This window comes from Durio zibethinus, chromosome 22 (assembly GCF_047325235.1).
Source record: "Durio zibethinus cultivar Kanyao isolate XHJ-2024 chromosome 22, ASM4732523v1, whole genome shotgun sequence".
In the NCBI taxonomy this organism is placed as follows: Eukaryota; Viridiplantae; Streptophyta; class Magnoliopsida; order Malvales; family Malvaceae; genus Durio; species Durio zibethinus.
The window spans coordinates 22,254,937-22,389,166 of NC_143183.1; the positions used below are offsets into that span (position 1 = coordinate 22,254,937).

Below are 134,230 nucleotides of genomic sequence, written 5' to 3' on the forward strand. Positions count from 1 at the left end.
CAGAGCTAGCTGGATTAAAGTTAATGGTTTGGTGTAATCCACCAAATTTTGTTTGTTTATGAATGAGAGCATGATTAATACCGACTTAAAAATGAATGAGACCACTAAACTTTTGTGCCTGGCTGTACATAAAGAGCTGAGATTCGATGTAATCCACAAAGATCTATCTATAACTTGTTAAATAGTTTAAACCTTTTTCCTTTATAAATAGAATTGACTGTGCTTTAAAGCAACGTTTAGTATAATAAAAAGGAATTTTGAGTTATCAATGTGGGATTGTGACATAATCATTGAATGTTTGCTTACCATCAGTAAGTGTCTTTATGCTAAAATTTGGATTAATCATCAAGCAAGAACATTTCAACATTTAATGAATCTAACATTGACTCACTACAAGATGGATTGAGTCAAAATTCTCACTAGTTGAATTTTATACCTTTTTAACATACCCTCTATGTAACTAATTAACTCAGATAGGCTGATAATTAAACAAGTCCTCTTAAGAGTACCGTCTTCTGTCCTCTTGTTCAGACTGAAATGTTTTGACCATGTTTTTATTATCTTTCCTTCTTCTTTTTGGTGAGAATGTTCTTATTTTTTGTCTTTGACAACATAGTTTAAACTGTTGGAGCTGATTAGCTGAATGGTGGATGTTATGGAGGATCTTTATTGGAATCATTAGAGAAATTAGGTAGCAAAACATAGGCTAACAAATTCCTGTACACATTTATTGATTATCTTGCAGTCACTTTGGACTTACAGTTAACTTATATCCTGTAGGTATTTACATATTGAGGGTTGTGCTAAATCTTAGATAATTTCATAGTCATGAAGTTGATGCAACACCCTTGCGTTGACCTTTTACCCATCACCTTACGAATATGGCTTAGAGAAGAAACAAAAATTTGCCATAATTTGCAATAATTAAAATATTATTTGTGGATCATTTCATGATGGATAAATGGAGAGCTTGCTAAGACTGCGTAATCATTCTATCCTTCTTGAAACCTTGTGTATCTACGATGTCATCTTGCCAGCAAATTTGTACCTGTAAAGCACATTACCGAAACTGCTGTTTTCATTCCATTATTTTTGGAGTTAGTAATGGGGCCATATTTACTCTCTTTGTTTCTTTCTTTCTTTCTTTAAGTTGACTTTTGCTATATACATGTTACCGAGGAAATCTGCTCAAAATTTTAAAAAAGTTAGTATGTGCTGTTTGTTAATTGTTATGCTGATTAAGTTCACTCAAGTGACATTTTTGTCTCTCTTTGTTTATTTTTTGCTTATTTTTCTGCCGTAGGATAAACTGATTCTGGTTTGAGCCTTGATTCATGTGAAATTCAGATTCAGATCGGGTTGCGATCAGATTTCACGAGCTAAAATAGTTTCCATACTCATGCAGGTTTCATCTGAACTGGTCTTCTTTCTCAGCTCGGCAGATATTTTCTGGATTCTCCCCCTTTTAACTCGTACGCATTCTTGGACTGAACTTTACTCTTTCAAATTGTGTGTTAAAGTTGGATACCTTTTGAATTTTCATCACCACTAATCTGAGCAATAATTAGGGTTCAATCCCATTGCATAGTTGAATCCAAAGCTAGTTTAAATAATCTTGAATTTCTCTTCATCATTCCACCTGCGGTTAGTACCTCACTTTTTCTGGTGCCGTTTTTATGCTTATTGCTTTATCATGTCTCACACAAGGCAGGCAATCTCTGTGGCACATCATAATGTCACCTAGTTATTATTGGATTAAATCTATTTTAAGATTTCCTCATTATAATATTCCCAGAATGCACAGGCATACACATGGTTCAATGATTTTTTGGTGAGAATTAGGATTTGCATCTTTCTTTTGATTATCCGAAGGTCAGGTAGAAAAGAAAACCTTTTAAGTGATAAAGTGGGTTTTCATTAACAATCTGCATCAAATCAATTTCACCATTCAAAGTAGATATTTCATTGATGATTAACTTGAAATTATTACTCTGATTAGGATAAACTTGGTTGGCCGTTTTTCCCCGCTGGAAATTTGTGTAATGGGGATTAGGGAGTGACATTGAGGCAGTAAATGAGAAAAAAGTGTGATGAAACACAAAAGTTTCCTTTCGATTTAATTAGTGGAAGCTTTGTTGTGAAGAATGACAGGATTAGGATTTTTTTAATAAATATATTTGGCATTAGAGAAAAAATGGGGAGCCTTTGGCAGAAAATGTGGAACCTAACTGTCCGTCCATACGTCATAAAGGTGGGAAAATTCCAAAACCTCTTCTCCTAACAAATACAAAACAAAACCAAAGATATAGAAGTGCCAAAGAAACAACCCACATTGCACATGCATTTTCCCTTTGGGACTGGATCATCACCTCCAATAATCATTGCACGAATGAAAACAAAACTTTTTTTTTTTTTATGGAACTGGGTCTCCCAGTCAATTAGTGGAAGCCAGCACCACCAATCTATCTAATCACACCTTGACACGTCACCAGCCTCCTTTTTTTCTTTTTACTTTTAATATTTTAGCATCACGGGGCACTGAAAGTGCGTCGAATTGCTTCGCTTTGAGGTAAATTTGGAAAAAGGTCAGGTTTTTAAGTTCTCTTTTTTGGCCCAAGATGAGTTTATTTGAAACCCAAAAAGAAAAAACTTTTTCCTAACTGTATTGCTCTTGTTTCGTTTGTATTTTAGAGAAATGAATTGGTAAAAGTACTTTGGAATTTGTTAGTTGTTTGATTGTCGAAAGTTTGGCTTGAGGAAAATTCATGCATGTATAATACGCAAGCGGCTGTTTATGGCAGTTATAGTTGATGGCTTTTATAGAATTACATTATTTTTATCAAATCTCAAGTAACTTTCATGCAACACTGGCTCAATTTACCATTTAAGTTTACATATATGCAAATTTGTAAGCAAATTATCGTATAGAGAGATAGTAGTTTGTACTTTTACACTCTGTCAGTTCTTTAAATATTTAAATTAAAATTTTAAATTTTTTTGTTGAATAATTTTTTAATTGAATTGATGTCATATGAAATATTGAATTGAGAAATACTATTAATAGTATAAATAAAGTGCCATTGAGGTTTTGTTTTAATGACATCAATTCAATTTTATTTTAGGTCTTGGATTTAAATTTTATCAAGCATGGATTTTGTTTAATTATACATTTACTTATTTATAATTTTTTAATATATGATAAAAATTAATTAATTATGATTGTAATTTTATAAAAAAAAAAATTGTATATAAAAGTTGTACATGCCTGCACAGGTATGTCAAGCCTCATTTAGTTTAGTACTATAATTTTATTGCAGTCCTCTACTTTAATTAGAGAGGTTACAAGAATAAAAAAGCATTAGATAATAGTACAATGCAATTTGAGAAAATGGATGCTACCATGGAGGGTGATTTCATCATACAAAATGGGTCGAACAAAACCTCGAGTCAATCGGACCGAGTCGTCATCATTTCCTCTTTCCCTTTATTTACGAAAGAGCCGTCACCATTTCACCACACCAAAGATCGCACCCACCTCTACAATATCAAAGTCCAACACCCAAAAGTAATAAATAAGAGCCTCAAGCAAATTGACGCGTGCTCTCTTTTCATTCCATTCCTTTATAGCCCCCCCCCCCCCCCCCCTCCCCTCTCTCTCTCTCTGTCTCTGTGAAACAACGAATAATCGACGTCTCACCAATTACGTTCTGTTCATCCCCTGTCACCGTTCTTTTCCTCTTATTCTTTCGATCTTTCCATTCAATTCTTCTGCGAGTTCATTAAATCGGTAATAAATTCTTTTCTTTTCGCAGAATTTTGTTTTGAGTCCTTTTCTTTTATCTAAAGTTCTGAATCTAACAGTTTTCTGTTATAATTCACCGAATCATACGGTGAAAAGGTAGAGAGAATATTAACGGATTTGATCCGGTGAGATGGCATCCGTGATAACGAATCCAGTGACGAACACGAATTTGGATCGTAGCAAAAGGAGAAAGAAGAAGAAATCAATGATCAAAGAGAATCGACAGAGCCAAAACCAGAACCACGCGAGATGGAAAACAGAGGCGCAGCAGCAAATTTATTCCTCAAAGCTTCTTCAAGCTTTGAACCAGGTCAGTCTCAACAGTCCTTCTCCTTCGGCTCCACGTGGTGGCCGAGCTGTCCGTGAAGCAGCTGATAGAGCCTTGGCCGTTGCCGCTAAAGGGAGAACCAGGTGGAGCCGGGCCATTTTGACGAGCCGGCTTAAGCTGAAATTTAGAAAGCAGAAGAGACAGAGAGGATCCGCCGCTGCCGTGGCTGCCATCACCGGGACTAGCCGGTCGAAGAAACCGAGAGTTAGCGTTTTGAAATTGAAAGCAAAAGGTATACCGACCGTTCAAAGAAAAGTTAAGGTTCTTGGCAGATTGGTTCCCGGGTGCCGAAAGCAACCGTTACCGATTATTCTTGAAGAAGCAACTGATTACATAGCGGCGCTTGAGATGCAGGTTCGAGCCATGAGCGCTCTCGCAGAGCTGCTATCTGGTTCCGGAGCCGCCAGCACTAGCTCAGCTCCTCCACCTCAGTCCCCGCCGCCGCCGCCGCCGCCGACTATCCAGTGACACTTTCTAATTTGCTTGATTGCCAAGTGTCATCCTCTCCTATTTTTTCCTTTTCGTTTATTTTTAATTCTTATTATCTCTTTTGCCTTTTTCTCTCCTCTCTAAGTAATCTTCATCTCTCCTGTTAAATACATGTCTTCTTCCTTTTTCTTCTCAAGTAAATTTTTATCTCACATTTTCATTTCATTCCATAGCTTTTGAATCAGAAAAACAAGAAAAAAAAGTGGGTATTTTCCCTTATTATGTACACAACTATTCCTCTGGAAATATATTGCAATAAAAAAATTGTAAATGCTTGATTTTGAATTTCAGACTTAAAAATTAAAATCAAGAAATGCAAGGTTCATTTTGTTTATTTTATTTTGGAGGGTTTGATTTTGATAAGGAGGAGAAGATGGGTCCAAAGTAGGGCAGGTGACAAATGCACTTGATGCCAGACGGGGCTAAAGCTATTCGCTAATACCTGCCTTTCCGCTAGGGGTTCAGCCGAGTCGATGCACTGACAAATTCCGGCTTCACTTGAAATTTATTGTTAGAAACTCAGTTCGACCTCGGGTTTAAATTTTAAAATTAAAAGATTTAAGATAAAAATTAAATTATTTAAATTTATTTAACAAAAAATAAATTTAAATTTTATGTTTGATTTTAAGTTAATTATATATGTAAACTTAAGTTCAAATTTAAATTGATATATAAATATAAAATAATAAATTTTTAATTATAAAAAGTATATTAAATTTAAAATTTTAATTAAATTCATGAATTATTTAAATAAAATATTCAAATATTCAAATTTAATTTATTTTATAAATTAAACTATTAATGTTTGATTTGATAATAATTAAAGCGAATTTAAATTTTATCTTAATCAGTTTCAAAAAATTTATAAATATTAACGTATCGGTCACACTTTATCTTTCACCGCTGAATCTCGGGATGACATTGAGGTTTGGTATTTTTCACGTCAATTTTTAATGTTTATATATGACACGGACCTGTTTGTTGATGGATTTCGGTGAACTTCAAAAAGAAAAATAAAAAAAATTCAACACCCTTTTTTCTTCTACACAATTATGTAAAAGAAGTGTCTCTTTATACATGTGCCTGCCACCACGTTTACAGAGGTGAATTCAACCTTCACCTGTAACTGTAAGGGAGGCGTCTGGTGTGACCAGTATTTTGACCAACTGCCCTTCAGTTGAATTCAATGGGAATGCCCAGATACAAAGGTCCGGTCCCTGAGCCTGCTGGGTTAGGGCGGGTCACTCTCACAGTAACACTCATGGGCTGCCACCTGTTCCCGGAATCAATCCCAGAAGCACACGGGTGCATTGGGTTTCATCACTATCAATAGAATAGCGATGGGGTTTTGGGAGATTTATAAAGATGACTGAGAGTAGGGACACTTTGATGATTCAAACCCAATGAATTCCAATAGGACCACTCTTTTTTAATTTACATTTCTTTCCGTCTTGTAAATTTTGGTGATTATAGTTTAAAATTTGGTCATTATAGTTTGTGTTTAAAGTGGTAAAAGGAAATTTAATTGATTAACCCTAATTAAATTTACAAATATATATATTATTCAATTTTCGCAAGACATTCGTTTATTTGATTTCTCTATTAAAATATAAAATACGAATGTCATTTTCTTAACTAAAAAAAGTTAATTTTAACATCAAATTCAATTTTAAAATTAATAAATTATTTAATCATTTCATAATCCTTAACTTTCAATATGTTTAAATTCCTCATTTTTCAAATAAAAATGTGAGAGAATGAGAGAAAAAGTTTATTTTTATGATTATTCGATACATAGATAATAAAATATTTTAATTTTATAAATGAGATTAAAATAGTGATATATATTTTATTTTTTAAATACATACTAAATATATTATTATTTTAATTTTATTTAGGAAATTAAAAAATTTTTATTATTAATATATTTGATTTTTTTTTGAGAAATTAATAAATTAAAAAAAATACTTTTCAGCTGTCGAAATCTTCCACTAGTGATGCTAATTTTGGATGTCAAAATAGAAGTTTTTACATGGGATTTCTGGACTCTAAAGCTTTTTTTTTGGGAAACTCGTGTCACCGTATTCTCACACACATGTTTCAATCATCCCATATATAAATAAAAATTCTTCCCGATAAATGAAGCAAAAAGGAATTTTGCACAGGTGAAATATAATTTTGTCTTTCACTGTATGCATGACAGCAACTTTATTTTGGAATCTGTAACCAATTGGAGGTGGCCTCCATTCCTAACAATGACAGCGAAAAAGATTTTTTAATTTTTTTAATATATATATATTTATTTATTTAGGGTCGTAAGAATCTTGACTCGTTAAAGCATAATTCATTCAAAATATTCTAATATTTTTTATTTAATAATTAATTATAATTCTATTTAAAAATATAATTTAAATTTAGTATTAAGTTTGAATTGTAATATTATAATGTTTTAAAAAAGAAAAAAAAAAGTTGATTGATGGGTTTTGCAAAACTGAATTATTGAGCATGCTGACAATTATGTGAAGTTTAATCGTTATCATAATTCCTATGGAAAATCATAACCATAGGACTCTGCCAAAAAAATTTTAGTGCTTTTTGAAACAATCATGTGCCAAATTTTATGTTTGTACAAATTAAATCATTTACCAAATAATTAAGGTTCTAATTAAAGTTTAGATCTCTAGGAAATATTAATATGGTTTCTATATTCATAATATAAGTATTTTGCTTGGTTTTTCTTTTCTTAAAAAAAAAAATCTTGGGTGCCTTTCAAATTGTACGATAAATAATAAAAATATATGATATGACTCGGATTTGATAGATACCCAAAGCACACCCACTTAACAAGTGGTTTAGAGCTAAGTGTGAAAGTTAATCAAATTCCAATAATTTTCTTCATCAATCTTCCTTGATTGAAAAGATAGAAAGCTACCATCATCCACCAGACCACACCACTCATTTTCAATCCATTTCATTAAATTATACATGATATTAATTTTTTTTTAAATCACCACTAATTGATCTAATCAATCTAGTACTCTAAAGATAAAACATAATAAGGATTAAGAACATGGCTCCCTTGACTAATCACCAATTAAGTAAAGAATTAACATAATACTATGACAGGTTTTTGATAAAGTTTTCATTAATCACTAGTTGGCTCAAATTTTATGAAATCATGAAATTAATGGTTGAAAATTGAAAAAGGATTGTATGAAGCGATTTCTATATGTCAATATATATGTCTCTTTCATTCAAATTATATCATTTAATTGCATTTATAAAAAAATAATTATTTATTACATATTACATGTGATAATGAAATAATGAATAGAATTATTTATTTCAACACATTTATTAATGATTTTGATAATAAATAATTAATTTTTCCATAAATATAATTATATGATTTGAATTAAATAAAATAGATATATGCTAACGTGAATTAATTGTTTCATATAATTTTTTCTTTTGAAAACGCGAAGATGTCAGCTTCATATGATATGATTGAAACATTAGTGCTAAGCATGTGGCAAGCAAAGGTGGTTAGTTTCATAACGGTTGCTGCCACTTAACATCAGTAAACCCGCATGTAGTGTTTTTGCTTTATTATCGCATTTCTTTTAATATAAGAGAATAAAAATGAAGACAACTTTAAGAACAATGTTTAAGAGCAGCTGTTGTTCTGTTAGCTATCAACAACATCATTAATCAAAGTGGGATTTTGCCTTTTCTTTAACATGAAGAGATAGGGTTGGGATAGACAATGTAATGAGGTGGGAGATATCTTTGTCTCTTCAAATTTAAACAAATTGGGTTCTTACCACTTAATCAACACAAACCCTAGACCTAACTAAACCATCTAGATCTTTTTGAATTAACTTCAAATACTTCAAAGTTGACAGACAAGTGCCCATTGTTTCTTTTCATATTCTTTATTAATTAGTTTCGATTTTGTATAATGATTTTTTTTTAATTTTTATTAATCCAACGGTTAAAATTTAAGATTTTATCTTGAAAATTTGAGTTCGAATTTTGAAATAAATGCGATAAAATTTATAAAATGAGAATAAATTACCTCTTACTATGTAGTTTAGGATTGCACATAAAATAATCGGTTGAAAGAATCCGAGCTCAAGCATTCACCATCAAGCTTGACAAGTTTTGTGCAAAAATAAAGAGAAAGCATGCATGTGGTTACAGTGTTAAAAGCTATATAAACGAAAACATACATTTGATTTTTCTTAGCGGTTCTATAATTATATATTACCTCTCAATATAATTTAATTACAAACATTATTGAATCGATAAACATTAAAAAGAAAATTAAATTACTACTAAATAACAAAAACATCAAATTGATATTATTAATAAAGCCCATAAGTTGAAAAGGGATATTTCAATGAAGCAAACTCATCATGAGAGCAGGGAGATCTAAAATGTCAAATGAATGAGGCAAGACTTAAAAAGAGTTTGGTATACATATTTATATACAAGCTTTTATAGTTTGGTATACATAGCTAGCTAGGATTCTTTGTTTGTTTGTTTGTTTCCTCTCTAATTACTCTATTTTCTGTTCACTTCAATGAGAAAAAAGATTGTTCAACTGTGGAAAAGAAATATAAAGATTGTTCAACTGTGGAAAAGAAATATAAAGATTCTAAGAAACATGAGAAAAAAATCACTAGTTACATGTGACATGTCTAGGCTTAACCTAACACCATAGATATTGCAGCACAACTTTTTCTGCCATTTCTGCCTTTGTTTATACATGGGTATGGCATGCACGATGCGATTGGATTAAAACCCAAAAAAGAAAAAGGTTAATACATAAAATGACCCATGTATTATATATTTTTTTATTAATTTAGTATCTAAATAAATAAAATTTTTACTTTGATATTTTAATTTTTATTTTTTCAAACACTTTAATACTTATTAAATAAATGATGTGACATAAATACATAATAAAATTATGTCATATATCATAAATATTCACATAGTATCATATTAATTATTGTCACGTCAGCAAAAAAATTAAAAATAATTTAAAAAATGAAATATGTTTTTTTTTTAAAATAAAAAAGAAAAAGCTTCAAAAATAAAAAAAGAAAAAGAAAAGATTAGGGAGAGAGGGAGAGGGAAAGAGGGAACGGGAAGAGAAAGAGGGAGAAGGGGGAAGGGACAACATCGTCAGTCGATATAAAATTGATTTGCCTCTAACCTGGCGAGTTGGCGTCGATCTGGCTCAAACGAGTCAGCGGTGCCACCCCTCCGTTTTTCTTGCCCCCGCTCTCTATTATCTCTGCTCTCCTTTTTCCTTTACTCTTTCTCTCTATTTCTGACTTTTTTCCTTTCTTTTTTATTTTTTTTAAAATTTGAATTAAAAAATATGTTTTTTAAAATTTTTTGAATTTTTTATTTAAATGCTTAAGTGAAAATTTAATTATGTTGTAATAATAAAACATTTGTGTCACGTATCATAATTCACGTACACAATTTAATAAACGGTGTCAATTTAAAATATCAAAGTACCTAATAAAATAAAAATATAGATATTAAATTAAAAATTTTATTTTTGAAGTATCAAATTAATAAAAATATATTATAACAATATTTTTGTATTTAATCCAAAGAAAAGAAAAGCACATGCATTAAAAAAATTGCATGAGCTACCTAAAGTATACTAAACCCACATGGAGGGGTCATGCCTTGTCCATAAAACTCCAAGAAAACAAAAGTAAAAAGAAAGAAAAAAAAAAAAAAAGCTAAAAAGCAAAGGAATTGTGTGGATGGTAACTACATTTGGTCACCACTCACCACTACCAGTGATTGTGATTTTGAGGGTTCTTTTTTCCTAATTAATCCCCCCAAAGCCAAGTGACTTCTTTTGGTTCTCGTCTTCTTCCTTATGCCAACAAATTAAATTAAGCAAAATCACTGTTTGATGTAACATTCAGGGTTTCAGGTAGGGTATCAATATCTCTCCCACATTGGTTTTGTAGGGATCCCATCATTCTTTTGATTTGACCCCTTTTTTTTTTCATTATGAAGAACACTATTTAATATGGGATTCAGGTAGTAGTGGACAAGTTGACATGTTATAGCTCAGGGTAGGTAAATAATTGACCAAAATTAAATGAATTATATGATTCTTCATGTACATGAGCACAAAATATTTGCCCTACTTCATTCATTTCCTTAATTGAGAGGGTACGTAGGTGAGTTTCATGGCATGCAGTAAATTTAGCTTCATTATGTCAAACTTAGCCTGATTAGTTAGACAATCTCCTTAAAGTTCAATTCCAATTTTGTTTAATCAACATAATCAATTAATTCGGATTATATAATATGCAAGCCAGATGACTCGTGCGAGGAAGGGGACACAAAGAAGGTTGGGTTCGACAGCAACGGCTGGGTATCAAAGGCTCGTAAGCGATTTGATCGTGCGAAATTGATTGACTGTTCGGCGACAATGAAGCGGAGGTAAAAAGTAAAAATAGTTTCTTTTTCTTTTTGTATTTTCCTTTGATGGACGAAGAAGTTTTATCACCTACTTACATCCGTTACCCTTCTCCCTGCAGAGATAATTACTGCATAGAATGTTCCCCTTCACATTACAAAGAAGAAATGAAAAGCAAGGAAAAAAATTTACTGCATAGTAAATTAACTACGTAATCATACATGTTTTATCAACAAAAAAAAAAAAAAGTGAAAAAGTTTGCCATAAGACCTCGTATCATGCATGCATGCATACGTTTTCTGAACTCTGACATGAAATTTCATTTGGGTTCCTAATATAGCATCTGATGAGGCATAAACATGTGCATATGCCTTTAAAGATGAAAAGCCAATGTTTCTTTGGTCTGTTAGTAGTGCCTAAATTTTCAATTATAAAAATATTATCAATCAGGATTCAATTTTTAATAACTTTAATTATAAAATAACATAATATAAAATACTAAAATTTTTTATTTTTTAGATAAATTTCAATCCTTTTAACTTTAATTTATATTAAATAAACTCTTTTTTCAAATGTCTAAGTTAATTTTGTTACAGTCAACTTAAGTTTTGACATGGCTTAATAACATGATTAAAATTTTTAAAAAAATGGATATCCTTTTGTAAAATAAAAAATAATAATTTAGGTACAAATTAAAATTTTAAAGATTTATTTGCATATAAATCAAAATTAAAAACTTATTTAAGTATAAATTAAAATTTTATTTGGATACAATATGAAAGTATAAAATTTTATTTAAAATTTGATAAAATTAAAAAAAATTTTAAAACAAAATTCAAAAAACCTTTAATTATTTTAGCTTATAAAATATGAAAACGAAGAAATTAATTAAGATTATTAGCCAAAAGAAATGCAATGGGGACCAATTAAGGTTGGGAGGTGGAAGGGAGGGGGAGTCCTTAGGCAAATTACCAAATTGGGTAACCCTTTTTGCCAAACCCAGTTGCCCCACCTTCGATTAGGGCTGTAAACGAGCCGAGTCGAGCCGAATAATGAGAAGCTCGAGCTCGAGCTCGACTCACAATTCAGGGCTCGATACTCGGCTCGAGCTCGATCGAGTTTTATTTTTCAAGCTCGAACTCGATTCGTGATCGAATTCGAGCTATTCGAGCTCGCTCGATTAAACTCGATTAATATATAAAAAAAAGCTCGATTTTTATACTTGAAAAAAAAACTCGATTATTCGAGCTCGAGCTCGAGCTCGAGATCTTTTACAACTAATTTTTATCAAACCTAATAAATATTATATTTTCAAGATAACAACAACAATAACAACAACAATAATAATAATAATAACTTACACAACAACCAAATTTAAGCAAATAAAAGTCTCATTAAATGATTCAAATACAACACACAAATATAAGACATAATGAAACTTAGAAATTAAAATCCTAATTGAAAGATATTAAATATCCAAGCAAATAAGTTCACAAATAAGTTACAACAAACCATCAACAATACATATGCTGCCTTCACAATATTATGTCTTCAAATGAACATTGAGCTCATATTGCTTTTCAATAAACCTATACAAAAGAATAATTACAAAACAAAGAAATTATAATTAACAATAAGAATAACGATAAAAGTACCCATGCAAGAAAAAGATTGTAATATTATTACAATGATCAATAACTTTAAATTTTTAACATTAGCATCAACATGGATTTTATCTTGTCAGTTGTCTTATAATCAGAGCAAAAAAATATAAACAGTATCTTGTCAATTACCTTAACATGAGTTTCTATCATTAGTTAACCTATGGTTCGTAAATTATAATGCAAAAAGCTCAATCTAGACTAGCTACTACCTATTTTTCTTTAGTAATGTTGTGACAAATTAAAAGTATTTAATAATAATATTTCATACCTGTATAGAAGACATTAGATATCCTCACTTTAGGGGATTTTGAGTGCAATCTCAATTGATTTCTTCTCTTTCTACATAGATAAAGTAAAAAAAAATAATAGTTAAAAATTAGATTAAAGCAATGATAGTCACCTAATAACAAAATAATAAAAAAAAAAACTCACTTTGTTCTTCTTCTTCACTCCATGAAGATTCCGACACCAATCTCCTCTACAAAGTAATGCTTGCACTGTGTCAGGAGATAAAGAAGCACGATAAGTATCAATAACTCTACCTCCTGCACTAAAGGTAGCTTCTGAAGCCACTGTAGTGATAGGAATAGCAAGTATATCCCGAGCCATCTTAGATAAAATACGATACTTCAAAGTGCTCACTTTCTACCATTCCAAAGCATGAAACTTAGTGGAATCTCCTTCACAGATAAAACAGCCCTCAGCTAGGTAGACATCTAAATCAGATTGTTGTGGTTGAGCAGTTTCAACTGATTTTACATAATTTGCAAATTCAAACCAACCAGAAGAAGAAGCTTCTATATTCATACCACTAATACCATTATCATGCACTTGAGTTTCAGCACTATGCTCATTGCCAAATTGATACTCACGAGCATATTCATCATAAATCTCATAAAGGGCATCTCGAACTTTAGCAATATTTTCTTTTGCTTCTCTATCAGGGTACATTCGAGGAAAGCAAAACTCAATCACCCTCATTTTGCACCTTGGATCCAAGATTGTTGCTATAGACATCAACAAATTACATTCTCCCCAATACTTATCAAATTTACTCTTCATCTTACGAACCATTGCTTGAACAAATTCATTTTCATCATTCATCATTTTATCCAACAACACTTTCACACGATAAACTTCATTTAGAAACAGGTTTGAAGTTGGATAATCACTTCCAGAGATGATTTTAGTGGCTGAATTAAAAACTTCTAAAATCTCACAAACTTTCTCCACATTTTCCCAATCTTCATGACTTGGACAACATTCATAATGAGATTCTCGCTCTTTGAGTCTCGAAAACACTTCTTTGAATTTGATTGCAATCGACAACATCTCGAATGTCGAATTCCAATGTGTTTTACAATCGAGAATGAGTTTCCTATCAGGTAACTGTAACTGCTGTACTATATCAAAAAATGAGTTAAGTCTTGCCTCATTTTGATTAATAAAACTGACACTTTCATGAACATCACCAATCACATTCTTAATCTCAGAAAGGCCATCTTGAACCATGAGATTTAAGATATGTGCACAACACCGAACATGAAATAATTTTCCTCCACAAAGTAACATCCTATTTCTTGAAAAAGGGTCTTTAAGAATTCTAATCGCCATATCATTGCTTGAAGCATTGTCCACAGAAAGTGTAAACACTTTGTTTTCAATTCCCCATTCCTTTAAACACTTAAAAATACAATCAGCAATCTCAACACCGCGACGAAGAGGAGGTATGTGAACAAAGCTAATAACACGCTTTTGCAATCTCCAATTAGAATCTATAAAGTGTGCTGTAAGAACCATGTACTCAATCTTTTGATTACTTTATTTCCATAAATCTGTTGTCAAACTAATCTTACTGACAGTCTTCAACAATGCCTTTAATTTCTTCTTTTCTGCTTCATAAACTTGCATGCAATCTTTTTTAATAGTATTGTGTGATACCTTTTCCCATTCAGGCATCCCACGTTTTTGCATCATGTTAAAACCTTCCTCTTCTATAATCGAAAAAGGATGCTCGTGCATAAGTATCCAATGTGCAGCTGCTTCTCTCATCTTTACCATATCAAACTTACCATCTGTGAGAGCAGGTAGTATCTGTACATCACCACATGTGTTTACTGGCTGAAAGTTGATCATTTGTTGTTGATTCTGAAAAATTTTTCTCTTAACACAAGTTGTCAAATGTTTCTTAAATTGAGTTGTACTTTTATTTGTATTTACTGCTAGCTTCTTCTTGCAATGGACACACTCTCCTTTTTTGGAACCATCAGAAAGAGTGACTTCTTTGAATTCTAACCAAACAGCAGATGTCTTTTGCCTTTTTTTCTCATTACTTTCTTCACACTCTTCAAGGTCAGCATTATCACATTCTTTATCATTGGCATCAATGACTGGTGTTTTATCTGTGTTACCATTAGTGGCATCTAAAGCTTCATTCATTGAATCATTACCATCATCTGACACAATTCGACTAGTAAAAGAATTTATTGTCGGCTGAACTGGTATAGAAGAGATATCCGGTGTGGTTGATGACATGTTTAGTTCCCTATAGCAAAAAATAAAAAAGACAAATCAAAACAATAATATAATTTTAGGATCAAACAATAATGCAAACAAGTTGTTAGAAACATGTGCGATAAATTTTATTGCCAGAAACATGCTAAACAAGTTGCGAGAACAAATTATTGGAAGAGTATAAAATTTTATTCTTTGGGAAAATATACTAATATTGTAGGAATTTTAATAAATTTAAGATTACCTACTTCGATAATAATTTCAATTTCTAAAATCAATTTCTTAAAATGAATATTTCTTATTAATTTTTACAATTATACATGCCTATTTAGTATTTATATAACATTAACTTAATCTCATTAGAAATAAGTGTCAGGTTATATTCTAACAAATCTAATATGCATAAAGAAGAAAAGTATTCACATTAAACAATCCCCAATAAATTAGTGATGAACTATATGGAAGCTCAAATTATGATTATGACTAAAAACAATAGAGCCAATGACTTTTTTTTTTGTTAAATAATATGAACCATCCAAAAGTTTTTCTACTGATAAAGCGTATTGTGCAAGTCTTGAAGTGGCCCAAATTCAATTACTTTTTTGCTAATAATATAGAGACTTTTGGTTTACAAAATTCAGTATTTAAATGCAACTTCACAAAGAACATACTGCTTTCATAAGTTTGCAACAAAAATAAAAGTATAATATGATAGTGTTTGACAAATAAATCAGAATTGAGAATATCAATATTAACAAATAGCTATAACACCTTGCCCCATTTCATTGTTGTTCTCGATCTGCATCCCCACAATATTCATAAGGGTATTTAATTTAGGCATTCATAAAGGTATTTAATTAAGGCATTCTTATTTAAACCACCTTTTAGCATGAATTGGAAGCCTAACATAAAAACATTTAATAAAAAAATGGCACTCAAAAAGTATGTCATGGAGAAAAGGCTACGTTGAGGGATCAGGTTCTGTTCAAGCTACTGCAAATGTCGAATGGGTGGAACGAGCTTACCTTTTAGAGAGAGGAGAAAGGGCTACGTTGAGGGATCGGGTTCTGTTGAAGCTGCTGCAAACGTCGAATGGGTTGAAGCTGCTGTAAACTGTTGAAGGTGCTGTAAACTGTTGAAGCTACTGCAAACGTCGAAGGGGTTCTGTTCAAGATCTGCAAACTGTTGAAGCTGCTGCAAGCTGCAAACGTCGAATGGGTTCTGTTCAAGATCTGTAAACTGTTGAAGCTGCTGCAACCTGTAAACGTCGAATGGGTTCTGTTCAAGATCTGTAAACTATTGAAGCTGCTGTAAACTGTTCAAGATCTGCAAACTGTTGAAGCTGCTGCAAGCTGCAAACGTCGAATGGGTTCTGTTCAAGATCTGTAAACTGTTGAAGCTGCTGTAAACTGTTCAAGATCTGCAAACTGTTGAAGCTGCTGCAAACTGTTGAAGCTGCTGCAAACGTCGAATGGGTTCTGTTCAAGATCTGCAAACTGTTGAAGCTGCTGCAAGCTGTAAATGTCGAATGGGTTCTGTCGAATGGGTTCTGTTCAAGATCTGCAAACTGTTGAAGCTGCTGCAAACGTCGAATGGGTTCTGTTGAAACTGCTGCAAACGTTGAATGGGTTCTGTTCAAGATTGGGTTCTGTTCAAGCCTTTTAGAGAGAGGAGAAAGCGCTTTCGAAAGGGTGGAACAAGCTTGGAAGACAATGGAATGGGATTCGAGAAGACAAGCCGTCGCAAGTAGGGCTGTTGCCTGTTGGTGAGTGAGAGAGACGGGGAGAAAAACTGAAGGAGAAGAGAGAAAGAAAGAAAATAAAATTTTAGGGTTTTTTAAGCTAAGGGTAAAAAAGTAATTTTATAAATAAAATAATAAAAATAAATATATAATAGAAAAACTCGATTAGGCTCGCGAGCTACTCGAGCCGGATATAAGAATACTCGAATTCGACTCGATCAATAAGTCAAGCTACTCGAGCTCGAGCTCGACTCGATAATAATCGAACCGAATTCGAGTTTTCTTCGAATCGAACCCGAGTAGCTTGCGAGTACTAATATATCATTTACACCCCTACCCTCGACAAGAGGATTGAAATTGTGTCGTTTTCTTTTTTCAAAGAGAAGGGGAGGGGGGCCTTCTATCTTGGATCACTGACCAGAAAATAAAAAAATTGGAAAAAAAGAAAGGGACGTAAATTTGAGGGATCAAATAAGACCTTTTTAAAAGGTTGGATTATTCGTTAAGATCCAAAAGTTTATCTAAATTTGAAAAAAGTTTGAACAAAAAATTAAATTAACGTTAAACTTGTTCGGATATAGTTTTTAATCCTATTTGAATTTTAGTTTAAACCTTAAACAAAAAAAATTAAAATCTGAACTTGGGCTAATCCGAATAAAATATATATAATAGTACTTTTTTATATTTTATTTTTTTAATTTTTTTAATTTTTTATTATATAAATTAAGTTTAATAGATGAATTTAAAAAAAAAATTTATTTTAAACTAAACTTAAAAAAATTATGAAATTAAAAATATTAAACTAAATTAAATTTAAATAAATATATAAATTATTAATATCAAATATAAACTCAACTCGAATTTAATTTTATGTAGACGAAAAACTCTTGTAGACTAACCCCAAAAAAATTCCATTATAATTTTATTTTCTATTTAAGAGCAATCATATCACAGCACAGACAACTAGGGAACAAAGAAATCTGTGCTAATTTGTGTCATGGGTAAGAATTTTAAGGAATTTTATGCCTTCAAGGAATTTAGTGACTATATAAAAATCATTTGCTTATTAATTACTTTTTGACAGTGAAAAGCAAAAGAGAAAAAAAAAATCACTTCACATTTTTTTACTAGTGTGAATCGGAAGAGGGATGGAGGGCTTAGGACTGGAACTCTGTTGAAATTTCATTATCCATCTTGAATGGATGAGCTGCCTCAATTAAGTTTTGGATTCCATTTTACATGCTACTAAAACAGCAAGATTTGTTTCTTGTAAAAAAAATTATTAATTTCATATATAAACAAAGTTTAAATGTGATTGTAATTAGCTTGAAGAATCTAGAAAAGGCGGTTAGAAAAAAAAAAGGTTCATTAAGCAAAAGCCACCCCCTAATTTTTTTTCCCAAATTTGTAGCTTAAAAAGAATGATCCCTTTAAAGCTCGGAAAGGCATGGACTATTGCTATATATATATATGAATGGAATATGTTCTTAATGGCCAAAATGGCATCTCACAATGAAAATGAAAAGATGTGTATTCATGATCAGTTTGATCTGATTTGGAAACAATATTAGAAATTAAGCATGGAAGTTTTATAATTAAAGAATTTCTCTAAAATTTTCTGCCTGTGAAACAGCCAGCAAGAAAACTATGATGAAATAAGAAGGATTATCCCAATTGGTGACAGAAAACCAATTGCCAATAATGATGCAATATTGGTTAAGGAAATCAACCATTTGAGTGCTCAACATTAGCCTTCAATCAATGATGGACTGATCCTTTATTTTCCCTTCCCTATTACCAAAAATACAAAATTTCCCCTTGCCCCATGTGACCTAAAGGTTCCCATGCACTAAGCTGCAACTAGGATTAGATAGCCAACCTCTTTGTAGGTTTCATAGCAGCTTTCCTTTTATATACTAAAGGTTATAGGATCAGCATCTTTCCTAAGTGGGTTGATTGGGCAAATCTGATTTCTATTGTCCAACTTACTAAATTTGGATGTATTTTGGAAAATTTTCTCCTTTCTTGTCATTAATTTAGGTTCCAATATTGGCCTTGTCTGGATTCTCCTCTGGAAGCTATTCCTTGCTTTTGCCATTTCCTGCAATTATGTCACAAACAAATATGGTTAGGAGCTTTGAAAGCAACTCCTATAGTATGTCATGATCATAATCCAGCTAAGATCGGTAGCTAGACTTCTTTCCACCTTTCCTTAATCAGTAAATTTTTACCGGCATATTATAGAAACTTTTTTGTTCATCATTTAAGAATTTATCGTAATGTTGTCAGAATTTACCTTAAATCTTATAATTTCACATCGAAAATTAAGTAAAGTTATAAGGATTTGAGTTTATTTTATATCCCATATCGAGAGTTTAATAAAAGTATAAAGAGTTTTACTGTTATAAATAAAATGTTTTGATTTTAATTTAAAATTTTCAAATAGTTAGACATTAAAAAAATAGCTAAGTGAGTGAGCTATTAAAAAATTGTAATTGAGTTTTGAGTTAGATTTTGAGAAATGAATTTTTAGTAATTTTTCTCATTATAAAAGTTTCATATTTGTAAATATTTATTTGTTAATGGATTGGATGTAGAGTAAGTTATTTTAAGTTGAACCGAAATAAATATATTTATATATTTTTATTTTTTATGTAAATTTACTGTTTTATGTGTGAATGCTGCATGTGTATTGATTTCTCAACAAATATTTAATTAAAGGCAATATTGGTTGGCTAAGATTACTCATGGGATCAATAATTGTCCAACTTAAGACTTTTTTTTAGCTTTTTTTTTTTTTTTTTTGAGATTCGACAATCTGCTCAGAAGAGTAAAGAATTATGCATTAATTACTGAACCAAACGTTGATCAGATGCATAATTGTGCTCTTTCAGTCTTACCATACGCAGTCAGCTATTAATTAACCTTTATCATATATCTGGCATATAATTTCCTCCATTTTGTCCCAACTATTTCTACCAACTATTGCTATTTACACAATCTTGAATGAAATTCTATAATCAAATTGTTCATTGAGAAACTTTCCATTGAAAGCTGTGGCTGATTGATATTCAAGTACTAAGAAAAAAGAGGTTTAAAATTTCGACATTGGTCATACCTCAAAGCAAATTGCTAGGTGAACTGGTTGCAGATGAGCTCCTAGTGGCCATTAACAGCCTGCTTTTGTTGAATTTGATTAAAAAAAAAGTATAAATGATTGATAATTTGATTGTTCTAATCAAATGGCATCTTAGGCAGAGATCTAATTTTTCTTTTGAGTGGAAACACTTCCCTTAAATCACGCACCTTGTCGCTATGTAAACGTTTTCCTCACTCAATACATGCTTGGATTAAATCCTTATTATTATGATGATGATCAAGAATGAACATAATTAAGCAAATCTTTAATCAACAGTTATGCAATCCCCCAACAGCATTATGATCGAACGAACTGCAAACCTGATATATATAGCCTAAGCTAAGATCACACTAGCTGGTTGGCTCGATTGAAATGAAAAGAAGAAGAAGCCTGATCAGGGTGTTATTGGTTTTCCACAACATGTTAGGACTTGATTGCAAACAATATCAATGATTTGAGAATTCAAGAAAATCCTAAGCCTTTGATAATTTGCTTTCTTCCTCTACAACAACTTCCTTCTTCCCCATTTTCGATATCTTATTGACTTGAACATCGAAACACGTTAAAAAATCCTAATTTTAGCCATTGATTGTTCTTTACTCTTTGACAAGTCCGAAGCACCATCATTCTTCAACCTTACCAAGCCCATCTTCATTAAACCCATAAAGACCTCAACAATTTCTAACGAAGACGTCCTGAATTCAACATTATCATTCTTCTTCTTCTTTAAGAACTCATTTTTTCCATTCTCTCATTGATGGGAACGAAGAAAACTAGGATCCATGAATTATTATCACCTATGGGATTCATTTACAATTATAAGCAGCTCTTTATTATATATTGATAAAGGCCATGAAATGTTTCATTTATTCAACACATAAAGATTACATTTGAATGATTTCTATGCAAGCAATATGTAAAGTCAATATATAAAATTATAGCTGTTCGTATTGGTTTTAATAAACGGGCTTGAAAACTTCAATGGCCAGGACCCACGTTGCAAGGGGCCTGCAAATGACACTGAAAGTAAACTTTGGCCCAAAAGTGGAGCCCGTCTTCCAATGTGCTTGGGTCGTAACGTTTGATGTTTGTTCCATTCCCGTGTAGAACCTTGAAAACGACGTCGCAGAAGTCGCATCGTCTCACGATCTCGCTGACTTTTTGGGGTTCCAAGGTCCGCCCCCGCCATCCCGTGGCACTCAGCAGGCAAAGCAACGAGCCAAGGCTTTCTTCGAAGCTTATTCTCCAGCTCCGTGCCAAAGTTCTTCCTCCGATTTTAGCTCTTAATCGAGAAACAAAAGCATTATGGCGGCGGCATCTTCGTCTTCAACGTCTCCCAAAACGACGACGGAGAGGAGAGGAATTCCGGGAGCTCAATTCGTTGAAGATGTCGAGACTTATCTCTCTCAAACAGGCCTTGACGTCAACTCTGCCCTGGCTTTTCTCCAAGAAAGGTCCCTTCTTTTTCCCCTCTGTTTCTCCCATTTTGAACATATTTGTTTTTCCATTCAATCGCCAGCTATGGCTCTTGTTTACTCTCAGCTTACCCACAGCTTGATTTTATAAAAAATGTACATTTTTTACTATATATTTTAATGTTGAAAGCCAATTTTAGTAAAAAGAGTACATTTTTAAGTTTGGGTTGGTTTTAGTTTTGATATTTAGTTGGAATTGAACAGTTTTTCACTGATTTGGTTTAAGTGATTGAGTTTGCAGGCTTCAGCAGTATAAGTTGGTTGAGATGAAACTTCTTGCTCAACAACGAGATCTTCAGGTATTGCTTTGGGATCTTTTTCTTTTTCTCACTATCTTTTTTAGTTTATTATTCATTATTTAGACCCATTATACTCATCAAAAAAGTGGATTTCAATTCCATTTCTACGTATTTGGTTGTGCTCATTGCTTGGGCAAAAGTGACGTGTGACACTAGAGCTTTTGCTGTTTTTCATGGTTTGTATATGCTAATGTTTTTATGAAAAAAATTGAGGAGAATTTTTCATGGTCAGTGGTTAAAAATGTTTTGTAAGCCAATCATGGGAAAACACTGTTGATTTTATCTATGGGGTCCATTATAATGTGCTATGAATTTGATTCTTGGGAAAATGCTTGGTAGTTCATACCAAGAGAAAAGAAGCCAGACAGAATCAAATTGTGCCCTTGTGTTGATACATGTAATTTCTTTTTGAATGGCCTTTTGTAAAAGCTGAATGTAATTGCAAAGAACTTGGCATGTTAACATGTTAGAATATGCCTTGCTAGTTCAAGCTTTTTAGGCTTAGGCTGGAGAAAGTATATGCAGCTTTTGTCTCTAGAGACTGAATGTAATTAAGCTTAAATGCCTACCACAGTATTTCACGATGTTATTTGATTACATGCTAATTTCTATGTTCGTTCCCTGCCAAAGATTCAACCAGGCTAGATATTAATGCTTAATTTATATTGCTAGTAGAGATTGCTTCTCTTTTGACATATGGTAAGGGTTTTGAATAATGTGCTTTGCTATTGTGGTCATCAGGCAAAAATCCCTGATATTGAGAAATGCTTGGATGTGGTTGCCACTTTACAAGCTAAGAAGGGTACTGGTGAGGTTCGTCTTTCTATGATATCTTGACCTTTTGTATCATGATTCTTCTCTTTAAAGAAGTTTTTGATTCTTCATTGTTTTTGTATTGGAACTTGAGGTAGTAGGGATCACTAATAACATGATGAAACTCATTTGTTTTGTTTATTGCTATCTTTTTTGAAAATACTGAGTTGTAGTTTTGTTGTTGCTAGCTAACTCTTGGTGGTTCATCAGATGTTCCTTTGGTTCTTATCAAGTATTTGTATTTAAGGAAATTATAACTTTTTGGGTCTTTCTAGGAACCTTTGTAACCCTGAGTCTTTTAGAGCTTTATATTGACAATCAGAAAGTAGACAGCGGTTGCTTGACCTTGGCCCTTTTGCTTGGGGAATGTTGAAGGAAAGTAGCTTCTGCGTTACCCTTCGATTTTATTGAAAAAGCAATTGAGAATCATTTTGCAATGTGATGGACTATTCTCTCTTCCTGAACTTCTGGCATTGATATAGTATGAAAATCTCAGGTGTCTAAACCTGGTGAACTTGTATGGAACAGTGTTGCATGAAATGCTCAAGGTTCAGGCATAATTCTTTACTTTGGAATTGGGAATCTAATTGTTTAAGACATTCATATAGTGCTTTATTACGTGTGTATTGCTCAAATCCTATAGTTGTATGCTTGGTTGTATAGACAAGCTTGAAGCCAATTAATTTAGGCTTCTTTATTTCTTAATGCTTATTATTTGAGCTAATGATTTATAATATTGCTTTTCACTTATATAGGCTCTTATTGCGGATTTTGAAGTCTCTGAAGGCATATATTCACGGGCTCGTATTGAAGACAGTGATTCAGTTTGTTTATGGCTTGGAGCAAATGTCATGTTGGAATATTCATGCGAAGAGGTACAATAGTTGCAATTTGGATGCTAACTCTTTGAGTGTATTAACAAAACAAGGCTAAGTTATTCTATAACTTTGTATGTGCAGGCGACTTCTCTACTGAAAAAGAATTTGGAAAATGCTAAAGCAAGTTTAGAAGTTCTTATAGCTGATTTGCAGTTCTTGAGGGATCAAGTGACAATAACTCAGGTCGTATTGTTGTTATGTAATATTACATACTTTCTTTTCCTAGTGAGTCCTAATGGTGATAAAAGGAGCCCAGACATGTCTAAAAGAATATTTGCTCCTTCTGCATCCTGCATTAATTGGCATAATTAGAACGTTCATTGGATTTGCACAACATGGTTCAACCCAAGAGGTTCCAAACTATAATTTCTGTTAATTGAAATGGATGGAAGAAAATATAATTGGCTTGCCTGCCTCAATAATGCTTAATGCATGCTTTGGTATAAGTATTACATATTTTCAACATATGTTGGTTTTAGTTCTTGATTGTTCAAGTACCATTGCCCAGGTAACTATTGCTCGTGTGTATAATTGGGATGTTCATCAACGAAGAATTCGTCAAGCTGCTGCTACTCCAACAGCTTAAGATTCATGATCTGAGAATACCACTGCTTGATACAGAGGAGGAGAGTATGCTCCTATCCTCCCTTTTCATTAGTTTTGTTGAATGGGTTCTCTGTTCATTTCTAGTGATTTAAAATTTCACTTCATGGTCTCACCATATCCGCACTTTCCAGTCCTACATTCTGGTTCAATGAAGTGAATCTTGTGTGCTTATGTTGCTAGGAGCAGTGATGATTTATACTACTACTAAAACTTTTGGCTATAAAATGTAACAGCTGTCTTCACTGTTATTGTTAGTTTGCCAGGGGTGTTTTATTTCCTGTATCTCTAACATTCATCATAACTTTGTTCAGTTTAGTCGATGCACTAGTATTTGAAATTTGTTTTTGTTTTCTGAATCCACATATTGCAACATGCTTTTGGTTCAAATTTGAAACTTGTTAAGAGAATGATGAGGTCACAATCTGGTTTAATGTGAAAGAAATTGTCGGCAAAACTGGACCAGGTGAGATGACAAGTTGTCCAGATTACGGGGTCTGTAAGCTCCATCTTAAATGATGTCAGAAGCACCTTATCCTGCCTGAAAAAGGTTTTAGATTTCTGGATGCTTTCAATTATTTTATCATTGCTACTTTGTCGGAAATTAACATGGTGTAAGGCCTAATATATCTGATCAAGTCACCCAATGAAATGATTTTTTTTTTTTTTGGAAGCCGAATATTGCGGTCCCTCCAGAAACAGAAACTTATAGCTACGAATTCTGGATTGAATTATATCGTCAAAAGCCACTTTTCATCGTCCTTTTTGTGTCAGGCTGGTTTGCTTTTCACATCCGGACCCATAATTCAAGCATGTCGGTGGCATTTATAATCAAGCATTTGTTAAATGGAAGATTTTAAAAGTTAATCTAAGGGCATGTTCAGTTCCATAAGTTGGAGGCTCTAACGGTTCATTGGTTTTTTTTTTTTTTAATATTTAATTATGCACCTGCATAAGAACAAAGATTTGAATTTCAAATCCCTTCCAAGTATCAGTTTTAGAAAATGGGATTTGTCCTTTTTTACCATTAGATCAAGGGTTCATAAGCTTTAATAATTCATCTGCAAATATAATGAAACTCATGTTTGCTTTCAAGGATGCAAAAAAGGTCCGTAAATTTTGCATGTTGGCCAGAGATTCAGAGTCTTGGGCAGTAGTCCATGCCCACAAGTTGCCCATCTGCCCACAAATTGTACATCTGCCCTCAATTCCTTGTCTTAAATCTTGGCTTTGTTTTGCAAAATAACACAATCTTCAAACAGGGAACTCTATCATCCAAATCTTTCTATATTGCCACGTTTCAGAAGAAAAAAAAATAAAAAAAGAAAGCCCAAAACAAGGGAAACTCTGTCCAATCTTCCGGACATATATACAATCTATGTAACAGGATGATGAAACTATGGTTTCCACTTTCTATGGGCATCGGGTGGCCCCCTGGGCCAGGCAGCTGTTCTTATCAACAACTAGTAGTTCTTAATAAGTTCTTCCAAGGTTGGACCAGGGAAAAACCCTGAACTTGAGAATGGCGGTCAAGATGAAATGTCCACTGCACAAGCAACAAAGGGTCTCGGCTCATGCTTTGTTGACCCTTGAAACCGGGCCCATAAATATTGAAAATTGGTCCCAAATTGCCATATCCCTAATACCATATATGTGGCTTGACATCTTCATCTAGTCAGCTGAATCAACCATTTTCATCTCCCCTTTGCTTTCTCCCGGTGATGGCATTCTACTTTATGAGTAGTTTACACTTGCTAAAAATGAATATAATTAGATTATGAAATTTGGGTGGATCTTCTTCCTGTAAGACTTGTGATCTTTAATAAATATCCTCTTTTGACTTGCTGTATGGCCCCTTCACAGGGTTAGATTTTTCTTTTCTACGTGTGGAAAGAGTAAAACATTTGATTGATGACATATCAGATAAAAACTATAGTTGTTTAGCTCACAAAAAACCAGGACCAGATAGGCTGCTCCAACACCCAGGCTAAGACAAATATTTGCTGTTTCCCACTGTCTTAATAGCACCAAGAAGAGACCATTGGTGTTCGAACTTTGAACTCTAAAACTTCATACCATGAACGAAGTAATTGACAACCGATTAAACCAACGTTTCCTTTGAAAAGAAAAAAAACTATAGTAGTTATATTATTGTATATTTGAACCCTGTTTTAGACAAAATAATTAATCACCGGTGGAATAAATAGGTTCAATTAGCTGTATTAGATAGGGGTGATAATGATTAGAATTTGATCAGATTTGATTTTTTGGATAATATATAGCATTATGAAATTTTCAAATTTGATTAAAATTTGAATCGATTTTTTCTTAAAACCAATTCATTCTAAATTGAATTTTATTAATTTAATTTGATTCATTAATTTTTAAGATTTAAATTTTTTATATATTATTTTGATAAAAATTTTAATATATTTAAATAGATTTATATAAAAAATAATTATTTTATATTATAAAAATTTAAAAATATATAAAATCTAATAAAAATATATAATTAGATTCGGTTCGATTTTATTTTTAATTTTTCACATTTTAATCCGAAACTTAATTCAAATTAATATATATTTAATATTTAAATTTGATCTAATTAAATAAAAAAATTAATTTAAATCAAATTAAATATTATAATTTCAAATCAATTTTTCATTTTTTTAAACTTTTTTTCCAACCGCTAGCATTGGACATGGAATTCTTGTAGCGGGAAAGATGCTTGAAACACCTGTTTCATGTTTTTTATTTGTGTTATCAGATTATACTCAAGGGGAAAACAAGACTTGTGTAGTAGGAAAACAGACACCTCAAACATATATGGAAACAACTCAAAAATTTTGAGAGGAAAGGGGATAACATTCAGAAAATAAAAAATAAAAAATAAAAAACCGAAGAGACGTGCACGCAAAGAGAGGGCGATTTATCCTGAGTGGCCATTGGTGTAATTAAGGTGATTTTGTCTGGTTGTGTTAGAGACAGACAGACGCGTTTTGACGTTGCTAATTTTATTAGTCGGGAAAACTGTTGACTTTGACTTCTCTTATGTTCTCTTTCAATCCCAAAAACCCTGTCTGCCTTCCATTGCTAACTTCCCATTGCCGCAATCTCCGCTAGGGTTTCCCATGCTTATTCCAATTCCCCCCCTTCCTCTACTTCTAGAAATTGTTTGTTCACCTTCATTGCTTCTCTTTATCATTAATACACGCCACCTCTACCCTTTTTTTTTTCTTTTAATCTCTATTTTCATCAAAACCCCTTTTTTAATTATTATTTTCTTTACATGTATTAATATATTAGATTTTAATTTTAATAATTAGAATTGAATATTTTTTATATTTTTTTATGATGAAATTATAAGTATAGATTATAATAATAATTAAATATTATATTTATATATAAAAAATTATTGAATAATCAAATAAACAAATTAAAATATTACTAAACAAAATTAAACCAAACCCATACAACAAAACTTGAATCTATTATCGAAATTATATATATATATATATATATATATATATCATATTATCTAAAAATAGAAAATTGTCGTGACCATACACTTATCATGACTTTGATTTTTTTTTTTATTGGTTTGAAGAAATCAAAGATTTAATTCAAGTTTCCGAAAATAAAAGTCCAGCATCCTATAAATAACAATTCACACGATTGTTGTCAAATTTTGAATTCTACCATTACTATGGAAACCCGTTTTATGTTATTTTACATTTATTGATATACCATGATTATTTAATAGTATATTTTAGTCTTATAATAATATAAAATTGTTCTTTGATCTTATGAATAATCAAGTGTTGAGAACAAAAATTTCAAACTAAATCAAGTATGTCCTACAATTTCACTACATTTGCTTGGTTGGGTTTTTTTTTTTTTTTTTTAAATCCATTGCTTTTGGTAATTTCAAACTATATCAGCAGTTAGTGAGATAGTTTTCAGTATTAATGAAGCACAATCATATTAGGTGGCTTAATTTGAAGAATTAGATGTTAAGGAACCAAAGTCAAGTCCACTTACTCTTTTTAAGTTTGAGAAAAACAACCATTTCTTGCTACAAATTTTAAAAGAAGGGAAAAACAAAATATTCCAAAACTACCAATTATTGACTTGGTCTAAGAAGAAAAGTGCGGTGGATGTTTAATTCAGGTTGTTAGGTTGACTATCAAGTCTAGTCTTTAAGAGGAAGATACTAATTATGTAATAATACTTTGCACTAGAAGATAAGTTTAAAATTATTCAATTATAACAAGAAGATGTTAGCTCAATGGTACTAAAACCCGCTTCAGGATTGAAGATTTTGAGTTCAAATTCTGTTATAATATAAGAAAATAAAAAATTTATTAATATATAATAATTTCATCCGAAAAAATTTTTTTGTTATATGTATAAATTTGATACTTAATCATGTAAATTAAAGAAAAATTTGCTTAGGGAAATATATAAAATGAAGGAAGGAATGAGTGGTTGTTCTCTAGAATCAAACTTTGTTTCATAATACGTAATCAAGAGGAAGAAGTTTTCCCTTACAACCGCCATTAGTGGATATGATGTCAACACTAATCTAGAATCGGAATCATAACCTATAACATGCCATGAAGAAAATATTGTAAACCCAAGAATAATTTTTTTCAGGCAAGTATTACTATTTATCTAATTAAAACAATTAAAAACATAATTAACACACAATTAATCAAGACTTGGGTTTGATAATATTCACGAGATTCTCGTATATGTTGAATAATTTGTTGAAAATAATTTTAAAAAAAAGAAGAAAAAAAAGACAGAATTACTTCTTATTATATAACATGATCGTTAAAAATAAAATTAAAAACCCAATCAACATTACTTTTGACATTGTAAACATAAACTTATAAGTCTATATGTCAATTATTCTACTCTACTAATTGCACGCCATAAATTTATAAGATTTTTTAAATGAACCTATCTCTAATAGCATATAATCATGATATCTATCTATCGATCTATATATAAATAAATATATATATATATATCGACAAGAATCTTAGAACTGTGAAATGAAATGGGGTTTGATAAAATAATCAAATCGAACTTTGGTCTATCCTATAATTTATTCTAGAATGAACAGTTTAACTTGCTTTCACATTGAAAAGCATGATAAAACAACGGGAAAACCGTTTCACAAATAGTACTTTTTTTTGTTGATCTTACCAGAATCATTTAGTTTTCAGTCCATTGTTGTTGTCATCTTCAACAACATTTTCTTATTATCAGATCATCATATCAAAGCTTCAAATATAAAGGTCGGTTATAGATTATCCATAAAAGAGTTTTAAAACAATATTCTTGCAGATATACCTTCCGAAAATTCCCTTACACAAAATATAAGCACATATATGGAGACACAAACAGTTTAGTTAGCTGCAAAAGCATGAATGGGGGCAGTTGAGCTTCAAACTTATATTTTGATTCTAATGGTTATTTGCAAGAAGAAAAGTACCCTTATATTTATATATATAATGGTTCTTTTCAGTTTTGCCCTAGTCAAAATTTTAGTTTAATTACGGGATAAAATAACCAAAGGAATCTTAACACTAATTCAAAGGCCAACCACTTCTGCACTTTCCAAAAGTAAACTTGGCGGTCAACTTGCGTCTTGTTGCAATTACATATTAAAGTAGAAAGAGTTTTGATTTCACAAATAAATTTACCGATAGGTATATTTGTGTCATATAAAATATTATAATTCATGTATTTATATTATATTTTATACAAAAATAATATATCATAATTTATGTCAATATAAAAATATAAAATAATTTTTTTATTTTGTTAAACTAATATATAGTTATTATTAAAATTTTAAATCGTATTATTTTAATATCATATTTTTTATATCGTATTCGTATCGTGTTATCATATCTTATTTTAAATTGTCAAATCTATTCACAAACTTAATTTTATAAGAATTTTCATCAATTACAACCATAAAAAAATTTCAAATGATAGCAGATTTATTGATAACAAAAAAAACCTTATCCAATTAAAATAAAAAAAGAACCTATGTATTTATTATAATTAAGTTTAAGATTTTGTTTTCATGGTAAAATTCATGTTAAATCTGAAATAATTGAAACCGTGATGAGACAAACTGGAAGCAGAAATGACTTTGTTATGAGGCAAGCAAAAAGTCCTTCAACCCAATCTTTACGGTAACTAAGCATTAAAGGACGTACGTAGTTCATTAACCTTTTATCTTTCTCCTTTAAAGTTACTTTAACTTGTACGTCGAGAAGTGGAATTGATTCCCTCTTTGAAAAATGGTGATAATGATGTCAAAATCTAGTGCAAGTATATCATGTACGTGGGATATGACAGACTTAAAATCTAATCCTCTCTTGGGCCATGGCCACACCAATCATCAAGCTATGATATTTTCTTGATTGATTGATTATAGTTTGATTAAAAAAAAAAAAAAAAGTCCTGAAACCCCTTTTATTCATTTTGGCATAATAATGGAGAAACCCAAATCGAGTTGTTTCAATCTTTAGAGTTTGTAGGAGACTATAAAAGGCTACAATCATGGGTTATGGACACTCCTTTTTTCCCCCATCAATTATGGTCCAACCTCTAAAATCTTTAAAAACGATGGAATAGCCCATAGAGATAAGTATAAGTGATTAAAATTTAAGGTTTAAATACAAAGCATTCAAGTTTGAATCTCATAATTTTTTATTGATAGATGATATGTAAATTTAAAAAATTTATAAATTTTATGTGTGAATTAACAACTTATCCTAACTTTAAAAATAAAATAACTTTTCATTCTCTTAAACTTATTTTAAACAAATATATAATGGAAATAAAAAATAATATATATGTTTGGATAAGATCAATGGTACTGCTATTTCAGAGACACTCCAGCATATTTGAACAATGAAAATATTATACATGGGAAAAAAAATAACATATGAATCAATGAAAGTGAAATATTAAGGCAGTGATAATGTTAAATGTCTAAGTTATTTTTAAAGTTTGTTCAAAAGCTTTGACCTTTGACCAGGTCTTGCGCCTCAGAGTTAAGATCAGAAATGAGTAAACAGGGACATTTAGACTTTGGGAACCATGGTCAACAACTCGACATTATTTACTACATTCTTTTTACTAGTCGGTGAACGATGTCTCCAATGGGGAGTTGGGTTGGGTGATTCCAAGGCCAAGCGCCATATCTTTTACGTCTTTACCACGCTCCTACCCCGTTGAAGCCATTGAAGCTTCCTTCCTTCCTTCCTTCCTTCCTTCACATGCACGTGAAATGGAACCAATTCTATATATACCGTGTGATTTTTGTCTGTCTCGTAGTTTGCATCCTTAATCACGAAGCAATCCAGAGTCAACTGTCTTTTTTAAAAAATTACCGTCTCGTGCATTCTTTCCAAAATTATTATACATTTCCTAATGTTCATTTTTTTTTTATAGTTAAGATTGTCGGAATTAAATTTTATATACCTTTAAAAACTTCTTTTGATAATAAAAAATGTTAATTTTAATTATTAAAATTAACATTTTTTATTATCAAAAGAAGTTTTTAAAGGTATATATTTAATTTTTTTCTTTTAAGATTAAAGGATTTATCTTAACATATTGTTGCCAAAAAAAAATCCTGCGTATAAATTGTGAAATTTTATAATTTTTTTTTGCATTTAGAACTTAATTTTTTTTTTTTTTTGAATTCACAAGATATATTGAGTGAAAAAAAATTTCGATTCGAAATTAAATTTTTTATGTTTCTATTAAATATTTAAATCATTAGATTAAAAGCTTAAAAATTGTTTAATATTTATTTAATAGTATGATATGATTCTTATCTTAAGTTTTAATTATATAATATATATTATTAGTTGGATTTTATACGACTAGTTGATTTGGGTTTTGAGAAATTGTTGTACGTAATTTACTCGTCGGTTAAATGTGCTCAACAGCTGTGATATATATATATATATCATCAAATGCCATTTATTTAATAAAAATGCCTTTCACATGTTTCATGAATTAAGATTCATAACAATTACTAAGTTAGAATTTTTGTACACAAAAAATATGTTAACAAAGAAGGTTCTTTTTTTTTTTCTCCATTTTTAAACTCATCGATTTTCTTAGTTACTGACTAATTTTAGAATTGTTATTAAATTATTTTTATTAAATAAATAAAATAATTAACCGACAAAAATAAGAGAAAATAAAAATAATTACTAAAAAGAAAAAATGGAGAGGGCGTGTAATAGAAGCCACCCCATTAGGGAAACGAATATACTAAAACCGCGTAAAAATGCTTTAGAAGACTGATCAAAAAATGGTAGCCGTTGGATTTGACACGTAGGATTGCCAAAAGAGACAAAAAAGACACCTATCCGGACATCGTGTTTCAAGCGCGATTTCAGGGACGAAAAGGCAGAGCCTCGTGGCAAATGTGGTTTCACTAATATTACAAATTATTTAATTAATTTAGGTCGTGTTTAGTGTACACATTTATATAATTTAAAATATTAATATAATTTTTAAATAAGGTAAAATTTACATAAATTTTATAACTTAAATTTATGAAATTTATTTATTAAAAGTGAATAAATAAAAATTTTAATAAAAATTTTAAATTGATATATTAATAAAATTTAATATAAAATTTAATAAAATATAAAAATATTATTTAAAATATTATTTATAATTTAAATTTGATTTATATTTATTTAAAGATAAAAATTTTATCAATATTTTTATTAAAAATATTTATTTAATAATAGATTAAATTTTTTTTAATTTTTTAAAAGTTTTATACCATTGATTTATATGATTAAATTTTTTAATTTATCAATTTTAATTTTAATTTATTAAATTTTAATAAAAAATTCATAAATTATACTTATAAAATTTCATATAAATCTTTTTATTTTTTAAGCATATATATCTAAGTGGTAAAGAAATTTTTTATTTTTTATACTATAAATTTCATAAAATTTTCCTTCTTTAACTTCTCATGGCTTTATTTTAATTTTCTTAAGCAATAGTTTATATTATAAATAAAAAATGAAAAAAAATACAATTATTTAAAAAAAAAAACCTGAAACTACCTTATGTTGTGATTAAAACGACTTACCCCTAAAAAGGGCCAAAAGGGAAAAGAAATTTTGGAAACTTAAGCAAAAGAAGCTTGCCGACGGTGTTGGCTTGTCGGGGGAAGAAGTGGGCGAGTGATGAGTTGGAGACTCTGCTGACGCGTTTATCGTGTCAGCATTCAAGACGCGGCTATTTTCAAAATGCGTTTCCTTTTTTTAAGCATTTGTTTTTCTTATCTCTGCATGAGCCATATGACGAAACTACCCTTAAGCTCTTGTTTCTAGATTGATTTAATTATAAATATGTCTTAAGGTACTTTCCTTGTCAAAATTGCTAATGGGAAAAGTGATACTTGAGCTATTTCTTTAACATGGGTGGAATTTTTTGGTTGATTTGTTTTTTCCTTTAAAAATTGTTGTTCTAAATTACTAGTATTATATTTTGGCAAAAAAAAAAAAAAAACTAGTGGCATATATAATATCTTGCACATGGGGAGCCTAAGAGTGGAAAATTTTTCTAGTTTTATCTTTTCCTCTTGTCTTTCTAGGAAATGATCATCAATTGAGTGAACAAAATCTTGCATAAAGATTCTAAGAAAAAAAATCAAATCTATAAGCTCATATTCTAAATTTATATTTAATTTAATAATTTTAAATATAATACAACGTTGAATATAAAATAAAAAAAATGTTAAAGTAATATGATTTAAAATTTTTAAAATTTTAATAATATTGAGGTTGTAGACTAAAAAGCTATGAACGAGAGCCTCTAACAAATAAAGAAAAAGAAATTGTAACTAGTTGATTAGATTTTTATATATAAATCAAGTATAACCTTATTTATTTGTATAAATGTGATACATGATAGCAAATGGTGGAACATGTGTGAACTTACAAATTCACATGTAAAATATCTTCCAAATAATTCAAATTCAGCACATATATATAATTGACATGTGATTGGCTCTCTTTGAAGAATTTTATAAAATACAAGATTAAAGAAGGGCATAAAAGTCATTTCAAAAACAATCTTTTTTTATTATAAATTAATTTAAATTAAACAATTTATTTAAAAGTTAAAAGGGCGAACCGCGAAAAGAACCAAAAGGACGGCCTCTTCCACACACAACCGGTTAAACAGGTCAACAATACGCGTACGCAATAGTGGACCCAACGGAGAGGGGCGGTCCGTAGGCAATAAATGACTCCAACACCGGCCTTGAGCGTCCCATAAATTGCCACGTACCGTACTCAGAATTAACCGACACATGGCGGTCATCTTCTTCTCAAATTTCCAAGATGTTCTCCAAATCCAACGCCCAAACACTCCCCGTTCTCTCTCACTCAGTTTTTTATTTATTTATTTTTTGGTGTAATATTAGGATAAAAACTTTGGGTTTGTTTTGTTTTTTAAAAGATGGAAGTGAATGTGTGAAGTCTATGGAGAAGAAGAAAGAGAATTCCATGGCAAATATGAGATTTTCCGATGAGAATCCGTCAGCAACAACTGGCTTTGGTGGAAGCATCTTTGACATGGTGGCAGTAGGAACACATGAAGTTAGTGGTGCAGATAAGTGGGGTGCTTTAGGCTTCATGGACTTGCTTGGTATCCATCAAGATTTTGTTTCTCCTTCTTTATTCGATTCCTTTCAGACTCCGATTCTTTCACCACCACCACCACCTCCTCCATCATCGTCTGAAGTACTACTTCACCAAGATATATTACATGAACAAAAACAGGATACTAAGCAGCAGCTTCTTCAAGGCCTTCCATCGCAGGCTTCCACTATACCGGAATCTTCAGAGGTTTTAAACAACCCGGCAACACCAAACTCTTCTTCGATCTCTTCCTCGTCGAATGAAGCTGCAAATGATGAGCAAAACAAAGCTGGGGATGATGAAGAACAGGATCAGGACCAAGACAAGACAAAGAAACTGTAAGCTTTTCTTTAGTATTCATCTTTTTTTAAGCTATGGGTTTTATTCAGTACACGGTTTTATAGACGTTTGGAGTACTTGTCTTTGCTGATTTTTCAAGTAAAGTTCTGTACTTGCTTTATGGGTTTAGGTTGAAACCCAAAAAGAAGAACCAAAAAAGGCAAAGAGAACCGAGATTTGCGTTCATGACTAAGAGTGAAGTTGATCACTTAGATGATGGCTATAGATGGAGAAAGTATGGGCAAAAAGCTGTGAAAAACAGCCCTTATCCCAGGTATCAAAATCTAATCTAAATCTGATCCACTTATTTTTTTTAATTTTAATTAGCATAAGAATTCAACTCATAAAAAGAGTACTTTAAGATAACTTTGTTTATTAATTGTGGGTTTTTAATATGATTGAAACAGGAGCTATTATCGATGCACTACGGCAGGATGTGGGGTGAAGAAGAGAGTTGAGAGATCATCTGAGGATCCGACGATCGTCGTTACGACATACGAAGGGCAACATACGCATCCGTGTCCGATAACACCTCGAGGAAGCGTTGGAATTGCCCCGGATTGCTCTGGCTTTGCTGCTGTTTCAGCTCCATCTTTTGTTGTTCCTCAACCCCAGTATTTACATCATAATCATCAGCAACATGTTCAACCCTATATATATACCACATCGCCTTCTATGAATATCACTACTACCGCTAGCTCTAGCTTGAATTCCTCGTTTCCTGCTTTACTTGAAGCGAAACGACTTTTTAGTCCTAATTCTTCAACTTCATCATCACTTAGAGACCATGGACTTCTTCAGGATATTGTTCCAACCCAGATGAGGAAAGAGGCGAAGGAAGAAGAGTAGATATGGGTTTTAATTATATGGTGCTGGTATGTAGTTTCCTAACTAACTGATCCTGAGGGTATTTATCTTTAGATAAAAGAACGCACTTCACCATTTTATATACATACCTTTTTATGATCAGGTTATTTCTTATCTGTATAAAATCACTAGTCTTTTTGGTCTTCTGGATTACTACTACTCTCGTTTTGTACTTGCTTTTTCTTGTGATCATTCTTTGTATTTAGAGAGTACTCAATCATGGAGATATTGGTTTTTTTTTTTTTATTCTTCCATTTCGCTTCCCCTCTAGCCATTTTCTTCTTGTTTCATTGTGTGTGCACCCATGCATATGAGCAAGGGATAGACTAAGGTAGAAAGAGCCTTTAGGGTTAGGGTTTTTCTTGATGAGAAAAGTGGTTATGAAGGCTAGTTATTACTAGTAACTTTTTGGTATGAGACAAAATCCTTTAACTTTATGGGAAAAGAAGCATTCCAAATAATGAATTTGGGAAATCTACCCTAAGGGAGAGGAAAAAAAAGGCGTTTGAAAGTTATTGGGAATGCGATAGCTTGAAGTACATGCATGCGATAGCTTTTTAAGCATTCCCATTAGGCTTTTTCATCCTTTTTAAGCTAATTAGAAACAGATATGGAGGCCGGGGGTCATAAACGAAGGAAACTGAACATCTTAGCAAGGTGGAAATGGAGTGCTGTGATCTCTAGAAATTAGAAGGATGCATGGTGAGAGATTTTGGCAGAGGATCTGGTTCCCCATATTGCACTGTCTCAGCTAGCTAGAAATGCACACTTGATCGTTCTGAACATACTGAGCTTACTTATATACATGGCCATACTATGATGGACATGTATATGCATATATTCTTGTTGGAAGTTTCAATAAGTGCACTATAAAGTATATAGTTTCATATACAGATCGACAACTTTAAAAAAGAAACGAAAAAAAAAAAAATCTTTTGAATCGCGGAATTCCAATATATAGTAGCACAATATAATTATTCAAAAATGTTGTTATTAGTCTTTATATATATATATATATTGACTAACATGTAAGAATAAAGAGATAACGTGCGTGAAAGAATGATTAACTTTTCCCAAATTGTCTTATCAGTATCTTTTATCTAGGTCCTTCCAGGTGGATCCCGTCCCTTGCAAGATTTTTGCATGCAACAGCTGGCTTGAAAATTTGGACAGCATTTTCATTTCCATAAAGTATTTTTTACTTTTCAAGCATTTGGAAACTTTGCATTGATAATACAGGGTGATTCACTTCGATTTTTGTGAAAAATACTTTGAAAATAAAATCATGAAATGTGAAGTATAGTGCACTCTATAAAATAACTCTAATTGTATATATTAAAAAAATATAGAATCGTTTGCATGAAAAGAAATACATCTCTCATAAAAAAATGACATGCATGAATGTATGTATGCATATATATATATATATGTACGTATGTATCGATTTTATGATTGCTTTGGAATCAAGATATGTGGTGTAAACATGGGTTGGTCACTAGTTTACTCAACGTCACAAGGAAAGGAAGAAGGAAGAGGATAAAGATTCTTGTATTTTATTTTATTTCTCTCGTGCTTACGAACATTCCTTAATTGGTGGGGTGAAGAAGGCTTTCTCAAACTTTGCTGGAAAATTAAAAAGATAGAAAGCATAGTCTTGTTTTTTTCCTAAGAAAAAGAAGTTGCTGTTGATATCACAAACTCTCCAATTTAACCACTAACCAATCAAACTAATTAAGAAGAGCTCTCATAGTTATCCTCAAAAGCAATCAGACTCAAATGCCTCTATGCACATCATGAACATATCGATCATCATCTCCCTTATTAAAGCTATGCCGAAAAGTTAAGTCCGGTCACTTTCCTACAATTATATATATATATATATATATATATATATATATAGGATTCTTTGTTCTAACATCTAAGCAAGAAAAAACCATAATAATATTATTTTCATATGATTTTAGAGCTCATATATATATATTTATATATATATGAGGCTGACACTTCAACTAAATGATAATACATTAAACGTACTCGAGATATGTGGATTCAAATTAATTCGGAAAATGAAAGGGAAAGCTTACAATTAAGGTTAATTAAGACTATTTCCAGCCAGAAACAAGTCAGAACTGAACTTAAGTTACAATCAAAAGTGTTATATTTATGGTGAATCATCCTTAACCCTCCTTTTATTAATTTTTTGGCTTCATAGCTGTTTATCTTTCCTTAAGTGGACTAATTCAATAGGGATTTGATCAGCTTTTCACTAACCATGCACTGTATTTTTTTCAAGTAAATTACCTTTGAAGAGCCTAATTAGAGATATATTTGTTACTATCATATAATTTTAAATTTTGATTGATTAATTTACTATAATTATTGTAAATGATATATTCCTCACAAAGCAAGTCTCAATTTTTTTTTTATAATTAAAATTGTTAGGAATTGAATTTTAGTCATTAGAATTAAGAGTTTTTTTTCTCTATCATTATATCACATATTGTTGATAGAAAATCTTGGATTTAACTTAAAAGAAACAGTTGATTTTGTTGATTTAAAGAGGAAAACCTTTATTTCCTATACTCTTTTATAAATGATGAAAATTAACATGTTTCTCCTAGTTAATTGCCAAGAGGATGGGTAATAGTAGTAAAGGCAACAGGGGTGGGTAATGTAGATGAGTTTAAAAATTAAACATTGTTCTGCAATCTTCAAAGAAAAACTAACAATTGAGAAGAATAAAGCTGTCTTTTTGAATTTTGAGCACTTCGATTCTGTCTAGAGTTGTCTGAGGATCAATTAAAAAGGTAAAAACATTTCGTAGCCATGGCCTGTTTTAAGTTCTCCTTTGGACCTGGGCCACTGCTTCTGGACATGATACTCTGTTGACTTTTCCTGGTTTTGTTCCAAGCTCCAACATATATGTAAATTGGGCCATAGCTTTATTTTTAGTGTCCACCACTAATTGTGTTTTGGATCAGTCCTTTTAATGCAACCGCCATAGCCAGTGACCCAAATCTAATCAGAGATTACAGATTCTAAGGTTTCCCAAGCTGTGACAAAAACCATAGTTACCACTTCTCACGGTCCCAGTGTCAGCTCCAAACCAACTTGTCTCTCTTCTGGTATCGTTCATAAGCTTCAAGCTGCAGCACACGGCGCTAGGTATATATGCGTTTCTCATGACGAAATATAAAACTTGACCTCTCCCATGGCTTGACTGCTTCTTCCTTTAACTTTTATCTCAAATGACAAATTTCTTTTATAAATAAATAAATATATATATATATAAAAGACAATATTCACTTGCAGTTCTAACACTAAAGAGTGGAAGATGGCCAAATAGTCGGCTTTCTGTTCGGTAATGCTGAAGCTTTCCATCTCATTTGCCAATGTGCCAAAACCAAACACCTTAAACGAAACATGTCTTGATGACATTAGTATTGTGCTGGAGATTAACTTGAATAAAGATAGCTGCCCAGAGGCATAACCTATCATCGTCACTTGGGTTGAGAATGCAGTATCCCAGAACTCTAGAATGCCAACTTCGCTGCGTCTCCATTTCCATGATTGCTTTGTTAATGCATGTCACTCTTTTATAATACCAGTATTTTTTTTTTCCTCTTTTAGATCTTCTTGTAACATAATGTAGGATGTGACTTGTGGGGGTTTCGAAGTGATCGATGCGATGAAATCTGAGCTTGAATTTGTTTGCCCTGAAACTGTTTCTTCTGCAGATATTCTTGCAACAGTTGCCAGAGACTCTGTCGTTCTAGCAAGTAGTAAGTTTTATGAAGCATAAAATTATGCATACACTACGGACTTTTAACAGATCTGTTGGAATATAAAATTTGGATTTGCAGTCAGGGGGTCCTACTTGGGAAGTCCAGATGGGCAGAAAAGACAGCTTCAGTGCTAGCAAAGCAGCAGAAACAAACAACATATCAGGCCCAAATTCTACTGTTCCAACACTGGTTGCCAAGTTCCAGAATGCTGGGCTCTCATTCACTGACATGGCTGCCCTGTCTGATGATGATTTCTTTGACTTCACCTTGTATTTTAGAACTTTTTTAACGTGAACGTTTTGAGGAAAAGCTTATTGAGAAACATAAACATGAAACTAGCTATGGCATTGGCAGGTGCACACACATGATGGGAATGGCTCGATGCTCAACATTGACCTCATAACTTGCTAGGGTCAAACGGTCTAAATATCAATCTGGATTTCATTCAAAATCTGCGGCAGTTGCGCTAGGAATCAGAGGTTATTTCAAGGCTTGCGCAACGCGATCTAGTGAGTCCTGCAAATTTTGACAACCAGTACTACATTAACCTTCTTTCTGGAGAGGGATTGCTACCATCCGACCGGGCCCTTGTCACTGAGGATAATCAAACTCGCCAACTTGTACTCTTCTATGCGGAGGACGCTGTCTTTCTTCGAGGACTTCGAGAATTCTATGTTGCAAAATGGGGAGACAAGGGGCATACAGTTAGTGGGACTAATGGCGAGATTCGTAGGACTTGCCGGATTGTTTATTCATGAACATCATCGTCGTCATTGCGTTGGCTTGGCTGTTCAGAATCCAATTCATCACAACCGTCATCAAGGAACGTCAATTTGGAGCAAAAAGAAAGCTCTATTTCTAGGTATCAGATTATTATAGCAACTAATATTTTATGTATTTAATATTTATGTTACACAAATACATATGGCATTCATCGCCCCTAATATTAATGGCACAGAAGCTCAAAATGCCAGTAACAGCAGGAAGCAAAGGTTCCCACTAAATTCTGAGAAGAAAACTATTCAATATTGTAAGCTATTATTACACATCTTATCAGGTACTTAAGCCTAAAGCAACCGCCGCGGCATGAATGCCTTTGCCCTGACTACTATGCTATTTCTGTTGCCGAGCATTCACCAAGAAGAAAGTTGTTCCCCATTAGCAGACTCACCTCAGCTTCCAACTTTTAGGTTCCTGGAGATGAAAAGTTCTCCCATTAAGGCAAACATGAATAAACGATCAATGATACATGACACATAACAAGAAAGGAGCTTCAACTTGTGACTGGTCTTGCCTAAATATCTGGACGGTAACAGGTTAGGACAAAGACAATTACAAGCCAGTGATTTCAGCTGATGTCTACCAAATTACATTTTCATTTCTCTAATTTTACTTTCTATACTAGAGAAACAAGCAGAAGCAAAAGCATGGACACCCCAAACATCAAGGCTAAAAAGGTTAATGTAAAATCAAGCAAAATTAAAACCTGATGGCTTATTTTTCCAAGCTAAATCCTGCACTGTCTGAAGCCCCTGCAGCAAACAGACTGATTAAATGAATATCGTTGTCGAGAGAATCCAGAAAAAAAAAATGAAAATTAAAACACCTGATACCTGTTGGAAGCGAGTTGGATCATTGCCTGATGCCACCACTGGTAATTGTCCATAACCAAGTTCCTGTTAAATCCAAAGATGCAAAAGAATATGAGATTGTATGAGACAATAAACTCTGAAAAGAAAGTAAAAACAAAAACGCCCTACAAAACTAATAACTATAAAAGAAGGGTTGAAAAAAAAAAGAAATGAATTGCAATTTAGATGCGGAACAATTTTATAAACTAATTAAGACAATGTTGGTTGAAACGCCTATAAATCATAAAGAGTAGAATGAGTGTTTGTGGTCTTCTTTTTATTTGCATGGGCTTTTAAGATAAAATTTACCTGTGTATTTTGTTGATTTCCAACTCCAGAAGCTGGATACTGGATACCCACAAAATAGGGTTAGCAAAGGTACAACTAAATATTTAAACACAATAAAACCCAAGTTAATAAAGTCAAAAACTAACCAATGTAGGAAAAAACGGCTGCTGTAACTGTGGAGGGTGGCGGATCTTTGTTTGAAGCTGGGTCTGGGGCTGCACCTGCTGTGATGCCTGTTGAGCAGGGATTGACTGAGTTTGAGACTGTTGGACAGTTGGCTTTTGTTGTTTTTGTTGTTGCTGTTGTTCAAATAAAATTAATTCTTCAGGCTTCTCCCACTGCATATAGATACAGAAATAAATCAATAACAATACGTGAAAAATTAATTAATTAAGGAAAACTCCCCAACAGTCAACCAAATCTCAAATAAATGTCTCACCTTGCTTTCACGAGTTAGACTGTTATGATAGTACTTGAATCCATCAGGTGAAGTATGCTCTGTCCAATGACATTCTACTGGAGCAACTGTTGGTGTCATAACAGGTGCAGCTGTAGCAGATGCAGATGAAGGAACATCTGTACCGGGTGTATTAGCAGGAGTGCTGCCAACAGTCTGTTGTGTCATCCCAGCCCACTGAGATTGGACCAAGCAAACTCTTCAGCATACAACAATTACAGCACAACTTTCAAAAGCAATCACATTACAAAAATAAATTTTTTTGGCAACAAGCACAATTTAACATGGAAAGATGGAAGTTCAGGTACTACCAATGCGAAAGGCATGTTGACATCAAGATGTTAGATACACATGGAGGAGAATTAGGATCCAGTGATCAGCAGAGCATTTAAAATCCTTAATTTTTATTGCAGAAAGATTCCTTTTAGAAAGCTAATAAATTTTTCTGACAGATTTGAACTGAAAATCATAAAATGGATCCTCTGTTTATTTCCCTAGAAATGACTTGGAAAGCCCCAATTTACCTCTGCAAAAAACTACTGTTCGAAACCCAACCATCATGGCCCCACATACCTGTTGTTTAGAAGCCTGTGAATTCTGCTGCAATATCATATTCTGATTTGAAGGTTGCATCAGCTGTAATTGTTGCTGCAGCTGAGAAAATGCGTGCTGAGACGATTGAAAGCTAGCTTGCAAAGTTTGTGTTTGCTGAGACAGCATCTGAGCAAGCTGAGAAGGTGATTGCTGAAGTGGATGAAGCAATTGCTGCTGGATGGGAACAGGCAAGTTTTGTGGATTTGCTGTAGTAGTCACCGAATTGGCCTGTAAATTGGGTGGTAAGTTGACACTCAAAGGGCTTTGTAGTGCTGCAGCAGATGAAGCATTCTGCTGAACCTGAGGCCTAGAAGCAGGTAACTGGCCACTCAAACCAACTAGATGTTGTGTGGGAAGAGGCTGACTGAACGGTGTCTGGCTACCAGGAAGAGGAACTTGTAGTTGACCAACATTCGCAGTCTGCATCTGAGTGTATGACACAGATCCTAGAGGGTGTAGTTGAAAGGATGGAGGTAGATGCTGAGGAGACTGAAGAGGCTTCTGTAAAGGTGAAATTTGCTGACCAACTGTAGGAACTTGTGATGAAGGTTGATTAAATCCCTGAAACAAAACAAACCTGATTCAATCTGGAAAATGAAGATCAAGAAAGCATAAAAAACACAAACAATTTTCTCAAACCTGTTGTGAGGTAGACAAAGATGAAACTGCAAAGCCAGGAAGAGAACCATCTGAAGGGCCACCAAAAGGACCACCCTAGTGTTTTCATGGTAAGCAAGAGTTTGCATGTAAAATAAATATAGAAATAAGAAAGTTTCCACATAACATGAATTTCACAGATGAAAACTTTAAAAAAGGTGTAGCATAAAAGACCGAATAGGATAGAAATGAAAAAAGCATGACCACTAATTCAAAGCTTTCAGGCTCCAAGTGACAGAGTACCCAAATGACAGTACTTTTTATGAAAGAATCTTTGCTTTGATTGAAAGGCAACACAAATTTGTCAGCTTAACCATAAAATAAGAATGTAGAAATCAACCCTAAAAATAGTTTTTTTACAGAATTACAGTTAATGGGTATACTGTTCAAGCTACAACAATGACTTCAACATTCCATCCACAAAATATGTGACCACATGCCATCAAAGAGGAATATTGCTGATAAACACTGTTTATTGCAAAAACTAACAATGTGCATTTAACAATTATTCTTACCGGGTTTAAAGGTTTCACTAGGTCACCAGACCTAGGGAGCAAATGACTCCCCATACTCCGAATACCAGGATTAGAAGTTGTTCCCATATTCTGTGGACTCATGGGGTTCCAAGCAGTAGGTGGAACATGGTCCCCTATTGCATCACCAAAGTTTGGTGCTGGTCTGCAATGGTTAACATGGAAATGGAAGTTCAGAAAAATAAGCCAACAGGAGATGGCTTAAGCCTTAAAGCATTAGACTTTGTCAGAACATGTTAACTGGGTTGAGGGTACCTAGGCCCTGGTGCTTGGAAACGAGGACCAAAACCTGGACCTCCGAATGCAGGAGCACCACCAGCCCTGGAAAGGAAAGCAAGTTAAAAACAGCCTAAAGCTAATTCGATCAAGAGGCCAACAGATGAATCAACAAACCGATACACAATCAATTTTCATCCACAATGAAAGGTAAAAAAAATGTCCAACAAAAGAGACACCTATAGCTAACTACCAAAGGCATGACCCTTTCCTGTTCACATCCCAGTAATCAATGTACAAGCTTGCACATAAAGAAATGCATAACATGTCTTAGGAAAAACCTTGAGTCTCCAGCTCCATGCCTTGGCCTCTTAGGATCAGCAAAACGGACAGTTAATGGTTGATCACAACCCTAAGAGGTAGAAAACAGATAATCAATATGTACCCTTCGATAATACAATCAATAAACAAAACATTAAGAAAGAAATAATGATGCTTACTCGCATTGTATAAATTCCATTAAGAGCATCTATAGCTGCTAGTGCCATTTCTCTATCAGAGTATTTAACAAATCCACATCCTTCAAAAGGAATAAAATAAATAATTTAAAAATGAAGAGAGAAAGTAATGAAAGTAGTTTTAATATGAATGTCTTAGAACTAAACAGAAATTTTCTAAAAGACATGATTTTTGATAAATAATGTAACAAAAGAAACAAAAACAGAAAGCATTCATCAAATCCAAGATGGTCATATAAATAGAACTCAAGGACACACCGCGACTCTGCTTCAATTCATCACGCATGAGGTAAACATCTTCAACTCGACCAAATCGAGAAAAAACCTGCCACAGAGACAACAATTACTGTTTGGTAGAATGTACAATCTACAGGAAAAATTAAACAAAAATAAACAAGTAAATAATCTAAAGTGTACGTAAGTTCTGCATAAAAAGAAGAAAAAAGAGGCATGTGATGATTGGAGTGAAATTACAAACAGTCATTAGAACAAGGAATCTTCTTTCACACCAGAAGAACAAACGCCTCACAAAAAGACAGCATGATTAAATATAATAAAATGTTTATATGACATACTTCCTGAACATCCATTTCAGTAGCTTGTTTATTCAATGACCCAACAAACAATTTGTACTCAACTGCACCTGTCATTAAGGAAACATAATCTGTTATGGAAAAATTAGATGATATATGGATCAGAAGCATAAGCATGCAACATTATTATAATGAAGCACAATCTCTCACACCCCTGCGTCTGCCACAACATAGGAAAGTAGAAGGTACAGATAAATCTAGAGATTTCCCTCAATTAAGTACGTTGTTCTTCAAATCTGGGCCTACTTAACTAAGCATTTAAATCATTCTCCTACTAATACGCCACAGGAAACATACTGTTTCTAATAAATCTAACAGATCATGTGTCTAGTTGCATTCTTTCCTATCTAATTTTCATTTTCTTGAATCTTTCAGAGTTTCAATTATGAGACATAAATTCAACAAAAGGCACAAATATGCCTGGACTCCACAATACATGAGATAAATGTGCATAAACACATGTCTAGGCTTTTAAAAGACTGCTATTTGACACCTATGCCTGTACCAACAAAAGGAGACACGCTCCCTCCATTCTAAAATTAAAGGGCATCAGAAAAATCACAGTAAATAAGGGCATGCAGCACCTGACTTCAAAAACCACAAGTGTCAGTAAATATGACCGCCATGGACATCACATAATTAAGGTTGTACGTTAAAGAGAACATACTGCATCTAACAACCAAAAAGATATTCTATTGATACATATTCACACATGTAAATTACAGATCAATCATCAAAATCTTATAAATATGTAAAATAATTACCAAGGCGTTCTCGTTCCCCATCAGCGTATCTGACTTGGATAGGACCCAGTCCCTGTGAATGAATGAAAACGTAAAACTATTTCAGTTATAAGAGAATATAAAACCATTTCAGTTATGTATATAAACAAAAAATAGAAGGGGCAAAAGACCTCACCCCTGGCAGAGTATGTTGATTGTGTAAGGCTCTAATAGCCCTATCAGCTTCTTCTAAGGTTGCATATTTTATAAAACAACATCCTGCACAACCATAAATTTTTAATTTTGATTTTGTTAGATCACTTGCACCCCAAGAAAAGGTGCAGATAGGCAGTCGCATAAAAAATCATGAGATGGTAAAATACATGTCATGGAGATATGCTGTTATAGATAAATTTTTAATTTTGATTTTGTTAGATCACTTGCACCCCAAGAAAAGGTGCAGATAGGCAGTCGCATAAAAAATCATGAGATGGTAAAATACATGTCATGGAGATATGCTGTTATAGATGCATATGAATGTAATTAGAAAAGGAACATCTACATTATTACCATAAAAAATCCATGACTGGAAGACAAGAATCTTAATATGAACATATCTATTTTCATTTAGCACAAATAACACAGAACAAAACGAATCCCAACACTATATGAGAAAGTTCAAAAGAGAAATATCTTCAACTAAATCATTCGTATCTCAGACAAAACAGAGTACATACGACAAATATCTCAATTTAAACAATACATCCCTGCCAAACAAATCTTAAACAGAACATAGTAGAAGATAGTAATATAAAAGCTGAAGGATTATCTGCCTGACAGTTCTTTAGAACAAGTATGTTAGTAAATTATAATGCACCTTCAACAAAATATAATTCATTCAACACAAGAAAACACAGATAAAGAACACCATGACCACAAAAAAGTTGTTCTTTTTATATGTGGAGAATATTATAGATGTAGACACCAATATGAAAACAGGGCATAATTCCTTCCTGCAGTAAATAGCACCATCTCAACAGCCTATTGTTGTTATAAGAAATGCTACAGATCTACATAGAAAAAAAGCTTTCAACCATGCATTAATCCAACAAACGGTTTGCTACCCTCAGTACGAAGACCGTAGAGCACAATCTTGTCAGCCATCACATTTTAAATCCATGCATTTAATCCAGATAAAACCAAAAATCATACAGAAATACCCAGGCAGAAAGAGGGAGGCAAAAAGAGAGAGAAGCGAAAACAAAAAGAAAAAGTTTCTAATAAGCTGGAGTTGAACAGCATGAAAATAAGCAACGCAATGCTTACAGACGGAACTCTAGGGGCAGTTGGAGAAAGGAGTTTATCACACAATAGAGAAAATTGCAAGGCAAGGCCCCAGATATCATCTTATATTTCTTCTCTTTTCCCTTTCCATAAGAGGGAGCCAAACCGACATACACACAAGCTGAGTCATACACTCCAAAAAGAACTGCTAGTCATTAACATTACAACTTATAAGAATATTCCAATCTTAAATCTCCAATCAGCCCCAAATAAATAGCATAAGGGCATCAGCATCAATAGGAGTGTAAATGATACATTAATACTCACAAGCTATTCAGGTTCTACTCGAATAAAACTCGAATTCGACTGAACTATTATTAAGTCGAGCTTGAACTCGAGTAGCTTAACTTATTAATTGAGCCGAATTCGAGCATTCTTATACCTGACTCGAGTAGCTCGTGAGCCTAATCGAACTTTTATATTTTAATATATTTTAATTAATAAAATATCTTGAACTTGAGCACTAATTTGAGCACAAATAATCGAATTTTTGTCGAATATAAGAATCGAGCTTATTTTTACATGTTAATCGAGTCAAATCGAGTGAACTCGAGCAGCTCAATTTCTATCTCAAGTCAAGCTTAAGCTAAAAAATAAAACTCAATCAAGTTCAAGCCGAGTTTTGAGCCTTGAATTTCGAATCGAGATCGATCTCAAGCTTAATACTATATCGGCTCGAACTTGATCGATTATACTCCTAAGCATCAGGCACAAGCACACAGAGAAAGAGTTAAAACTCTGCATTAAGAACATGTAAAAATATGCCAAGCTACATTCTTTCTCTCCTGACGAACTCCAAAGAATATAAACAATGTGCCGAGCACAAGCACCAAGCACAACAGGCATCTAAGCATCCAGGACCATAGAATCAATGAACAAGCATTTTAGGCCTCCACCACATCAGTTTCTTCCTGCTTCAACTATTCAAAAAAATCTCTCACCATATCTTTTCTAGCAATCAATTTAAGCAAATAACATTGGATGGCTAAGCACAAGACTAGATAAGAGATAATGAACAGCACTAAGCTTGCTGCGCAAATTAGACATCTATCTCATTAACACTATTAACTCATTTGAGTATGGAAGTAACCAATTAATCAAGAGACTATTAAATTCTCACATGAAAAGCACTAGAAATGAATTGCCAATCAAAGAACTCACATCAATAAGCATCTATGAATATATACAGTCAGAGAAAACATCAGCTTCTCACAAATATCTCATAAAACAAAATGAAACTCTGACCAAATCTACAAATAATTCCCATGAAAATGGATCATGGTTCTCTCGCAAGAAGGTACGACCACATCTGTCATAGCTATACACAAGAATGAATAGTAATCCAAAGACGAGCTACAAGAATGATAAACGGACAGAGAATGACTAAGAAACATGGCTGAATACTAAATACAATAAAATAAAAGTAGACAATCGAATGAGACATTTCCTGAAAAGCTATCCTCAATGCTATATTTCAGAGGCTAGCCACAAACAGAAACAACGGTGTTTCACGAAGCCATATGAAAGCAAGGAACCAAAATTTCAGCAAACTACGCTACACAATTCTAGAATCTGAAACCTTCATGTTTGATGGTAATACAACCACTCTAGTTGATTGGTCTGGTAATATGTACAAGCATAGCTTGGTCATGTAAACAACGATTCTCACAAAAGATCCACCAATATATAAGGGATAAGACTAGTGCCATGAAAGTAAAAGTTAACAGCTCAAGTCACCCCTTTGCCACAATAAATCCATAAAGTACACCATTAACAAAGGTAAAAAGAAGCAACACATCACACAAGCCATCGAAGACTCAATTCATGAGAAAAAATATAAAATCATCCTGTAACATCCATTGCTCAACTGAAGCAACAATTTCTGGGAAACAGTTAAAAGCCCCCAAAATTAAACTCAAATACATCCATCGCTCCATGCACATTACAGCTTCCGCATTTCAAAACAGCATCCAAACCATGATACAAAAAGATGAGCTTCCTTGTAAAGAGGAATCCATCAGCATTCACACTCACTACAACGAGGTGCAAGCACTACAAATGCTGGCATCACTGAGAAATATAAACAATAAACACCAAGAAACATGCAAAATCTAAACAGTGATAGCCTTTAAATTTTCAACAGGTCATGATAGATAGAATAAAATAAACATCAAATGGGATAAAACTATGCAACCAATTATTAATATCGCATACATTTAATGAAATGAAAAAAAAAGAAAAAAAGAAAAGTGACTATAAGGCCAGCCTAGAGCCCTAAATACAAATTTGCTGAAATCTAAAACCATCAATTAAACAACCAATGCTACGAACAGCTGCACCAGGTTGTAGTCACAAAATACAGCAGCATCACCAAATAATTTTTTATGGTAAACGAAGAAAATCCCAAAGAACATTTCACAATATTATAAGCATATAAGTTGATACAAACATGAGCCAGCCACCAAAATATATAGGCCATCCAACCTATTATAAAAAGTCATTCTACAAACTTGCCCAATTACACAAGGAGACACCAACCATCCAATTGCCATGCACATATATCAATCCCACAAAATATGATGTCAGTAACACCCCACGAAACTGGAATGGGGCATAACAAAGGCAATTTCAACACATAGAACAGAAATACCATCCACATATCATAAAACATCCAACTTCCATCCATCTCGTCAACATAAAACTTGGCCCACACACATTACTACCCCATCCAAAAATAAGAATTACCAGATTCTCCAAGATAACAACCAACTACAGAAATCCTCCAAATAACATTTTGATATACACCATTCAACAGCAACAATCATAGGATTTTTTGTTTTTATATGATACAATAGTGGCACATCCTGATATATATAACCTAGAGTATTGGCAACGGACAGTTCCATGAAGATTTATTGTCGGCTAAAGCCCCCACGACAGGATCCATTATTTCAAGAATAGGATCTATTCAAGGTACAAGTTCCCTACTTTTTCTATACATAAACCAGTTTTTAGTGAGTTTACATTTCTCTCCTTGTTTAACAGGAGCAACATTAAAAAAAGGAGGTGGAAACCAAAACGAACAAGCGCGAAACTTGTATCAAAAACAAACTGAGACGAAGATGAGCTTAAGTTTGCTCCTATCAGCCTCTCAGCAGACCTGAAATAAGATAAGTATAATAACAAATATCTACCAATGAAACAACATTCATACATACCTTGTGGCTGTCCGGTTCTTTTATCTTTGATCATAGCAACCTCTATCACATTTCCATGTTCTTCAAATAAGGGTCGAATCTAACAAAAGAGGAATAATGATCATTGTTTAAGAAATAATACCAAAATACAAAAGAACAAATAAACATCAGATTACATGATATTTGTAAAATTGTATTCATTCATTATATTGAACCGATGTCCATCAGATAAAAATAAGTGAATTAAATCTTCTGTGGATGGTTTCAAAAGTATGAGGCAATCATGAACTGACTTACATCCTCTTCCGAGGCTGTCCTTGGTACAGATCCCACAAAAAGTTTGGCAAAATTACCACCGGCACCACCACCAAATCGATCTGAACAAAGCAAAAAAAATAATAATAATAAATGTTAATCAGTCTATAAGATATGTATGTATTTGTATGAAGAAGCAATTATTAAGGTCAAAATTTAGTAAAAGGAAGTAAAATTCGAATATTAAAAGCAAAGCTATGGCCAATTCAAGACAAAATCATTTGGAAATGAAAACATCCATGAAGCCACGGAACAAGAAATTGCAGTAAATAATTAACAAATGATAATTTTACTTTTAAACGATCACCAAATAGAAGCAATGCGAAGGAAATCCCCTAAAATACTTGAAATTAACCATTTACTTTAAGCAAATGCAGTAGATAAGTGAAAATTTACAATTGAAAATTATATAGTAATTAAGTAATAACGAACCTCGATTGGGAGAACCTCCTCCACGGCCAAACGCGCGTTTCTGTCCTGTATGAGTTTGCGGGGGAGGATGCGGTGCAGGGGGAGGATAATTACCCTCAAAACCACCACCCATAGGCCGAAAACCTCCCCCTGCGCCGCCACTACCACTGCCAATTGGCCGGAACCCTCCTCCTCCGCCACCGCCGCTGTGATGCTGACGAGGAGGACTATCGAACGGACGATGCCCTCCTCCTCCTCCACTGACACGGAAGTTGCTAGGGCTACGACGACGGTGGTGGTAGGAATCTTGGTTATCGAAGTTGTCGTTGAAATTACTATTGTTGCTGTCGTCGTTGTTGTTATAGCGGTTCATTGGAGGCGGCGCGTCAGAGAAACGCGAGGGGCCTCGCGAGTGACGATTGTGATTGTTGTTATTGTAGTAAGAGTCTTGGTCGTTGTTGTTGTTGATATAGTTGTTGCTGTTGCCATAGCGGTCACCTCTGTGCCTATCCAGCTTTGCGGAGTGTTAAAAGTTGAAACCCTAAATTTGAATTTTATAATTTAAAAAGAAAAAATGGAGAAAGGGAAAATACGGGAGGGAACGGCGAAGGTAATTGCAGCTGTCGGGAGAGAAAAAGAAACTAAACAAGTAGAAAGAAGGTAAAAAAGTGCAGGAACTTTTGGTTTGAGTCTTGAACGGGGCAGGCATCTGTGATTGGGCTCATCGGGTTTGGTTTTACTTTATTCGGTACTAAAAAGCCCGATTCAATCTTGGACTATTTTCTGGGCTCCCTAATACGGGCCCTGTCGGTTAGAAACTAACTCAAATTATGGCGTTTATTAGGACGATAACGGTTCTCACTATTCTGTTTGATTTTTTCATATATCGATATTATAAATTTTTAAAATTCAATTTAAATTCGAATCAGGCTCTCGTGTACAATTCGAATTAAAACGAAATTTTATCAATTTTATTTAATTTATCGATTTTTTAAATTTAATTTTTTTATATATTATTTTAATATATAATATTTTATATATTTAAATATATTTTAATGTAAAATTATTATTTTTATTTTATAAAAAATTAATATATATAAACTAATAAAAATATATATTTAGTTAAATTTTTTTTTTTTTTATTTTCTGATCTAATTTTCGATTCGAACTTAATATATATTTAATATCCGAATTTAATCCAAATCAAATAAAAAAAAATATCCAAATAGAGTCAAATACTATGATTTCAAATCGATGGTTTATTTTTTACAATTTTGTTCTCATCCCTAGTGTTTATAAGTCTAATTATCATCGTCTCTGTTTGGATTGAAGTTAATAAAGGAAAAGAAAAGAAAAGAAACCAGAACTTCATCAAGGCTTTGAAGCTTAACAATTAATATTTTCTTTCTAAACCAATGCTGGCAATAATCAGTAGTATTTACTAAATTCTAATTGTTCAAGTCTACCTATAAAACCCTGTATCAACTTCCGAAGTTGCACAAGTTAGTTCTTTTTCTTCAACTAGAGCAAAAATTTCTACTGATAACCATAAAGGATCTATATGAATAAAAACTTCTTCAGCTTTATGTTCTTTAGACAATTTAGACAAAATATATATTCTTCTACATGATGAAGTCCAAGAAAGAATTGATTGAAAAACAGAAATTTCATTGGTGTACATGAAGCAGAGATTTTATAAAATATTAAAATTATAAATAATGCATGAATCAAATACTTGCAAAACTTCAAAGATCATGCAATCAAATGAAGAGCAGACCCAAGACAAGACAAAACAATCATATATAAGCCTTTTTCCAGGAACATAACGCAAAAACATTCAACTTAATGTGACTTAAAGCAGGGGTCTGAATAAGCATCCTGCCTGTGTATATGGATAGCAATCAGTCAATTTTACAGAGATAATTGTATTAGTTGATGAACTTAGGCCATCACGGAAAAAGTGAAATTACCAAACACAGGATCATCAAAAGTAGTACAAGAAGTTGATTAGAAATTGTTAAAACAAGCTGTAGAAATCTACAGCGACCCTTTTAACCTCCAACATACAAGCCTTCGCAAAAGAAAGTTATGGATAAACAATAAGGTCCATGTCAAGCGAGCAACTATTGTCAAGAAAAAGGATCCCTTGCAATAGGATGCTCGATATCACATTTCAAAGTCATGTATGGCGCATCTAAGTTCAATTTACAAGTTAATGCTAGCATGAAAGATTTAAGTCAAGCTACAATTCAAGCTAATACCTCAGCTTTCTCAATAAATCCTAGATAGAAAAGCAGTTCAAGGAGGACATCTACTTAATATAACTCCTTTTTCTTTCTAAACAAGAAATGAAATTGGGGTTGGTTGAAACTTGAACACCAGGACAACATATATATCAATATGTCAGAAAGAAACATTAGTCTCCATGGTTATAGTTTACTTGCATCACATAAAGGTGAATTTCTCTAGGATGAATGGAACAGAGACCATGGTAAAATGATCAATCACACAACAAAACTTAATGGCATTTGCAAAGCAGCAAAATTTTATCAATGGGGGAAAAAGAAGAGACTAACAACATATAAAATCCATATCCATGGAGCAAAAAAAAGCGTGTTAAAGTATATAATCCTGAAAAAACATAAACCCCTCACTATCCATTGAAGCAAAGACACCTAAGCCCAGCTCCAAACTTTCAATGCCTTTGCCAATTCAAAGCTAACAAAAGCGTCAACACAAGCATACTGAACCTGTTCTAAAGAAAGCCAATAAGCATCCCAAGCACTGACACCAACCCTTTTAGGCTTCTTAACATCATCAGCGCCCAAAAATATCTCAGCCAACTTCTCCATAGACAACTGCCTACTCAACCCATTTCTCTCAGCAGCAACATCACGAGCATCAACCACCCTGGAAACAGAAATCCTATGCTTCGACCTCAACAACATGGCTTCATCACTATGGTTCCAAACACCAACAAAAGTGTTACGAGGATCAGCCAAGAAGCGACGGAGAGAGAGTGGCACGTGATTTGCATGGAGCAGTTGGAAGATGAGGCATTGACGTCCGATACAAAGCTGGAGAGTAGCTGCTGGCGGGTGGTCAACGGAAGAGTATGGGTTCCATTGCACGCCGAGGCCGACAACGAGCCTGTGGCGGCGGATACGGTGGAGACAAAGGACGTTGAAGAGCCAGTTACGGACAACAGAGGGAGTTGAAGTGACTGTGGTGGTGATAGCGTCTGTGAAGAAAGTTACAGTGAATGTTCTAAACTTGTTTGGGTTTGGGTTGAAATGGGAGAAGATGGTGATGTCGTCGTCGTTCATGGTGGATTTTGGGAGTGCTTTAAGGTTCTTTCAAATGGGTTTCGGTTAGGGTTTTAGGCTGTGGAAGAGATCAAGAGAACCGGTTTTTTTTTTCTTACTAGTGTTAGATTTTGTTTGTTAATGGCGTGGAAATCGGGTAAAAAGAGGAGGAAAACACGGCGGAGATTTAAGAGAGGAAGAATTTGAGAGAAAGTTGCGGTACGGAAGGTGAAAAAATGAAAATGATGGACTGGATTTGGATACGGTGATATTTGACTTCCTCTCCACGCAATCGTTGGCTCGAAAATTAGGGTAAGAAAAAAATCGAAAAAAATAAAAATTTCTTCGAAATAGGAATATTTGATTTAATTTAAACTAATATTTTTATTTAAAATAAATTTAAATATTAAATGTATATATTAAATTTTAAGTAGACGTTGGATTAAGATATAAAAAAATTAAAAAATTAAATTGAATTATATATTTTTATTAATTTTTATATTTTTTAAATTTTTAAAATAAAAATAATTATTATATATATAATTGCTTATATATATTAAAAGTTTTAATAAAAATATTTAAAATTTAAAATTTAAAATTTAAAAATTAATGAACTAAATTGAATCAAATTAAATCGATAAAATTTAATTTTGTTTGAATCGATTTTAAAAAAAAAAATGATTCAGATTTTAAAATTTTATAATATTATATATTATCCAAAAAAATTAAATTAAATTCGATCTGAATCGTTATCACCTTTAAGATTGAATAAAATTTGATTAAAATCCAAAAAAAAAAATATTTAAGGAAATCAGTTCGAGTGATTGTGATTATATAATATTTTCAATTATTATTTTGATTTAAATAATTAAAACGATCGATTTTTAATTTTAAAATATTTAAATCAAATAAATCAAAATATTTAATTTAATACAAAATAAATAATTAAAAAATATATATGATATAAATATACTCAATAATATAATAAAAATATACTTTATATAAGAAACAAAAATTAAAACCAATTAATTTTAAAAACTCGACCAAGATCAATCATTTTAACTATTTTTTAATATTTTTTTATTTTTTTATATATATCGATCGATTTGATTTATATAATAAATCAAATTGATTAAATTAATTATTTAAAATTTATTAATTAAATTAACTGAATCGACCGTTTGTTAAGCTCTAATCATCCTTACGTGTAAGTATGTAAATTACAAAAATGAACACAAAATGCGGAAAAGAAAGAAGGAAAATTACCAATACAGGCCGGAGTCTTGAAGGGGGCAGGTATTTGTGATTGGGCTCAACGGCACTTTTTTCGGTATTAATTAAGGCCGATCTCCTAGACTATTTTTGGGCTCCCCAATACAGGCCCTGTCGATGTGAAACAAACTCAAATTAAGTTGTTTATAAGTCTAGTTATCATGGTCGCCTACGTTTGGATTGAAGTCAGCGAGGAAAAGGAAAAGAACCGGAACTTCATCAAGCCTTTGAAGCTTAGCAACTAATATTTTATTTTTAAACCAATGCTCCTTTGGACCTTAGGCAATAATCAATACTAAATTATATCTTCCATTTCTTTCTTATTGCATTGTTTCAGCCTAAATTTGATAGATACAATGTAATATACAATATGAATATTATATAAAAATAAAATACAAAAATTATATAATTTAAAATAATAATAATTATTATATATATTTAATAAAATTTAAAAATTATATTTTATATTTTTATATTAAATAAATAATAACATGTAATTTTTATATAAAATAAATTTTAATATATAAATTTTAATATTTTAAGGAATATTATTAAAAAATAGTAAAGTCTACTTCAGCCTTCACCTTCTCACCTTACGTGGATTATCACCTTCACTAAAAAAAAAATAAAATCAAAATCAATAAAATCAAAAGAAAAAGAAGTAACAACAAAACTGCGCAACGGTGTCGTGGCTCTTGTTAACAGCATCATGATGACCAATAGCAGGCGAAGGTATCAAAAAAACGTTGATCCACCTCAGTGGAGTCAAACCCAAACCCCAACTCAATCAAGCCTTGTGTTCATGAGTTCATCAAGGTCTTCGTCTGTTATGCTCTTCCTTCTGCTCCTCATCACAGAAAATGTCCGGTGACCACGATCGTTGCTTATAAAGCGGAAGCAGAGGTAGCATAATCATCAACGGCGGCGGTTAGGGTGATTATAGTACTTTCAGTATCTTTTCTAGCGGCGATGATAAGGGAGGAGGTGGCGTCGCGGCTGCGGCACGTGATCAGGATAGAACGGGAATTCAGTTGTACAACTTTGGATGATATGGCAGCTCATGTGGCAGCCACGGTAGTTTTCGTTATTAGTTTGGATGAAATCTGTTAAGATGACTTAGATTTGTTACACTTAACAAAATTTGATGACTTTATGATTAAGTGAGCTGTTTGGAAGTAGAATAGATCAGTGACTATAATGAAATTTACTCTTACAATTTGTTCTGTTTTGGCATATTTGAGGTGGAAGAGCATAAAAACTCGGAGTAAAACATAGCAATGGAGAAGCACGAAGAGCTTCCAATTCCGATTTACTCTTCACTTGAATCTGTATATGGGGAAGGAACTCAGTTGGAAGAAGCCCAGCTTCGATTTGATAAATTCAAGTCCAAGTTTCTCGAAATCTTCGGTCACCTTCCCGATGCCTTTGCTCAATCTCTTGGTATGAGCTCAGCTGTTTGATTCGGTTAACAATATGTGAGAAAAGTTTTTCTTTTTCGAATTAAAGTTAGTTTTAAAAAAAAAAAAAAAATTTTTGCATGTCAGGAAATGTTAAATTCGAACTAGACTTTAGAGAACTTTCTGACCGGTTGCTGAGAAACATTGTGAGAAAAATATACACTGTTGACTACTAAAAGCAATTAATTAAAATGGAAAAATAGACATTTTTCACCTTCTCTTGCTGGAGGTCTTTGTGGTTTGCCTGTTTTAATTGTGAACATTGGTGATTTTTTAATTCGTTGATCAATAAGTAATGGCTATTTATGTGTAGGAAGAGTGAACTTGATTGGAGAACACATTGACTATGAAGGATACTCGGTGTTGCCAATGGCAATCCGACAAGACACAATTGTGGCAATACGAAAGTACGATGAAGGGGAGGCTGAAAAGCTTATAAAAATTGCTAATGTTAATGATGAGTACGCTATCTGTATTTATCCTGCTAATGTTAACCAGGTTTATGACTTTTCTTTATCAATGTCTTAACCTTATGGTTTTCTTCCATTTATGGTTATTGAGTTGCTTATATAACTTGCCAAATGTTTCTTTGGGAGTTCATGTGTTTAACTTCGATTTGCTGATTGCATTTGCACCTGCGCCATGCAAAAATGCCACTTTTCTTCTTTCTGTGAGTCTGTTGTCTTAAGGACTGCTCTGAATTTGAATCAAAATACATGACATTTTTTATCGTGCAGGAAATTGACTTGAAGAATCATAGATGGGGCCACTATTTCATTTGTGGGTGAGATATTGAATTCTTTTGCTCCCTGTATATGCTTTCTAATTTGATGGTGGCAGTTATTACAAAATATAGGTATTTTTATCCTTTTCCACTAATATGCAAGAACTCTTTTAGGAGGCATCGATGTTGATTATTGTTGTGTTGCCGTGAATCCCCTCAAAATGTTGATGCAAGTATTGTCCATGTTATGAATATGCCAAGTCAAAAGGAGTGGACGTTGGTGTGCCAGTTGGTCTTGACGTTCTTATTGATGGAACAGTACCTACAGGTATTTTACATCATTACATGTAGACTAAGACTTCGTTGCTAATTGAATAAAATTGACTCTTATCTTACATTTTTATTCTAGGTTCTGGTCTATCTAGCTCTTCCGCCTTTGTTTGCTCATCTGCAATCGCTATTATGGCTGCTTTTGGTGTCAACTTCCCAAAGGTATGCTATCTTCATTTTGGTACTCACAAGTCAAATTCTGAAATTCTAACATCTGTTTGTTTAACAGAAAGAAATTGCCCAAGTTACATGTGATTGTGAACGGCACATTGGAACACAGTCTGGTGGGATGGACCAGTTTACACTTTTTGCTACCTATATGATTTCTTTTGATTTTCTTGAGTTGTGTTGATGTTTAAAATGCTAGCAAATTATATTTGTAGTTATTTAAAATTACTTTGTGATTATTGAATATTGTTTACCCTCTTTTATGACAGGCAATCTCCGTGATGGCCAACAATGGGTTTGCTGAACTAATAGATTTCAATCCTATTTGTGCAACTGATGTGCAACTCCCTATTGAGGGTACATTTGTGATAACCCATTCACTGGCAGAATCTCAAAAAGCTGTAACAGCTGCTACAAATTATAATAACAGAGTTGTTGAATGTCGACTGGCTGCTGTAAGTTATATTTCCTTACCTGTAGGTGCAAGGGTATTTGTGTTGGCAGAGAGATAGAGGAGGAGGGAAAAGTAAGGGACGAAAGGGGAAGGTCTCTTGCTACATGGATGTTTCTACTGTCTTTGTTTTGAGGGATACTCACAATTTGCACTTTTTTTTGTCTTTTTGAAATCTCAGATCGTGCTTGGTATAAAGCTAGGAATGAAGGCACAAGAGGCAGTATCAAAAGTGAAAACTCTTTCTGATGTTGAAGGGTATGTGGTCATTTGCCAGTGATTGTGGTTCTAATGATCCTGTCCTTGCTGCACAGGTTTCTGTCATTAAAGTTTCTGCTTCCACGATGTTATGGTGTTTATTTTATAAATTTCGGTTGCCAACATTTAAATATCATGAAATTGCCTTATCATCTGTAAGGTCAAACTATAATTTTATCCTGTCCTTGCTGTACAGGTTTCTATCATTCAAGTTTCTGCCTCCATGATATTATGGTGTTTATTTTATAAATTTCCATTGCCAACATTTAAATTTTGATGAAATTGCTTTATCTTCTGTAAGGTCAAACTATAATTTTACTCTTTGCTGCAGGAATTTTTGAAGGAGGAGCCATACACAGCTGAAGAAATTGAGAAAATCACTGAGGAGAATCTTCCATCAATCGTGGGCGATAACCCAACTTCTTTGGATGTGCTAAAAGTAGCTAAGCTCTTCAAGTTGCATCAGGTGCTTTGCTTTTGGTTGAAGTTGAATAGATTTTTTTTTTTTAAATTAATATCATGATTAATTATGATTTAGGGTTTTTTGGTATCCCACATTATCTATTTTTCACTTTTTAGATCATTTATTTTAATTACTAGTAGAATTTTTTGAGCTGCTTCAAGAAATGTGCAAAGAAAATTGCCCTTTTTATTCTTGGAGCCTATGTCTCCACATTTTCCTTAGACTTTTGTGTATCATGGTGGGCCTTTACTTAGATCACACTCCCTTTATTATTGGTTCCCTTACTAGAACTAGTACCAGTGATCCTGATATGGTAAATTATTGGATTCCACCAGGTCTTTAAATCATTTTTGTACATCTTTAACTGTCATCATTAGCAAGAAATATTTTGGTTTATTTGCTTATGTTATAGTGTGTTCATTTATCTCTTGATCCTAATTTCCAGAGAGCTGCTTATGCATACTCTGAAGCGAAGTGGGTTCATGCTTTCAAGGATACTGTGGCGTCAAGCTTAAGGTGACTTTTAATTTTTGATAATTAGCTTTTTCCTTTCACAAGTTCTCATAAAAGTTTCAAGAGATGCTACTCCTTAATATTTCCATATGGTGGTTTTTTAGTGTTGCAATGGAGCTATATTAATGTGCCTGGAGATCGAACATCAGCTGATTTTGTTGGGACCTGCAGTATAGGTATTTGTTGGAGTTCTTGCGCAACAGTTGATAAAAAGGGCAGAAAATTTATCAATCCTTCTCGTGCAAATTAATTTCTCAATTCTTCTGTCTGAAGACTAAACTCTTTGTGATACCTGATGGTTAATACTTATTAATTCATGATGTAGTGAAGAGGAAAAGCTCAAGAAGCTTGGTGACCTTATGAATGAAAGCCACTACAGTTGTAGTGTTCTCTACGAATGCAGATATAATTATCAGAACGTGCATAGAGTCTGTGAAACTGGTTCTTAAGATCATAACTTAAATCTAATTAAAAAACACGATTTGCTACTTCTTTTTTTTTGTTATCCATTAAAGCTGCGTGGAACCTTTTCTTGGTTCATGTTATCTCCTTTGTGTTTGTACTGATGCAGACATTGATGTGACTCTTGGCCTTGCAAAGCTATAATTACAAGTGAACTTTATCTACTAGTAGTGTTACATCATTTCTACATGATTATAGCAAAATCTGTGGGCTTGTTTGCATGAAAAATGCACCCTTATTTACAGTGTATTGTGCATTTCTTTTGATTTTGAGTTTTGTTATTATTTTTTAATTTATATTTTTACAGTACAAAGGAGATTTTCTATGTACTGTGATTGTATTTTCGTTTAATGGCAAGTCCACATGTTGTGCTTGTTACCGTCACTTATCATTCCTTGTTTGTATAACTAGCTGCCCAGAGTTGAATGAACTGGTAAAAGTCTGCCGTGATAATGGTGCTCTAGGAGCAAGGCTTACTAGAGCTGGATGGGGTGGTTGTGCAGTGGCCTTGGTAAAAGACAATATTGTACCCCAGTTCATCCTTGATTTGAAGGTATAACCTCCTTGTCGGCCATAATTTTTCCTTTGATTTTGAAGGCATAGAAGAAGCACCCGATCATTAACATTTTGATTCTGTATCAGGAACAATTCTACCAATCTAGGATTGACAGAGGCCTGATCAACAAGAATGACCTTGGTCTCCATGTTTTTGCTTCAAAGCCGTCCAGTGGTGCCGCTATTCTTAAATTTTAGTATGTTTTCTAACTTAATTCGTTCTGCTATAAAACATTTCATACTTTACATGTGAAAATACATTTCGACGTATCTCAACAGGGTGGTGTTGATAAAATGTTATAAAAAAAAACCTTTGGAACTACAAATTTCAATAAAATTTGATTGTTCTTGTGCATGGTTTTGGACAAATGAATCTGTGTATAGCTCATTACTTGGGCTGATAAATCAAAATATCTTGGTTATAGAAAAAAACTTGTCTTTCGATGGGTCATGGTGGATTTAAATGATCCAAGCCCATGTGCCCTGCACCGTTAAAATCATTCCAATCTTTGGCCCCCATTTGATGTGAACTTTAAAAAGGACAACCCATCTAATTTGAATTTTTTGGTAACATCCGACAATGTCTGGCAATCTTTGTTGCTTTTAATGTGAAATGATAATACTTTTGTGTCCTTTTTCTTTCAAAAAGGTTTGATTGTATAATTTAGAGAAAATAACTTGTGAAAAATTCACATTCAATTTGTCACAAGTTTGCATTAAGTTGTAAGATTTTGGTCTCAATTGATATCAATTAAATATTAATGTTATTTTTTTTTATGACATTTATTACATGATTGTACGCGTATTTAAAGTTCGACGTGACATGATCTTTGTTAGATCATTTCAAATCTATCTGAACATGCATTCCAACATTTGATTCATTAAAATTTACATGCCTTTTTTTGTCAAAAATTAGGTTTGAAATACTTCGAGTCATATTTTTTTCAAATTACCAAAAAAAAATCTATATGAATGCATGCATGAATGCACCCACCTTGTGCAGGAAACAGATTAGAGGATCTCACATGGTAGGTATATATATATACACACACTTGATGAGCAAATTATGTCAAACATATCAATATTTTCATATTTCATTCAATAACTTTCCGAAAATAAGCATCATGAGCTTTAGATTTAAAGAGAATATTTCAAAGTAAAAAAAATTAATAATAATATAATTGATATTTTTCAAAGGGATAAGATTTGATGAATTATTACAGCACCATCAAACATAGGATCTAATAATGTTTAGGCAATGGGTCTCAAAGCTTCCCAACTAGAAAGCAATGAACTCAGCTGCAATGAATCCAACACATTACTTTCATTTCCTCTGTGGATAGCATATAGCATCTTTATCTTTTTGGGATGAAAAAAAAAATGGAAGCATTATTTGTGATAATGAAATTTGAAGGACACCCTTTTTATTAACACAGTGACAGTATGTTCCCATTCTGATCCAGCTGGAATGGAGCTCTAATGTGAACCATATTTGTCTTTCACCATTAGAACCAAGGCTCAAGCTCTCGACTTCTGGTTCTGACCCATGACCATGAGTGGAGTGGGGCTCATTGGGGCCAACAAATCCGCTGGTTCTATCAGATTTTAGCTTTTGTTTTCTCCTGCTGCACAAAGTAGTTACTTTTACTTATTTTGAAGTGTGGAGTTGAATTATAATTGGTTAATTGTATTATTATAATAAAAAATTATAAAAAATTTTAAATTTAATAATTTATGTATTTATATAAAATAAAATATTAAAATATAAATATTTATATTATATTTTATATAAAAATTATATTTTATATTTTATATTGATATGAAAATATAAAATATTTTTTTTATTTTATTAAATCTATATATAATTATTATTAAAATTTTAAGATATTTTATATTCATATTTTATTTTTATATTATTTTTATATTATATCATTATCTCTTATTTTAAATTATCAAATTTAATGAATTCGTTAAAAAATTTATAAATGAATTACTCTATTAAAAAGGGACTTAAAATTATGAGATTGACATCACTTGCAGGTGGATGTGTGGCAGTAAGGTCCTTTAATTTCTGAGTTATTACCTTCAAAGTTGACCATAACGTCATTCATAACACATGTAACATGTTTCTTTTTTTTTTTTTTCCTATCCAATCACATAATTTAGGCTCATACACCTTTCGTTGTTCCCCTTCAATTTCACTTTTATCCACATTATCAAATCATTATTTGATTCAATAATTATTATATGTTTTTTTATTCAAAATTTGAATCCAAATTTCTCATCCTAAAAAAAAACATTGTTCAAGTACAATTGTAGAAATAACCAAATTCATTGTGGCTAAAATGTAAAAACAGCTTTATTGGTTCATGAAAAATATTATCTTATGAAGAAATCAAGTTTAATTTTCTCAAAAATAATATTTTATTGCTAATCTCTTTATTTCCATTAATTAAATTATATCAAGTTAGTGGCAACCATTTTCCTGATTCATCTAAAATAGTATTAGTGTTAGTATTTGTCACAGCTAATGTACATAAAAATGATTATCCAAGTTTACTATTCTTCAATGAATCAATGTTCAACTTTTTTTTTTCAAACCATGAAAAAGCAACCCTTTTTAAACAAATTTCAGTATTCTTCAATGTTTAATCAGGCTCACCAAACGGACTGCCATGTGTCGGTGCGGTTTCAGTAACAATCCATATTTTATATTTAAACCAAACCATAGCCAAATAAACAGAACAATGGAAGTAGCTCTTTTCCTTGTTTGGTTATAGAGGAAAAAGTTTCGAGTCTGTTACATTTTTAAACTGAAATCTTTGTTTTGTCTATTCAATCTCCACTTCTCTAGTACTTTCCTCCCAAGTTCCCTCCTCACTTTCTCTCTCTGTCTCTGAATCCAAAACTGTGAAACTTCTACGTTGGCTACATTTGTCAATCTGTATTATATATATATATATATATATATTATGAGTTTTTGTTGATGAATTAAGCAAAGCCTATCCCTTGATTCAAACTTGTTTTGTGGGTTTTGTCCTTAGCCTCCGATCTGGGGTCTTCTTGCTTTCTTTCCAAGGTATTTTCTTTTTTTTATATGCTTATGTATCTTTGATAAAGGAAGCATATTTCTTTACTGGGTATTGATGAATGTGCGATTGTGATTGGTACATTTTCTGGGTTTCAATGGTTTTATATTTGTGTTGCTTTTTTATGCATCAAAGCTTCGTCCTTTGGCTCTGTTTACAAGGCTTTTGATTTTTTCTTTTTTGAAAATCTCAAGCTTGGATTGGTGTTTTGTGGGTATTTTAGGATTTTGTGATTGAAATTTTTATATTCTGTCGATGGATGCTGGATCTGCTCATTGGGATTATAATTAGGAGGCTGGCTACTAAGCCTAATATAAAGGGAAAAGAGAAATATTGTTGCTTTTTATTGCATCCTGGATTATTATTATTATCGTTGTTGTTGTTGAGAGGAAACACGGGCGTGTATACTAAGTTAAATTGCATTTGTTAAAGCTAATTTTTGTGAATTTAAAGCTGGAAGGTTGCCATCTTTGCTTCTTCAAGTTAAAGTTTATATATTATATATCTTTGTGGGAGGTAATTTTTGTAATGGACTAATTCTTGAGGTTGAATTTTTGGTTGGCATTCCCAAAGATTGGCGCTTTGATCATTGGGTGAAGCTGATACAAATAAAATAGATTGAGATTGTGGGAGTGGGAGTGGGAGTGTGAGTGGGTTGTCATGGATTGGATGCGTCCTAGGGATAAAAATTTAGAACTTGACCTTGAAAATGGAGTAACTGTTAGTGAAGAAGAAGATTATAGCAGAAGCCCTGTTTCAGGTCTTAAAAAGAAGGCACAACTGCTGCTTGCTAAGGTTAAAGGCAGTTTTGCCAAGGGGTTGGACGATAGAGTATCTTTATCTGGTGATGCTTCAAATTCTTGTAGGTTTTATGTGGAGAATGTGCAGGAAGTGACAAGCTTGAATATGGAGGAACAAGACAGTAAAGATGCTAAGGAGAATAAATTAGTGAAGGAGAAACGTAAAAGCTTGGGTAATAAAAAACCTCCTAAACCTCCTAGACCTCCAAGAGCTCCATCATTGGATGCGGCTGACCAGAAGTTAATTAGGGAGATAGCTGAACTTGCTAGATTGAAACGTGCAAGAATTGAGCGGATGAAAGCCTTGAAGAAGATGAAGGCTGATAAGGGAACATTTTCTAACTGCAACATGTTCGCCATGGTGTTTACCATCATTTTTTGTCTTGTCATAATCTTTCAAGGTAATATTTCCTTACTGGAATTTAGTTCTTTATCTTGCATTTGTCCTACTGTAACTGTACAATCTTCTCAGGAACACTGATTATCCTAAAAGTATGCAAATTGTCGGCTTGCCTGGTTTAAAGAGTGGAGTATGCATTACTTATGGTGCTTTAGATTTAATAACGTTTCAGCACCATACTTGATTTTTGCCCTTTTGATGGTTTCTGGCTTCATTTCTTTCTTATTGCTGGTAAAAGATGCTCGATCTCTGTGTCTTCATTTCTTTGGAATTTGATTTTGCAGGATACTTTACTATTGCTAATTACTATGGTGCTTTCAATACTATCAATAATCTTGCATGCGCCAGTTGAATTATATATGCAAATTAGTATTAAGAGCGATTACCAACCTCTGTTTCCAAATATGGACTAAAATTTGTTTGCTTCTTTTACGCAGGAATGCCATACCGAGGTACACCTACAAGTTTCCAAGGATCTCCTGTGCCAGCAGGAGCAGTGCAGGGAGGTCTAATTTCAGTTCAGTTCTTTGGGAATCCATCTGCAAGCGTTCCAAATCAACCAGATTCTGGATCTCCCTAGTATGTAACAGTTATAGTGGCATAATTCTATATTGCATTTCAATATCTTGTTGGTTCTTGAAGTTTTTAAGAATGAAGGTACCGTAAAAGAAGCATGGTAGTCTTGCGAAACTGATTCTGATCTGCTTTCCCTTCTGCAGTTTAGTGGAGCAGGTTGCTGGTTTAGATGCTCAAGAAAAGATGAGAACATTGTCTGGATAACATAAGATGTTGTTGGATGGCAAAGGTTCTATTTGTGGTTACAGAGACAAATCCTCGCTGTTCCCATCAAAGCCATGCCATTTCTCTAGACAATGTTTTGAACTCGCAGCCTTCAAATATCTGGAGTTCAATATTCCTGGTAATTTATCCCCTGTATGCTATTTGAAGTTAGGGGTGAGTTAACTTAGTAAAATTTTGATGGCTTCTGGCCATGGTTCTCAATAATTAGCCTGCACAACAACTTACCTGGTCGATTATGTTGTTGGATTATGTGTATTCTCTATAAAGATATCTCATTATGGAACTCAGAATTCAAATATCTCCACATATTACGGCAAAATTTATGCAACCATTTTTTTTCTGATACATCATGTTCATTAAAATATGTTGTACAAGAAATCCCAGAGCTATGAAAGCTCTGTGATTTCAAAATAATGTTCTTGCTGTAGGATCTGACTTGAACTTCTTTGGGATCAACACTCAAGTTTATTCTATTTAGTTTCTGAATTTTTTATTTTTATGAAGAATAAAATGGTGTGTGAAAGCTAGCATGAGACCTGAATCCGCATGTCAAGGAATTGCTTTGCTTCTTCATGTCATGTGGATTCACATGTGCTTGTTTGTTTACTCTAGTGAGCTGGACAGGTTTTAATTGCCACAAGGAAAGAGTCACCTCTCAATATCTTTTGAAAGAATCATCCATAATTGCGATTCAAACCAAAGAAAGCATTAGATTTGTCATTGATTCCAATCATGCTCGGGATTCTTTGGATTGGGAAGACCAAAGAATTTTTAAAGGAAAAAAAAAAAAAAAAAAGAACAAAAACACCATACATGATCAGATGCGATTATCCAGGAGATCAAAATTTGAAATTTAGGAACAATTAGAGCAATTGAGTTGAGTCACTGTGGATTTTCTCAGCCTGCCGATCATTAACTTAAACCCTGACAAGGCCCAAAGCAATTTCAGCCCATGCAAGACCAGAAAAAGATGGAAGGAAAAGGAAACGATGAAAGCAAGAAAGATGCTAATTGTAAGGTTCAAAGTTGAACCTACTTTCTGAACTCCAGAGTACAATAGTTCCAATCCAACAGAATAAATTTTACAGGCAGAAAATAAGTACAGAAGATTTCATGACTACACTGAAGCAGAAAATAAACAGAGTCATAACAAAAGTTTATAATTAACCCTTCTGCAATATCTTGACAATAGCTACGGCCACATCAGAGAGGCTATGAAGAAGTTTGTTCCTATCACTTAACGGTGATTTCAAAGACCCTGAAAAATTCTTTTCACAAGCATCCGCTTCTTTAGCTGCATCTGATATCCCATAACTGGCAAATGTAAACTGACCTTTACTCAAAGCATCAATGGCTTGAGGAAGATTGTACTTGACAACTGGAATGTAAAGTTCTGCACAATAAGCCAGTGCTCTCTCCATTTGGGGGTCTGATGTTTGGTTTATCTGAGCTTGGATGTAGTTCAACGTGTCAGTTGCATTTGCCAGCAGAATGTCAGCCACCACACTCGCTAGGCCTTTAACATCTAAGTCGGTGCTGTTAGTATTTGATCTCAAGGTAGAGATGCACAAGTCATAGAAGGGTGTTTTTTTGCATATTTGATCTACCAAATCATCACATTGGATTGATGGCAGAGAAATTGTAAGAAGAAGAAGAAAGATAGATGGAGATGAGACTGAGGCTTTCATTTTTGTGCTAATGAGATAAGCCTGGGGAAGGAAGGGTTGTTGGATGCATGCTCTTTCATAGGATTTCGGGCTCTTTCCTTTTTGACATGAAATGGGTACTTAATTGGATTTGGTTTTTGTTTTTATTAGCCCAAAATTTTCTGTGTTCCACATGAATCAATGCCACAACAGCCACATATATTGTCTGCTTGAGCCTTGTGGTTTACAGGTTAGTTTCTTTCCCTGGTTTTGGATGGAGCTTGCCTTGACATTAATTAAGGTGAAGGATGGAACTCTTTGAATCACAAAAATGTCAATAATTTGGGTCTCATAATAAAGCATGAATAGGAAGGAAACCCCCCTATACCAACATGTTTGCAAATCCATTAATGGTATTTGAAGGAAAAACCAGGTGCCACTTTCTTTTGGATAGTTCACGAATCACCAGTCAATTAGACAATTTCCTACTCAGCATGTCATCTTGCACTTTACAGAATAAAGTGTCTAAGGCAAAAAGGGAAAGGAATAGAAGTTCCACAGAAAAACAACAGTTATTAAATGACAATGTTCCTACAAGAATCAAGAAAAGTGCGTGTCAACTTGAGAGCAATACCTTGACAATGGCAGCAGCAGCGGCCACCATTATTGAGATTTCATGTGCACAATTTTGTTTATTTGGTATTGGCCTGAGATTTTATTTCACAGAAGATAACTTCAACACTGCATCAGAATGTCACCATTTTAAGTATTGTATCGTAATATAACATAGGCTAATTGCTGCAGCATTGATTTTCTCTGAAGCATATGATGTAAGTTACGGGGTTGGATATATCCCATCTTTTCCGCCTTGTCCTTGTTTATGTCGTAAATTATGAGAGATTTGAGCGTATGATCCAAGACAGATCCTAAACAATCATAGAAGGGTGTTTGCATACATGTTTTGTACACTCAGAGACATTGTTCCACATTGAAACAAATGTTTACTTGTCTAATTGACACGAGTTTAGAGATGTTTAAAAAAAAAATTACCCAAATATATCTTGATAGATTTGTTCATGGAACGAATCAAGTTTTGAAGCTTGACGGATTGAGTTGGGCCTCAATTGAGGTACTCAAAAGGCTAATTGAATCCGGCCTCATCGTCGGATAAGTTTATTTAGAGTAAATGAATGCTAGTTACTTTTATTGTCCCTCAAATTTTATTAAAAATATATGTTATATTCTAAATAAATATATATATAGATCAAAAAGAATAATAGAAAAATAAAAATACAAGACAGAAAAAATAAATAATTTGATCTTAAAATTTTTTAAACCATTGATTGATCTATAATTTTTTAGAATCGTAAATTATCATGCAGAATCAATTTAATGTGATTTAATATCGATATTAGATCTTAAAATATTTTTAAAAATACATAATAAACAATAATTTTTTAATATCATCAATAAAAATTATAATTACACAACCCAAATTCATAAATCAGTACTATAATTCATATTAAAATTACAAAACAAAATACAAACGACAAATTTATGAGAAAAAAGTCTTCCAATTCAAACATTGTAATAAACATTTCTATTGACCTATTATAAAGCAAACTAAATTAACAAGAAAATTAGTAGGATATAAAGAAATATTAAAACTAAATTACATACTGCAATAAAAACGATTTTTGATCCAAATAGTATTATATTTTTTGTTTATATTTTTTTAATCTAACGCTATGTTTGGGTACATATTAATAAAAAAAATAAAAGCAAAAAAATAAAAGAAAAATTTTTTAAATGAAAGAAAATGTTACATGTACCCCTTATTTGAATAGTTAAAATTAAGAAAAGAAAGAAAAAAAAATAACAATTATTGTTTGAATAAATAAAAATAATAATTCATTATAATTTTTGTTTTTCAATTATAACTTTTTTTTTATAAAGTAACATATAATATATAAATATATCTTTATACTACTTAATTTGTACAATTATGTTCAATTTTATTTATACAAATTAGGTAATATAAAGATATATTTATATATTATATGTTACTTTATAAAAAAAAAGTTATAATTGAAAAAAAAATTATAATGAATTATTTTTATTATTATTTATTCAAATAATAGTTATTAAAATTCATTTTATTTTATTTATTTATTTTAATTATCTAAATAAGAAGTATATATTTTATTTTTTTTATTTTTTTATTAATATTTATCTAAATATAACGTCAGTAAATATAATTAATCCTAAAATCTGATTCTTTGATTTAGAACCAACGGACAAATACTCAGGACCACATATCATCTTAATAGTACTAAAAAATTTGGACCCATCAAATTCAAGTTTGGGAATTACCCTAAAATCGATTCAAACCAATTGATCCATGGCAATCTGCAGGTGATCTTACTTTCAATAAGCTTGGACCGTTGCTCATCCCTATTTTCAATAGAATAAATCAATTGAAAGAGAGATATTTTACTTCAATTTTTTCGTTGGCGTCCAAGCACACACGATATTATTGCCAGGGGCAAAACCAGATATAAAATAAAGAAAAAATCAAACAGTGAAGTTAATGAAAAAGTAAGGTCGTGATTAATGTTAAATGGACTGAATTATTATATTATAATATTATTAAAAAAATTTTGGAGGGCCATGGCCCATGATTGCCCCATTCGAATTCGTCTTTTATTATTGGCCCCAAAAAAAAGCACACAGGATATTGTAAAACTGTGTGTAATCTGGTTTGATATTTTATGGAATTAGGTAAGTTCAATGACAAGGCTGTCTACACCCTTGACTAGTGAGCCACTTTAATTTATGTCATGCAAGGAATCGCCTAATTTTGGCTTAATGCCATTGCTGGTGCTTTGGAAAGTAACGCCAGCCAGCTAAGCCATCATCATCAATAAAAGTGTAACGGCTTAACCTTAATCATTCATTTCCATGTTTTTTGTTTTGTAACTCCCAAAAGGAAAAGAATCGTTTCATTTTCATCAATGTCCAAACGGTTTAAGTAAATTTGATGATTTATATATTCGTATAATATAAAATATTAAATTTTATATATTTATATTATATTTTATATGAAAATTATATATTTTAATTCATATCAACATAAAAACATAAAATATATATATATTTAAATTTTGTTAAATTTATATATAATTATTGTTAAAATTTTAAGTCGTATCATTTTTTTATTTTATTTTTATATTGTATTCGTATTATATCACTATATCATATTTTAAATTATCAAGATTTAATTTCTTATTCTTAAAAAGCCAAGTACTCTGAACTTCAAAACCTGCTTGTTCTGTTGGTAGGAAGTTAAGCACCTATTAATCATTCAATAACAGTATCTGTAAAAGGGCGTCAACCAGGCCTTAAAATGGTAGCAGTAGTTGTTACTGAGTTTAAAATTTTCAGGGTAAAGAAAACAAACTCATAAAATAAACAGTGACTCAGGCATTTTTTGCTGTTTAATTTATAGTCCAATATAGATATATTTTTAACTGAAGTAGCAATATATAGTGTTGTCAGTTGTTTCCTTTATATATACAGATAGCTTGCAGCAATTGGCAATATGCTGATGATAGCCTGAGAACCAAAACAGCAACCTTTTCTAAAGGGACCATAGCTTTCTGTTAGCAAGCTTTGTTTTCCACCCTCGTTTAAGCAAGAGCTAATTACTTGAATTTTGTTTATATTTATATAGTTAAAGTTGTCAGATATTGAATCCTGATACTAAATTTGTTCAACACTCTATGTATTTTATTGAAGATCATTTAATGGAGAACTAAACAATTGTCACCAGTACATAGTCTTTGCAAAATCGACTAGATCAGCCTTATTAAAATAATTTGGCAATGGATTCAAGCACAACAGAAAGATCATGCACAGCTTTGTTACCATTAGAGATTGGCGACTTGGGTGGGTTGGCAAAGCCATTATCACAACCCTGAGCCTTGTTTGCAGCATCAGTTGCACTGTTAACAGCAAATTTTGAATCCCGTTTGACTATTGCTTGAATGGCTGCTGCAATGTCAACCTGGAGAATATTGTTATATGAATCAAAACAGTGATTCAAAGCCTTTAGCAATTTAGGATCTGTGGCACTTTTAATTAACCCTGTAACCTGATTCAAGGTTGCAAGGGCTTTAGCTTTAACACTATCAGCTGCTATGAGAGCAAGCCCTGCCACATCTGCAGTAGAACTCCGAGGGTCTGATTTTAGAGTTGAGACACAGAGATCAAAAAATGGAGTCTTTTTGCAAGTTGTTTCTATCAGGTTGTTGTCTGAGTAGCTTAGAGGGAAAAAAGTGAAGGAAATTACAGCCTGAATTATTACTATAGAAATTATTTTACTCATGTTTGGGTGTTGGAATTTGAAAGGTTAATTGTAAAGCAAATTTCAAGATTGGCTTCTTGGAAACCTCAAAATCACTTGTATGCCAAATGGGCTTAGTGCAAAAGGTATTTATAGGACCTAGCTACATGTAATTCTTTTCGTTATAATTTAGCAAGGGTTCACTATTTTAAAAAATTATGTAAAGCTTAACTACTTAAAAAAGTAAATTGGGTTTCATGTAATTTTTTTAGAATATTTGCATTTAATTTTCAATGACTGAAATCAAGACATTATTGCACATTAAACATTTAGTCTATATTTGGGTTGAGGAGAGGTGAGAGAAATAAAAGGAAAGCAAATTAAACAAAAATTTTTTTTCCTTATTTGATTTTCATTTTAAATTAAAATAAAAGAAAGGAAAAGGGGTTGAGCACATTCTCTTTCTCTCAAAGTCTTATTTTTAATCACCCCAAATTAAAAAAAATTTTAAGTAAAAAAAAAGGAGTAAAAAATTTTTAAATATAAAATAATATTTATACCCTTTATTATTTTATTTGATTTTCAAAAATATATTGCAAGTTTGATAAGAAGTACTAATATTTACATTTTTATCAAACTCAAACTCAAATTCATATTTTTATTTATTTTGCTTTCTTGTAACTTTCATCAACTTCTTATGTTATTGTCTTCAATTTTTTAAAGCTTTTTTGTATGCATATTTTTTTATTTTTTTATTCATTTTTAGCATATTTTCTTTATTCTATATGAAAATAAACTTTTAAGTTATTATTGATTTAGGTAACTTATCATTATTCATAAAAAATAACTTATCATTATCCATAAAAAAATAATCATATTAAATTTTTTAATTAATGTTGGATCTTATATCATTTTTATATTTTATATTTTATTTTTATTTCATAAATTAAAAAAAAAGAAAAAAATGTACATAAAAAACTACATACAATTAGAGAAATTATGCCTCTATTAATGGAGCTTATTAAACTTATAAGAAAATATTAATACAAGTTTACAATTAATTTTATTTATTAAGACATATTTGGATTTTTTAATTTTCTCATTGAAATTAATTCCGAAAAATATAATTATGTAAAAATATTTTTAAATCTACAATATTGTATAGATTAATAAAAACTAATCTCTTTTATTAAAATTTTCTTTCTTTTTTACTTAAAACAAATAATTTCTAAATTATTCACAAGGTAAATGAAACATTTTATGATGTAATTGAAAAAAAATATTATAATGAATAATTTTCTTTACTTTCCATTCTTTAACCAAATAATTAATGATTGGTAAAAAAAAATTTTTTTATTAATTTTAGCTATCCAAACAAAAATCCTTTTTTTTTCTTTTAAAAACTTTTCTTTGTTTTTTCTTTATTAATGTTTATCCAAATATAACTTCTCCTACAAATATTTTGTAAAATGAAACTATGTCCAAAGATTGTGATTTTAGGATAAAAGATGAAGATGCTTTTGTTTAAAGAAATGTACTTAAAATGAAATACTTGTTTGAGAATTTTAAAATAAAAATTATTATTTATTTTTATTTAATATAGGATTAGCATATAGTTAAGCATACACACAATGAACCACAAAACCATATATTTAATTTGAAAAAAGAGGATTTAAATTCTAATATTTGAATAAAAAAATATAAATTAATTATTGAATTAAATGTTCGAAAGAAACTATATAAACGAATTGTATTTCCCAATTCTTAAGAAACATCATAAATTTTTATTAAAAAAACATAACTGAATATAGGTTTTAACTTGTTTCCTTTTCTCCGCATAAAGTATTAGGGAAATGCTTTTAAATGCATTAAAAACTTACTTTACATTTAGATTTCCTTCGGCGCCATAACTTTTTTTTAATCATAACTCATTCAAAACATACACATACTTATCATTAAGTCAAATGGTCGAATGCTTTTATTATCAATTTTTAGCAAACAAAAATATATGAGGTAATTTGTTATGTGCTAAAGCCTATAGAGCAGGCATTATCAAAACAAATGAGTTGAGTTATCAAATCTTTATAATCTTAAATTTTAATTTGTCAAGCAAAAAGTAATTTGGACCAGAAAATTATTTAATTTATGTGTTGTAAATCTCACAATTTGTGTTTTGTGTTAAATACAATTTCAAATGATTTTGACACATACACAATACGAATATTTAAATGATATGAATAATCAAAATATGAATATGATAAATTTATTATATATATTACATACGACATAATATGATTAGCATGTCTTAATTTATTTTAAAAATAATAACACCATACGACACGATTAATATGATTATACATGATTAATACGATTAACATTAAAATATTTAATCAATAATTTAATATTAAATCAAAATGATAATATAATAAAAATATTAAAATATGATTATATGTATGTTATAAACATATCATTTATACTTGTTAACATAATAATATAATTAAAATATAATTAGTTAATTAATCGTGTCTTAAACATATAACATTTATAAAATATAAAACATGATACATATAATATCATATTTTACATATATCGATAAAATTAAAACACAAACACGATTATTAAAAGTATATTAACAATTTATTTCGCATCGTAATTCGTATAGTCTAAAATTGCCAACTCTGATCTGCTCTCTGCTGATCTGCAGTTGTTTGATTGTTAAATCGTTGGGAACTAAGATTGAGACACATCGTTGTCTTTTATGGTTCTGTTTTGGATTGGCCTGATTGGAGCACAAATAATGATTGAGATACAGTGCCCAAAAGAAAATGATTGAGAATTCTATTGCAATGGCAATCATGAATTTCTCAAAGTAAAATTCTTAAATTCAGATCTTCCTTCTCCAACTAAACTATAAATTCCAAATACAAAATCATTGTTTTATTGCTTTTCATGAGATTTCTATCAGCCTCAGAGTAATAATTGAACAATGGATGCAACCACAGCAGAAAGATCATGCACAACCTTGTTACTATCAGAAATTGGAAACTTGGGTTGGTTTTGGAATTTCCTTTCACAAGCATCAGCTTCATTAGCTGCATCATTTAAACTCTGGACACCAAACTTTGGATTGCCCTTGGCGATTGCTTCAATAGCCACTGGAACATCATACTTAATAATAGCGTTGTAATAATCAACACAGTCACGCAAGGCCATCTTCAACTTGGGATCTTTGGCTCCTGTAAGCAACCCCGTAATCTGTCCCAGCGTTGCAGTGGCTTTCTCCTTCACTTTATCTGCTCCTATTCGGGCTAGCCCTGCCACATCTGCGCTTGAACCTCGAGGGTCTGATTGAAGAGTCGAGACGCAGAGATTGTAAAAGGGTGTCTTTTTGCATGTAGTTTCAATCAGGTTTCCACCATTTCCCTGCAATTCCAGGGCAGAATTCTGGCTTACAGGAAGGAAAGTGAAGGAACATGCAATCTGGAGAAGAGCAAAAGAGATGATATTCTTCATTTTTGGTGTTGGAAAGGTTGTGAGAAGACAGGTTTGGTTTTTCAGTGACACCTTCACAGCCTCTATAAATAGGAAATTTTCGTATAAAAAGTTAATGATAAGCATTATTGATTTTAAGTTGGATGCTTAAAATGGTATCAAAGTTAAAATTTTTTTTTGTTGCCATTTTTAAATTTGTAATGTGAAATGCTTCTTCCATTTTTGTTTGCATACGATGAGGGTTTGTTAAAATTGTATTATCTCACATCTTGTAATCTTATATTTAAGTCAGACCTTTTTATTTATAGTTAATTGATAGTGTATTAGATGCTTAATATAATATCAGAGTCAAAATTTTTTTTCGTTGTTCTTTTTTAATTTATTACATGAAAGATTTCTTCCATCTTCACATACACGTAATAGAATCCTTTAATAAATTTTTAAATTTTTATAATCATATATTCAAGTTAAACATTTTCATTTGTTATCAATTAATTTTAAATTGGATGTTTAACAGGCATGAAAATAAAGTTTTCATATATATGATGGATCATTTAATAAAATTTTAATTTTTTGTAACTGTATATTCAAGTTGAATTTTTTCATTTATTCATTTATTATCAATTAATTTTAAATTGGATGTTTAACAGGCATGAAAATAAAGTTTTCATATATATGATGGATCATTTAATAAAATTTTAATTTTTTGTAACTGTATATTCAAGTTGAATTTTTTCATTTATTGTCAATTAATTTTAAATTAAATATTTAACAGGTATGAAAATAAAATTTTCTTCAAAATTAAAAATAAAAAATTACAAGCAATATAGTATAAAGTGAAAAAGTATGCAATCATTCTCTTATCGATATCCTCTTTTATGACGTTCAAAAGCCTAAGTATGATTGTTGTTGATAAAACCATTCACAAAATTTTACCTCCAAACAAACAATGACTTAAATGATGAAGGGGGACCTGGCAAACTATTCATCAAACTCGCTATATAGAATTATTGTAGTATGATTGTTCATCATGATTTAAAAGGATCTTTCGTTTTCATCCATTCTACTTTGTCTGTCTTTACTCTTTTTTGCATGGAGAGGATGACAATGAAAGTGGATTCATTTTGTTTCCTGTGTATTTCTCCTTCAATAGTTTTCTTTTCCATCATCCATGTTCATGCATGCTTTATGGACAAGATAAGGTTCAGGCCAGGGAGCGCTTAATCAGAATCCTTATCATCTTGCTCCATATTAAGGCAAAAGGTGATAAAACAAATCGTCCCTGAACTCAAACAGGGAATAAAAGAAAGCAATGGAAGCTGACAAATTGTTAATGATTATTTAAAAAGTTTGATCAACTTCGATTCTGTATCAGCAATTCTAAAAGCTTAAAAGGAGGATGCAACCCCATTACCAGCTTTTGATCCATTTCTTGTCCCTTCCATAGAAAATATGAATAAATTCATTTGTCAGAAAATAATTTACATTTGCCAAAACCAAAAAATGCATTGATTCTGTAATTCTCTTTGTATCTAATGCAAAAGATCCAATACAATACCCCTCTTCTGTTTCTACCTGCGCCAGTTTATTTTCAAGCTTTACAGTCTCATTTACAGTAGAACTCAATCATATATTTCCCTATCTTCTTATACAATTTCCATTTTGATCCTATCATGAACCATGCAACCATGAAAAATTGAAAGCTAAAATTCTAAAACAAGCGTAGCAAAATAAATTGAATTTCACTGCATACACCATAAAATTCTAAACCCCAGCACTTGGGAAATTAGGGTCCCCATTTGTGGACATGTATCCAACAACATAGTGTGGAAGATGCTGTGAGTATATAGGGATCCGTCGTTGGTTGTAGTCAATCATCTTCCAACAAGCTTTTGTTCCTTTCCTGCTCAAGGTATCAAACTGAGTATACTTGGGTAATTGAGAAGCTTGCACAATGGATAATTCCATTCTTCCCAGAGGGCCATGATAGCCATTACTGATATCACTCGAGAAATCATCCTTGACAGAGTCTATGTCTATGGCATTACTTTTGCCTGGTTGTAAGCCCCAGTAGAAAATGACATGCAGCTCTGCTATGTCCTCATCGATATATTCTGCAGGATTAGGGTCACAAAGACCCTGTACCTCCTCAAGCTGCAAAAACCTCATAAATTCACGGAGAAGACCGCGCAATGATGTATATGGATAATATGAAGCTAGAATGTTGAAAATGAAAAAAGAAAAAATTGTTTAGGAGAGAAAGTACTGAAAGCATCTGGCACAAATAACATGAGCCTCGCAAATGCAATGTGTAAAAGCCTGGACCTAAATGGTCACCAGGAAGAAGGATTTTTTTGAACAATAATGACATTAGAGACCTTTTGTTGTTTTACAGTCTACTCACTGATTTGTACACTAGATGCATCAAGAATATGTGATTCACTCTTCAAGTCCTAGCAAGAAGCATGCCCCCTAATCTCTTCCACTCTGTTGTAACCTCTCAATTAAAAGGAGATTACTATAGGATACGATTACCTTAAAGAGAAGACAGCGAAAGTGAGACTTTGTCCAACCCACCCAGTCTCCAAGCTCGTCCTGCTTAGACGATGAAAGAAAAATTTTGACAAATCGGGTATATTTCTTTGTGTATGGAAAAGGCTCCAATATATCATGCCAATTAAAATCTGACTTCAGACAATCCTGCAATACCAAAATAAGTTTTTCTCTATTGTAGATGAGTTAGATGTATAAAAGTAAAACAAAAAAATAAAACTTTAGGATATCCAAACAGCTCTATTATCTGTTCTCACATTATTTTCAAAATTACTATCCTATAAATTAAACAAATAGATAAGAGTTTTCCTACTCCAACCTATTAAATTAAAGAAGTGGTAGGCAAAGGGAAGGAGTGCAAAAGAAATGGGAGAAAGATAGGAATTTATCCACAAAAGACAATCACACGAGGTAAGGGAAGGGTTTAAATAAATTAGTTTTCCTTCTACTTCAACCAAATGTAGGTGAAAAGAAAATGAATGAGAAAGCTGCCAATCAAGTGGGCTTTTCAGATTTATGTGTTATATCCTTCTCAAGTCTACGTTTTCCTTTCATTTTATTCATATCCTATCTTTCTGAGTCAGTTCTTTCTGAACCGTCCCTTTGCTTTCCTCTATCTCAATAAAATAAATAGATGCAACCTTGACACCATCAATCTCAACTGTTTCCTTCCCTTCCCTTTCATTTTTCTATCCTATCATCCAGTTTTTCAGCGCTAAAAAAAAAAAAAGGAATAACAGAGAACAAACTGTACCTTGGTTAAGTTATGGCCTCAAAGAAACTCAGCTCTGATTTTATAGAATGTGCTTTTGGTGGTATTTGAATGGCAATATTCATATGGACTGCATGGCAACCGAATGGGCATAAAAAACTGTGTCTCTGTGGGATTTTCAGTAGCTTGCAACATTCCATCTTGCAGCAATACTGGCGTAGGCCAGGGCCAGAAGGCAAATGTTTTGAAGAAATTTGAAATTAGAGCACTCAAACTGGCATTTGGATCGCACTGACAAACAAAAGCTGCAAGAATTGCCAAATGAACTCCTCCAAGAAACCCATTTAACTGCAACTCAATACAACATTAATTTGCATAATTAGCTACATAATTATCATATGTAGAAAAAAAGATGAAACCAAGCAGAAGCACCCCCATAATAAAAAACACTAGCAAGCACATTACACTTACATTACCATACACTCCTCGTCTCTTCGCCCATAATTTGACACATCGTAACGTTGATTGGAATTTCTATAGCACACCAAACATTAGAATTACAAACACTGAAAATGCACAACATTACAAGCAGAAAAACAGTGTTTCCAGATGCCATCAAAATTAAAAGAAAGAAAAAAAAAAAACACAATTGAAGCATTAGGTACCTCCAAGTTTGGAACAAGCTGAAGAATCTGCACGTTTGCACGCACTCCAGACAAGCTTTTCCAACTAGTTTCATCAACACCCCTCAGAAAGAACGGATTGAAAATGTCCAAATTCTGCAGTTCACAGGCTAGGGCTAATCAATTTTCCAGAACATAACATCCAAAGCAAAGCCATCACACTTACCTCAGGAACAGCTAATACTTTAAGCTGCGCATAGGGAAGATCTATTGAGATTCCATCAAACTTAAAGCGCATTAGTGGGACTTTCGCATCCTTCACACAATGAATCTCAGATACCTCAGGTCTGCTCTTAAGTATGTTATATAGAACAATAAAGAAATCCTCCTGCATTATTACAATTATCAATATTTGAAACACATAGTAATTCAAATTTTCAAATAAAAATAAAGAAACAAATTAAGAAGCAATCAAATCAACTTACTGCCATAGTGGCAAAGTAAGGACCAACACATAAAGCATCAATGTCCGACTCCGAACCATGAACCTGATCAATAAATTGGAAAGGATTGAAATTAAGTTCCAATATATGTTTATTTATATTATCTTTTTAGTAATACAATCAGGGTATTCTCAGGTTTTGCCTAGGCCTAATTCCCTCTGCAATGATTTAAGGTAGACCTAACAATTAGTGTAATTGTATCGTGTAAAATATTAAAATCTGTGTATCCATACCGTGTCACAATTAATGTCGACATGAAAACATTAAATACTTTTTTTTGGTTTTGTTAAATCAATATATAATTATTGCTAAAATTTTAAGCTGTTCGTATAGTTTCATCATGTCTTATTTTAGATTGTCAAGTCTAATTTAAGTACGTATTCTCTCATATCAATCTGACGCATTTAAAATTTTACTCCTAGACTAATCTTGTGGGTGGCAAGTTATGTTTATTTAGAAAGCCACAGCTTAATTTGGACAGGAAATTAAAGAAACTTACTCCAAGGCCATAAGAGCCATATGTTAATACGGTGGCACTGCTTGCTGCAATGTCTTGTTTTGGAAGCATACGTTGCCAAGCAACTCTCTTAACCCACACCATTACTATCTGCAAAACCATGGTTTCAGGCTTGAAAGATAAAGGAAGTGATTGAACTAATCAGATGAAGAGATCAAAGACGGAACTTCTTTTAGTTGTCCAATGACATTTTTCCTCTTCTCTTCTTCTTCTGGATTTGGCACCAGTCCTTCATTTACCATTAACTACAAAATAAATAAATAAATAAATAACACTCCAAAATAGAAAATTACACAAAAGGCAAAAACTAAAGATAATAACAGAAATGTTAAAAATATATAGAAAATAAAAAGGGCGTAATGTTCATTTTACCTGAAGAAGTGAGCGTGATCTTTCGTCTTCCATTTTTCTCCTGCTCTTCAGATTTTTTTTCTTTTTTTTAAGAAAGAGTTGTGAAAAGGGGCGGGAGGAAGTAGTATGGTGCGGTTGGAGTGTATGGATCAGACACGTGGCGAGAAATGGAGGGTGCTGAGTGTTTGTTCTTTGTACTTCCAGACTCCACGTGGACTTTATTGGTTGACTGCGGTTATTGTCTTGTTGTTAAGCTTGTAGCTTCCTCTAAAATTGGGTCGTGTCCGTTTATGGACCCAATGGACAGATGGACCCTTAAATTATCTGGCTACCATTGGGCCTCAAGTTTTGTTTGGGTTAATATGATTCAAGCAGGAAAGCCTTTGGCAAAATGATAAAAAAATCCATCGAATAAAAAATTAATAATCGTTTAAATTTTTAATATTTTATTACGATTAATCAAATTTTTAATTTTTTATTTGGATTCAATTAAATTTTTAATTAAAAAAATTTAATCACTTGATAAAATTAAATCAATTAATTTTTAAATTTCAGTCAATTAAATCTTAAAAAAATTTATTTTATTTAATTTTTATATATGTTAATTTGCTATACAATAAATTTTTATTTATTTTGTCAACGTAATGTGAAATTTTATTTTAATTGACAAAGAAAATTGGAAGTGCTAAATTTTTAATTCAAATAAAGAATTAATTGAATATAAATAAATATTAAAAATTTTGATTAACTGTAATAAAAAAATAAAATTTTAGATAATTTTTTAATTATAATCGAGTGAACTTTTGTAGCCTTTAGCCAAAGGTTTTAAACTTTAACAAAGTTGATTTTGATGGAAACAAATTGATTGCAATTTTTTTTTATTCTTATCGACTAATTAATTATTAGTAGTATTATGATGATTGATGAATAATGATAATGCCCTTTCCTCAAACCTTTTGTTTATGATAGGAGATGAAAACCTGCATTAATGAGTTATATGTTCAAACACTTCAACCCCAAATTTATTAGTGATTAATAGGATTTTTTTATATATATTACTTCTCTTCCATTGGAAGCGAATGATAGTGTCATTTCCCCCACCAACAAATGAATGACCAATTATTCACAATTTCACTTCAAAAAGAGTTCATTACTTGCACAAGACAAATTACTTATCTAGAAGCACACCCCTGACTCCACAATGTAGCAACAATTTACTTGCTAGGTTCTTTTGGAAGCTATAAATCTGGTTCAATCGGTAAATTGATCTGTTTTAATAAAAATCGTTGATCGAATTGATTGAATTTGATTATTTGATAGATTATTAAATTAATTTTAATTGATTAATGAAAATAAATTTTAAAAAAATTTAATTTTTGATTAATTTAATTTAAAAATCAAATTAACTAAAATTTTAATTAAAATATAATAAAATTAAAATATAAAATGAAAAATTATAAAATGGATCATTTTACTTCATAAATGGTTAAAATTTTTATTATAATATTTTGATATTTGAATATTTTATTGAATAATGTTGTTTAGTTTGTTTAAAATATAAAAAATTAAAAAATTAAAAATAATTTAATTTAATTACATTTTTTATTTGATTAACCGAAAGAATAAATTGAATCGATCAAATTAAATTAGATTAAAATTAATTTTTAAAATCAATAAATTTAATTTGATTAACAAAAATAGAAAATATAATTCAATTTTGAATAATTTAATTTAAAATTGATTGAACCCATCAAACCAACACTTTCATTTGTTCGAGGATTATGAATCAAACAATATAATATTACCCCAATGGCATTAGTCCATACAATACCATAGAAATTTATAGCATTGAAATGTTGCAAAATGACAATGACCCCAGACCCTTTCTTCATCCTATTAGCAATTTTTTCTATATAGATGAAGTGTTTGACAAGACTATCCCATTCAAGGAAAAACCTAGCAAATCTGATTAAACAAGCTATGAAATTACGAAACCCCAGAACCAGAAAATAATCTAAGAAAAACAGGGTTACAAGTTCTAACCATGTAAATTCAGATTAAAATTGGTAATCGCTTACCAGTAAACTTAAGAGCCGAAGGCTTTATATATAAAATTTTGGTGTTTTGATGTTTGAAGAATCAAAGCGTACATCCACAGAAAAGAAAGAAGAAACAGAGCATAGCAACTAAATATAAGGATTCCAAAAACGTGACGAAAATCCACAACACATCGTACAGGATAGAAAAATCAAGCCACCTGAAAATCTGCATACTCCAATCGCTGGTCAAATACGACAAGTTGAAGTCCGGCCAACGGAATAACGACGTCGGAAGAGAAAATTCGAAGTCCGGCCATCGGAATACTGACGGGGACCACATAGGGCACATCTGCCTATGTTTTCCAGCCAGTGGAGGAGGGATTTGTTCTTATAGTCGAAACTAATGTCCAAGCCTCCGACTAGTCTCCTTGGATTTAAGAAAATTATTTTATAAATGATTTTAAATTATAATGAAATATTTAATGTAATATTTAAATTTTAAAAATTTTTAAAAGTAATTTTTAAATTATTAATTAAAATAATATTTAAAAAATTATTTATTTATCATATATTATCATTTAAAATTAATCATATTAATAGTGATTATCATATTAATTAATAAATTTATTAATTAATATATTATATTAAAATTTTAAAAAAATTAAATAATATATTAAATATTTTATTATAATTTAAAAGTAAATTATGACATTAATTTTTTTTATATATTTTTTACTTTTATATAAAATAAAAAGATTAGTATTTAATATATTATCAGTATAAAAAAATAATTTAACAAATGATATTAAAATATTGATATATATTTTATTTTTATTTAATTTATTTTTTAAAATATATTTTTAAAAAATGTGTCACCTTATTTTAAAAGTAAAATATATTTAACAATTTGTACCTTTAATTATCTAATGATGTATCAATTATTAAACCATTTACATAAGTTATTAATCTTCTAAAAAAATAATTAATGTTCAAGATTTTTCAACTTTTATAGTTTTTTTTTCAAACTTTTGTTAAAAAATATATACCCTTAGTTGGGTTGATAATTCCATTGATAGTTATCATTTTCGATCATTCTTTTATCCTCACCTAAAAGTAAAAACAAAAGCATACAAACAAATATTTTGAACCAAATGAAAGTTAATAATAGAGTTGATATTTAAAATAAGATATCATAATATAATATAAATACGATATAAAAATATAATATGAAAGTAATAAAATTTAAAAATATAATATTAATTATATAAAAATTTAATAAAATAAAAATTTTATATTTTATATTTTCGTATTAACATAAAATAAGATACGAAATTTTTATATAAAATACGATATAAATATATAAATTTTAATATTTTATATTATATAAATATATGAATCTATATATTAATCACGATGTTTTCATTTTCTTTTTGGCATTTTCTGTTGTTTAATTAGCTTCTTGGTAAGGCTTTGAAAGCTGCATGGCAAGCAAACAAACCCCATCATTTTTAAACTCTCAAGAGTCCAGATATTTCGTCGAGTGGCAAAAGGCATAAATTCATTTATATTTCCTTGAGCGATTAGAGATTTAGATTAAAATTTTTTAAGAAAATTTCCGGAAATTTTATCTTAAAAATGATTAAATAAAATTTTAAATTAAAAATTAAAATGTTTTATTAAATAGATCAAGTATTTAAAAGTTGAAAAATTTTTGTTAAATTTTGATATATTTTGTATATAATTATTTTTAATAAAAGTTTTGATGAATTTTTCATTGTTGAATATGGATTGATCAAATTTAAATTATAAACAATACTTTTAATTGTTTGTTTATATAATAATGATTTTTACATTAAAATTTATCAATATATCAATTAAAAATTTTTATTAACATTTTTATTAAATCATTTTAAAAAATAAATTTTGTAATCTTCATTTAAAGAATTTAATCTAAGTTCTATTCATATAAATTGAGAAAGATTTAGATAAAAATTTTAAAGTGAAATTTATAAAATTTTATATTAAAAATAATTAAAATTAAAATTAAAATCAATAAGTTAAAAAATCTTATTAAATAGATAAGTACGCACGAATTTACTCATTCAAGAGTCTACTTTTAGGATTAAAAAATATAAATGGTTTGTTAAGTTTAAGCCAAACTCAACTACCGCGTGCCTTCTTGGTTTTGAGAGACGAGAGGATTAGGCCATTCGACAAAATTTGGGGAAATTAAAATTTTTTTGGTCGAACTTATAGAAATGTCAGTTTATTATCTATTAATTTAGATGATAAAACCTTAGGGTTTTTTTTTTTTTTTTTTTTTTTATACTTCATCGGTTAATTACATATCAAATTTTGATTTTTAATAAAAGAAAATCCCATTTAAAAAATTCAACATTGTACACTTCTTATAAAGAACAATATCTAACAAAAAAAAGTCAAAGTTTAATAAGTATTATAAGATTATTGTAAAAAAAAAAGTAATGTAAAAGCATAAGTGTGACAAATGATATAGAATAGTCTATCTCCATGGTGTGATGAAAATTTCCTTTTGCATTCTACACATTAGCCAATAGTAATAATAATTTAAGATAGCTTCAAATTTGCTTTCTCCATCAAATTTAATTCACCAAATAATTTAAAAGAGTTTAAGTATCATCAACTCGTATTTATTAGTGACTTATTTATTACTATCTTTTTCTATAATATACTAAAAAATTTATCTAATACATCATTTAAAAATTTTAAACTTCATTACCAACTTAAAGGATTGCCATATGTACTTTATTAAAAAATATATAGATTAAAATACTAATTAAAGAATACGCATTAATATTTTAATTATTTTTGTAAAATTTAAAAATTCAGGTTTACTAATAAAAGTAAAATGGAAGGAATCAAATTACGTAAAAAAAATCATTAATTTTAATAAATTGAAAGAATGATATTAATTTATTTTTTTTCATATGATTATCTTATTTATTGAATTTATTAAAATTAATGATTAAAAAAATTGATCATTTTTTGAAATAAAATATTTATAATTTCTCTCTTTATAAAAGTGCTTATTTTATCTCATCCTTTTTTCAAAATATAAGTTTTTTTTAATTATTAAAATTTTAATCCCCTAACAAATATATATATATTTTTTGCAAAATACAAAATTGAAGCTTATGACACGAGTCACGACAACGGACAAAGTGAATTTGGCCCCTTAATCATATACTTTGGTGATGGATTTAAATTTAATGGGCCACTTAGGAATATTTTTGAAAAAAAGAAAAATATATACAATTTTAATTCCGTAGACTAGATTCCCCCAACCCGTTCCTCGAACCTTGACAAGCAGCTGATGAAGGAAAGCGATGAAGGAAAGCGCAGCAATGATCCAATTACTACAAAAAAAACATATTCTCTCATTTACACCGTTCGATCTCCTTCCACGTCAGCAATCCGCGTGAAGCCTCGTTTCAACGGCAGAGATCGCAGTTGCAGAAGTTACTGGTAGAGAGAGCAAACAAGCTTCCTCTCTCTCTCTCTCTCTTCCAAATTTCTGATTTTAATTCTGATTTTTTTTTTCCTGAGAAAAAGGAAAAAGAGAGAAATTTCGTTCGATTATTTGTTCTAAAGATGAAGTTGACGGAAGAAGAGAGCGAATTTGAAGAGGAAAAGGAAATCAGGGTTATGAAAGTGGAAGAAGTGGACGGTGAAGATGAAAGTGCAGCAGAAGGCGGCGAAGAGGAAGAAGACGACGACGACGATGACGAAGATGATGATGATGATGATGGGGAAGATGAGGACGACGACGACGAAGACGGAGAAGAGGAGGATGATGATGAAGTTCAGGTTATTCACTCTTCCGGTGGTCCTCCGGTGCAGCCAGTGGATGACGATGAGGATGAAGACGAAGATGGGGATGATGAAGGCGACGATGGCGACAGTGAAGGCGACGGCGATGACGACAACGACGACGACGACGACAGCGATGACGATGAGGAAGGTGAAGAGGAGGTAAATTCTTTCAATCTACTTTAATTCTAGTTACTTATTGTGCTTATTTCAAAATTTTCTTTTGTCAAGCCCTTTTCAGCTAACACTGTTCAGATCCGGTGTTTTTCTTACTTATTTGTTTGTCAACCCTTTGATTCTTTCACCAATCTGAGATTAAGCCTCAAAATTTGGGTCCTTGTTGTGATTATAAAAAAATCAAGCTTAATTTTTCCTTGGTGTTTCTTAAGTTTTCCTCTCAGATCTATTTCTCCTTTCCTATGAATAAAGAAAGAAAAATACAACTGGCGACATTCGCTCTGTTTCTTTAATAATTACAATTATTTAATCACCATAACTTCACAGATTCAGCTTAGTTACTGTAGTTGATGGCTGATTTCACAATCCCAAATCGCTCCGTCCTACTTTGGATAGTTTAGAGTTTTTAAATTCTAAGTTGGAAGCTTTAGATCTAGGCTTAGTTTCAATAATATTTTGTGAATTAATCTGGGTTTTGTTCTTTTAATCTAGGGGTTTTTTTTAAAATTTTTTTTTTGGTTGGCTGTAGGAAATCTTATATAGGTTCCTTGATAGAAATATAGGTCCAAGCTTCTGGCAATCAATTGTCGTAGTCATTTGACCTTCGTCTTCCTTTGGGATAAGTCGCTGTAGTAATTTGTGACACCTGTCTTACTGTACTTGTTCCATGTTTGTCAAGTAGGAAAATTGGTTTGTTAAATTTCTTTGGTCAATTGTTTTTACCTGTTTTGTAGGAGGGTGTAGGAACAGAGTTCCTTGTTCGGCCTATAGGTCCTGCTGAAGATGAGGAAGATGCTAGTGATTTTGAACCAGAAGAAAATGGTGAGGAGGACGGTGAGGAAGAGGAGGAAGATGAAGATGATGATGAGGCTGGTGGAAAGATTGAAGCTCCACCTAAGAGGAAAAGGCCGGATAGAGATGATTCTGATGACGATGATGATGGTGGAGAGGATGATGAGAGACCCTCCAAGCGATAGGGCTGCCTCCTGGCCCCTTCTTTGTTCGAGGACTGACCCATTGCCACACAGGTCAATCTCTCTCTTTCTAATTAGAAACAATATAGTAGGATGGGTTATGCATTCTAGTTTTAGTTGTATCATCATGGTTCAGTACTAGTAGGGATTACATGTTCATTCTGGTAATGCATGGTTATTATGTTCTCTGAAAAAAGAAAACTATTGGGAACATCTGGTTTAGAATTTGTGTACCTTTATGATGTTAGATTACAATGTAGAACTTTGAGAATCCCCATCTTTTAGGATTGATAGCATGTTTTTTCTAGTCAGGTTTCCTTTTTAAATTTTCTTATGATGTGTTGAATGGTTGTTGGATGGCAAACTATTTTTGCATGATTAGTTGATGATGATGATCATAATGGGTCTTGCTGCAATTCTCAAATGATTGATGACCTTACTAGCAAATTGGCATTGGTTGAGGAAGGACGAAAGGGACATGTGTTTTTGTGAAAATGGGCTAGACACCTGAGAGTAACCTTTAAGATCGTACCAGTGATCTGATTCTGGTTCAACTGGGCTCTGGGGCCTAAATATTACTGCCAATTGCGAACCCTATCTCCAATCCATTTGTTCGGACCAGACTGGATGATATGGTAAACCTGGAATTATATATATTTGTAGGTGAAGCATGTGAACGAGTAAAAATTAAAATAAAGACTAACTGGCTCATTTGGCACGGATAGTCTTCTTTGACGTAAAAATTTTGGGTTTTTAAGTTTGAGTTTAGCCGATGCTGGCTTATTAAAATTATTTCAAATATACGGCTTCTATTTATTTGTTTTAACTTAATAGATATGAAATATTTTGTCTTGATTTGAAAACTGAACAAATGGTTTACTCTCGAAATTTTTTCTGACAAAAAAAAATTAAAATAAAGAATGCATAAAAAGAAATGGAAGAGGGAGGGTAATTGTTTTATTTGGAGAAATGTGAAGAAGTTGATTAAAAACTATGAAGCCCAATCTCAGTCAATAAAAAATTTTGAAGCCCTAGGGACAAGGAAAAGGCCCACAGTTAAATTAGCATGGTCTGGGCAATTGGGTTATGAACAGTAGAATCGAAGGGGAGAGACAACGCCGGCCATAGATAAAGGTGGTGAATTCCACGTCGGTGCCTTCAAAATTTTGCAGACAGCTGGTTAGAATTAATGACACGTGTATATAATTTCTTTTGTGTCAAAGCATATCCAATTATAAAGTCTTAAATTTAACAAAAAAAATCATGTGTCTGATTAGTAGTAACAAATAAATAAATAAAAAATAAAGTTGACACGTCACTATCCTCCCCATGCTTTCAACATCTAACGGCTAAGAAAACAAATCGTTTTTTAATTTAAAATTTAAGCATAAATAATCTAACACTTTTTATTTATTATTTATAATTTATAAAAACAAAGAAAAACACAGATCTAAACTAACCCGGCTAAATTTGTACTCTTTGTTTCTTCCCATAATCTTTTGTTTCGTACACTCCTTTTATATAAATAAAAAAAACTATTGACACGTATCGCTAGATTCGAATCAAATCCATCTCTCCGTGTTCTACGGCTTCTTATCATTTTTTTTTCTTTTCCTTTCACTCACTGAAAAACCAGATTTCTATCAGATCTGGTTTTTCTTTTCAAACTAAATGCGCATCGTTTTGGCGGCTTAAACTTCACTTTAAAGTTTCCGGAAGATGAAGATCGTCGGTCCTGTCACTCCCGGTCAGGTACGTACTACTCGTTTCAGCATTCTCTGTTGCTATAGGATCTTGCATTTTAAGCTTTTTTTTTTTTAAATTTTTTTGATTTTTTTTTCAGGTGTCGTTTTTTCTCGGTATATTTCCAGTGATTTCAGCTTGGATCTATGGAGAATATTTGGAGTACAAGAAAAATTCAATCGCATCCAAAGCGTAACCTCTAAATTACAGTTTTTTTTTTTTGTAATGCGATATAATTAACGTAATTTATTGGTGAAAAATTAGAATTAATCTTTCTTTTTTTGCATTTCTGTTAGTAGGCACTCTGATGTGAGTTTAGTTGAAACCGGAAACGATGTCGTTAAAGAAGATGATAGAGCGGTTTTATTAGAAGGCGGAGGTCTTCAATCAGCTTCTCCTAAAGCTCGGACTTCATCATCTTCTCCCATTCTCAAGTTTGTCGTCTTAGCCGTTGATTATTTTTTTTTCTCGTTTCTTTTGATTTTCATTGATCAGTTACTTCATTTCTATGCTTTGTTCGAATTTCTTCTGTTAAGGTTTCTTATGATGGATGAGAGTTTCTTGGTTGAGAATCGGTTGACACTTCGAGCTATGTATGTGAAATTTATTGTTTTGATTGATATATGATGAATTTCTTGCCGATAATTAATAAGTATTATGTAGCTTGCTCTCCTTTTTGGCAATTTTTTTTTTATTTTTTTATTTTGTGTTTATAGATCCGAATTCGGTGTTCTTTTGGCGTATTATTATATATGTGACCGCACTGATGTGTTTGCCTCCTCCATAAAGGTGAAGATTACTTTATTATGATAATTCATAGTAAATTGTAGGAGGAAATGCTGAACTTGTGAAAAGTTTAAAATGTATTTTAATTGAAGTATCAACTATTGAACACTCTATTCCTCTCATAAAATGTTGAAGCGAGTGTGCATTTCAAAAGTTATTGTAACAAATAATAAAAAATGTTGTTATTGCTTGCTAATTGAGTTATCTCATTCATCATCTGTCTATGCAGAGTTACCATCGAGATCTTTTCTTGTTCCTCTACTTCCTTCTCATCATAGTGTCGGCAATAACTTCTTTCAAGATACACCATGATAAGTCACCGTTTTCAGGGAAATATATACTTTATTTGAACAGACATCAAACTGAGGAGTGGAAAGGTTGGATGCAGGTTTGTGATTCCTTTGCATGGCTGTAGTAAATTTTTAAAATCTTCTTCTTAAAAGATTTTTGTCTAATTTCTATGATAGAATATGTGTATTTCGGCCAATGATAGAGTATTTGTTGGATTGCATAAAAAGTAAAAATAAAAAACCTCTTTTGGCTGATGCTGGTTGTGCTTCAAGTGTTCAATCATCGTTACACCAGGATTGGTAGTCTTACTCATGTTTTTTTCGCCCTTTTATTTTACAGGTTTTATTTTTGATGTACCATTACTTTGCAGCAACAGAGATTTATAATGCTATCCGAATTTTCATTGCTGCTTATGTGTGGATGACTGGATTTGGGAACTTCTCATATTATTATGTGCGCAAAGATTTCAGTCGTGCAAGGTTCGCACAGGTATGAATTCCCTTAACACGAAGGTTATAATCTTATGATAGTTTCTTCCAAGTTCCAACCTTGAGCATTTTTGGCTGAACAGATGATGTGGCGGCTCAATTTCCTGGTATTTTTTTGCTGTGTCGTCCTCAATAATAGTTATATGCTATACTATATATGCCCCATGCATACTCTGTTCACTCTAATGGTTTATGGGGCACTCGGTATTCTCAACAAGTACAATGAGAATGGGTTAGTCATTGCTGTAAAAATCATTGCCTGTTTCTTGGTGGTTATCCTAGTCTGGGAAGTGCCTGGAGTGTTTGAACTTCTCTGGAGCCCATTTACCTTTTTTCTTGGTGAGTAACTTTCAAAAGGCAGTTTCTATTTAAAATATTTTGGTTCATATTGATGAGGGGGAAAAAACATTGCAGGTTATACCGATCCTGCAAAACCAAACTTTCCCCGCTTGCATGAGTGGCATTTCCGATCAGGCCTTGATCGGTACATATGGATTATTGGAATGATATATGCATACTATTATCCAACTGTAAGTTCTGATGCAATTATTGACAACCTTTTCGTTGAATCTTCTTGATATGAATTAATGCAATATATTTTGGTATACTGAGGCTTATAAGCTGGCTTGCTTCTGCTGTACATTTTTCCTTTTGGAGTTGATGACTTGATACTGGGGATTCACTGTTGCAGGTGGAAAGGTGGATGGAAAAACTAGAGGAGACTGAGGTGAAGCGGCGGGTATCAATAAAATTGGCTGTGGCCACAATTGCCCTGATGGTATCATATGTATAACTTTGGACTTATATTCTGTTTCTTTGAATTTCCATCTCTTATTCATGTAGTTTCAATAAAACTTGTAGATGGGATATTTCTGGTTTGAGTACATATACAAGCTTGACAAGATCACTTACAATAAGTACCATCCTTATACCTCATGGATCCCTATCACGTAGGTGTCACTTTGCTTGTGCTGATATTGATATATCTGAAAGTTTTTTGCTTTTACTTAAGTCCTATTCCTTGTTTTTATCAGTGTCTATATATGTTTACGAAATGTCACCCAGTCCTTCCGAAGCTACAGTTTGACCCTTTTTGCGTAAGTAGCCTAGTTTTTATACTTCATTTTATACTTCATGGAGAGCTAGTTTTGTCTGATATTTATCTTTTGTTTACTAGATGGCTTGGAAAGATAACATTGGAGACCTACATCTCCCAGATCCACATCTGGCTCAGGTAAGTTGAAGTTGACAACATTGGAATACTTGGTGCTTCAGCTGTTTGCAAAGAGAAGATGTGGAACTTTTAAATGAGAGCTTAGGATAGCACACACCTGCATTTGTTTATTTTTCTTAACACAATACCCAATCGATGTGCAGATCGGGAGTTCCAGACGGTCAGCCTAAACTGCTGCTTTCTCTGATCCCAGATTACCCAATGTTGAATTTCATGCTCACCACTTCCATTTATGTTGCAGTAAGTAAATGGTATTATCTTGAAACCTCAAATATCACTCGTTACCATATAATAACTTTTTCTTGTTTACAGATATCTTACAGGCTCTTTGACTTAACAAATATACTGAAATCAGCATTTATGCCTACAAAAGATGACAAGCGACTTATCAACAACTTGATTACTGGTGTTGTAATCTCAAGCATTTTATACTCGTTATCTTTGGTGTTCCTCAGAATCCCACAGATGTTGGTAAGAGTTTTTTCTTTAGATCCATCATCATCATCTTTGTCATCATCTAATAGTAGTATATAGCAAGAATAATCTCTTAACTTTGAATATCTGATCCTACGATGCTTCATTATATTGAAATTTGCAGGTGTGAGAATTATAAATGTAGAAATACTCAAAGACGGCCACCACAACCTTGTGCACTGCAGACTTTTACCTTGGCAATTGAAACGTAAGATTGCAGAATTCGTCACATGAGATATATTCAGAACATGGAACATCGGTTGTATAGGGAAAGGATCAAAAGACGAAATAAAACCTCCAATTGAGGTGTTATTTTTGTTGTCTATTATTTTCCTCGAGTAGAATATAGTGACTACATGATTCAATACCATGTCCAAAGCAGCCCTCATTTGCTGCCATTGCAGTCATTGATCTTATTATATTTTAATATACAAGGCTGACAAGAATATGTCATGATCAAAAGCAACATCTGAAGATGAAAAACTTACTCTTATTATTATCTTAAAAAACTCATTTGGTAGTTTTGAGCCTGAAATATTCGTCCACCCAGTTCTCCATTATCCTGTCATGTCGTAATTTTTCACCAATAAGAAGTCCACTGGCCTAAAACTGGCTCTGATTCATGGAAACCTTGTGAGAACTTGATTTATGTTTTTCTTAGCAGACGATGGCATTGACTATGTCCCTTGTAAAGATATTTACAACGCTGCAGCAGCGGCAATCCCTTGGATGAAACTGATTAGTGCAGAACCAAAATGTCTATTTCAGAATAAAAATGCACCTGCTGAATTGTGATTTTTATATTGCATTGCCTTGTTATCCTCTATACAGTAACTGAGATTTGGCCTTCGAATTTTGATAGATAACGAGGAGAAAACTAAATCTCTAATTCAAATCATTTATGATTAAAAGTAGATGGTACAAATTATTTGCACTAGTTCTCTAGTTCTTAAGCAAAGGGAAACGTGGTGGACTAAAACAACCAGACGCTACTACTCAAGTAAAGCTAGTGATGCAAATGAGACCTGGCAATATGGCCATTAGCTCCCTTGGGGTAGAACCCTCCTGGGATGCTTTCATTGCCACTTCCATATACAATCCTTAAAATCTCTTCTGGGCTCCTGTCAAATGCAACAGAAAATTGATCTCCAGCAAGCACATTGCCTATGACTTTTCCTTCAGCACCCCAAGTTCTAGGAACAATAAGGCCTTCATCTTTCCTCCCAGCATGTCCCAGCCTGTTCCTTAGTTCCGAAATGCGACCTGTGAATTCAGCAACACTTGTCTGATATGGACTAACCTTCACTAGTGCCTTCTCATATAGCAATCCTCTGATAACAGCATCTTGGCCAGATTCCACCCCCAGGAGGCCAGCAACCAGCTGAAAAAACCAGGGACATGCAATGGCGAGCACATATAAGAATCAAACTAAAATATTCAATTGTTTTCTTGGGGATTAAATGGGCCTCACCCTCTTTGAAACAGCTCCCTGGAGTTTTGGGTTTGCACCAACATATCCGGTAAGTCCGACATAAGGAATTAAGTAAGAAGCAATCAGGTAATTGATGCTATTGGCATAAGGGTCAAAAGGGGGAACCAATGGCTTCCCAAATGCATGATCGATTACTTTTGCGAATGATGATGCACTCAAATCAAGTTGTGGCCTTGGAAATCCTTTCACAGTCTTCTTAATTGCCCTGCATCAAGGATGTAGTTCCATCAGAAACTGTCAGGCAAGGAAAGAACTATATATACAAAATTTTGAAAGAGAGTATTCAGAGAAGATACAAACTTCAAGTGTCCAACTTCTTGGTAAGCAAATTGTAGGACTACATCTTTGGTCAAAGCATCAAGATTGGCCTTTTTGGCACCAATGGGAGATGGACCTCCTTGGGCTAAATATGGAGCAACTTTATCCAAGCCATGACCCAAAGCACCATACAAGAAAAACTCAGCCTCTAAATACTCTAGATTTAGAGGAAACTCCAACAAATTCACATCAAATTTCGGGACTGAGGACCTTTTATAATCTGACAAAAAGTCTGAAGAATATGCAGAAGGGAGGAGGAAGAAGACTAGGAAAGAAATGACAACAATGGCAGGAGAGGAAAGGGTAGGTGACATGGTGTTGATTGTATGAGTACTTTTTCTGTTGAAACTGATGCATGTCTACTTGAAGATATAGCTCTTATATATATACAAGTGTGTGAAGGTTGAAGGGGTTAAGGTCTAACGTGGCAAATGGGGTTGCCTGGTCAATTGATATTTTATTAGTTACTGATCCAGGAGGAGGATTAGGAGGAGTTTGGTTTAATGGCGTTACTAAATGGCCATTGTCTCTGTTCTAAGGGTTTTGATTAAAAAAAGACTAAAATTCAGTCTTTTTTTTCTTTCTCTAGATATAACAAAAAATTAGGCCAGATTGGATTTTGTTCTTAGAGTAGCATTTATGATCCATCTGTATTAACAAAGATGAACTGGAAAAATGGTGCTCTAAGAATGTACTAGGACATATAATTTATGTATAATATACATTATCCTCTCATTTTGGCAATTAAATTCTCATGGATAAGAACTAAACTTTGATTGAAAAGATGTTGAAATCAAGATTAGAATTTCAGGAAGGATTAATCATCACGATTTTTGTAGTTTGGATTTTGGACCATCATATTACTGTAAATTTTCTTAATTTGGGATTTTAGGTACTCCAAATTACTTTGGTTCATTCTTTAGTTAAAAAATATTTTAATATTTTGATTTTCCTTTGTAACAAAAAAAAAAAAAAAACACATCTTCAAGGTTTTAATTCCCTCTTATTAAGTTCACATTACTGCTTGTTCAAATTGTTAAAATTCTTTAAATATCATCTTGTAACAGATAATGCCACATATTTAAGTTCACATTAAGCTCAAATGTTCTATTAATGGTTGTGCAAGGATATGACATTGAATGCTATTGACTTGGGGGTTTCAGGTGTTATTGCTGGAGCACCATTAATGCTGCAGCATCCTATCATAAAATATACATGTCCCATAAAATATGTAGCATCCACCAACACTAGTGGTTTTCATGTGTAAATTTCATTTTCATCAATAAAACGTGTATTAACCCATTATTGATGTGTGTTTAAAGGGTAAGAGCTAAGGCTCTGATCAGAACCCACTGATTTCCATTGTGAGATTCTCCAGACAGGCAAGGCTTTAAAAACAAAACAGCTCCTAAGGCTATATGATATTGTCTTCTGTCTTTTCCAGACAGTTTTAACTTCATTAGACCTCAAAGGATATAAAGAAGTTAGACAAAGAAAGAAAATGAAACTATGCCACTGTAAATTTTTGGTAATGCTATCACCAGGATGATTAACCTCCAGGCTTTGCCAAATCTATTTCATATTCGTATGACGCTCCATATCTAATTATTTGAGGAAACTGAGGGAAAAAGAAAAGATAGGAAGAAGATAAAATGCTATACAAAATCTGCATGACATATGCTCAAGTTTTATGGCGCTGGATTTAAGTTTTACAGAGGCAATCACTTTTGCACGGCCAAAAATTGGTTATCCCTCGAGAGAATCAGGGTGTTACAAATCATGATGACTGCTCACCATTGTTTCTTTCCTTTTCTCTTTTTTTTGTTTCCACTGCCACCACTCATATTGCTGCCACTAGTCTTGGAGCCACTTCCTGCTTTGGCAAATGGGCTCTCAGCAGAGGTACTACCAGTAAAATTGTCAAACATGCCTGCTTGTACTGCATTCTGTAACCACTCCAAGAATTCTTCCTCTGTCATGGTTTCTTCCAGATTAGGTGTTGGTATCCTTCCACCTCTCTGCCCTGAACTAGATCCCTTGCTGGTATTATGCTTGGATGTCACACTAGTGTTTACATGAAAACTTGGCTTATGCGTGTTCGGTGGACATCTCATTCCCTGCAACAAAATCCAGCAGCATTGAGTGTTTTATACTCAACTATAGACATTGTAAGAGTGAGCCTAGACATGGATGCGGATTGCAAGGTTGTCCGCATGGGTGTCACATGAAAGTTACATTTTTTGCCTAAATGCATGAATTGGATCATATCAAAAGCCAACTTCAATGTTTGAAGAGATAAATAATACAGTTTCATAGAAGAGAGATATAAAAGAGAGGCATTTGAATGTTGAAGTGGAATATCGAAGTTCCATGCAAAACCCATATTAGCATTGTTTTATTCAACTCCAGATGTCTTCATGTAACCAGTTTACATAAGTATTTTAGGTCAAACCACCAGTATATACTTTGAGAAGTTCATTTGCAACAACCAAAGATCACTTAAAACTTTCATACATATAACTAGAAAGAGAGCACTAGATCATGTTAAACTTTTGACTAAGAGATGTCTAAAATCTCCTTCTTAGATATTCATTCATAATGGTAGGCAGATTAACTTGATAAATACCAAGTAAACATCACTTTACCTGACAAATATACCATTCAGTAGCATCATATATCTTGCTATCAGCACATACATAGGCAGAGGGAGCATCCACCTACACCAATAACAAAATAACTTTATGTAAAAAAGCAGTACCAAATATTAAGAATATAAACTCAAACAAGACTTGACCCTAAACTAACTATTTTTTTTTTTTTCTTTTTGGTCATAACAAACTAGGGTAAATATTTTAAAACCCATCCCCTACACCTATTCTTTTTTTTCAACAGCATTTCTACAGATCCTATCATCAATTATATGTCAAATCAAAGAAACAGCAAAATAGAAAAGTATCAGCTTTTAATGAGAGGTGGACAGTGCATACCTTCTGCAATAACCCAAAAAAGAAGGGTTGCGAATATTGCTCAACCCATCCATCTCCATCTTTTGCTTGATGAAAATCTTTGCATTCCTTAGACAAGATAAGTTCCAAAAACAAAATTAATTTCTTGTTAGGGAACACCATGTTATAGAAATTGGGTTCAAAGTCATAAACAAAAGGACAAGTTAAAGTGATGCATGTTTTAGGAGGAAAGGAAATACCTGGCACCATCTTGCTCGAGATTTTGATTTCTTGGTGTGTACCCAGAGATGAAAGTTACTGCATTTTTTGCAGGCAATTGGCCTAGATTCTCCAAATGGTTCCTCCCCATCAGCCTCTGACCGTGAAAATCCAGAGGAAAAGAAACCATGTCTGCCATTCTGTGCAACAAATTGCAATAAAAGGTCAAGTAAGATGCAAATACTGATATACCTACTCAGAAAAAATGATTTTATGGAACTTCAAGTAAGAAACTTCCATCCACTTTAGAAAAATATTTGCCATTAAAACATGATCAAAATTCTTTAAGTAAATGGATGTAAATGAAATGCTTAAGATAGCAATTTCATGGCAATAATCAGCAGAAACACTTTACTACAACATTAGTACCTTTAAAAGCTCTAATTTAAATGACCAATGGGAGTAAATAAAAAAACTTAAAATAAATAAAGCAGCATCAACTAATGCAAATGGGCAGAGTTCAATGAGACAACAAAAAAGTTATAAACAGGAATATAGATGCACCAAATGAATGACTTGGAAATGTGTGCAATTAGATAACCATGAGCTCAATGATCTATAAAATCAAAAAACTATTGGGGACATTTTTCTGCTGTGTATGCATAACTGGAATAATCACAAATGAGTATGCTGGCAGACAATCAAAGCTGATTATACAAACCAAACTCTACAAGCAACTTGAACATGATGGTAGATATTCTTCCTTTATACTCAAGTGAAAAACTAGCAGGATGTTTCTTCAAACCTTTTGAGAAGCATTTTGAAAACTACGGAAATAGTTTAGCAGCTCCTCCCTCCTAAGCTCATCATCATATGCTTTACGCTTCAAGGAATCAGGTAAGACCTATAAAGGAAATTATATTATTATCAGAAAGGAATTGTCAAACCACGAAGGGAGAAAAACATAATAAACCAAGATATTACCTCATATGCATTCTGAAGTTTTTTAAAAGCTTCTGCAGCATTTTCATTACCCATGTTTTTATCAGGATGGACCAGCATTGCCTAGCAAACAGTTCGCAAATTTCAATACCATAGACATCTTGTTCCTATTTTTTGATGGAAAAAGCTAACAGTGGATATCAAGTGTAAGATGATCCAAAAGAACTTTTATAGAAGCTCACTCAGACTGTACCCCATTGACTGGACCACATTTGGCCAATAAAGTACTAGAAAATTTAAATAAATATTCAGAATGGGTGACCATCACCAGTGGAATATGATCATACAAGTAGCGTGAAATAAATATAGGATGTACCTTTTTTCTATATTCTCGCTTCAGTACATTAACATCAACATTCTCATATCGTGACAAACCCAATGCAGAATAGTGATCATTGCAGTTCAACAATCGAGCAACTTCATCTTCAGAAGTTATCTCAGTATCAATCCCACTAGTTGAAGCTACCCCAGGACCATGATCTGCCGAAAACCCTGGGACATTTTCAGAGAATGAAGCATGCACTGATTCATCATTGAAGAAGCCTGGTTGACTATGCATTCCATTGGTTTGTTCAGGGTTTCCCTCAGGTCTTGCTTGCTGATTTATATTGTTCTTTAGGTAGTAGATAAAAGCATCACTTGAGATAAAAGATAGATTTAGAGCCAAAAGCAAACCAAGCCATCCGGCATACATCCAAGCACAATATACAGAATATATAGTGGTAATCAATAATGCAAGACGCTCATGGCTAAATGAAAATGCCAATCCTGAATAATAGCAAACAATAGAATTCCATAAGTTTGACAGAATTCATTTGCAGATAGAACTAATCCAATCGGAAAACAAACAAATAATCACCTCCAAGGAAGATCACAAGAAGTGTAGTCCAGAAACTTCCATAAAACCAAAGGAAAATTGTTCCAAAAACAGTTACTACCAACATTGCGAGAGTAAACCCAACAAAAACTGCTGTCAGAGCAGCTATGGCCTGTGTAATCAACATTTACAGAAGTAATAAGAATGCATAATTTGTCAATAGCTCAAAAAATTCCTCAAATGATTCAATAAATTGTTGTGAAAAAATTAAACTTAGGCAATCAATAGCTCAAGAAATTCCTAAATAAATCAAATAAATCTTTGTGAAAACATTTTTATGCCAATTGATAGTTCAAGAAATCCTCAACATGCAAATTGAGGCATCACAATCTCATGGTGAAAGAACCCCAGGAAAAACAAAGATGAGATGGAACCAATGCTTACCAAGACCATAAGAAACTTCAACATCCCAACCATGGCAATCACTGAGAAAATACTCAACCATATAACTGAAAAAAGAGATGTTGTGCCCATGTGCAGGAAGGAATCAATGCCCCTAAGAGTACAGTCCAACCAGACTATTGATAACAGAAGCATTATATTTCCAAAATGCATGAGCCACTTCAACACAATGGGGTACAATCTCTCAATCTTTACTTTGACATGATCTTGAGTATTATAGATGTTAGTTGTTAGGGAAATGAAAATTGGCCTCTGGCTCTCCAGCCACTGGCTTATCACTTTCAAGGTGGATGCAGCCGATGCTCTCACATTTCTTACCAACACATTATCTGAAAACTCTACATTCTCAATTGCACCTTTAAGGTGAAAACCATTCAGCAAGCAGCCCCAAAATCCTTTTTTGTGTTTCAGATGAAGGTTCCCATCAGGTGATATTTCATTTTGTTCCCTTCCACTTGAAGCTTCCTTTGAAGGTGCATTCTCAATGCAATCCCCCGAATTACTCCCAGAAGATATTGATTGGCCAAGAGCCTCAGCTGCATCTCCATGCTTCTCTGTTGTCACAGATTTCTCAGAATTCTGCCTATATCTATTCTCAGTCCCTACCTGATGATCTTTGCTAACACTCTCTTGTAAAGGATTGTCTAGAGGATCACCATTTGGTAGTTCCTCTCCAGGGAAAACCTTTATCTCACTTCCTTTTCCTCTTCCTTTTGCATCGGGGGCATGATAACCTGCCTCTGAACCCCTTTTTGTCCCATTCTTCTGCTGATTACCTTTCCGAGCCATAAAATTATATGTATTCTTTGTAGCTTTTTAAGAAAGGAAACTATTTTAAGCCATCCCTAGTCCATTAAGAGAACCATGGAAGATAGTTTTGACATGAAAAAAAAAAAACTCCCCTATACAAAACATTTCACCTGCCACCAAAGAATGAACACAGTTAGCCAGCATACTTTGAAGGCATGCTTGACAAAATAAAAAATAACCTAAGAATTATACTTCTAAAACTCATGTTACCGTACGCCAAAACATAAAAAATATAAGTGCAAGCACAAAGTATTCATGACGTTTGATGTTTCCAACCTACAACAGGAAGTCACTTGATACCAAACAGAAAAAGAAAAACAGATGTCTGATGTTAACAATTGACAAACTACAAAAGAAAATCCTCTATTAAGAGGATCATAGTCTATTATCATCCACAAGTACGTACCGCACAAAAATTTGATGAAGACAACTACCTGACAATTTTCAAAACAGCACCAACCAGGCTTCCACAAAAATTCATCAATTTATTAGAAGGCAATTGTTTCCTAGGAAGAAAAAAAAAAAACCTTGCTGTGATGAATCAAAAAACTTACACAAGAAATGAGTAAAATGAGTTCTCTTTTACTTTATTCCCAGTAAAAACACTCAACTTTTCATCAACTTGTTACACTAAACACAGCTAATTCGATAACATAAACAAAACAATTAACATGCCTGTGTCAAACTGGCAGCTATGACGAGGAAGGAGACCAAAGGAAACCCATTTGAGAACCAAAACCCATAAATTTCATAACAGCAGAGAGAGAAACATGTAAAACAAACAAAAAAAAAAGGTGGGTATAATCCGCAAGAAGATAATATAAGTTGAAAAATAAAGAAACAAAGAATACCCAGAGAGTCAAATCCTGCAAAAACAAAGACTTGACATTTAATAGAAGAAAAGGCAACAAGAAACAATTACCTTGAACCAGGGGAACTGCAGTTACTATGGAGAATAAAAGTGAGACATACCCAACAAAAAGAAGATAATAAAAGCCCTAAACTTGAGAAGTAAATGAGAATCAAAGAAAAGTAGGTCAATAGGCTAAAATTTGGTTTGGCTAATCCTTTTTACACTAATTGAAAAAAAGGGGGTTAAATTGAAGGGAAGGTTTTTGAAAAAAAAAAAAAAAAGGTGTGTTATTGGAGATGACAAAAATACAAAAAACAGATTTTTGGGGGACTGCAGAAAAGACAGCGTTAAACACATGAAGGTTGTGTTCTTTTCATCCTAAAACCAAGAATGGATGTTGTTGTTGGGGTCTGTTTGGTTGTTGACTTTTGGTTCAGTTCTGTCCTCTAATTCCTTTTTCCCGGTTAAGGTTTATTATTTTAGGCTTTTATCAGGTTTTGGGACAGAGGCGTTTGAGTTTTTCCTTTCCTTTTTTAGAAAACAATTGTTAACAAATTTGGCAGGCTAGCTCATGTGTAAGAGCAGTGGTTTTTTCTTTTTATTATCATTTTTTTTCTTTTTATTAATATAATTTTAAAAAATAAGGATTCAAATCCAAAATTTTTAATAAAAAATACAATAAACAAGTTCGAGCAAAGCTATTTAATGGTAGCCTAATCGTAACGCCATTGAGATTTGAGAATGATTGAAAAGCGTATAATTAATGAACAATAAACCATAGTTTACTGGTTGATAGTGAATAAAATTCAAGCTGCCAAACGTGACCTAAGAGTTGTAGTTACGGTTAAGGATTATCGAAAATAATTATTTGTCAATGGCCAAGTTTGACAGATAAGTTGCTGATGTAGATTGTAGCTGTTGCCAATGCATCACTTGGCAATGTTTTTTATTATTATCTGCCATAGAAGGAAAGAAACACCATTTCAAGTGCAAGAGCTCTAGTGTTGGAGCCAGAGATGAACTGTGACTAACTGGTAATCCTTTTTGAGATGCTCAACTTTATAAGAAACATTTTGACTAGGTTCAAGTTATTCCTTCTGAACATGAACATGGTAAAAAGCTCAAACACATGCTGGCATAAAAGCTAAGCATCTTTCAGGAAATAAGGTGTTGCCTCCTCGAATTTGTTTTATAATAGATTCCATCTAAAACCAAACCATTCCTGCAATAAATTCTACAGACTAAATTCCATCCGATTATCCAAACGTATAAAGCATGTTCTCAGCTTTAAGTGTTACATGCAGAAAGCTAAAGACATCTATCTATTCATAACAAACCCACTTCATTTTCAAGCTTCAAGATAGAGGAGAAAAGGGGAAAAGTAACACGCACAGCATTTGACCTCAGATCGATCTAAAAGTATAGTAAAAAATGACTAAAATGATAAGAATCACTGGTGATGTATGATCTGCTTTTGCTCTCTAGAGAAGAAACAGTTCTAGCATTCAACAAGTTAACAATTCTGGAACAGGTTATCAGGGCAGGGAAACCTGGATGGGAAACGAAGGTGAAAATGATAAGAACTTTTCTAGGATAGAATGCAGGCATTAGTCTTTGTTGTGTTGAACCAAGATGATATGATTTCAGCGAAAACTACACTTAACCAAGCTTTGATTAACCCTAGTGGTGGTCAACCAAAATGCACTTAACATGCCTCAAATAGTCTGAACCATGTCATGAATCTGTCCCACTACCATCACCAATTAGTTGAATACTGCGTTAAAGGTTATAATTAATAACTTATAACCAAAACTTTTGCCAACAAAAAAAAATACAAAATTCAGAACCACAAGCATGCTCAGCTTAATAAATAATAGGTCATTCTATAAATAACTCCGAACAATAAATTTTAAATGATAAAGAAAGAGTTCAAAAATCACAAATGTAAATGTCATAATGTTTGAAATGAGTTATTTATGTACAGTTTCAATACACGTTGACCACACCTTAACCACAAGGGAAGATTGTGCTCCGAAATGCATGTGCTGAGAACCATAATGGGAGGGTAGCACTGTTCTTCACAGAGTACATCTCCTTCCACACTCTACTCCTCCGATGGTATACTAAAACCTGCTTGTGAGTTGCCAAAAAGACATATTCACCGGTTTGAGTGATAGGGAAAATGCCTGGTACTAGTCCCCTAATGCATCTAAGACTCATCCTATCCACCATATGCCAGAGTTCCCTCTCATAGTCTTTCATCACCCAAATCTTCATCCACGCATCAGAAATCTGAATCAAAGATAAACACCCACTGGATTCCAACAAATAAACTCTATTCCCAGTCCCATAACTCACTTCATCAGGCAATGAAATCTTCCTCCAAATCTCATAATCTAAATCAAGTGCAAGTATATAGGAATAACTACCAGTCAACCAATGAAGGGCACCGTTAACAAACACAACTTGATTCTTGTTCATATGGGTGAAATTATCTTCTTGAAATGAAACAAACTTCCTCCACTTATTAGAATCCGAATCAAATATCAAACATATGAAAGTCCCATCAGGTCTATGACCAAAGGTACGATGATAACCTGCTAAGACAACATTAAACTTATTCCTTGATAAATCGCATGCTAAACCAACAAGCGTGGCTTCACCATCCGGATAAAACCGCGTGACAGGCCTCTCTCTACTCTTAGGGAGCAACTTAAACTCTCCAGTCATAGGGTTACAAACGTAGTAAACACCCTTCTCAGGAATGCTAGAGCAACACAACAAGCCATTACAAGAAGCTCTAACCTTGACTCTATCTCTCAAGAAATCCAATGAAAATTCAGAGACACCCCTCAAATTATCAACACAAATCAAGCTTGATTTTGATTCTATTGAATCAGAAATCTCAACAAGGACCATTGACTTCTTAGCAGACACCTCATTATAAAGTCTTATAAAATACTTGTCTGATGCTAATCTATACCAAAGCTTGCAAACAGTTTTTGTCTTAAAGAGGGACTTTACAGGCAATCTTGCAAGAATTTGTAGAATAACTTCATCAGGGAAAAAACCCATCTTTCAAATTCGTAATTCAATTGAGAAAGCTAAAAAATTAAAAATTAAAAAAAAAAAGAATTAAACCTTGCTTACCAGACTGCCATGTCTCAGACAAAGAAGAAGTCTTTTCTTTTTCTTTTTCTTCTTTCGGGGTTCTAAAGAATCGTATGACAAAGCTAATCTGAGGAATTTTATGATGGATTGATAAAGGATATGTTAAAAGTAAAATTGGTTATATGAACGAGTTTTTTCAGCCTTTTCCAATGGCTGCAATGAAATAGCAGTGAATTTGGACTAATGGGCCCTTCACAAACTTGTTAAGGGGTCCATTAGCTACTAGCAAAGGCATCCAAGAAGAATAACAAGTGATCATTTTGATAAGCCCATTTGTTGTTAGATCTTAAATAAAACAATTGGGCCATTTCTTTTGACCTTAAGTTTTTGGGACAATTGTATGGTATCAAAGACTAGATTCATTATTATTCTTTTCATCTTATGTTTTTCTTTTTTTTTTTTTGGTTTGTCACGTAATCATCTCACCTACACGTAATAGCCTCTTATTATTTAACTTGCTTAATATGAAATTCCAAAATGCATTTTTTAAAATGAAATTCCAATAAAGGAGTTTAATTTGAAATGAAATTCTATATTAATACTCCAGCTCCACCTCACAAAAACCCCAATCCTTGTTCTAGAAAACCAAAAACAGAAGTTGAAGGCGGCAAAACATGTCTCAGGTAACACAGGAAATGAAGGCCAAAGCTGAAGTTTACTACGGGGATGAAACATGCAGAGAAAAGTTCACATTGTTATTAGAAGAAAAAGGGTTGCCAAATGGCTTGTTAGCTTTGCAAGACATACAGGAATGTGGGTATGTTAAGGATACAGGCTTTGTCTGGCTCCGACATAAGAAGAAGAGGGACTCCTACAAGTTCCAGGATGTTGTCATCAGATATGACGCTGAAATCACAGCTTATTTCGAACCAAATAAAATCAAGAATCTGACTGGTGTCAAAGCCAAGGAGTTCATGAATATTTGGGTCACCTTAACAGAAATCTACGTCCAAGAATCATCTCCTTCTGCACCATCAATCACGTTCAAGACTCCAGTTGGCTTGTCCAGATCGTTTCCCGTATCGGTGTTCAAAGTTCAGACAGACATGTTTAACAAGGAGGTAAAGGAATTATTAGCTGATAAAGCGAAGGATCTGGGAAACTAAAGTAGTGCAAGAAAGAAAACTTAACTTGCATGTTTAAAATTTCTTAATCTGTACATTAATTTCTTTTCCTTGTCGTGTTTATAACAGTTTCCATTTGTTTATGTGGAATTTTTTGTGACCAAATTAAGGATTTAATGATGATAAAATCACTCGGTCATAGGTAAGGTGGAGAAAAGGGAAGAATATGCTGAAAAATGCTTGTTGGTTGCTTGAAAGTGCCATATTCCTTGATTCCATCTTCTCTACCACCAATTCACTCACGCAACCGCATGGATAAAAAAGTTGTGTAAAACGGAGCTGCTAGTTAATTTGAACTTGCCAGAGAAAGAATTGTGCTAGATCTGCTTGCTAAGATCCAATTAAATCATTGAAATCTTGTCCAAGTCCAATTTCCAAAGGATATTTTTGGGCTGGACCTCCGCAAGAGCAATTAGTCCCATGGGGTTGACCTTGACAAAAGGCTTGACATTCGGTCCAAAAGTCAGAAAAATTAGCTTCTACTTTCGGGTATGGCTATGATTTTGCTGTTATTCAACAATTGCTTTTATCTTCACAAAAGAAAAGAAAAGAGCAGGCTGCTATCCAGAGTTTAGCAATTCAAGAGATAAAACATAAACCTTAAGTCATTAGCATCTTTTGGCTAGAAAAAGAAGCTATAAGCATCTTTACACGATAGTATCAGATAAGTCAAGATTCTCATTTCTATACAGAAAAGATGTCATCATCGCACTAGGTTGATGCTATATATGACAAACAAACAACTCAAAAAGGGAAAAACAGAATGCAGAATTAACACAACTTCGTGTCATACACCAGGGTGCAAGCACTGAAGTTCAGATGCAGTCTATGACTTATTCGAAATAGTTGCAAGCTCTCTGTTCTTCAGCTCGCGTCCTGAAAAGAAGACAGTAAACAAGCATTAATTATAGTGACCGTAAAGAGACTGACATAGCATGAGATATGAGATTGTTTCTGATGATTATGGGCAGAGTCAGAATACTAGGAATGCAACAGGGATATGCTTTTCATCTAAAATACATGGTATACTTAAAAGATACTTTCTAAGTGGGTGTCACTGGTTATCTTTAGTAGTTTGTTTGAAGAGGAGAAACTGTAGTCTGCAATAAAGCAGGATAACTCTAATAAGGTTGACAAAACCTGTTCTCCTTGGCAATGTCTGCTAGTCTTACCCCCGGAAATAGTAACCCATTTTCCATTAATCCAATCTTGATGAAGCCTCAGATCATTGTGTTCAAATTCCAGTACCTCATTTGTGGTCCTGAAGTAGACTGCATACCTCCAGTCAGTGAGAACTTTAATGATTTGACCAATCCACCACCCATCATTATACCAAGCATCAACATATTCAAGCAATTCATAATGATAAGCACATCGAGCATGAGGAGGCCGGGGTCTTATACATGAAGCATATACCTCTTCCCTAAGAAATGCATCCATATCTTCTGTTTTCAAAGTCAGATATTCCACCAAATATTTATCATTGCCTAATGAGTCAATGATGACGGCAGAGAACCAAGAGCCTTCATAACCATATTCATCACTTTTGACCTCTACCTTCATTCCTTTTGGAAATTTTCCTGGAGCCTTTTCTCCTCAACACTCATCTTATGTAGCAACTTGTTAGAGTTAGTTACCAACTGTCCAGACTTTTCCTGCATGTCAAGGATAAGATATCGGTGTCTATTGAGATTTTTTATGTATAGACGCACAGCTAAAACATAGCAGGATAAATTCTTAAAACCATATAACTTACAAGAAAATCTTTCTCCAAAGAAACAGGAATCAAAATTCATTGATCAATAATAGAAACTGGCATTAGTACTCTCAGCTATCTTATGGACGATTAATTTTCTGCAAAATTCCTTCTTTTCCAATTTCTCAAATTAGTTACAAATTTTCATGGAACAAGGTACTTGAGGTTGTCAAACATATCAATTGCCACTAGAATAAACTATAATTAGAATCAGTAAGTCATACCCCAGAAGCAATGATCCATTTCCCATTGTGCCAGTCCTGATGATGCCTCAAGTTAGAGTGATCAAATTCTAATTCCTCATTTGTTAGGCTGAAATAGACAGCATACTTTGATCCAGTGAGTACTCTGGAAATCACACCAACCCACCACCCGTCATTATACCAAGCATCAACAACTTCATGCAGGCGAAAACTAGCAGCACATGAAAGTTCAGGTGGACATGGTCTGATATGGTGTGCCTTTGCTTCCTCCCTGAGAGGCATTCCATCTTCTGTCTTTAAGGTCGGGTATTCCACCAAATACTTGTCATTCCCAATGTATTCAACAACAACTGCACTAAACCATGAACCATTAAAACCTTCTCCATCACTAGTAACTTCCACCTCATCATCCTTTTGAAATTTGGCGTTTGCCTGTCTTTTCCCAAACACAATCTTCACTTTAACCTTTCTGGATTTATCATCCTTCTCCTTAGATGACTCGGTCTACCATTCAAGATTTTATCAACTGATCAGCACATATTTTGAACCAAGTTGCAAAAACCAACGATTATATATAGCATTTAAGAAGAATATAATTTCAAAACCCAGGAATTGAACCCTTGTAACTTTACATGGTAACCCCCAAGGTGAATTTTTTTTTTTTTTGGATGTATAAAGGTGAAAACTTTATCAGATTAAACATAAAAAAATATAAACCATCAAAATCAATTCAACATCAAACAAACACAAAAACCCATTAAAAAACAAAAGAAACCCATCATTGGTCATTACAAAAAAACCAACAAAAAACAATAAAAATTACTCTAGCTGATTAAAAGTAAAATTTAATTAAAAAATGAAGTACATTGGAATTTTTAATAATTTATATTGTATACCAGTTTGATGAGAGGTGGGACCCAGCAGCCATCGTCCCATTCTCTATGGAGCCTCAAATTACACTGCTCAATTTCAGTTTCTTCTTCTTTTGCTCCATTCCCATGAAAGCCCACAACATATTTGGAATTCTCAAGTATGTCCCTAACAACCCCTTTACGCCAGCCGTTTTCCCAGTAAGCGTCGACGGAGTCTCCGGCTTTGAAGCAACGACTCAGCTCAGGTGATGGCGACGGTCGCACGTGACTCAAGTCCACGTATCCTTTGACGCGTTTGGGACCCTCGTAGACAGCCTGGTACTCGACGAACACCATGTTCTTCTGCATTAGGCACGGCGGTCGAAGCACGCTAGCCGCGTAATATGCGCCGTTTGTTCGTTTTACTTCCACTTGGTCGCCTTTACTAAGCTGGCCTTGTGATTGTCGTCGTATTTTAATTTTTATTTTCCCGAGGAAATTTGAGGTGAAAAGATAAACATTAAACCGGAACGTCTGACAGATGAGTCAAAGTGATCAGTGATCAGTGATCGGTGATCGGCTGCTCAGCGCATAAGAGTAACGGCAGGATGGTGTGAATGAGTTTGTGTAACGAATGCCCTTCAAAGGGATTTTAATTACGGAAGTTGCCATTTCCCTTTTGTCTAATGAAACGACGTCGATTTAATTGAAATATAAAAAGGGCTACAATTTTGTGCTAGTAACCTAACCAGACTGATCCAACTGTGCCATAGAAGTATATCCCCATGCTAATAATGACTCCCTTAGCAAGGGCCTTCTGGGCCTGGACAAGTATCCTAGAGGGGAGGGAGCTTCTGAAGAGCCAGTTATGTTGGCAAGTAATGGGGGGTGAAACCATTATTGTATGGAAGGATAGGTGGATTCCAGGAATTGGCCCCTTGTTCCGAATGAGAGTTTTAAGCAAATGACACTGCCTCAGAAGGCATCAGATTTAATTGATAAAGAACAAAAATGCTGGAAGCTGGATGAGTTAAAAAATGTGGTGCTGGATGACATTATTGAAAGGATTAATGCAATTCCCATTTGTCAAGAAGGAGGGGAGGACAGAATGATATGGTTGAGAGCGTGTAATGGGAAATATTCGGTTAGAAGTGGCTATCATACACTAAAGGAGAAAGAAAGGAGAACAGGTAAAATGGGAGCATCATCCTCACACCAAACTGACAAAGTGGTATGGAAGCTAAACTGGAGTATAAAAGTTCCCAATAAGATAAAGAACTTTTTATGGAGAGCTTGTAATGATGCTGTAGCAATAAGGAGAAACTTATGGAAAAGAAGAATATGTGAGGAGCCTTTATGTGGTTTTTGCAAGGAGGGGGAAGAAACTATAGAGCATGTTCTGTTGCAGTGTGATTGGGTGAGAGGAGTTTGGTTTGCAGCTGGTGTGGGATACCAGGTGGATAGGGAAAAGATCACTACCTTTGATGAATGGTTAAAGAAGGTAATGATGATGGAAAATGTGGATGAATTGGGGAAGAAATATCTGGCAGTGTATGTATCATTTTTATGCTGCAAATTTGGAAATGTAGATGTAAGGCCAGTAAAAATGGAAAATGGCCAGGGGTAGTAGCAAATGTTAAAAGAGCTCAAGATGCTGCCATGGAGTATATGGCAGTAATATATGATGAAGAATTAGCAAAGGCTACCAAGAATAAACAATATAGGAGGAGCAAGTGGGAACCCCCTGAACCTGGATGGATAAAGATAAATTGTGACAGGGCTTACAAGGAAGGAAACCTGGCAGCTGGAATTGGGATGGTAATCAGGAATGAAAATGGAAACATAATAGGTGGTCGTGGGGAAAAGGTGGCTGCATCTTCTGGACTGGAAGCTGAGGCATTTGCAGCCAGAGAAGGAATAAGGCTAGCCCAGAGAATGCAGGGTTCCAGGGTAGTACTGGAGACAGATTCTGTGATTCTAGCGCAACATTTGAATGGAAAGGGCACGGAAGAAGACTGCAGAATAAGACCAGTAGTGAGAGATATTTTGAGTGCAATGAAAAGGCATGGAGCAGTTAAGATAAGTTGTGTGGCTGGGGAAGCAAATAAAGCTGCAGACAGGGTTGCAGGTCAGTATAGAAGGGGGATGAGCTTGTGTAATTGGGTCATGAGAACTCTATCCTCTTCGGTTTATATACGGGATAAAGATGGGTTACCTGCATCCCCTAATTCATTGTAAGAGGAAAGGGTACCTAGAGCATGAAGGGTGTATACATACCCTAGTTGTATGCTCTTGGAACAGAAGGAAAGATATAGTTTGTGATGTATTGTTTTAGAATCTGATGAATAAAAGTCTTACCAGTTTTGGCAAAAAAAAAAAAATTACTCCCTTCATCTTAAATTATTTGGACGTTAGGCATGTATAAGACTTGTTGATTGTTGTGGTTTATAATGTTTAAGCAAAGCCTTGATCTCAAGCAAACTTTTTTGGGTTTTGTTTGGTAATAAGGATAAAAAAAAGACTGGAATAGTTGTTAATAATGGTTAAGTTTTACAGTAAAAAATGATTATAAATGTTAATTATTAAATTAACAAGTTTTTCAACTTTATTCATTTTAATCTTCTTATCAAACAAAACTTTAATATCTATGGATGGGCAGCGGTTCACCGGACAAGAAAGAATGGATGATGGTGAGAGCTTCACTGGGTTTGTCGAGTGGCACCAAGTGACCAGCCCCTCTCACTGTCACAAATGTCAGCCCTTGGTATTCCAGTATCCTCCCTCCAACCTGTATTGTTTTCAACATCATCAGCTGAAGCTTTACAATGTTGCAGTTCATTCTCTAATCAAACAAAAACATACATGATTTTTATAACACCTTTATGAATGTCAAATTTCACCAAAGGATAAGTGGATTTGACAGGAAAATGGATGAAAAAAAATAATGATGCTGCCTGTAGTAGTAAATATAATGAAGAACCTGATGGTTGTGGAACCAAGAATGCCAGGGTGATTTGAGATGAAGTCCAAGAGACTCAACACAGGATCGAGAACTAATGACAGGTACTCTTCCATCCATGTCCCCACTGTTAAACCAACCAATCAAACATCAAGATAAGACTCAATCATTTCTTCCCCACCCAAACCTGGCATTTACTCTATTTCTGAATGGTCCACTTTAGGAGACTTGGAACAGTATAAATCTTGAATTAATCTCATTTAATGATTCCATTCCATTATAGTCCAATATTCCCATTTGGCAACTCTTTGATAAGACAGCATTAAAGTATTAACACTGGCAATTGACAAACTTAAAACTTTTGATACTGTTGATCTTAAATTTTTGATAAAAGAAAATTCCCAATTTTCATATGATCCGAGGTATATAACTTAGTTTATGATAATGGGGTATGAAAATTAATTGTACCTATACATCCAAATCTTCAGGTTTCCTTTGATGAGCTTCTTGTAGATAGGTAGTACGGAAAAAACAGAAAAATTATATGCAATCAAGATAGAATTACTGGAAAAAAAAAAGGAAAAATCAGGTTAGGAATCAAATATAAAACTTACATGCCAATGATCAATGCAGGCAAATCAAATCGAAATGCTTACCTGCAGCTCTCCCATTTTCCTCCCCTGGTGTTTGCATGAAGGGATTTTTGAACATCCGCCCTATTGAAATAATCTTCTGCATAGACAGAATAACATGGATCTCCAGCAGGGATCCTCTTTCTCCTTAAGCCATAGTCTTTTACCTGCAAAAATGACATGGTTAAACACTTTTAACGTAATCTTTCCATTCATGATTATATCAGAAAATGTTTCTTTCTATATAGCTAGATATGTACTCACCTTACTAGCAGTTAATGAAATTGTGCTGTTAATAGGACATTTGGGGGCATAGATATTGTAAATATCAATTTCTGAGTATTTGTCAAAGACTTGGTTAACAAGATCATTGCATTCAATGGACCAGTCAACGACCTTGAAATCACATACTTGTTTGATTTTATGGTAGAGCTCATCTGATATTACAGAGTGGCTCCAGGCATAGTCCACTATGCCAGTGTAGTCATAGTAATCATTGGTTATTGGGTTTCCTACCTGCAAAATGTATTGCCTTAGGAATGTTTTGCTCCTATATTCATGAAATGGATAAAATTTCATTATTTTCTCCAGATGGATTTGCATTTTGCAGCATAGCATGAAAGCTTTCTTACCATAAAGCCTTTGAGATTCATGAATGGGTATTTGCTATCCTTGTTTCTATCATACACAAGCTCTGCTAACTGAGGCACGTAATGGCCTGCAAGACAAGAAGACTGATTATTTATAGAGAGAAAGTGGGGGAGAGCGCGAGAGAGAGAGAGTATCAAAACATATTTTACCTGCATAACTCTCTCCTGAGATGAAGAAATCATGAGTTTTGAACTGAGGAAATCTTTGAAACCAGTTCACCAAGAAAGTGTAGGCATCCTCAGCTAAGTCAAAGAGAAATGTTTAAGTTACTTTCCTGTTCAATTAATATCAAATATCATTAACTAGTGAATTACCAACAAAGGCATCATCCAAATTTGTGAGATCGGAAGATGTATTGGTGTAAGAGAAGCCAACTCCAACCGGAGATTCCACAAACAGCAAATTGGCCACTACGGACAAAAATCAGAAACAACCAAAATCATTGGCATATCCTAATTTATAGAATGTTTTAATAGTACAATCGAATTGTCTGAATGAAAATCAAAGCAGATGAGGAGAAAGTGGTGTGAAACCTTTATTCCAAGCATATGTGTTGAAATGAAGTCCATCACCATTTTTACCAACTCTTAGTGGACCCAACTCCGAAGCTGCACCATAGGCTATTGAGGAACAACCAGGTCCTTTAACAGCGAAAAGATCAAGAGTCATACAGTTAGATCATAGTATGATAAGGTATCATACACCAACTACCAATAAGAATGAATTGCTTGCTGCATATTTACTGTAGACTTAAAATTATTGTAAACCTCCATTAAGCCAGAGCAGGAGAGGTTTCTTGGATGGTTGAGACAAAGCTTCAAAGAACCAGTAGAAAAGGGCCCTACCATGCTCTTGATTTACAGTGATATACCCTGAAAAGTGTGAAATAGATGGGCTCGGCGGCTGGTCTGGTAGATTGATTACTCTATCAGATTCCTGAGCTGTCAGGTACGGTCCTAATGCATTAATGGAAGGAATTAAGAAACCAAGAAAGAAACATGTGAATGAGAGAGAATTGGAAACTGTTTTAGCAGGAGCTGTGGAACCCATCTCTGTTTCAAGTTCTGCAACTCATCTACAAGTAAACTTTAGATTGATTGCTATATTTCAACGTCTTTGACTAGAAGTAAAGGAAAATAACGGGTACTGTCACGATTTCATTTGCTTGCATCGTGATATTTAACTAACCAATTGCCTAAAAGATTCAGTCTAAGAAATTGAATGGCTGAGATCAACTGGAGAAACATCTTTTAGATGAGAATGATTAGGATAAACATCACTTTCATGCTTTGTTTTTAAGCTGGGTTTTTTGTGTATTGATTTGGTTGTTATCAAGTTAATTCCACGTACAGTGGAGACGGCTGGCATTGACTAGTTGACAAAATTATGTTGTAGTCCAACTAGATCTTTTGTCAAAGACATAAAAAATTTTTATCAACAAATTTTTATTAAATTTGGTTTATCAACTCTAAGCAATTATCTTTAGCACAGACAGCCAATCATGTACTCCATTTCCAAGGAATAGAAAAGAATTACAAGGTTGTCTTTTCTAAAGAAAGCTGAAAAAAGGATCTTGCTTTGTACCTCTGCCATGCGGATGGTTAAAGACCCTGCCAATTTCCAGCAAAAGAGGAGACAGATTAAGCCAGAATCTTCCATTCTAGAAAAGAAACCCCATCATGAAGATTCTCCAAGAGGTCGAAGAACAGAGGAGCACCAAATCCTCGTTTCTGTGCATTTTCACCATCTAAATCCTTATAAAAACTTGAGTATGTTAAAATCATCAAAATTTACAATTTTGTTTCTTGAGCAGATAAATGGTAAACCTCCATGTAGCTGATCTATTTGTTACAGAAAGACATGTTTCAGAGAGTTGAGCCAAGTATATGAACTGAGATACAGCTAAAGGAAAAGAAGCGTTAAATGTTTGAATCACTGTATTACAAGAACATGAATCTTAGGGAAAAACAACTGTATAGACTAACAAAGCCAAAACAGACAAAAAGTATGCATGTTATGAATTCCAATAGAAAGGAACTAAAACGAGGGAAAGAAAACGCTCAGCTACTACCAGAGTTGATATGCCTTGTTTTAAAAATGTAATAGTCCTAACTTTAGTAGAAATGTTGAAGGAAACAAAAGAACAGTATGGACAGGCAATCAGACACTCAGCTCAAGAGGCTGAAGATCCAATTCAGAATCAACTTTTTTAGATTTTCTTTTCTTTTTGAAGGAGAATGGTCGGAGAAGGCATCCATATAAGCGGCTTAATGGGTCCTGCAGACCGTCCATCTTGTAGTGTCCAAATCGCCAATCTCGATCAACAAAAGGTCGTTGTGTAGGTTTGTCAAGGCCTCCTATCAAAACGAAATGAAAAAAAGTTCATGTAAACATTTCAATGTGCTGCCACAAGGTCATTTTAAAGTGATTAGTTGAGACATTCATTAAGCATGCAATTTATAAACATACAACAAGAAGAACATGCTACATTATATATGTCGAGAAAGAATGTCAAAAAGGAGAGAGTAATATAAACTTACAATAAGAAGAACCTGCTACATTACCTGCATACATCAAACCATGTTTATTAACAGCTCGATAGAAGGGTCTTGTTTGCTTCTCTTTAGCAGCTTTTTGAAGTTCATTCCATGCTGTTTCCCTGTCTTCACGTGTAATTTTGCTTGTCGTTACCACCTGAAATCAACATGGCCTATGATGCTTCAGTACGAACACATGAGAGCAGCATTAGGAAGACCAATGAAGGAACATCCGTCTGAAAAAGAGTGAAACCTTGGAAAATAGGTGATATGAAGGACGTGGGATCCGAGCTAGGCAATTGGCACGATCAACTGCTACAAGTCCAAACTTGGGACCATAACCATCAGCCCACTCCCAGTTGTCAGAAATAGTCCAAAAAAGGTAACCGAAAAAGGGGACACCCTGTAATCAACCATAAGTAGATTAGTACTTGACTCTGTAAGTAACTAATTTCAGAAAACCAAATTCTAGATTTTTTTAGGTTTACAGCCAAACCTTGATCATTGCTGCCTAAACAGCAAGCAAATGCTCTAAAAGATATGGCCAACGGATCACATCTGTCTCATCCGCAACCCCATTCTCTGTTATGATGAAGGGAATGTTAAGGTGTTTGTATCTTTCATGGAACTGTATTAGCAAACGAAACAAGCCATCTGGATAAACCCCTCGCCCTGATTCACTGTACTCATCGGTCTCTAGTAGCCTCAGTCCAGCACCAGATATCACTTCCTGACCAGCAGAAGAATAAGGTCAATAATAAATTGTTTTAATAACAGGAAAAACTAAAAAAAAAAAACAGTCAAATGGGAAAAAATAAGAAGAACCTCTGAACCTGTCCATAATAGTTTATGCCTATAAAATCTAGCTTGTCACATATACTATCCACATATGAGAAAAGGGTGAGAGAATTGGCCAATGTAACAGCAGCAACATCAAAGAGACCATATGGCCGTGTAAATGATACATTATGTGCTACTCCAACCATTTTGTTTGATGATGTGCTGCTGAAATGAAATAGTAATTGGAATGTTATAAATTTGGTACAGCAACTATACAAATATAGAAAAACTGAACAATGGGAGAGGACATGTATGTCTATGTTTGCTCATCTTCAAATACTCAACAAGCCAACTTGCTAGAAATATGTGAATTATTTGGCAAAACTCCTTTTGTCTAGAGTTTTCATATGGAAAAGAAACCTTTGTTCATGGATATAGTCATAGGCCTTTGAATGTGCAATAGCCATCCAATGCAATGTCTGTTTAAAAACACCAGTTGGTAGAGCAGAAGTGGCTGCCTCCAGCATATTGGGATGACCACCTGGCCAAGCACCCGCACAATACGTAAGCATACAGAAGACATGAGGCTCATTAAATGTTACCCAATAGTCAACCATATCTGATACGCTGTGGACAACAAGCCTGCATGATATGCATAAAAAAGAGGAGTTATGAAACTGGTAGGACGTACAAAAACCAAGCATACTTAAGGTAAAACTAGCATAAACTGGCTCTCGTGGAATATGAAGTAAAATAAGCAGCCTTATCTTTCTAACTCATAATTTGAGTTAAAGTTCAGTTATGACCAGAAAATGAATAACTGTAAGTTTTTTACTCCAGAAGTTTACCTGGTAAAACTAGCGTAAAGTGGCTCTCGTGGAATATGAAGTAAAATAAGCAGCCTTATCTTTCTGTCTCATAATTTGAATTAAAGTTCAGTTAAGACCAGAAAATGAATATTGAACTCTTACCACTCTCATAGCAAGTAACTGTAATTTTTTTACTCCAGAAGTTTACCTTTCTTTTAATACCTAAAGCAAAAGACAGAAAAAGCTGTATATAAAGCTCTCTTTGGCTTATACAAGAGACAGATGAAAATAGAGTAACCTAGATTGCATCAAGAAAAGCATGATTACTGAAATTAGAGCAGAAAAAAGTACAGAACAGAAACTACTACTTAATGGACGACTAACTTGGTAAAATCTATGAAGTAATCAACAGTTTTCTCCAGTTTCCATCCACCATAATCACCAGCCCATGGGGGCAATGAGTGATGAAACAGTGTGAGCATCACCTTCATTCCATAAGAGCGAACCCTGCTGATGATACATTTATATCGTTCCAATGCTGCATAATTGACCTAAAAAGCGACACCGTATGACCCAAGTAAATGCAGACTCATTTTAGTTGAATATAGGAAAAACAAGGAAACTTGAATGTCATATGGGTGTCTTAAATTTGACCAAACAATACATTATCCAAAAAAAAAGAAGACAAAACAATTACTTTCATAGGCAAGAGGATTGTTTCCACCTTTCATCACCAATATGATAGCCTTATAAATACCCTCCTATTTGTTTATCTTTTACTCATCGAAATCCAAGGATCCCTTAACAGTTATTGTAGATTAAAAAGAACGCCACCATGTGTGGTATGAACATGCATATGTGAGTGTGAGTGTGAGTGTGAGTGTGTGTGTGTGTGTGTGTGTGTGTGTGAGAGAGAGAGAGAGAGAGAGAGAGAGAGAGAGATTGGGGTATATTTGAGGTATGGCCAAGCATTTGAGCTGTCACCATAACTTTCAGAGTTGTAGTGAAATATTCTGTTGCCATGCCCATGGACATAGAACCATATTTCAATTTGCACACCAAACCAAAACTAGATCCAGAGTTAGTCAGAATGGCATCAAATTGACTTAGTAAGTTAAACTCTCGTACCATTTGTAATTCTGTTGTCTATGTTACGTAAAATGGAAACATAACAAATGAAAAGCATGAAAGCATAGTAGTGGCATCAAACTTACAGCATCCTTAAGCCCATTAAGTGGCTCCTGTGGCATGATTCTGCTCCAGTCTATTCCCATCCGAAGGACACTGACGCCAGTATCTTTAGCCAGCTTCAGTTCTGTGTCAGGATCAGACCAAAATCTTAATCTCTCCTCCCTGAAACCGATAGAGCAATCCATTTCTCAAGTTATAAAAAGAAACAGAGAGGAGTAATATACATCTTTTATGCACCCAGGACCCTTGTTACAAATAAAGGCATCACATTACATAATAAGGCTTACGGGTGAGGAGCATTGTGTCATGCAGCTACGTTATGATGGCATTCCTCATTAGAAGCAGGCAGTTTTCCTTCTTCTTCTACCTCATCATCTACAAACTTCTGCAACCCCCTTATCATGGCTTCCATGGCAACCTTAAGAGGCTTCTTCTTCTTCTTGTTAAACTCTTTGGCAGTTGATGGAGCTTGATGAGAGCCACCATCAGCAGCAGCAACACCTATCAGCGCATCAGCTTGCACAGGATCATCTCTTGTTTCTGACTTGTGACAAGGATTTTCCTCTGCAAACTGTAGCCAAGCATCATGGAGCCTGTCTTCTACATGTGCTGGCGCTGTTGCTAATCCAAAGAAAAATCCATGTTCCTCCTCACCTGAACACACAAAAATATCACCACATATCACCCATTTTTCCCAACAGTTAGATGAAAATTAAAATGCCTCACTGTCACATAACATAACTAACACTGTGTTCGTTAGGAGAAAAAGATGATGAAGAAAGAGCCGTTTTATATTGCTCAAAAGCTATAAATGAAACATTTCTTCAACCAGTGAATGAACGTAGAGTCAAAACAAAACGAAACTTTTGGTTTGATTGAGTGTTACCATTGACATTGAAATCAGCAAGGGTATCAGAGGATTCGTCGATGGGAGACTTGAACTGCTGGAGATTCTTTTTCCGGTAACGCCAGAAAGAGAAGGCGTTGGCTGCGATTGACACTGTCATAATAATTCCGACGAGCTTTGTCGCCGACAAAAACAGCGCAGTTAACGCCATTTTGTTTATGTTTGAAAATTTGAGGGTGAAAGATCAGAGACTGGTTACGGGTAAGCGTGAGAGTTTGAGATCGAGTGGGTTAGTGATCGTAAATACGGGATGGTGACTTGGCAAAAGGGCTTCGTCCACGTTGCGAGTTCGGACATCATGTAACGGATTGAAATTATGTTATGATTGGGCTTGACGGGTGAAATTCAAATTAAAAGAAGGAAATGGTGCAGTGAAATATGGATTATTCGGTCGGGCCCAAATTAACACTACAAACCTACCTTTGCTGGTGTTGAACAAGGCCTTTTGACCCAACTGGACCAGCCTGATCCAACCTACCCATCTGTATTCAAGGTGGCCCACATAGAACAGTGAAATTGAAGTTTCAATTTTACCCATAATCAATGGAAATCCGATATTTTACCCAAAATAAAATCAAAATAGATATTTTATTATAAGGATAAAGATGAAAATAGATATGATTTAAATTTTTTTATCAAATACAATAATATAATATAAATTATTATTTTAGATTAATTAAAATTAATATATATTTTTATTTAAAAATATATTAATACACGTTTATAAAAAAATTATATAAATATGCAAGATAAAAATTAAAAATTAAAAAAATAAATTTTATTTTTTATTATTTTTTTAAGTTACAAGTACAAGAATTACTAATAACCATTAAATATCTACATGGATAGGAATGAATGTAGATTTAAAATATTTGTAGAGTATGAGTAAGGGATGAATATACTATAAAATTTGAAAATAGGGACAGAGCATGCTCTATTCGTCTCGTACCCTACTAATTGACATTATAATAGTGAAGTTCAAGTGAAAAACTTATCCAAACCCAAAATTATAGTCTATATTTCTCGATAATACCGAACCCTTAGTTTTAATATAAAGGTTGGATCCCTAACAACTTTAAATATAAAAAAAAATTATTTCTCCTTAATAAAATTTTTAAAATTCACAAATGAAATTAATAAAATGCCAATTTATAATAATTATATATAAATATGAGATGCATGACAATTTAAAAAAAAAATTATCCTATTGCTTTATTTGACATTTGATTCATGAGGATTTGGCATGTGTCTTTAAAATAATAAATTATTTGTCAAAAAATAGAGAAAAAAATGAAATAAGAACAATAAAATAAAATGTTTTAGTGATTGATAATTTATGTGAAAGGATTTTGACCATTTTAGGGGTTAATAAAAAAATGATTTGTAAATGAATAAAACAGAATCATATTAGCAATAAAGTAATGAATAAATTAACAACCTAAACAGGTGATTATTTCAGTGCCAAGTGTTTTTGTCAGCTTGTAAAGTGGATAATAGTCAATTAATGGGTTGTAGCCCTAATTACAATGAAAAGCCATGGCACATCTGCAAAATGAAATGAGTGATTTTTTGTGGCCCTTTTTTCTCAGTTTCAGATGATTTCTCATTTTCTACTCTTTTACTGATAAGGGTTTTTTGCATGGATGATATTGGTAGGTTCCTTTTTTTTTTTTTTCTTTGAAGATTACAGTGAAATTGGATTAGGAAAGTGACTTAGAGGAGTGTAATTTTCAGGCTCAACAAAATTAAAGAAAAGAAATGGGCTGTCACCATTTTACCTGGAAAACTGTAGGTGACCAGTGACCAACGAAAAAGCACCAGGGTTTTTCAAAAAAATTATTCACTATTTTGTCTGCAAGAATCTTTGCAGGGTTTTGTTCCCTTTCTTCTCCCAGATGGGCCTCTCCAAAATACCAGAACAGCTCAAGTTTTGTACTGATCACATGAAGACCGAAAATTTTTTTCCTTTGAGGAACGTTCGGATGGAATTCAAATCCCAAACATCCTTTCTCCCTATCTTCAACATTATTGGTTTCCTGATATGGTTATGAATGCCAAAGTCACCCTGGCGTCAAAGGAATACTGCCTTGAAGCTTTGATCATGCAGCAGCAGTAGTATAGCTGTATGATTTGCATCTTGTAATGATTTATCCCGAGTGGTGGATGTCTCCTAGTATTTCAGTGATTCCTTGTCCAAACATGGTTTTTCTTATTCAGGGTCTCATCTGTCACATCAACTTCCCTAATCTGCTATAGGCAAAACAATTTGCTGCTAGCTACTGCCCACTGGTGCTGCAAACGCTTCATGTCCAATGGTGATTCAATGATTCTATATCTAGTTTTTTTGGCCACAGGTTTCTAACTAGTTTTACATGACATTTCAATTTCCATTTGTAAAATGGTATAATCCATGCCTGCCTCATCCTCGTGCATAGCTGCTTAAATATTTCATCAGCCGTAATGTATGGCACCCAGCTTTGTTTTTGTGAACACAAAATCTGAGGCAATGCCATCAATTATTCAAACACTAATGGTTATACCTTATTTTGCCCATCCAATAGAAGGTTGACATGTGGCAGGTAGATATCAAAGAGCAGCTCATGGAGTGTGTCTGAAAATTTGCCTGTCAATAACACACTAACACATGGCAGAATGATATTTATCAGCCAACAAGAATCCTGGCAGAAATGGGTACTAACATGCGTGTAAACTACCTCAATCCAAGGCGTAGATGCTAGACTTCGAAGTTCTTGCCTACATGGCAAAAAAAGAAAACGAGGAAATATAAATTAATTGAAGTATCAATGCCCCATGGCTTTAGATTCTTTTTTTTTTTTTGTAATAAAATCTCTTTTAAACTAAGATAAAATATGATATATCTGATAATTTTAAACAATAATTATAAATTATATATTCAAAATGATATCAATAAAAAATCATCAATTAAATTCGAATTTAAAATTTTTACGTCGAAAAAATATATTTTTTGTCAATTGAACTAGTCTGTTATTATCTCATGACTTAGATTTGGTAAAACAATAAGATTATATATTGATAGTAGTATAATAATAAGTATTTTTAATTTTTGGACCGTTAAATTTTTTAATGGTAAGTTTGTTTGTGTGTGATTTAGGAGATGCTAGAAAGTGAAGAAATAGGGAAGATCATGCCAAAAATACAGTGTTAATTAATGACGAACGCAGGCCAAGGAATCGGCCGGGCAAGGTGATTAATTTCACATTGTTTTGACCATATCCTAGGAGACTGTGATGCCGATGCCTCTTTTGGCCTTTGCTCCCACGCCCAGGTTCGATATACAAAGCCCTTCAACAACTCTTTATTTTATTGTGCTTTGAGCTTTAGAAATTATAACATTTTAAAAAGCTACCTGGAAAAAATCAAATGGTCCTAGCCAGGTTGTCAATTATAAGGTTCATTGCAATTTCCTATACATATAATTTATGTGGGATTTAAGTATTAGATTCAATAATAAATGCATGTATTTTCCATTCAAGAAAAATAAAAAATTAAAAAAATTTTACGCCGGCTACAATATTATGTTACTATATATATAACTTTCAAACTATATTTACAAATAAAAAATTAAAAAGCACACAATCACCTGAAGATTTGACTGTTTAAGCTCTAAATTACTATTTAATTAGTTTGACCCGCTCAAAAACGTACAGCTCATTTACTAATTATTTATTTTTTGATTCATATGTATATATATGAAAAAACATTAGCCATTTATTGATATAGTCTGACTGTTAAATTAACCTAGCTACTAGAAATAACAAAAGAGATGGTTTGAGATATATAATAATTAATTAAAATGCAAATGTGTCAAAGCCGCCCAACAGAAAAAAGGAAGACGATTTAATTTACACATACATTGAATGTATTTTGTAGCCAAAAAACCATACACAGTTAAAAAAAATATTATCGAACAAAAATTTAATAATTATTTATGTTTTTATCATTTTATTATAATTAATTCAAAGTTTAAATATCAATTTTTATTAGATAAAAATCGATTAATCATCAATATCAATTTCCATCTAATTAATTGCTTAAGTGAGGTGAAAATAAATATTTAAGGATTCAATTGATCCTTTGATTGATTATAATAAAATGTTAAAATTTTAAATAATTATTAAATTTTTATTCAATAAAATTTTTAACCCTTTTGTCAATAAATTATTATAAGATTTTAACTTGTAGTTGGCATTATGTTTGCATTAGTGCCGTACGATAATGGTAAACTTAAAATACATAGAGATTTGTATAGCAATGGCTGTGAAAATTTTTACTCTTGTCAACAACAAGTCCTAAATGCATATGACCGACGTACCTCAAGCTACCACTTGGACTATGGAAACTATGGTGGTACGGACGTGACCCAAAATAATTTGCTCATTAGGCATCAACCACAGAATTTAGTTTGGCCTATGGATTAACCCTTATTTACTTGGTTTTTGTTCTTAACTCTTAATACCAATTCAAGCAAGAGTTTTAAATCTAATATACATATTAGCACTTATTGAAAAGTTTTAATTTTTCAAAAATATATATTTTTTTGTTATGCTTACAACTATTTAATTTTATATGTACTTTCGTTAGTCTAACACATGTATCAGACTTTATTTTTTAAATTATACTCATAATCAAATGTTATATCTATATAACAGATAGAATAATCAATTATTACATCATAATTAAATTATATTATTAAATAATCAATTAATAAATTATAATTTAACTAAATAATCAAACCTTAACACAATAAAACTTAAATATAAGATCTTAAGATTTAGGACCTCTTTCTTACCATTAAGTTAATGTCCTATGCCAATCAAACCTTAATTTAATATAAAAGAAAAAATTCTAATAAAATATTGAAATTTTAAATTTAAGTTTTGTTGCATGTAAGTACGATATCTAACTTTATTAGTGATTTGAGTTGGATCGATTCAACTTTATGTTTCATTTTTCTAACTATATATATATATATATGCAAGTTCTAATTGATTTTTTTATTTGATATATTTCATTGATTTTTTCTACATGATATTTAAATATTTTCTATTCAGCCATTTATTTCATACAATACAAAATGGCAGTGACCCACCTTTTCAAAAAAAAATTTTGGGTCTGGACATGTTGCTTTCAGATCCATGGGCTGCCCGTGAAAACCTCTTTCTTTTCCCCACTCTCTCAGAGTCACCTCTCTGCCTTTATAAGCCTACCCCATCTCTCACTTTTCTCTTACAAAAAAAAGACTTCACCTTTCCCTGTGCCTATAATTCTCCTGTGCTGTCTTTCTCTAGAAAAAAACATGGAGGAAAAAGAAAAGCTTTCAGAGGAGAAAGCAAAGCACAACAAGCTTCCACAGGGTATGAAAAACTTAAAAAAAAAAACCCTTTTATAGAATGTCAAAGCTCTCATCTTTTTTCTGTGGGCTGTTATCATTTCTTCTTATATGTTCATAAAAGCCTATGTAACATATTCTTTTGCACTTCCAACAGGCTCAAACTTTCTTGATTCTTCTTTTTTGTAGCCACTGGTTAATTTCAATTGGCAAAATTCACACACACACACACATATATATATATTTACAAAGAATAGATTCAATATATTTGTCTTCAATCAATATATGCATTCTCTTTTTCATTGTTTCTTAATTTATTCCTTCCGTCATGCAGGTCACCTGGTGCTGAAGCATAGGAGAATGGTCAAGGGCAAGCAAGTACAGTTGAGGAATGAAACTATTACTGGATTATTCCAATTTGGTGACGGCAACTCCAAACTGAAACTAGCTTGTTCATCTTAATTTGGTGTTATCCTACCTGAGCTTTGTCTTCTCTCTTCTCTTTAAATTTCTTTTTATCTTCTTGACCTTGTAAGACCTTTTCTTGACCTTGTAAGACCCCGTCCAGTGTTTCTTCTTCTTGTTTTTCTTTTCCCAGTATCCTCTATATCACAACAATCTGATATAGAGTTTGCGTATTCTTCTACCCCATTCCCGCCCAACTCTTCTTCTCCTTCCTTGTCTATCCCTCCTGAGCTGTTTGAATATTTAACCATGATCTCTCCTCAAAATTTGTCCAATCACATGCCAGCAAAGGACAACCTCATCAAAATCCTATTCTGGGGTTTTAGTGAAATTCATGTTTGAGGTGGAGATTTGTAATAACACTATATATAACAGTAGTTGTTGAAGCTTTTTTTTTTTTTTGTATTTTTATTAAATAGTAAAAGCTTTCACTTTCTTATTCTGTTAAGGCCATCAATGTCAATTGTTATTATATGTGCAGAAATATGCTTTGCAGGCATCGGTTTTCGTTGTTTTATATGTTGTTGGGGCTGAGAAGTGAGATAATAAATATTCTCTCTGATCTGTTGTGTCGTTTGTAAGAGTTTCTCCTCGTGACTGCTCTAATGTTAATGTACAACATACTAGCACATACATACATAATATATATATATATATATATATATATATATATATATTCTGACCTCATGAATGTGATAAGCTTCATCAGGCAAACAAACTCAAAGAAAAGGAAGAGAGAAACAGACTTAATTTCCTTAATTTCATGCCTATATTTTTAATCTCCTTTCCTTTTTAATGCAAGACAAGTGGGATATAAGTGAAAGACTATGGTACTCAATTTGGCATATATATATATATATATATATATATAAAACTAACCCCAAAGACGGTTAAAAACTTCATTTTGTAACATTGCTGATGAGTGATGAAGATCAGTACAAAAAGCATAACTATACTTGAGAAAAACCACTCTGACAGAGAGGGCCTTTAACTCATATATATTTCATGCCTTTTCAAACACTACTTTTAGACAACTTGTCTTGATTAAGGAGAACTCTTGTCCTAGGAAAAAAAAAAAGTGAACTCTTGGGAATGTAGTTTGCTAATTTTGATACATATTTTTTGCAAATGCTTATTTGAAAAATCTTAACCAAGTGTTACATAATCTAGGTCAAGCCTCAAAGGAATCCAAAGTGATTTGAATGCGCACTCGGTCACATACCACACAAACATATGTTTGGATAACGTCTCTTTTACTCAACACTCGAGTGATCGTATTAGATAATAATTAAAGGAGACCAAACAGTGAATTGAATGGGAGAAGAGAGATGTATATTAATTTTGTTAAACTCGATTATTAGTTTAGAATGATATAAAAAATTTTGACGAGCCGTGACCCTTGCCTGCCCCCTTGTTCCGTCCTTGCATTGTAAAATTTTGCGTTTGAATATGAAAATCATATCCTTATCAACTATATATAGATTAGCTAGTGTGGTTTATAGATCTGATAATTTTAGATATAATATAAAAATTATACAAAAAAATTATATATGCATTTTAAAAAATATGTTTTATATTTATTCATATCAACATGAATTTTGACACGATACAATTTGTATCATATATGTGTTAATTCGTCTAAATATGTGATATAACACTAATAACAAGTTTAATTTAATATTTTTATATGAGTACATATTTAATATGTTTAATACATTTAACTTATTTTTTATATTTATTTTAACTTAATATAAACCTATAAAAATTATTTTAAACATTTAATTATAATACTCATTTAATAACTATTATAAAATTATTTTTTATAATAATAATATAAATATAAATATTAATCCTATATATTATTATTTTATTTTTTAATCTTTAATAGTTTATATTTATGAATTTAATACTAAAAATTAATATAGTTATGTAATATAAATTAAAATTAAAATATATATATTAGATACATATTAAATGAGTATAAATTTTTTTTAAGATGTAAGTAATTTTTTATGTTATTAATACGCCAATTTATTAAGTTGTAAATTATGGATAATTTATAATTATTTATTATTTTAATCGTGTTCTTATATATATATTCGTGTTAGTCGTGTTTATTCATATATATCTGTATTATTCGTATTTATTAATGTTGTGTTTAAACGAATTAACTGTACATATGTTAATCGTATCGTATCGCATGTAATATATATTTTAAATGTATTGTGTTCGTATTTAAAATTTAAAGATATTTTATAATTTGTGTAGTGTTCGCATTTTAATAATTCATATTATTATATGTGTCAAATACGACATGAGACATAACACAAAAATATTAATTATCAAATCTAATTAGAAAGCTCAAAATTAATGTGCATTGATAGCACAACCATACTTTGAAATATGGGATAATTTGGTAAGTTATAACGAGCAAAAATGATGAATTGCCAAGGAAACAATAGCTAGGTTTACTCTTTTTCTTTTTTTTTTCCACATTTCATCTATCACATAGTTAACTCTCGAGATTCCTATACTACATTGGAAATATGTCAGCATCATCAAATAACTTTTATAGGCAGTTTGGTTCGAATTATGACTTGGTTTACCAAACCTATCACTTCAATTATTTGTGAAACACAAATCAAGTAAATGTCAGCCCTACCTGAAGAGAATATTTTGATTTAACATCTGTCCCTCAACTATGATGTTATTCTAACATGCATTTTGAAAGGGATATCAAAATATATATGAGAGTACATAATATATATTAAGCAAAGATGTAGACTTCACATGGACCTGAAATCATTCAATATGGTTTTAAAATAACAGTATATATATATATATATATATATATATATATATATCATCCCCAACCAGAAAAAAAAAAAAAAAACACTATTTTCAATATTCTCGGAACTTTTAGAAATCATGGTTCAAATGCATACAACATATAAATAAATTAATTAAAGTAGTGTTGGGTAACTTGAATTTTTTAAAAAAATTATGTTTTAAATTTAATAAAAATTGTTTGATAATGGAGTACATGTAAGTATAACTTAATGATTATTTTTAAATTTATGAATTTAATGAATCTCTTTTTAGTGATGAATTTAAGATTATATCTATAAATATTTGTGAATTTAAAATTAATTCATGAAAATGAAAAAAAAAAAAAAAACCATCTCTCATTTGAAACTCAATTGTTTACTTTTGTGTAATATGATGGTTCGTTTTACTCTTATCAAATGGATCTGAAGTGAGACTAAAGCTCATTTCTACAAAGGCAGCATCGTTGCTTTATAATGGATCCATCGAAAAATAACCCATCTTATAGACTATTTATTTTAACTTGTTTTCTACTTCACTAATGCATATTTTTGGTACAAAATATCTCAAGTAATAGGTTGCTCCGAACCCTAGATCAGGACCCAAATGCATAATTTTCTCACTCATGTTGTTGAGGGAACCAATCCCTTATTCACATCCAATGCATATGGTAGATGGTAAAATCTCATAGAATCAAGTTCAAAAGAAATTGTCAAGGATCCGTCACGATTTTTCTATTCTTATTGCTTAGGAAAAGATTATTGTCATAATGACTTAGACAAAACCAAGATAAGATCTGGCCAACAAAATTCACGAATAAAAAATAATTTAGATAAAATTTAAAAATGTCATCTGCCATCTGTATATCACTTGTCTTGATTAGATTTAATTTATGAATGAGAAAGATATGCATACATCATACATGATTCGAGTCATGCAATTATAGTTTCATGTGTAAGAGCTTCAAAATATGTGTAAAAACACGTATCGGAGATTTAACTCAAAACTCCTTCGACCATTTTTTTTCTTAACAATTTAAATGTGCTCCCTTTTCAAAAGTATTCGTGGATTCCATCTTATCAATTCAAAAATATCTCAACAAGATTCATACAAAATAAATCTCTTAAACCAAATAATGGTAACCCCAAGTTAGCTTAGATTAAACATATTTATGGATTTTAAAGTGAACCCAAAAAAACATGTATAGTTCAAAATTGAAAAAGAAACAGATTTTCTAAGGATCAAGTCATATTATTCAAAAATTATATTAAATTATTAGCATAAAATATGGTGTTTACGATTCTTTAATTAATTAGCTCTGATTTGTCAAACAAAGAATTAGAAAAAGGGGGGAGTAGTAAGTTTTCTAGCACAAAATGATTGTGTCCGCAAGTGGGCACTGGCAAGCTGTAAGGCTTTAACTTGTCGCAGGGAAAGGCTTAGCCATTTAGTTGTCTGTATTTTCAGGCAGTGGATTAGGGAGGGAATATGACAACAGAAAAGCTAAAAGCTGCCGATAGAGTTTGGCGCAAATGGTTAAAATTTAGAGATTGGATTTAAAATATTTAGGTTTGAATTTTTATCTGTAAGTCTGAAAAATATTAAAGGATTCATAAATTTTTGTGGGTTAATGATTTATTCTGGTCTTGAGGATGAGATAAATTTATGGGACCCCTAAACTTTTTTCAACCAAAAAAAAAAAACAAGCTAAGAGCTTGAATAGGAGCCTCATGATTTCTTTGTCTCGTATCCTATATTTCACCTCTTTTTGTGTTAGGTATTCCCAACATTGGCCCCATTTGTTTTTTTCAAACTTTTTACCATCTTTGTGTAACGTACTAACATGGCTCATTCATTAGGTTTTTTTTTTTTTCCAAATCATTGTTTTCATGACCCTTGAAAAGGAGAGGATTCTATTTGATCAATGACCACTCAATAATTGCCCAAATGAATAAAATATATATATACTATAAAGCAAATGCTTTGATTTTGACAAGGAATTGAAAATAGGGTATGCTTTGCTATCAAAATCATTGCATCTTCGAAAAAAATTGACCCAATGTGGATATCATTTTTATCCTGGTTAGTTTGCTTAGCTTCCTTTTCCATCTTCAGTGCAACAACACTTGGGATTTTGATTTTTGACCAGAAACTTAAAAAAAAAAAAAAAAAAAAAAATCCAACCACTACCTTTTTTTTTATTATAATTAATATTATGGATGCATAATGAATGAGAAATTGAACTATATATAGAAATGGGAAACCATTAACATCGTGACCACCTGATTTCTTTTTGGAAGATAATTAAGGCACAATTAATTTTGTATTTCCTTAATCCTTATTCATACATACATACATACATATATATAATTGTAACATTCTTTTATCATCGGCTCATTCTAATAAAAGAAAAAAAATTTCAAAATGGTAACGTGTTAAGTTAGAGAAACCATATAAAAGAAAAAAAATATATTGACTTATGCATCTCATTATTTGGTTTTTAACCATAGAAATGTAACAAACTAGAACTAATTATAGTATATGAAGTTTATTAGTGCAAAGGAGGCAGTACTAGTATTATTTACCTTCTCAAGCTGTGGCTGACATATCAGATATCAGATATAGGGCTGGACCCTTGTGAAGGTCACATTAAATAATAAGGGTTAAAAAGATGTATTTGGATGGCCCAAGGAGAATCTGGATTTGGGCTGCCTAACAATCCTTTGAGTACAAGGGGGCAAAGGCCACAATCAATCAACAAATTCTTTGATTAATTTGTTAGGTTTTTATGAAGCTTCCAAGTTTGAACATTACCGACCAATTAAGGAGTTGGAATTTATATTTGTGAATTAGTAGCTAGTATTTTCAAAAAAAAAAAAAAAATGGTTTTGATTTTGATTTTGGTTTTGGTATAGAATTGTTGGAAGGTGTAGTCAAAGTTGTAACTACTAAGAGAATGCCAGCTTTGCATTGTGATCTGAGTTGTTGCTTGCCTGCCTTAATTTGTGTCTAAGGACACATTATCCACCATAGCTAGGCTGATCCCTCCCAATAATTGGACATCCTTGGCAATTAATACTATGACATAAACTATTCCAAAAAAAAAAAAAAGGATGAACTCGTAATTTAATTCAATCCGTTTATTTTATTATTTTTTAAAAATATCATTCAATAATTTTAAATTTTAAATCTTAATACTTATAATAATTTTTTTATATTCAGACTATGACATTTTTGTACCAAAAAAATAATATTTGTTATTGCCACCTACTCTTAAAAAAAAAAAAAACATGAATAAAGTAATTGAAATTGATTTTTCCTCCTCACTATATTTGAGTTATATTATTGAGATAAATTTATTATTTTTCTCTCTCATTTTATAAATCTCATTAAAATTTGAACTTGAAACTTTTAAAATAAATTTTAAGCTAAAAAATGTCCCTTTTATAAAATTATTTATTATCAAAAGTTATTATTCACAAATTTCAACTATACACTATGTATTTTTTTTGTCTACAACAGCATGCATGGTGAAATATGAGGCAAAATTTCTTAATAAATCACTTCTTTTTAAACAAGGATTTCTTTACACTTCTAATAATATTATTAATATTTTTATATAAAATATCACAATTTAAGAATAAAAAAATTTATATTTCTGAAATGCAAAGATTTACATGAAATTTTTATAAATAAAGTTTGTGAAATTTTTATTCGAAATAAATAAATAAAAACTCAAATCGAAAATCAAAAATCAAACTGGTAGATTAAATATCTAACTTTATTAATTATTATTTTGTTGAGAAACTTTATTAATGACTTTGATACTTAAACATAGTAATTCATGATTAGCTGCGAGACAACCGCACGAATGCATCCGTTTACGTAATCTTGGATTCTTAATCTCTGAAATTATCCACTAATATTTCCCATCCGATGCTCTTTGTTCATATGCAAAGCTTTGCTCTAAACGAATCGACCCTTTGGTTAATTTAGTAAGTTAATCAATCATATATGATCATAACAAAATTGGGGAAAAAAAAAGACCAAAAATTCTTCCAAACTTTCCAACTGTCAATGACTTTGACATATAAATGAACCCTAATTTATTCAACCCATATCATTTTCTATAGGTTTCGTTCAGAAAAAGACTTTGAAAACTCACCTCAGCTAACATCCAATTATAATAATAATAATAATAAATTTCTTCTATTTTATTAACTATAAATAAATATCTAGATACTATACATATTTGTTACATGATTTCCAAAGAATATTCTTTACTTTTAGAAATAATTTTTTCCTTTATTTTAAGATTTTTTCCCTTTGGTTTCCATTTTTTGACAAAAATGATTTGTATTATGCATGCATGTGAACTGCATATATAAAGCAAAGATGATTTTCTTCTAGAAATTATGACTTTTATAACAAATGTTAAGCAATTGGTAAAGAATTAAAAGGGTAAAATGATCATTTACTTATAGTTGGAGATGTTGAAAAAAATAGTTTGCTTTTTTCAATAGGAATGAAAATGAAACATTATCTTTTTGTTGACTTCCATTGTTTATTAATAAATGTTATATGATGCTTAACCTATCGTTTTCTTTGATTAATATTGCATAAATTTTATAATTGTCAAAGATCAAAAATGATTTTCAGAATTTTCTTTTAATTTCATTCATTAATTTGACAAATATCTGCTTGTCGGTAGATTACCGAATTATTGAATGTGAAATTTAACTAAAATGATTTATTTATTTTATTTATGATGTGATTTTTTGTAAAATGAGAGTTCGATATTCAATACTTACAATTTTTTTTTTTTAATTTCACTTAAGTATTAGCTTTTTATGTAAAAAAAAAAAAATTACCAAATTATTAATTTTAAAAATCATAATTTAATGTATGATAAATTTAAATATAAAAAAAAATAAAAAGTAAATAGGCTTACATAGGAACCTACTATCAAAGATGAACCCATGCTTTCTCATTTATGCCAATTTGAATAACCAAAAAACCTTCTTAATTTCTCTTCTTTATTTGATGGCATCCGAGTTGATAAATACGAAAAGCAACAACTTAACATATACAAATTAAAAAAGAAACGTTAAAATTTGTCAACTTCACAATCAAAGCTGTGGTCGATGGTAGTTAAGGCTTAGGCATGCTTGATATGTCTCCTCCTTTAGGTCCATGGTCCATATTCTTGTTGCCCCCTACTTAACTATAGGGTTCCTAATTCCATTCCAATGAATATGATTTCTTGCCATGATTTCTTGCTACCCTTATTTTGACAAAATCACATGCATGCATGTATACTATTCCATTCACTTCATATTTCAAAACCATTTAATTTTTTTTTCAATTAACAATAATCCTATAATCTAGTGATAAAATATTATATTTTTAGTTTCAATAATCAATTTTAATTGTTAATAACTTCAAATATAAAAAAAATAAATTTGATATTCATGTTTAAAATTAATATATGCAACAATTAATCTAGGGAAGAGAGATAGTAATTTTTAAAATTTAAAATTTTAATTTATTAAATATTATATTTTCAAAATAATTATTTAATTCAATTAATTTATATACTGATATTTTTCTCTTCAATTATTGCATGTATTGGTTAAATTAATAAATTGTTTGCATCCCTATCAAATGTGCTGTTGGTCGGTTGGACCGTTGAACTGCTAGAAAGTACGCATGTAATTGGGCTTGACATGGGCCACCACTGCCACGTGGCACTCAAAGGCAATAAATAAACCTCATCATCATCAAAATACAATTGTTATTGCAATCGGGGTGAGAAAAAAAATAAAAAAATTTGATAATCGATTT

At 32.6% G+C, this 134,230-nt stretch overlaps 19 protein-coding genes, 1 long non-coding RNA gene and 5 pseudogenes across 42 annotated transcripts; 11 read left to right on the plus strand and 14 right to left on the minus strand.

The window, feature by feature from the left end:
- The first annotated feature begins 3,602 nt into the window (after positions 1-3,602).
- Positions 3,603-4,784, plus strand: LOC111307533 (transcription factor bHLH148). 2 transcript variants are annotated; one of them, XM_022905549.2, is made up of 2 exons: positions 3,603-3,787; positions 3,899-4,784. In XM_022905549.2, exon 2 carries the CDS (start codon positions 3,933-3,935, stop codon positions 4,596-4,598), a length of 666 nt encoding a protein of 221 aa, XP_022761284.2. In that variant the 5' UTR covers positions 3,603-3,787; positions 3,899-3,932; the 3' UTR covers positions 4,599-4,784. The 2 variants fall into 2 exon arrangements, with proteins under 2 accessions (XP_022761284.2, XP_022761285.2); XM_022905550.2 differs by having other exon boundaries at positions 3,632-3,787; positions 3,903-4,784.
- Positions 4,785-12,685: 7,901 nt separating this feature from the next.
- On the minus strand, positions 12,686-14,871 carry LOC149512720 (zinc finger BED domain-containing protein RICESLEEPER 2-like; annotated as a pseudogene).
- Positions 14,872-21,284: 6,413 nt separating this feature from the next.
- Positions 21,285-24,567, plus strand: LOC111306938 (prefoldin subunit 3-like). Its single transcript, XM_022904977.2, has 6 exons — positions 21,285-21,594; positions 21,857-21,914; positions 22,656-22,727; positions 23,483-23,602; positions 23,687-23,788; positions 24,114-24,567. The coding sequence occupies exons 1-6, from the start codon at positions 21,446-21,448 to the stop codon at positions 24,189-24,191; spliced, it is 579 nt and encodes a 192-aa protein (XP_022760712.1). The 5' UTR covers positions 21,285-21,445; the 3' UTR covers positions 24,192-24,567.
- A 9,887-nt stretch (positions 24,568-34,454) lies between these two features.
- On the plus strand, positions 34,455-40,223 carry LOC111306939 (uncharacterized). 4 transcript variants are annotated; one of them, XM_089751917.1, is made up of 4 exons: positions 34,455-35,261; positions 35,393-35,536; positions 35,670-36,137; positions 39,782-40,223. In XM_089751917.1, exons 1-3 carry the CDS (start codon positions 34,624-34,626, stop codon positions 36,109-36,111), a joined length of 1,224 nt encoding a protein of 407 aa, XP_089608043.1. In that variant the 5' UTR covers positions 34,455-34,623; the 3' UTR covers positions 36,112-36,137; positions 39,782-40,223. The 4 variants fall into 4 exon arrangements, with proteins under 4 accessions (XP_089608043.1, XP_089608042.1, XP_089608044.1 ...); XM_089751916.1 differs by having other exon boundaries at positions 39,867-40,223; XM_089751918.1 differs by lacking the exon at positions 39,782-40,223 and adding an exon at positions 37,234-37,369.
- On the plus strand, positions 39,818-40,672 carry LOC111306941 (peroxidase 40-like). The gene is made up of 4 exons (XM_089751492.1): positions 39,818-39,898; positions 39,993-40,183; positions 40,326-40,393; positions 40,476-40,672. The coding sequence occupies exons 1-4, from the start codon at positions 39,818-39,820 to the stop codon at positions 40,670-40,672; spliced, it is 537 nt and encodes a 178-aa protein (XP_089607618.1).
- A 74-nt stretch (positions 40,673-40,746) lies between these two features.
- On the minus strand, positions 40,747-52,049 carry FCA (flowering time control protein FCA). 3 transcript variants are annotated; one of them, XM_022904979.2, is made up of 19 exons: positions 51,412-52,048; positions 50,962-51,041; positions 50,686-50,764; positions 46,320-46,402; positions 46,166-46,217; positions 45,384-45,451; positions 45,067-45,133; positions 44,791-44,870; positions 44,632-44,702; positions 44,330-44,395; positions 44,057-44,219; positions 43,524-43,598; positions 42,864-43,445; positions 42,273-42,467; positions 41,980-42,171; positions 41,855-41,893; positions 41,528-41,590; positions 41,401-41,446; positions 40,747-41,108 (listed from the first exon to the last, which is right to left on the minus strand). In XM_022904979.2, the coding sequence occupies exons 1-19, from the start codon at positions 51,761-51,763 to the stop codon at positions 41,101-41,103; spliced, it is 2,361 nt and encodes a 786-aa protein (XP_022760714.2). In that variant the 5' UTR covers positions 51,764-52,048; the 3' UTR covers positions 40,747-41,100. The 3 variants fall into 3 exon arrangements, with proteins under 3 accessions (XP_022760714.2, XP_089608040.1, XP_089608041.1); XM_089751914.1 differs by lacking the exon at positions 41,855-41,893 and having other exon boundaries at positions 51,412-52,049; XM_089751915.1 differs by lacking the exon at positions 44,330-44,395 and having other exon boundaries at positions 51,412-52,046.
- A 1,191-nt stretch (positions 52,050-53,240) lies between these two features.
- LOC111307534 (3'-5' exonuclease-like) lies at positions 53,241-54,919 on the minus strand. The gene has a single exon (XM_022905551.2). The coding sequence runs from the start codon at positions 54,714-54,716 to the stop codon at positions 54,066-54,068; it is 651 nt and encodes a 216-aa protein (XP_022761286.2). The 5' UTR covers positions 54,717-54,919; the 3' UTR covers positions 53,241-54,065.
- A 1,695-nt stretch (positions 54,920-56,614) lies between these two features.
- On the plus strand, positions 56,615-60,957 carry LOC111306945 (galactokinase-like; annotated as a pseudogene). Its single transcript, XR_016331849.1, has 12 exons — positions 56,615-57,041; positions 57,209-57,407; positions 57,738-57,922; positions 58,162-58,208; positions 58,382-58,476; positions 58,558-58,640; positions 58,708-58,788; positions 58,916-59,101; positions 59,279-59,411; positions 59,687-59,821; positions 60,264-60,334; positions 60,436-60,957. The product of XR_016331849.1 is annotated as a galactokinase-like (transcript).
- LOC149512721 (galactokinase-like) lies at positions 60,341-61,700 on the plus strand. The gene is made up of 3 exons (XM_089751306.1): positions 60,341-60,750; positions 61,205-61,346; positions 61,436-61,700. The coding sequence occupies exons 1-3, from the start codon at positions 60,695-60,697 to the stop codon at positions 61,544-61,546; spliced, it is 309 nt and encodes a 102-aa protein (XP_089607432.1). The 5' UTR covers positions 60,341-60,694; the 3' UTR covers positions 61,547-61,700.
- Positions 61,701-63,881: 2,181 nt separating this feature from the next.
- On the plus strand, positions 63,882-66,936 carry LOC111306943 (uncharacterized). The gene is made up of 4 exons (XM_022904980.2): positions 63,882-64,427; positions 65,011-65,638; positions 66,075-66,216; positions 66,357-66,936. Exons 2-4 carry the CDS (start codon positions 65,098-65,100, stop codon positions 66,415-66,417), a joined length of 744 nt encoding a protein of 247 aa, XP_022760715.2. The 5' UTR covers positions 63,882-64,427; positions 65,011-65,097; the 3' UTR covers positions 66,418-66,936.
- Positions 66,937-67,048: 112 nt separating this feature from the next.
- Positions 67,049-68,477, minus strand: LOC111306944 (cell wall / vacuolar inhibitor of fructosidase 1). The gene has a single exon (XM_022904981.2). The coding sequence runs from the start codon at positions 68,124-68,126 to the stop codon at positions 67,602-67,604; it is 525 nt and encodes a 174-aa protein (XP_022760716.1). The 5' UTR covers positions 68,127-68,477; the 3' UTR covers positions 67,049-67,601.
- A 3,441-nt stretch (positions 68,478-71,918) lies between these two features.
- On the minus strand, positions 71,919-72,471 carry LOC111307179 (cell wall / vacuolar inhibitor of fructosidase 1 pseudogene; annotated as a pseudogene).
- A 2,833-nt stretch (positions 72,472-75,304) lies between these two features.
- LOC111307535 (cell wall / vacuolar inhibitor of fructosidase 1-like) lies at positions 75,305-75,992 on the minus strand. The gene has a single exon (XM_022905552.2). It carries the CDS (start codon positions 75,940-75,942, stop codon positions 75,397-75,399), a length of 546 nt encoding a protein of 181 aa, XP_022761287.1. The 5' UTR covers positions 75,943-75,992; the 3' UTR covers positions 75,305-75,396.
- Positions 75,993-77,433: 1,441 nt separating this feature from the next.
- Positions 77,434-81,508, minus strand: PAPS3 (poly(A) polymerase 3). 2 transcript variants are annotated; one of them, XR_016332200.1, is made up of 10 exons: positions 81,202-81,508; positions 80,997-81,074; positions 80,812-80,919; positions 80,295-80,357; positions 80,036-80,197; positions 79,852-79,965; positions 79,658-79,720; positions 79,229-79,534; positions 78,457-78,621; positions 77,434-78,075 (listed from the first exon to the last, which is right to left on the minus strand). XR_016332200.1 is itself a non-coding variant. In XM_089752063.1 (9 exons), exons 1-8 carry the CDS (start codon positions 81,232-81,234, stop codon positions 79,247-79,249), a joined length of 909 nt encoding a protein of 302 aa, XP_089608189.1. In that variant the 5' UTR covers positions 81,235-81,508; the 3' UTR covers positions 77,434-78,621; positions 79,229-79,246. The 2 variants fall into 2 exon arrangements, 1 of the variants encoding a protein (XP_089608189.1); XM_089752063.1 differs by having other exon boundaries at positions 77,434-78,621.
- Positions 77,467-78,090, minus strand: LOC149512722 (nuclear poly(A) polymerase 3 pseudogene; annotated as a pseudogene). The gene has a single exon (XR_016332201.1). The product of XR_016332201.1 is annotated as a nuclear poly(A) polymerase 3 pseudogene (transcript).
- Positions 81,509-86,392: 4,884 nt separating the features above from the next.
- Positions 86,393-88,526, plus strand: LOC111306948 (uncharacterized). The gene is made up of 2 exons (XM_089752064.1): positions 86,393-87,230; positions 87,980-88,526. The coding sequence occupies exons 1-2, from the start codon at positions 86,850-86,852 to the stop codon at positions 88,220-88,222; spliced, it is 624 nt and encodes a 207-aa protein (XP_089608190.1). The 5' UTR covers positions 86,393-86,849; the 3' UTR covers positions 88,223-88,526.
- Positions 88,181-93,697, plus strand: LOC111306947 (protein REDUCED WALL ACETYLATION 2-like). 4 transcript variants are annotated; one of them, XM_022904984.2, is made up of 17 exons: positions 88,181-88,273; positions 89,925-89,971; positions 90,063-90,154; positions 90,259-90,396; positions 90,499-90,555; positions 90,679-90,751; positions 90,978-91,136; positions 91,379-91,528; positions 91,611-91,866; positions 91,942-92,057; positions 92,219-92,305; positions 92,389-92,477; positions 92,562-92,624; positions 92,705-92,761; positions 92,905-93,001; positions 93,074-93,232; positions 93,360-93,697. In XM_022904984.2, the coding sequence occupies exons 2-17, from the start codon at positions 89,939-89,941 to the stop codon at positions 93,363-93,365; spliced, it is 1,632 nt and encodes a 543-aa protein (XP_022760719.1). In that variant the 5' UTR covers positions 88,181-88,273; positions 89,925-89,938; the 3' UTR covers positions 93,366-93,697. The 4 variants fall into 4 exon arrangements, with proteins under 4 accessions (XP_022760719.1, XP_022760720.1, XP_089608182.1 ...); XM_022904985.2 differs by having other exon boundaries at positions 90,262-90,396; XM_089752056.1 differs by having other exon boundaries at positions 90,259-90,555.
- Positions 93,698-94,105: 408 nt separating this feature from the next.
- Positions 94,106-95,486, minus strand: LOC111307180 (ferritin-like catalase Nec2). The gene is made up of 3 exons (XM_089752061.1): positions 95,028-95,486; positions 94,707-94,932; positions 94,106-94,616 (listed from the first exon to the last, which is right to left on the minus strand). The coding sequence occupies exons 1-3, from the start codon at positions 95,357-95,359 to the stop codon at positions 94,242-94,244; spliced, it is 933 nt and encodes a 310-aa protein (XP_089608187.1). The 5' UTR covers positions 95,360-95,486; the 3' UTR covers positions 94,106-94,241.
- A 1,196-nt stretch (positions 95,487-96,682) lies between these two features.
- LOC111306949 (uncharacterized) lies at positions 96,683-102,508 on the minus strand. Of its 7 annotated transcripts, none has more exons than XM_089752052.1 (11): positions 102,223-102,508; positions 101,707-101,806; positions 100,473-101,410; positions 100,071-100,200; positions 99,528-99,979; positions 99,194-99,274; positions 99,015-99,113; positions 98,251-98,409; positions 98,033-98,119; positions 97,691-97,762; positions 96,683-97,162 (listed from the first exon to the last, which is right to left on the minus strand). In XM_089752052.1, exons 3-11 carry the CDS (start codon positions 101,277-101,279, stop codon positions 96,836-96,838), a joined length of 2,214 nt encoding a protein of 737 aa, XP_089608178.1. In that variant the 5' UTR covers positions 101,280-101,410; positions 101,707-101,806; positions 102,223-102,508; the 3' UTR covers positions 96,683-96,835. The 7 variants fall into 7 exon arrangements, with proteins under 7 accessions (XP_089608178.1, XP_089608179.1, XP_089608176.1 ...); XM_089752053.1 differs by having other exon boundaries at positions 101,735-101,992; XM_089752050.1 differs by having other exon boundaries at positions 101,707-101,992.
- A 1,508-nt stretch (positions 102,509-104,016) lies between these two features.
- On the minus strand, positions 104,017-105,440 carry LOC111306952 (F-box protein At5g49610-like). The gene is made up of 2 exons (XM_089752062.1): positions 105,304-105,440; positions 104,017-105,206 (listed from the first exon to the last, which is right to left on the minus strand). The coding sequence occupies exon 2, from the start codon at positions 105,070-105,072 to the stop codon at positions 104,161-104,163; it is 912 nt and encodes a 303-aa protein (XP_089608188.1). The 5' UTR covers positions 105,073-105,206; positions 105,304-105,440; the 3' UTR covers positions 104,017-104,160.
- Positions 104,649-106,531, plus strand: LOC111306954 (uncharacterized). Its single transcript, XM_022904996.2, has one exon. The coding sequence runs from the start codon at positions 105,939-105,941 to the stop codon at positions 106,428-106,430; it is 492 nt and encodes a 163-aa protein (XP_022760731.1). The 5' UTR covers positions 104,649-105,938; the 3' UTR covers positions 106,431-106,531.
- A 487-nt stretch (positions 106,532-107,018) lies between these two features.
- On the minus strand, positions 107,019-110,156 carry LOC111306953 (protein AGENET DOMAIN (AGD)-CONTAINING P1). The gene is given in 6 exon segments (XM_089751493.1): positions 107,019-107,324; positions 107,621-108,028; positions 108,031-108,103; positions 108,429-108,911; positions 109,304-109,799; positions 110,008-110,156. Coding segments are annotated over 6 exon segments (1,659 nt in total). The 3' UTR covers positions 107,019-107,274.
- A 1,612-nt stretch (positions 110,157-111,768) lies between these two features.
- On the minus strand, positions 111,769-114,771 carry SCPL33 (serine carboxypeptidase-like 33). 4 transcript variants are annotated; one of them, XM_022904991.2, is made up of 10 exons: positions 114,268-114,771; positions 114,034-114,141; positions 113,815-113,910; positions 113,650-113,742; positions 113,482-113,567; positions 113,114-113,365; positions 112,874-113,016; positions 112,686-112,781; positions 112,239-112,344; positions 111,769-112,046 (listed from the first exon to the last, which is right to left on the minus strand). In XM_022904991.2, exons 1-10 carry the CDS (start codon positions 114,548-114,550, stop codon positions 111,897-111,899), a joined length of 1,413 nt encoding a protein of 470 aa, XP_022760726.1. In that variant the 5' UTR covers positions 114,551-114,771; the 3' UTR covers positions 111,769-111,896. The 4 variants fall into 4 exon arrangements, with proteins under 4 accessions (XP_022760726.1, XP_089608185.1, XP_089608184.1 ...); XM_089752059.1 differs by having other exon boundaries at positions 113,261-113,365; positions 114,268-114,691; XM_089752058.1 differs by having other exon boundaries at positions 114,346-114,690.
- A 632-nt stretch (positions 114,772-115,403) lies between these two features.
- LOC111306950 (beta-glucosidase-like SFR2, chloroplastic) lies at positions 115,404-119,983 on the minus strand (annotated as a pseudogene). Its single transcript, XR_016332199.1, has 10 exons — positions 119,704-119,983; positions 119,105-119,471; positions 118,841-118,979; positions 118,011-118,177; positions 117,238-117,459; positions 116,871-117,039; positions 116,534-116,767; positions 116,291-116,440; positions 116,065-116,194; positions 115,404-115,857 (listed from the first exon to the last, which is right to left on the minus strand). The product of XR_016332199.1 is annotated as a beta-glucosidase-like SFR2, chloroplastic (transcript).
- Positions 119,984-124,869: 4,886 nt separating this feature from the next.
- Positions 124,870-126,122, plus strand: LOC149512723 (uncharacterized). The gene is made up of 2 exons (XR_016332048.1): positions 124,870-125,120; positions 125,430-126,122. It is a non-coding gene; the product is annotated as an uncharacterized LOC149512723 (long non-coding RNA).
- The last annotated feature ends 8,108 nt before the right edge of the window (positions 126,123-134,230 follow it).

Coding starts and splice junctions, on each gene's coding strand:
- LOC111307533 (XM_022905549.2), top strand. CDS start 3,933: ATGGCATCCGTGATAACGAATCCAGTGACGAACACGAATTTGGATCGT.
- LOC111306938 (XM_022904977.2), top strand. CDS start 21,446: ATGGCGGCGGCATCTTCGTCTTCAACGTCTCCCAAAACGACGACGGAG. Junction 21,595..21,856: donor CTGGCTTTTCTCCAAGAAAG/GTCCCTTCTTTT, acceptor TTGAGTTTGCAG/GCTTCAGCAGTATAAGTTGG. Junction 23,603..23,686: donor TGGAATATTCATGCGAAGAG/GTACAATAGTTG, acceptor TTGTATGTGCAG/GCGACTTCTCTACTGAAAAA.
- LOC111306939 (XM_089751917.1), top strand. CDS start 34,624: ATGTTCTCCAAATCCAACGCCCAAACACTCCCCGTTCTCTCTCACTCA. Junction 35,262..35,392: donor CAAGACAAGACAAAGAAACT/GTAAGCTTTTCT, acceptor TTATGGGTTTAG/GTTGAAACCCAAAAAGAAGA. Junction 35,537..35,669: donor AAAAACAGCCCTTATCCCAG/GTATCAAAATCT, acceptor TGATTGAAACAG/GAGCTATTATCGATGCACTA.
- LOC111306941 (XM_089751492.1), top strand. CDS start 39,818: ATGAAATCTGAGCTTGAATTTGTTTGCCCTGAAACTGTTTCTTCTGCA. Junction 39,899..39,992: donor CAGTTGCCAGAGACTCTGTC/GTTCTAGCAAGT, acceptor TTGGATTTGCAG/TCAGGGGGTCCTACTTGGGA. Junction 40,184..40,325: donor GATTTCTTTGACTTCACCTT/GTATTTTAGAAC, acceptor ATAACTTGCTAG/GGTCAAACGGTCTAAATATC.
- FCA (XM_022904979.2), bottom strand. CDS start 51,763: ATGAACCGCTATAACAACAACGACGACAGCAACAATAGTAATTTCAAC. Junction 51,042..51,411: donor AGGAGGTTCTCCCAATCGAG/GTTCGTTATTAC, acceptor TGCTTTGTTCAG/ATCGATTTGGTGGTGGTGCC. Junction 41,591..41,854: donor GAAATCAACAAAATACACAG/GTAAATTTTATC, acceptor TGGATTTAACAG/GAACTTGGTTATGGACAATT.
- LOC111307534 (XM_022905551.2), bottom strand. CDS start 54,716: ATGAACGACGACGACATCACCATCTTCTCCCATTTCAACCCAAACCCA.
- LOC149512721 (XM_089751306.1), top strand. CDS start 60,695: ATGAAAGCCACTACAGTTGTAGTGTTCTCTACGAATGCAGATATAATT. Junction 60,751..61,204: donor GCAGATATAATTATCAGAAC/GTGCATAGAGTC, acceptor TTGTATAACTAG/CTGCCCAGAGTTGAATGAAC. Junction 61,347..61,435: donor AGTTCATCCTTGATTTGAAG/GTATAACCTCCT, acceptor ATTCTGTATCAG/GAACAATTCTACCAATCTAG.
- LOC111306943 (XM_022904980.2), top strand. CDS start 65,098: ATGGATTGGATGCGTCCTAGGGATAAAAATTTAGAACTTGACCTTGAA. Junction 65,639..66,074: donor TCTTGTCATAATCTTTCAAG/GTAATATTTCCT, acceptor TCTTTTACGCAG/GAATGCCATACCGAGGTACA. Junction 66,217..66,356: donor CCAGATTCTGGATCTCCCTA/GTATGTAACAGT, acceptor TCCCTTCTGCAG/TTTAGTGGAGCAGGTTGCTG.
- LOC111306944 (XM_022904981.2), bottom strand. CDS start 68,126: ATGAAAGCCTCAGTCTCATCTCCATCTATCTTTCTTCTTCTTCTTACA.
- LOC111307535 (XM_022905552.2), bottom strand. CDS start 75,942: ATGAAGAATATCATCTCTTTTGCTCTTCTCCAGATTGCATGTTCCTTC.
- PAPS3 (XM_089752063.1), bottom strand. CDS start 81,234: ATGGAAGACGAAAGATCACGCTCACTTCTTCAG. Junction 81,075..81,201: donor GATCACGCTCACTTCTTCAG/GTAAAATGAACA, acceptor TTTATTTTGTAG/TTAATGGTAAATGAAGGACT. Junction 79,721..79,851: donor AGCTTGTTCCAAACTTGGAG/GTACCTAATGCT, acceptor GGTGTGCTATAG/AAATTCCAATCAACGTTACG.
- LOC111306948 (XM_089752064.1), top strand. CDS start 86,850: ATGAAGTTGACGGAAGAAGAGAGCGAATTTGAAGAGGAAAAGGAAATC. Junction 87,231..87,979: donor ATGAGGAAGGTGAAGAGGAG/GTAAATTCTTTC, acceptor CCTGTTTTGTAG/GAGGGTGTAGGAACAGAGTT.
- LOC111306947 (XM_089752056.1), top strand. CDS start 89,939: ATGAAGATCGTCGGTCCTGTCACTCCCGGTCAG. Junction 91,529..91,610: donor GTCGTGCAAGGTTCGCACAG/GTATGAATTCCC, acceptor TTGGCTGAACAG/ATGATGTGGCGGCTCAATTT. Junction 92,762..92,904: donor CAGATCCACATCTGGCTCAG/GTAAGTTGAAGT, acceptor ATCGATGTGCAG/ATCGGGAGTTCCAGACGGTC.
- LOC111307180 (XM_089752061.1), bottom strand. CDS start 95,359: ATGTCACCTACCCTTTCCTCTCCTGCCATTGTTGTCATTTCTTTCCTA. Junction 94,933..95,027: donor CAAGAAGTTGGACACTTGAA/GTTTGTATCTTC, acceptor TCCTTGATGCAG/GGCAATTAAGAAGACTGTGA. Junction 94,617..94,706: donor AGGGAGCTGTTTCAAAGAGG/GTGAGGCCCATT, acceptor TGGTTTTTTCAG/CTGGTTGCTGGCCTCCTGGG.
- LOC111306949 (XM_022904988.2), bottom strand. CDS start 101,279: ATGGCTCGGAAAGGTAATCAGCAGAAGAATGGGACAAAAAGGGGTTCA. Junction 100,201..100,472: donor TGAAGTTTCTTATGGTCTTG/GTAAGCATTGGT, acceptor TTGATTACACAG/GCCATAGCTGCTCTGACAGC. Junction 98,120..98,250: donor CTCGAGCAAGATGGTGCCAG/GTATTTCCTTTC, acceptor ATCTTGTCTAAG/GAATGCAAAGATTTTCATCA.
- LOC111306952 (XM_089752062.1), bottom strand. CDS start 105,072: ATGGTCCTTGTTGAGATTTCTGATTCAATAGAATCAAAATCAAGCTTG.
- LOC111306954 (XM_022904996.2), top strand. CDS start 105,939: ATGTCTCAGGTAACACAGGAAATGAAGGCCAAAGCTGAAGTTTACTAC.
- SCPL33 (XM_022904991.2), bottom strand. CDS start 114,550: ATGGGTTCCACAGCTCCTGCTAAAACAGTTTCCAATTCTCTCTCATTC. Junction 114,142..114,267: donor CCTGCTCTGGCTTAATGGAG/GTTTACAATAAT, acceptor TCGCTGTTAAAG/GACCTGGTTGTTCCTCAATA. Junction 112,782..112,873: donor GGAAAATGGGAGAGCTGCAG/GTAAGCATTTCG, acceptor TTTTTTTTCCAG/TAATTCTATCTTGATTGCAT.